This window comes from Pelodiscus sinensis, chromosome 1, assembly GCF_049634645.1.
Source record: "Pelodiscus sinensis isolate JC-2024 chromosome 1, ASM4963464v1, whole genome shotgun sequence".
NCBI classification, from domain to species: domain Eukaryota; kingdom Metazoa; phylum Chordata; order Testudines; family Trionychidae; genus Pelodiscus; species Pelodiscus sinensis.
This window is the reverse complement of record NC_134711.1, coordinates 154,304,225-154,448,403: the sequence shown is the minus strand read 5'-3', so window position 1 is coordinate 154,448,403 and position 144,179 is coordinate 154,304,225. Positions and strand designations below refer to the sequence as shown.

Here is a 144,179-nt window from a genome sequence, read left to right as displayed (position 1 = left end):
GACCATATGCTGGAATACGGGATGCCTAGTAAAATAACTCAGATTCAAGTGAGTTCAACAGCAATCAGTCAGAACTGTGCAGTTCAAGTATTCAAATTAATATCAAGTTGACTGAGCCCCTGTTAAACATCAATACTGCATAGCAGGATTCTTTTTATTTGCCTTCTTATCCTTAAAGCTTTAGGGAGAGAGACACACACACTCCAGTACATTTCATCTCTCCCACAACGGGGTGACTCACAGACCTCCTTGGCTGGCTCTCTCCACCCGCCTTGCCTGACTGGGTCCCAAGGATAGACCCACCTCTCCTGGTACTTTGAGCCGTGTCTTCCCAAGGCAACACATGATGGGCATGCAGGTTCGCTGGGAATGGACGCAGTCTGGGGGAGGGGGAGATATGGAAGAGCAGTGAGGCTGGAGGGGGCCTGAAAGATCATATCAGGGAGAAAGGAAGAAGGGGCGCACATAAAGGACCAATATGTGGGCAGCAGTGGCAACAAATCACTGGCTGCTGTCTGGTACCTGCTCACACTCATCAGCCACTGCTGCTCGCAGCACGCAAGTCAGTGCCAGATGGAAATGGGACAGGAGGTGGGGCCCTGCTGGCAGAGAGCTGGTATGCAATAGGGGCTGCACTGATGGACCAGCTTTGCACATCCAGCACCATTCCCAGCCACTGGGACTCCTACTCACCACTGGTGGGCAGGTGGCTGGCAACCAGGGATTTGGCTAGCAGAAACACCCACCACTATAGATGTGGGGGAGACTGAAAACATTGGACAATTTGCCTGTTTTTAAGAAAAAGTCGGGACACCTGCAGGAGGTCTTAAATATGTATCTGTCCCTTTGAAAACAGGACATCTGTTTGGCCTACTCAGGTGTGAAAATTAGACCTTATAGATTAACAGAGTTGTTGACTCGAGTCCCACAACTTGAACTCGAGTCTGACTTAAGTTGCCTAGGTGACTGGACTTGAGACTCGACTCAGGTTCACTGTGACTCGAGACTTGACTTGAGACTTGCTAACTTTGTTAAATCGACTTGGTGAAAAAATTGTCCGAAAATGCCGATATTGATGGCTTGTACAAAAGTGACTTGACATTTTTTAAATTAAGACTTGAGACTCAACTTGGGTCTTGACTCGAAAGTGACTTTAGGTACTCAAGACTCGACTTGAGACTTGACCTGTAGTGACTTGAGACTCAGTTTGGACTTGACAATGACTACTTGAAGATAACACTGTATATTAAGCTGTAGCCAGATGCTGCTACATTCCTTTGTTTGAAATTTTTGTCAAGCACTTGATTCAATCAGGTTGCGTCTACACAGCACCCTAAACTCGAAATAAGATATGCAATTTGCGCTACGCAAATTGCGTATCTTATTTCAAATCTATTTTGAAATAGCTTATTTTGAATTTGGCGCATCTACATAGCGCCAAATATTGAAATAACATGCTATTTCGAGACATCCCTTATCCCTCATGCAACAAGGTTTACCAGGATGGTGAAATAATGCACCCATTATTTCAAAATAATGGGTGGCTTGTGTAATACCTCCGGTATTCCAAAATAGCCATGCAGTATAGACATACCCTGAGAGAATTATGGCTTGATCCTCTTTATCTAAAGTTCCTCTGGATGAAAACCTCTAGGCTCCAAAAACCTCTAACAAATCCTATGTTACTTCAAGAATGAAGACTCAAAGCTCAAGTATTTAGACATTGAATCAAGTGGTTTAATACTGCAGATTGGAGAACAGGATAAGGATGAAATTCCACATCACTATCTCCTGCAAACAATTTTCCATGGCCTCCCTCAATTTGAACTAATCTCCAGAAAAGTTGCAGGGGTTGAAAATGTACAGGGTTTATATTTTTGGCTTATTCTACTTATATCCTGTATTAAACCACTCAACATAATACATAGTCCTTGAGCTTTGATGAAGTGTATTGGATATATTGCTGGCTTTGATGGTGTGAGGGATATGAGACAACTCTGACTGGGCATTCTCAGAGCTTGTAATGTAATTTTGGTGAGTAAGAGAGGGTACACTGGTAACAGAAAAATTAAAAATTTATATATATATATATATATATATATATATATATATATATATATATATATATTAATATATATATAGTACTTTATATATTGGAAGTGACTATTTTTCTCTCTTTAGCTATAAGAATATAGAATTGTACCATGTTTCATCCCTCTCCCATACCTGCCTGGAAGAGATTAGAAAGTTGTTTGTTTGAGCCATCAACTACTCTTTTTAGTCTCACAGTATAATTTTCATAAATGCAAAATATCCTCTGTAAAGAGCCAGTCAGGTATTCTCTCCCTACTATATAGAAAACCAGGAAGAGATGACTTTATCCCACCACACTATTTTTAGGCAACATTTTCATATAGAACCAAAGAGGTGCCAACATGTTTGTATCCATTCATACTGGACGTGATCCAAAAAAAAGCAGCCAAAGATTCAATTTTAAGCATGACTGGTCTGACAGACATATTTCTTACTACCGTCCGAAGCTTTCCTGGCTGGCAGAGTTCTGTTTGCCAGGCTTCTGATTGAGGAAGCACAACCTGTCACTGGGCTGACTAAAGCTCTCAGGGAAGGAAAGCCAGTGCTCTATTACAAGTGAGAGTTGTTTTCCCTTTTGCTTTTAGTTAGGGTACCACAAACAGGAACGCCTCTGCGAGCACCAGAAGACAGTTGCTACTCAGTTGCAGGTCTGCAGTAAGGAGAGACAACAATAAATGGTCTTGAACTTGATTGGGACTTGGCAGATGCGAATTCAGTTCCCAGCTCTGGCAGTTGTGTCGAAATAGTCGTTAGGGCTTAACGGTTCTCTTTGTTAATGCCACTGTAAAGCCCTTGGATTAACTCTCCAGGGCAGAGTAATCTTGGGTAACTCTCCAGTAAACTCCAATCAGTTTAGGAGCTATCAAATGATTTAATGCTTGCTGGAAGTGATAAAAATACTCACTGGTATTCAGTTATGCCATTAGGCAAATTACTCTCTGCCTCAGTTTCCCATCTATAAAAAAGGAATAATTCTTTCCTTCATTTAGATTTATTTAGATTTTAAACCTCAGGGAAAGGATGGTTTCTTGTTACGTGTTTGTATAGTTACCAGTACACTGAGTCCTTTATGTCAGCTGTGGCTTCTCAGTGCTATACCAATAATACAACCAGTAAAACCAATAACAACAGGAAGTAAGTCCTGAACTGTAGATTTCTCTAGCTTGCAGCATTGGCAACTCTTGTAATTCTCCCTCCCTCCCCACACGTTTTTTGATAGTTGGTATTTTTCTTAAAAACAGCAGACCCTGAAGCTATAATGTTACCTAAGAAACTCAGCTTTCCATTTAAAAAAATGTGAGTTTCTAGCTCTCAGGATTGCAGAGGAAAACTTGTAAATGTGACCTTTGAATGCTCAAAAGCCAGAAGGGGAAAATAATCCAGATTTACTGTATTTTAAATCCTTGTGATTGTTAAGCTAGTGTCATGATTTTAGGGGGCTAGACTCATGATTTTTGGGTATTGGGTTGGCAGCATTACGCCTAGCTGTCACTCTTTTATTGTGCCAAATAGCAAAGCATTCTGGGAAAGTATAAGGATCTGAGGTCCTTAAAATACAAACTCTTCTGCTCAAAGCACCTAAAAGGAAGATAGTACAGAGGAGAAGCAAAATCATTGTTCTCCTATAACTTCTGGAATGAGCAGGGGCAGCGGTGCCGTAAGATGATTCACCTAAATAGATTCAGCTCAGTGCTGCAGATCTTAGTTCTCTTTTTCGGACTACTATTGGCTTCCTAAGCTGAAGGCAAGATAAAAATCATAGCCCTGCTGTTCTCTGCTCTATTGAACTCTCAGCTCTGCCCTTCCAGTCCTGGGTTCAGGTATGGAATGCACCATTGATTTGTGGAGCCCTGAGAGAGATGAGATCACAGCCTTACACTGAGTAATAAAGCTGCTGCTTGGCTCACAGTTCTAGGACACTCTCAAATCTTTCTTACTGAGATGGAAAGCACTTTTTTAAAGAGAAATTTTCAGGTCTCTGAAGCAGACCTGGTTTTTTATGTACATATGTGGAATGAATTTGTTATCTGCACAAACATAGAGGTAATGTGTGACACAACATCTCCATATTGGTGCACATATAATTAATTGTGCACAGGCACAGTCTGTGGCAGGGGTGGGACTGAAGCAGTTGGGGAGGGGACACTGGCTGAGGGTGCAGGCTCTGGGATGGGACTGAAGATGAGGGCTTTTGGGTGCAGAAGGGGGCTCAGGCCTGGGGCAGAGGACTGAGGTGTAGGGGGATAACTCTGGCTGGGAGTGTGACCTTTGGGTTGGGGCTGAGGGCTTTCAAATATAGGGTTGCCAGGTGTCCAGTATTGACCTGGACAGTCCAGTATTTTCGCCTTCTGTCCGGTAACACAATTCAGAAAATACCAAACACCTAAATGTCTGGTATTTTGTGTTTTTTTCCCCTGCCAGGAGGCAAAAATAGTGGACACCTGGCAACCCTATGACACACTCAGCAACTGGGCCCAGCTCCCCCCCGCACTGACTTGGTTCCGCAGGGGAGCTGTCTTGTGGTTGGAACAGAAAAACAAGATGACCACCAGCAAAAAGCCTCTTCTTAGAGGGGCCATTCTGGTTTTTTTTTTTTTTTTTTTTTTTGCTTAACTGCTTTGCTTAATAACTATTTTGGTACCCCTCTTTTTTTTACTCAACAGAATTTTTTTTTTACGGTGTTTTTTTTTTTGGCCGGGGGTGTTCGGTATTTTTGGTTAAACCATCTGGCAACCCTATTCAAATACATGCTCCCCCTGAGCGACAGGGCCCCGCTCCAGTCTCTTACCACAGCAGGCCAAATGAGAGGGTGCCTCTCTGCCAGACATGGTAGCTTGAGTGGGGCTGGGTTAGGCTGGGGGAGGGATGCCTCGCTCTTCACTGCAAAAGAGAGCTGAGGTCAGCTGGGGTGGAAGGTGCCTCTCCCACATCTGCGGCAGCTCTGTGCTGAAGCCAGTGGGCAGAGGCAGCACTCTGTGCAGCAGTGTGAAACTGAGCTTTGAAGGTGTTTTGGAGGGCATTCCATTCTCCATAGCCAAAGAGCAGAGCTCAGATTTCAGAGCTGCATTCCCTTCAGCATCCAGTAGATGGTGACACTGTTTTAGAAATGCTCTTCCTCTGTAGCCAGCCTCAGAAGATAAGCCTTTATCTATTTCACTATCTTATATTTCCCCACATATAGTTAAAAGAAATTTTCAACAATTCTTATTTTGAATCCTTGGCATTTAAAAGGTCTGGCTGATTATGCTCTTTTCAGTGTGGTGAATATTGCTATAAATAGTCTTTCAGATGTGTCATTGATTAATTTTTAATGCGTTATTTCCCTAATCTGAATTACATCTTTATTTCTTCAAGCAGCAAGTCAGACACTAATCAAGTATCATTACGATTCCATATATCTCTGGTTCTTGTGGATAAACAATAAGAAACTAATTAGAGCTGGTCAGAAACAGAATCTAATTTTATGAAAATGTTTCTCCCACCAAAATTTCTGAAATTTTCCGTTCAGCTGGCCAAAAGGTGGAAATGAAACAAAATGCAGAAAAATGGCTTTTTTTGAATTTTTATTGTTTAATGAACTATTGAGGAATGTGGAATTTTATGACCAGCTCTAGAATTAAGCTGGTGGCCCTGACGGTCCGGATCCTGGGGTCACCCCTCCTCCAACCGTGACCATCATCAATCCCGCTCGGGTTCCGCAGGGCCCAGACAGGAGTGCGGGTGCTGTTGCTGCCACAGCCAAAAGCGGCAAGGCTGGGCCCGCGGAAGAGAGGGCGGCGGGGTCAGTGACGGGACTCGGGCAGGACCTGCCTCAGGGGGAGGCATCCCTTTCCCCTGCTGCCCAGCCCTTATCTACCCTTTACCACCTACTAGCGCCCTTGTCCCCTGGCTCTTACTCCAATCAGGCCCAGCCCCCTTCCTCCGAGGGATGGGAGCTTGCAACAGAGAGGCACCGAAAGTGTGCTTGGCATTCCACCCCACCCACTGAGGGGGAGGACAACCTCCCTGCACCTATGGGGATGGACGCTGGAACCGTCCCACCCTCTGAGCCCTCGAACGATTCACAGCACCGTGAAGCGGTTGAGGTGACCGCGGTGGTTGCGGGAGAGGTGAACACCTCCCTCCCGGGGTCCCTGCAAGAGGGGGCATCTGTGGAGGATGCTCCCACTGTTCCCACCTCCGCTGAGGGGGCGGCCGCTGACCTTGCCACCGACAAAGATCACCATCTGGTGGCGGGCAGCGGGCTCGCCTTCCTCTCTCGGGAGGTGGAGGCTTTGGGGCTGACCCTGGCTGCCTCAGAGGGGGATCATCAGGTCCTGGAAGGACAACAACAGACCTCTCCTTCCCCTTCCGACTCACTGCTATCCCTTCTCCCTGCCTCTGAGTTGCCCCAGGGTGTGACCGTCTGCCTGGCCATCGGAAGCGTTTCGGCCATGGCTGCCGAAACCCTTGAGGCTCTCAGCGGAAGCGAGATCCCATTAATATCCGTCACCCCCGGTGCTGAGGCTTTTGGTGCTGCACTCTCTGTGGTACTGGAGCCCAGCAATGGGGAGAGTATTACTACCTCTATTGTTGCCACTGATTCTCTGCCCTGCAAGGAGGCACCGCATCCCGATGCCTCCTCCGCTGAGGCTTTTTGCCCTCCTCCTTCTCCTGCTCCCTGTTCCAACCCCCTCCCAACTGAGCTTCCTGCCCCTCTTCCTCCTTCCCCCCATACTTGTCTTTTCCCCAATCCTTCACCTCTTCCTCCCCCTACTTCCCTTCCTCGTCTCCTTCCTTTTCCTGATCCCCTGCCTGAACTCTTTTCCTCCCCTTACTCTGTTACTGCCGCCCCTGGGGTTGCCACGTTTACTCTAGAAGTTGGCCCCCGGGAGGCGGTTTTCATTTCTCCTGCTCCCAGCACATCTGGGGCCGGTCTCCCTCCGCCACTGTCCTCCCAGCAGGGACCTCAGACACCCCGCAACCCAGTGTCGATGGGTCACAGGACTCAGGGAGGGGTCTGGCCCCAAGGCGTTCGAGGGCCCGAGGCCCCGCTGCCAGATGCGCTGAAGGGCGAGATGCGTGATTTCTTGGAAGACATCCGAGGCTCCAAGAACAAAGTCGCTCTCACCCTTCAGTGCTGGGGAGATTTTCATCTCATCCTACAAATAGTAAGGGCCCTCCTGGGGGAGGGTAAAGGGACCGGGTGGCGGGAGGCCACGGCTTACCAGCGGGTCCGCAGCTTCCGTGACGCCCTGCTCGCTTTTGGGCATGGTCACGGTTTGCTGCGAGGCCCAATGGGGGCCACTGGCACTCCTGCCAATAAGGATCTTCCCCAGCCCTCTCGATGCCGGCGCTCATCGTTGCCACTCTAAACACCCGGGGCTGCAGGTCCAGCCTCCGTAGGTGTCAGGTACTCTCCTTCCTTCGGAAGGGAGGTACTCTGTCGTATTCCTCCAGGAGACCTACACAGCTCTGGCTGCAGAGGCTAGATGGCAGCTGGAGTGGGGGGACAGAGTTTATTTCAGCCACCTGTCGGCCCATCAAGCCGGGGTGGCTACCCTGTTCTCCCCGAACATGCAGCCCGAGGTGCTGGGGACCGCCGAGGTCGTGCAGGGTCGCCTGCTGCATCTCCGGGTTCGGATAGAGGGGCTGATATTAAATCTTGTCAACATCTACGCCCCGTCATCCATCTTGGAGAGGCTCCGCTTCTATCAGCAGGCGTCTGCCTTCCTCGGCTCTTTGGACCCTCGCGAGTGCCTGGTTTTGGGCGGGGACTTCAATTGCACCCTCGAGGACTGGGACCGTACGGGGCTCGAGCAGTGCCCGGCCGCCGCAGACGTCCTCAGGGAGATAATAGACCATCACTCCCTGGTGGACGTCTGGCGTGACCTCCACCTGGGTGAGGAAACGGTATTTACCTACGTCCAGGTGGTGGGTCATCGGTCTTTCCACTCCCAGTTGGATCGCATTTATCTGTCTCGCCATCATCTCTTCCGGGCCCACTCCTCAAGCATTCGGCCGGCCTCCTCCACCATTTAGTGGCCGTGAAGGCCTCTCTTTCTTCGGAGAGGCCGGGGCCGGCCTACTGGCATTTCAATAAGAGCCTGCTGGAGGATGTGGGCTTCGTAGCGTCCTTCCGGGAGTTTTGGCTGGCCTGGCACGGGTGGTGGTGCGCCTTTCCCTCAGCACGGCAGTGGTGGGATGTGGGGAAGGTGCGCACATGGCTCTTCTGCCGGAGCTACACCCGGGGGGGCCAGCCGGCGGAGGAATGCGGCCATAGAGCAGTTGGAACGGGAGGTTTTAGAGCTAGAGAGGCGGTTGGCCACCGGCCCCGAGGATCCGCCCCTCTGCGGAGCATACCGGGAGAAGCGGGAGGAACTCCGGGCCCTCGAGGACCTTCGAGCCCGGGGTGCCTTTGTTTGTTCTTGTATCCATCTCCTTCGGGAGATGGATCGAGGTTCCCGCTTCTTCTATGCTCTGGAGAAAAAGAGGGGGGCTAAAAGACACATCATCTGCCTTCTGGCAGAGAACGGCACCCCCCTCACGGATCCGGTGGAGATCCGCGAAAGGGCTCGTGCCTTCTACGCCTCTCTCTTCTCCCCGGATCTGACCGACGCTGACGCCCACAGGGTTCTCTGGAACGAACTCCCGATGGTCAGTGTGGGCGACCGGGACCAGCTAGAGCTGCCTCTCTCCCTGGCTGAGTTCTTGGAAGCCCTCCATCTCATGCCCACCAATAAATCCCCGGGCATGGACGGGCTGACCGTGGAGTTCTACCGCGTGTTCTGGGACGTCCTCGGTCTGGACCTTGCTAGCGTCTGGGCCGAGTCCTTGGAGAGCTGGGTCCTCCCTTTATCGTGCAGGCGAGCCGTGCTTGCCTTGCTGCCCAAGAAGGGGGACCTCCGCGATCTGAGGAATTGGCGTCCCATCTCGCTCCTCAGCATGGACTATAAAATCATTGCCAAAGCCACCTCCCTAAGGCTGAAGTCTGTGCTGGCGGACGTGATTCATCCAGACCAGACCTACACCGTCCCGGGCTGAACCATCTTCGACAACCTCTTTCTGGTCCGGGATCTCTTAGAGCTAGGCTGTAGGGATGGTCTGTCGTTCGCCCTCCTGTCCTTGGATCAGGAGAAGGCGTTTGACCGGATGGACCACGGGTACCTCCTGGGCACCCTGCGGGCCTTTGGCTTCGGGCCCCATTTTGTGGGGTTTCTCCAGGTGCTGTATGCCTCCACAGAGTGTTTGGTCAAGCTCAACTGGATCCTGACCGCACCGGTCAACTTCGGGCGGGAGTACGTCAAGGTGGCCGCTGTCAGGCCAGCTCTACGCTCTGGCCATGGAGCCCTTCCTCCGTCTCCTTCGCAAGAGGTTGATGGGGTTGGTGCTCTGTGAGCCGGAGATGAGGCTGGTCCTGTCGGCGTATGCCGACGACGTGCTCCTTGTGGTCCAGGACCCGGGAGACCTGGCACGGCTGGAGGCTTGCCAAGCCGTTTACTCGGTGGCCTCCTCCGCCCGGGTCAACTGGGTCAAGAGCTCTGGCCTGGTGGTAGGGGCCGGGTTGCAGGCGGGCTCCCTCCCACCCGCACTTCAAGCCATCAGGTGGAGCGCGGGTCCGCTGCTCTATCTTGGCGTTTTTCTATCTGCCACGCATCCCTCTCCGCTGGAGAACTGGCAAGGTTTAGAGGCCAGGGTGGTTGAGCGGTTGCATAGGTGGACGGGATTGCTCCTGTGCCTCTCCCTGCGTGGGAGGGCACTAGTACTTAACCAATTGGTCCTGTCCATGCTCTGGCACCGTCTCAGCACCCTGGTCCCGCTCCCGGGTTTCCTGGCCCGTATCCAGCAGCTGATGCTGCGGTTCTTCTGGCCAGGACTGCATTGGGTCTCTACTGGGGTTCTCCATCTCCCCCTGGAGGAGGGAGGGCAGGGCCTGACGTGTTTGTGCATGCGGGTTCACGTCCTCCGCCTCCGGGCCCTGCAGAGACTCCTATTTGATGCAGGTAGTCCGGCGTGGAGCATGTTTGCACACACCTTCCTTCGCCGCTTCCGAGGGCTCCGATATGACCGGCAGCTCTTTTATTTGAGAGGTCTTCCGCGAGACCTCTCTGGGCTGTCAGCCTTCTACCAGGACCTCCTCCGCACCTGGAAGCTGCTTGCGGCGACCAGGTCCTTGGGATCCACCTTGGGAACAGACCTCCTCGCAGAGCCCCTGCTACACAACCCCCATCTAGGTGTGCAGGCGCCAGAGGTTGGTCCTGGCAGAAACCACCGGAGTCGGAGACCTCCTGGACTACCACCGGGGAGACTGGGTGGATCCTCGGGTGCTTGCCCAGCGCATGGGGCTCTCCACCCTACGTACTCCCCAGTGCATACTTCAGGAGGTGAAGGACGCTTTGCCGCCCACTGCTCGGGTTTACCTCACAAAGGTCCTGCGAGAGGGTGCACCCCGCCCACCCCTCACCCCCCGCCCTCCTGATCTCTCTATCAGCCCCAAGCCCCATGTACTTTCCTGACTGCCTCCCCCTCGTCATCTTAGCCGGCTGCACGCGATGCAGCCGGTCCCCTTCCGAACCGCGCCAAAGAGCCACCTGTACACGCTCGTGCTTCACACGCTCCACTTCCCCACCCTCATGTCCCACCCAGACACCAAGTGGCGGGATCTCCTACCACCAATGGAGGGTGGGGAGCCCCGGTGGGCCAGCCTCTATTCGACCTTGGTTCCACAGCCCACTGGGGACATCTGCTGGAGAATCCTGCACGGCGCGGTGAGCACTGCCGTGTACTTGGCACGGTTCAACCCCACCCCCGACACGTGCCTCTTCTGTGGCGTGAGGGAGATGCTGGCGCACATCTACATCGAGTGCGCCAGGCTACAACCCCTCTTTCGGCTCCTCCAGAGCCTCCTGTTGCGGTTCTGGGTGCACTTTTCCCCCCACTTGTTAATTTATGCACATCCCATCCGTGGCCCCACAAAGTCGCGGGACCTCCTGGTCAACCTCCTCCTGGCTATGTCCAAATGGGCAATCCACAAAACCAGGGAGAAGAGGTTGGCCGGGGGATGGGCCTGTGACTGTGGGGCCTATTTCCGTTCCTGTATCCGCTCACGTATTCGGGCAGAGTTCCAATGGGCAGTGTCTGCTGGCTCTCTCGAGACCTTCGGGGGGCAGTGGGCACTGTCTGGGGTTCTCTGCTCGGTGTCCCCATCCAGTTCCCTCGTTTTAACCCTTTGACCCTCACACCCGTACCTGTTTTTTCATTATTTGTCCCCAGTAATTAGTTGGTTTTTCCACATTCTGTGGACCCTCCCCTCAGGATGAGGGGAGGTCCTTTAAAAAAAAAAACTCTAGAATTAATGATTATACTAGAATGAGACACGTGCATTATGAACATCAGAAGAGGTACAAAACTTAGTAAGGAAAGCGTAAAGCCTTCACGTATATTGCAATAGCAGGTCAAACTCCCAGCTGTGGATACAGGCCCCACTGTGTTAGGTGCTGTACACACCGACATAACAAAGCTGAAGAACTTACAATCTAAGTCGTTTCTTGAATATGAATCAGAGGAATAAACTATTTCCCACATTAAAGGTACACGTTCAAAAGTTCTATCAGACAGAAAACATTGCCGATACACGTCAGACTGTCACATAACTGCGAGAACAACAGCCATCTTTTGTCCCTTGGGAATTCCAGACCTCTTGCTCTATCATTGTTATCATGTCAGACCCGGTGACTCCACGTAATTTAACATCAGTGCAAGTTTCTACGAGTCACTGTTCAGCAGGTGCTCAGTACCGAAGGACAGACCTTTCAATGGACTCCTAAGATGAGTGGTATAATAATAGTGTCTCCTGTACTGAAAGTTTATGCATACCTAAGATATCCAGTAAACTAATGGAGGTGCCTGAGACTTGGAGAATGTTTTGGGCAGAATTCATATTTGGTATGCCCCTACTGTTTTGCCTGGGAAGGACAAATGTGAGCTGCAAGAGTTTTGTCTACAAGACATAAAAGAGAAAGGTAACTGATGGCTTAGGTCCTATCTACATTCAGGATATTACATAAATATAATTACAGTGGTGAAAATTTAGACAGGGCTTTACAATGGAAAGCAATTGCAGGGAACGGACTCAGGGAAAAGTCTTAAAAATAACAAATAGTCTCGCAGCACCTTTGAGACTAACATAACATGTAGATGGTATCATGAGCTTTCGTGGGCACAACCCACTTTGTCATATGAATGGAGTTAAGGGGTCCAGTTTCCAAATAAATGGCAGAGAAAAAAAGGGGATAGGGGAAAGGAAGGGGGGGAAAAGGAAAAAAAAAAAGAGGGAAAATAGTCAGAGCATCCATGCTAAATGAAGCTGACAGAGTGGGCACTAAGTGCTCTTAAGAACCCTATGCTTGGCTTTTTATGTCATTAAGGTGTAGAATGTAGTGGGTCATCCACACAAGGTCTTTGTTTAGACCTCTGTTGCAGGTATTAAACTTGTAAATTAACTTGAGTTCTGCAGCCTCCCTTTCACGCTAGTTTTTTACATTGGCTTGTAGTAATACTGTAACTTTGAGATCCACTAATGAGTGGCCGGGCAAGTTAAAATGTTCCCCATCAGGTATTTGTGTGTAACCTTTTTTTAGTTAGGATACATTTACACAGTGGGGCTATTTCAGGATACCAGAGCTATCCTAAAATAGCTACCCCACATCTTTGAAACGTGTCAGTTATTTCAAAATATTTTTCGAAATAATGAGCACTCTGTTTTAGCATCCCTGTAACCCTCATTCCGCAAGCATTATGGAATGTCTTGAAATAGCACATTATTTAGAAATTTGGCGCGGTGTAAATGTGCCAAATTTCAAAATATGCTATTTTGAAGTACAATCGAAATGAGATACACAATGTGTGTAGAACAAATTGCACATCTTATTAAGAGTCTAGGGTGCTGTGCACACTCACCTTACAGACTAATATGGCTACCCCTCTGAAACTCAGGGCAAAATGTTGTTCGGTAACCCCCTTGAGGACAAGCTTGAGAGGAGGCCTGCTCTGCACAGAGTCAGCGAGGGTAGTTCTCACCAAGTGTGGATCTCAAAAGACTTGTGTTCTCTGGGGTTGAAACTAGTTTGTTTCATAGGGTTCTTTGGACCCATTCAGCAATAACTCTGCCAACTGCCTAGAAGCCCCATCTCATGGGATTTAGATAGGAAAGAAGCCCTTAGTAATATTTGACCTTCTTTCACATGAAAATCTTATGGTAAGACACAACCCTGCATTTGGTGTAGGGCAGAGTTTCTCAAACTATGGGTCGGGACCCAAATATAGGTCTCCATTACATTTCAAAAGGGTCGCCAAGTGTCTCCCCAGGTGGCTCTGCCCTCCATTTTTTAATTGCCTTAGGTCACCAAGTCTTCCTGAATTGTCAAAATGGGTCCCCATCTGGAAAAGGTTGGGAACCGCTGGTGTAGGGGATAGATTAGAACAGGGGCTCTCAATCTTTCCAGACTAATGTACCCCTTTCAATAGTCTGATTTATCTTGTGTATCCTCAAATTTCATCACCTAAAATCACTTGGTTACAAACTCAGACATAAAAATACAAAAGTGGCACAGCATGCAATTACTGAAAAAAATTGCTTATTTTCTTGTCTGTATTGCATTTTAGTTCATCAGTGCTTTTAATGTAGTCTGTGGTAAAACTAGGCAAATACTTACATGAATTGATATAACTCCAGAAAACCTCTGCTTACCCTCAGGGGTATGCGTACTGAGAACCACTGGATAAGAAGATGGTCTAATAAGTCAGCTCTATTTCTAATTTGGGTGAATATGCAGAGAAAATTCAGTATGTATATTGTACAATGAAAGAAAGATTTGTGTAGTTAAATTCTCATGAGGACAGCACTGCTGTCTCCAGGGAAAGTGACTGAAAATATCAGAATAAATATGTATCTATATAGCGGTGAAAGATAATTCATTATATTAGTGGACACTGAAGCTGCATGGCCCTGTGGATAATAAATTGCTACTGTTCAGACTCATGAGTGTACCAAAGAAGGCACATGCAGAGCACGCTAATGACCATTATAAGTGACTTCAGAGAAAAAGACTTAAAGTACATTTCAAAAAGTACTGTAAATTAGACAAAAGTACAGTTGTGCTTCTACTCTAAGTCAGCCTTAGGCTTTATTCTGACAGACTTGGCTCTCCTTCCCTGTTCTTAGAATTTAGATGTTAGCCATATGGACATAAGGTTTTTAATATTTAAGCGCCCTGTTCAGCAACATTGGGGGAGGGGAAAAGGGAGCCAGAGTTGTGTAGTTTTGGCAGCACACAGCTAGGATATCACACATCTCAGGAAAGCAGGACTACAGTGCAATTCAGAAGCTACCCCACCCCTCTCCAAAGCTCAGAAAGATACCTGTCCCCCAAGGAACTATACTGATTGCTTCCTAACACACCGGCTGTGCACCTAATTGCCAATTATGGAGTCAGGTATCCTACAAACCCCGTGTCTTCATCATGTGGGAATGCCTCTGCTGAGCTCTGGAGGGATCTTAGGATAGACTTACATAGCTGAGAAAAACCCACACCTGGCCCATCACAGCTGACTTGGGCTGCAGGGCTGATTCTTTGCTGTGTAGACTTCCAGACTCAGCTCTAGGATATTGGGGGTTGGCAGTGTCCCAGAACTCAGGCTCCTGCCCGAAGCTGGAAGACTACATAGCAGTGAAACAGTCCCACAGCCTGGGCCTTATGAGCCTGAGTTGGCTGGCACAGGCCAGCCACAGATTGTTTGCTGCTGTATAGACATACTCTTGGAGACCCAATGATAGTATTTCATAGATCATTAATTTTACAGAGAGAAACAGGATTACTGCTTATACGATCTTCACTAAAAGCCTAGGTTCTACTTTGTGCTACTCATCGTAACCCAGATTTGCTGTATGCTCCAACTTCAATTTATATATCACCTAATCTACAGTATCGGCTGTGTGCTAACTTCTTTCTATTTGCTAGAAAATAAGACAGAGCAAGACCATAATCTAATTTGTACACCGGATGGGACATTATCTTCGTGATCTGCTCTTGATCAGTCAATATTAAATGCCTTGAGTTTGCAGCTTCCAACTTGCGATAAGTCGGCAACGCTTGTCTTGTGCTTTCTTGGCTCGAGTCCTCAGTGGCTGACTTTGCCTCCTTATAATTTATTTGCCATGAAGAGGCACTTCTTGTTTACCAAAAATAAAAAGGGAGTTGCCTATTTTTCTAGTACTTGCAGTTTAATGCAGTATGTCCTTATAAACACCATCACACGCATATTCTGCTCAAGTGACTGGAACAAACTACTTGTAGAGAGAAAAGACTGCCAGCAATGTTTGGGCAGCCAACAAATCCTGTGTGAGCATCATACTGACAGTTGGTGGCAGAAGTGTATCACCATCCCCTAGAAGTGCTCAAACCTCAGTTTGTACTGCCTGTGGTTAATAAGAAAAAGAACACGGCTAATGAAGTAGCTGTAGAATAAATAAAACATACTAAATATGTTCTACAGCTTGAGGCGGTGTCCTTGCCAGAGGATGAAATGGTGAATGGGGATGGATGGATAGATAGTTATATAAGAATGGTGTCTCTGACCTTCTTTGATTTCCGTCTAATGGGGAAAGTAGTTATCGCTTATCTCAGTGGGGCTAGTCCTGTAAAAATATGAAAGTAACAATGTCAAATTTTACACCGATTTACATTTGTATACAGCTTACCTGATGAATGTGTCCCTTTTATTTGTGAATAAAACTCCTTGATCTAATTCCCTGTAACCTTTACTCAGGCACTGACACCAAGAGGGACTTTAGCTTGAGTGAGAACTGCATAGTGAGACCCACAATGAATGACAGAATGGCAACTCTGTAGAGAATGGCAACTCTGTAGAAAATAAGGCCGTTGTTCTGATTAGGGGTACCAGTGTCTTGAAAGGCCATCAGGTCAACCCTTGAATTCCAGCTACAGCCTGTGTTAAGGTCATCTCCTAATAGCTTACATGGAAGAATCTAAAGAAGAAAAGCAGAATTGATTAGAAGCTTCCCTTTTAAGATCTTTAATTTACAGTGCTCCTGTTTGATTGTTGAAGAATGGCATGTAAGTCAAAGGCAGCTCATTATCTCCCAAACTATCCTGTTTTTTTCCCCTCTTTCTCTCTCATGCTTGCGTATAATAAGACCATTTATATTTCAGTCCAGGTAATTAATCAAAATTGATTGGCATTTATTACTAGATCACTCTCCTTATTAGTACAGAAGCTGGTACAAAGAATGCCATGAGTTCATTTCACTGCCTTGAGAACTTCTTAGTCACTTAAAATGTATGGGCCCAATTCTTGGATCATTTCTATTAGGCCTACATCCTGAATAATTTCTTTGAAGTTACTGGAATTACTCTGGATATCTGTTGCCAGTGTAAATGAGAGCTGAATCTTACTTCCTATTTGTCAGTAAGTTTTCTATGAACAGTTTCTTTACTTTTTGTATATCGTGTCTGGTCAGCTTAGTTAAAGGCCTTCATGTAGTGGGGAAATTGAAACCAAAAAGTAGTAAGAGGGAGTTACCAAAGTCTAGGGTCACAGGCTAGTTCTTTCTTTGGCTATCTCTGGGGTGAGGCCTCCCTTCCCTAATTAGGGGTCACCAAATGAAGTTAATATGTAGCAGATTTAAAACAAACAAAAGGAAGTTGCACAGCCAACCTGTGGAACTCCTTGCCAGAGGATGTTGTGAAGACCAAGATTTTAACCAGGGTCAAAAAAGAATTAGATAATCATGGAGGTTAGGTCCATCAATGGCTATTAGCCAGGATGGGTAGAAATGGTGTCCCTAGCCTCTGTTTGTCAGAGTTGGGAATGGGTGATGGGGGAGGGATCACTTCATGATTACCTGTTCTGTTCACTGCCTCTGGGGGCATCTGGCACTGGCCACTGTTTGCAGACAGGATACTGGGCTGGATGGACCTTTGGTCTGACCCAGTATGGCTGTTCTTATTTTCTTAGAGCTGTAGGGTACAAATTTGCTCACCACTAGCTCTACCACCCAAATGAACTAATTCCCTTTTATTTCCTCCAGCAGCTAGAACATTTTCTGCACGTGTGGCAAGGCGGGGCTCGCCAAACCTAAAATAATCCTTAACCCCATGTTGTCCAGTATGTGGTATGTACATACTCATTAAAGTGCTAAACAGTAGAGAGGTGGAGGGGGTCAGGAGGATAAGATTACAGTTACACAGCCCTGTGGTTATTAGACATGTAGGGATTCTATGTAGGGATTCATTAAAATGATACCTGCACAGACATATTCAATATGCACATGTGCACATACACAAAGGTAAAGAAATAACTTAACATTTGATTCATGAACAGTAGGCATAAGACTGAAAAAGACTGAAAAAATAAAACATCAATATGCAAGATATAAAAATGAGAGACAATTAAGGACTATGTAGCATATCCTTAAAACTGTCACTACTTACAAGCTGACAGCATTACAAAGGAGATCATTTACCCAGATATGAAATATGTATTCAAACATGTGTATCATTAAACACACACGGATATACTGCCACCTGTTCCAGTCAGGCTTGATAATGAATATTATATAAAGACAATATACCTGTCTGACCTTGTAAATATTCTTTGGGGGAGAGGGGTATCAAAATTGGGCCATGTAAGTCAAATTTAGATGGATATGCGCTACAGTGAATCCAGTGCCACAAATTATTTTGTTGGAAATTCATCAAATAATAAGAAAAAAATAAAATTTAATTGACCATTAAGATTCAAACAATATAATTTGTCTTAAGCAGCATCAATCACAAGCAGATAACAGCAAGTCTTCATGTATGCCAAGGAGATAGCAGAGAATTAGTGATAGTATTCGCTTAGCGTGCACAAGCTTGTAAAGCAAATTAAAGCTAACAGTATCATGACTAAATATGAGAGATACAAGCAATGATTCACTACAGAAAATAATCTGGCATTTTTTGTAATAATAAATAAAGAAATAAAAAATAAAATATCCCTATTTAAGGCCATACTTCAGCTATACACTGAAGCATGTGTTTAAGCATGTGCTTAGTGTAATTCAGTTAAGTATGTGCTAAGCACATTGCGGAATCAGAGCCTGAGTGCAAATGAAGTTTATCCATTGATCAACAACTCTGCTTCCTTGCACTAACTTCAAAAAATCAAAGCGATAAACAAGACTTCATTACTATGTTTACTCAGAGCATGTTTCAGAGTTATGAGGTACCCTAAATCTTCAGCTGCAATTTTCAGCCTATAAGGTTTTCCAGTCTAAATTTTTGGGAAACTCAAACTGTAGGTTTCTCTGCTAGAATTACTGCAGACTGCTGAAAATCAGTAGTTATGTGAGCCCGGTGTCTGCTTCTCACACATCAACTCTTGCCTGTTGTGCTTTTATACAGCACTGATGCTGGAAAGAATCACTGCCAAGTAAGTTAGTTCCAAAGAATGACAGAGAAACCTTTGGACCATTATCCCACCATGATATTTCATTAGCAGCAACATTAAAAAGTGATTGATCATTTCAAGTGCTCTTTGTGTTTCTCAGTTTTCCAGTCTATCAAATATACTTATGGCTCCTATAGTCAGTAACACTGTCAGGGCAAAGAAAAACCTCTTAGAGTTTGACAATAGCACCAGAAGCTTAATGGCTGACCTGTCTCTTATTATTGCTGTTATGCCAAGCAAGTATTTACAGCTGTGCTGCCTTTGAGATTGTTAACCTTTACCATTTCTTCCTAATCAACCTGCAATTACAGTTAGTCTTTGTCCATTGCTATCCAGGCACATGCTATGAGGATGGCTAGAATGCTTTTATCTTCCACATAACTCAGACATATGGGAAAGTGCAAATACAAATGAATCTAAGCCTGGACACAGAACTAGTTTTACAGCTGGCCTATACTTCTCTTGAAAGTTTCCTTCATTTACAATCTGTCACTGAACAGCAAAAAACCAATGAAAACAACAAAAAACCCTTGGAATTTAGAATTGTTGCCATCTGTTTATGCTATACTATTGAGCTGAATAAAAATTGGGCCTGAAATTGAAATCTAAAGCCCAACAATATATGGACCTAGCGTTTTTGATCCAGCACATCTTTGTTCATCAATAAAAGTCAGGGGCGGATATAGGGCAGGGCAAACGGAGCAGCCGCCCCGGGCCCCATGCTTAAAAAAGCCGTGGCAAAGGGGGGGCCCCGCGGAGTTATGCTGCCCGGGGCCCCGCAAAACGGTCATCTGCCCCTGATAAAAGTGTTAACCTTGGTATGGTGGCCAGATTCCATGATAATTCTAATGTGTCCACCTGATTTCCTCTTGTAGTCCACTTGAATATGATATATTTCTTCTCTTCTTTGAATGAAATGGATGGATTTTGTATATTACTGTTGCAACCAACTCCAGAAGTGATTCAGTTTCAGTAGTTTGTAAGGCATTTTGAGATACCTTAAAACATATCTAAATGTAAGTAAAGTAAATTACATGTAAATATTGCTATTGCATAATTAATACATTGAACCAGGACTTCCCTAGAGCTGGCAAGGTATTAAAACCAGGTAAGGATCCCCTTGTGAATAATTCATGAAAAATATGGCACGTTTTCACATATTTCCGAGATCAGTGTTCCCTCTAAACTGTGGAGCAGCACAGCTTCACGGGTGATTAATCAGCCCTACCCAATCAGAGAAGAGGCTCAGGGCTCCCTGCAGGGAGCTGATTGACTGGGTAGGGCTGACTAATCATCTATGAAGCTGTGCTGCCAAGTAGCTTATAGGGAACACTGCCTGAGATTCCTGCTACAAGGCAGTTTTCAATTGGCTATGGCCCTTTCCTCATCCTGGGCCTGACTCTGGGAGGTGCAGAATGCACGCAGTTCCCTGATCTGCCCACCCCACACTCCGCTCCTACACAAACATAGCTCATACATTTAAATTGAAGCAAGGCCTGGAATATGTAGAAAAACAACATTAAGTAGTATATATTTGCTGTTATTGAAAGCTTTCTGGGCCTGATCCTGTTCCCACGAAAGTCAATGCCAAAGCTCTTGGTGAGCGAAGTGGTTCAAAACTGGGCCCTGGATATTACAATGATGCTACCTCTACAAATAGACACAGGCTACGTCTAGACTGGCATGATTTTCCGCAAATGCTTTTAACGGAAAAGTTTTCTGTTAAAAGCATTTGCGGAAAAGAGCGTCTAGATTGGCACAGATGCTTCTCCGCAAAAGCACTTTTTGCAGAAAAGCGTCCGTGCCAATCTGGACACAGTTTTGCACAAGAAACCCCGCAATTGCTATTTTCGCCATCGGGGCTTTTTTGCGCAAAACAATACCGTGTTGTCTACACTGGCCCTCTTGCGCAAAAGCATTTGCGCAAGAGGGCTTTTGCTTGAACAGGAGCAGCATAGTATTTCTGCAAGAACACTGACAATCTTATATGAGATCGTCATTGTTCTTGCGGAAATTCAAGCGGCCAGTGTAGACAGCTGGCAAGTTTTTCTGCAAAAGCAGCTGCTTTTGTGGAAAAACTTGCCCGTCTAGATGCAGCCACAATGTTTATGGCAAGGATAAACTGAATAGTGAAAGCTTTGTGGAGGCAAATATCTATCAGAATTGTTAGTCGCATGATTCATTCTTCCTACAAATTATGATTCACACACAATTCATACTATTTAGGTTCTTGCTAATCTAAATTTAATGTGTAATAATATGCACTCTCATATATACTTACATGCTATATTTATGGGTGTTGGTGCCAGTTCTTTATTGTGAATTGTATATTATGAAATAAAAGTCTTTAAACTAAGCTGGCCTGTTTTTATATCAATAAAATATAGACACAGCTCTTTTGCCACGTGTACTGTAGCTGATACCCCATTGAGAAGAACACACTCTGGTGATAAAAGACATGTGGCAACAAGTGAGAGGGGGCATGCACAGTCACATGCCCTTGCAGATTTCTGCCAGGCTTCACATCAGAATGCGGCCAGCAGCAGCCTTTCTGTACTGTGAGTGGGAGGAAGGGATTGGAGCTATTTCCAGCCATAGGGAAGGAGGGGTGAGAGGAGGATGACTTGGCCTGTGTCTTTGCAGAGTTTTTCTGGCTTGAGCCTTTCATCTCTTCCCCTGCCCCCCTGCTCCCATGTGGCTGGAAGCAGCTTGTCCCTTTCTGTCCACACAGTGTCAAAAGGCAGCTAACAGCTGGCAGAGTGGGTTCTGCAGTGGACTAGGGGAGAGGATGTTCACCTGAGGGGAGGGGAGGGTGGTGGATTCAAGTCCTGCCCACCCTGAGAGCAGGATAGGACACTGACATAATCCAGCCACCTCCTGTCGTCCTGCTACAACGTGGGCAGGAAGAGGTTAAGTCCTAATGATGCACTGTGCACCAAAGCCCAGGGAGCCCCGACGCTGGAGGCTTCAGCAAATCCGGCCAGAGAGGTGGCTCAACAGGAGAGAGTGCCTAGGGGACAGAGTAGCAATGTTCTCTCTGGGGGCAGGACCCAGAGCTGGGGAGATGTGCTTGCAAAAAGGGTGCTAAGCACCAGTCTGTGGAGTTTGCAGGTTTGGGGCATGAACAGGATGAAAATTGCTTCCTCAGCCCCCACCGCACCAGAGCTCGGAGGAGAGGCTTCCCTATGCAGTGTCATGCAAGGCGTTGGCATATTCAGGTTTTGACTTTTCCTGACCAGCAGCCTGGGCCAGAGGGCCTTGGGTACCAGCCCAGCCAGAGGCAGCAAGGAAGGAAGGAGCCTGCCGGCCAGGCTGCTGGTGAGCTGAACACTCCAACCACTAGGTGGGCAGCAGAGGTGACTGCTATCTGGCATCTGCCCACACTCACCAACCACAACAGCACGCAGCCAGTGCCAGCTGGAAATGGGACGGGAGGTGGGTGGGGCCCTACTGGCTGAGATTTACCACAGAGTAGGGGCTGCATGGACGGATCAGCAGGGGAAGTGGCTGACCCAATGTGCTGCATCTGCACCCCACCACCAACTTTGTATACTCACCCCCATCGCTGACCACTAGACCTCCCTGGTGGACAGGAGAGAAGGGATCTGACCAGCAGCTGCACCCGCTAGTACTGATGGGGAGAGACAGGAAATACAGGACAGCTTGCCCATTGTTATGCAAAAATTGGGACACCTGCAGGAGAGCGTAAATACAGAACTTCTTTTAAAAATGGGACATCTGGTCACCTTACATAGTACTCATGGTTATTACCTGTCTAACCTTAATCGCAGGAGTATCCTTCCTTTTCCTGTGGCTCTATGCATAATTCTTCCAGCTTCTGCAGCAAATGTCCTACAGACAACAGCTGTCTTCCCTAGTACACATGACAATTAACAGATTTTTCAGTTTGCTGGCAATTCTGAACAATCATGAAAAATAACCAGCTTGTGTCCAACCAAAAATGAATTCATTCATTTTTTTCAGCAAACTAAAAAGCTAACAAATTATATGGGATTTAAATTAAACATTTTAAAATTCATTTTGGCTTGAATTACACAATTTATTTGAGCTGAAAAAAATGTTTGTTTCATTTTGGGGCATTTTTATGTTTTACAAATTTTTAAAAATAAAATTAAAGGAAACTTTGAAAGATAAAAGCATTTCAAAGTGAGAAATCAAAATATTTAGATTTTTATATGCATTTGTTGGGGGTGGGGAATGTTGACCAAAGCAATTCAGTAAAATCAACCTGAATTTTCAAAATGGTTTAAGTATCACCAAATCTGGTTTCTTTTTTTTTTTTTTTTTTTTTTTTGGTGGGTGGGGGAAAAGACAGCAAAAGTTTTAATTGAAAATCTTTGCCCAGCTCTATTCACTGTACAATGCTGATTAATTCACTTAGCCCTATCCAGGCTGACCATCAAAAAGGTCATGGGAAAAATGACGCAGGAGTCATGGGAAAAGATAGTAAATAATCACATTATAAAAGACTGTGTCATAATACATATAGACAGGAGCGATAAGTTAAAATTGCATAGACAACTTTGAGACATTTTCTAACTGTTGAACTCTTCGCTTAACTACAACGGGAATAACGTTCTTTTAACCTAAATGTTTTGTATGTAATATATTTAGATATTAAGGGTCTAATCCTAGCATTTGAGCAGTTCTTTACTCCTTAAGCATCTTCTTTAAGTAGGGTTGGCGGAAGTTGGCCTTCACTGAGAAACTAAGGGTACGTCTAAACTGCACACTTATTTCGGAATAAACTATTCTGGAAGAAATACTCCAAAATAGCTTATTTTGAAATAACACATCTACTCTACAGGGAAGCCTCAAAATTAGTCCAAGGCAGGCTTCCCTAATATGGATGTGCAACCTCAGTTTAGAGCTCCAGCAGGCACTGGGGAGTAATAACTTTGAATGGCCCTTGGGAGGAGCAATTTCGAAAAGCAGCAGTGGAGCGTCCACACTAGTGCTATTCCAAAATAGATATCTGGAAGTAGGTGTTATTCTTCATGGAATGAGGTTTACAGAAGTCAAAATAAGTTAGCTGGCTGCAAGGAGAGCCAAACAGATTGTCCCTAGAATTAATGACACACATTAAATGACTTGCTAACTGTAATAGTATTTAGCAATAGAAGTCCAAGCATAATGTACCTCTGAATACTGAGAAGCCCTTGATATAAATTATCTGTATTTACACTCAGTAGTCAGAGAATTTTAGGCACTCAGACATTTATGGGACCGAGTTGATATTTCAGATGGACCGAATACAAGAAATGGTTTTGAAGTAAAACCTCAGAAGATCCTCTGAATGAATCTGATCAGCATTTATCACCCTGATTCACCTGCACGAAGTGAAGAATCAACTGAAGTCCATCTATTGAAGAGATGTGCCAATGCAGAAGTGATTAGCTTTGATATCAGAATCCAGCCCACACCTCTAAGTGGCACATCCTCCACTTTTAATGAGCACTGAGAGAAAGCAAGAGTATAAAAGGACCTAGAAACAGATGCTATTTAGGAGCAAAAAGAAGGAAACAAGAGGAGAGGAAGAAAAAAAAAACACTTTACAAAAAGAGAAAAGAACAGACATTGTAGGACAAGAGAAACTCCTAGAATCAAAAGAAATTTTCAGCACCAGAAAAAGTCCCGTAGTCCAAACACTGCAAGAACATGCATCAGAGGCAAGTTTCAGGTGAAGAATAAGGGTATATCATAAGGCTGTAAAAGGTGAGTTCTCAACTTGGGTCAGCTAACCTATATTATATAACTCAAGTTAATATAGCACAGAAGACACAACAACTTGTTGTTTAGCTCAGGTTAGCCCCTTAAGTTCCACTTCAAATTCACCTGTAGACTTTAAATTGAGCTGCTAATCTGAGCTAAAACTGCAACCTTTTTCCCCCCCTCCAGTGTAGAGAAACTCACAGTCTTACACAGCAATGCCACTGGGTCAAACTAGTTTTATTATTGAAGCTGATTTTAACTGGATATTGAAATGAACTATCTATAGTAATTAGACAAGATCCACTTATTAGTTTTGGGAATAATTAACTCCTAATAAGTTCAGCTAATTGAGAGAACACTGTCCCCAAGAGGAAGTAGCTTTTATTCTTCTATAAAGTCTAAACTCTGTTGCAAACTCTATGGGGAGTTTACAACAAAAGAGACTGGAAATAAACAGTTTTATTGACTGCTTTTGTTTCTCATTGTCCTTGTAAAATAAATTATGCATTCATATATCTGATTTCTCTTTCTTTGTCTAAATTGTGGTGTTCCTAACGGAATGTAAGAATCTTAACATAACAAAGAGAGATGCCACATCAACAAACTATTGTGATCAGAATCAATTTATGAATGTCGGCATATGCATTCTTTGTTTTTCTAAGCTATGGTTCTGTTCCTGCGAAGCCATACAAAATGTTCCGTAGGACTAACACCATATGCTTACAGCTAAGCATGTGCATATGTCTTTGCAGGACCAAGGCACATAATTGTAGTAATTTTTGGATAAAATTACAGGGTACTCCAGACTCTAAATCATGCAAAAAAAATACCCTCACATGCCCACATTTTTTAATGTTACAAGTCTAAAATCAAGAAGGTCCCACGAGTCTTTGGATTCCAAGAGACAAGTTTCAGTGCCAGAACATACATCATTCAACACCGTATATGTGACAGAGAACCCTGAAAAAGAAGCACAAAACAAAATGCAGAGGAAGAAGCCAAGACTGAGGATTATTTCCCTAATATAATGGATATAAAGTAACTGCTGTCTCTGAGATTGATGCTCTAAGCTTTTGGAGGACACTAATTTGGAATATTTAAAAGGACATTGTCAACCTGACATCTGATAACATTCAAAAACTGTGTTAAAAGTAGTTTCAGAACCTGTACTATTGCTTCAATCCACCTGCTAAATGCAGTGATTTTTATAATCATATTTTCCATTAAAATATTTTTTCTCTTTCCTCTTGCTATATGAAAGACCCCCATAAACTACAGAAACTAATTAGAGTAAAATTCACCATTGTTCAGAGGGTCTAAGCTTTTCTTCCACCACCCACCATGAAGATTGCTTTGGGGCTCTAAGGATAAAGAAGGTCTTGGCTGTGATTCTCTTTTTATAATGTGCCTCTTTTATGCCACTCCAGGTGTAAATGGCTACACAGAATATCCTTAGGGCTCTCCCTCCCCCCCCCCCCCCCCCCCCGCTTATGTTAGAAACAGTATAACAGCTTTGTGGGCCCCTTGTCAGACTTTTAGTGCAAGGGATCTTCTAGATGTAGATTAGGTGCAGGAGAAGGAGCGGCCACAGTTCACCATGCTCGAGTTATTTTCAGACAGTTAACAGCCCAAAGGTGATTGGTAGAAGCCAGTGTACTTTAGAGACCCCTTGAGCCAGCTTTGCATCCCTTCCTTTTCTGTATCCTACCTTGTGTAACCCCTCCTGTTGGCTAGCCCAGTGTGAGGTTATTCAGCATAGGGGAAGCTTGTGACTTCTTACACCACTGTGGGGGGAGGGCTAGGCCTGAGGCTGCTTGGTGTGCTCTGTGATGTGTATGTGTGAGTGCACCTCAGACCAGACCCACTCCGACAAACCACCAGGAACAGGCTTTATTCTGTAAAAAACATAGAACAGGAAAACAGTTCAGCAGCCCCTACTCTGAGCATGCAGCCTGTGTGCTGCTTCTAGCACAGACCTTGCTGAGACCCTGCTGGGGGCAGAGGGCACATCCTGGCAGGAACCAGGAAGTTCTCCCAACATGCTGCAGTTTGTAGTCCACAACTTGTAGTTCCCAGAGCTGCTGCTGAAACACACTGGACCTTGGGCTACACTTGGAAGAATGAACAGAAAATTTTGCCTGGACCATTTACATAGGGGTGCCGTTCCCCCTACCTATCTGTATAGGGGGAACAGTGAAACTGACTACATGTGAAAATGGGGGAAAATAAACAGGGGGAAATTCCTCCCCCCCCCGATTTAATTTAGTTTCAGCAATCCTGAGTGCCACTTGTGATAAGAGCGGGGGGAGCCACGTTCAGGCAGAAATGTGATATTTATTTAACAGCAAGATAGCAGCAAGCTTGTGGCATAGAGATAATTTAGGATCCAAAAGGGACAGTGAACCATGTCAGGTAGAATGAAGAGGTAGATGACCCTCAGCAAGAAGAGTAGTTCAAAAAGGGAATAATTAATACATATTTTAACTTTTCATGCACCCCTACCTGACCACAGACTCTTCTCTTTGATTTATTGAGAATCTCAGCTGGGAGCCAAGCCAAGATGAAAAAGAAATTGCGGCCTTACTCTCTAGGTAGGCACTCACTTGAAAGCAGCTCTGGTGTTGTCCTGACAGTACTGATCGTTGGAGTTCTCTTTCTTTCACACATCTGCCATAAGTCAACTCTCATCATGTTAATACTGTCATTTCAATAGGTGCCTTGGACACTGAAAAATGGAGGACTGAAATAGAAGATAAAGTTTGTTTTCCCAAACATTTTTCTGTTTATTTCTATTCTAGGTATTTTAGTAATTTGTGTGGCCCCAGTATCTGAGTTTTAACATAGTCCTCCTCTCTATGTTCCCTGTGAGATAGGAAGTTCTGGTAAGAGTAAGAGACTTGCCAAAGGGCCAAGGTGGCTGACAGACTTTGCCAAGTGCTGGGAAAGGTGGCTAGGAGGGCCCCAGGAAGGAGCAGGGCCTCAAGTGGAAGGGGCAGAGGCAGCCTCCTCAGCCAGTCCTTCAGCAATTCCCATGACTCTGGCAGCAATTTAAAGGGCCTTGGACTCTGGCTGCTGCCATTGCTGTTGTAGTGATGGTCAGGAGCCCCAGAGCCTTTTAAATCGCCAGGCTCTGGGGCAGCTGCCCCCCTTCCTATTGGCAGACTACGCATGTTACATAGTAAGACTGCAAGGAAAATAGAGACCCAGGTCTCCTTAGTCCACCCTAATTATTGAACCATCCTTCCTCTCTGACACACTGGGGCACATTCTGAGTATTGATTGTGACCCAGTCTGGTGCAGGCCTCAGCTGAGAATGTCAAATATAGGGCAGATGGGAGAAACAGGGCAGACCCCCAGACATAAAGCTTGTGGTTATTCTAGCATTAGAGTTCACCAAGCCAGTAACAAAACTGACCTCTTGTATCACCACTCTATCTCCTATAATTGGAAACCTTGAAAAGTCATTGAGCCCAGTCCCCTGCCTTCACAGCAGGACCAAGTACCATCCCTGACAGATTTTGCCCCAGATCCCTAAATGGCCTCCTCGAGGATTGAGCTCAAAACCCTGGGTTTAGCAGGCTAATGCTCAAACCACTGAGCTATCCTTACCTCCACCCCAGTAAGCAAGAGACTAAAAACACAGTCACAAGCAGGGTTCGCCGAGCTGCACGAGCCCTGCTTGCCAGCCGTGCTGTCCAGCGTTCTGCGCTATATGATGTAATCTACTCGCCACAGGCAAGCAGTTTACATAGATTGTCGAGCCCTGGTCATAAGGAATATAAGAATGGCCATAGTGGGTCAGATGAAAGGTCCATCTAGCCCAGTATCCTGTCTGCCAACAGTGGCCAATGTCAGGTCCCCCCAAGGGAATGAACAGAACAGGGAATCACCAAGTGATCTATCCCCTGTTGGCCATTCCCAGCTTCAGTCCCCTTAGGGAATTCAGCCCCTACCATTACCCCGACATCTGGTCTTTATGATAAGAGATTACTGAAAATCAGATTAATCATTCATAAGGTTCTTCTAATCCTAAAGAATCAGCCACTCCCCCGGGTCAATATATCTCAGATCTTACCAAATACCATGCTTGTAGCCAATCCTTTAGTAACCTAAAAAAAAAAGAGAAGAGTGTTATTAAATGGTTAAAGGAACAGTATACAGGTCATTTCAGAATCTACAGTTTAAGTTCACAGCAATGATGGAAGTCTGCTGACTTGTAATCATATATATAGTAGCCCAATGTCTGTGACTCTGTAATGCTGAAATGCTGGCTGTTCCCTCTGGGCAGCGCTGTTGCCTCCCTGGCTGACCCTCTGGGTGGTGCTGTTGCCTGAGTCACATCCTTCGCCTCCTGCTGTGGCGCTCGGCTGACTTCTGCGCCGCTCAGCTGGGCCACTGCGGGAGAGCAAGCGGCCGTTTGGGCACCGTGGTCCCCATGCAGCATGAGGGTGATGACATGTGGTGTGACAGTGGCTCTAGGCCTCGCCCCCTGGCCATGAACATCACCTCCCCGCACCCTTCCAGAGGCTCAGGAGAGAAGACAGACGTGGAGGAGAGACCTGAAAATCCCATCTTATGATGGGCTAATTGGCTAGTAAGTTAATAGTTACACTTTGTGGCTATGTCTACACTGCAGGCTTCTTGCGCAAGAACTGTTTTGCGCAGGAGTTCTTGCGCAAAAGGCCTTGTGCAAGAGTGCGTCCATACTGTCATGTGCTTTTGCACAAGAAATGTGCTTTTGTGCAAGAGCGTCCATGGCGGTGTGGATGCCCTCTTGTGCAAGAAAGCTCTGATGGCCATTTTAGCCGTAGAGGTTTCTTGTGCAAGAAAGCCCTGTTGCCCCTCCACACTGCCTTCTTGCGCAAGAGCTCTAGAGCAAGAGGGCTTATTCCTCATGGGGAGAGGAATAACTCTTGCCCAAGAACCCCTCTGTTCTGACGCTTTACTGTAAATGTACTTGTGCAAGAACACTCGTGCAGTGTAGACGCTCTGCAAGTTTTTGCACAAGAACGGCCAGTCTTGCGCGAGAAGCCTGCAATGTAGATGTAGCCTGTAGTGGTTTAACTAATTATATTTCTACTAAATGGTAGTTCTGTCAACCCTGGATTTCTCCAGTTTAGTTATCAGCATGTCATGTGGGACTGTGTCAGAAGCCTTGCTGAAGTTAAGAAAGCGCGCTAGTTTGGCAAGGATTTTTGTTGGTGAATCCATGCTGGCAGCTAGTGATTACCTCCTGGTATTCACAAATGGAATATTTTATACATTGCTCTAGTAACTTCTCAGGAAGTAGTCAGTAGTTCTGGTCAGTAGTTTCCCAGAACTTCCTTATTTCCCCTGTGAAAGATGGGCACTATGTTAGCCCTTGTCTCTCCTGTCAGCCATGAATTTGTAAATCATACTGCTAGGGACTCTGAGATGTCTTCAGCTAATTCCTTCAGTGCCCATGGGGAACAGCATCAGGCCCTGCTGATTTGCATTCATTCAAACTGGTCAGAAGAGCTCTGACTTGTTCTTACTTATCCCAGTCTGCTTCCCTTCTCCTTGATTGTCTATGATAGCTTCACTAATTGCCCAGTCACTTGTTATTTTTTGTGAGACTGAAGAGAAGTAGGCATTGAGCAGCTCTGCCTTCCCATTATCTTCCCGTACCAGCTCAGCTTCTCCCCTGAGCAGGGTGGGGAGAGTGGGCGGGACTCACACTGTCCTCTGTCTTTCTTTGTCTGACAATTGCAGAACCCCTTCCTGTTGTCTCCAACATTCCACACCAGCTGTAACTCATTCTTTGCCGGGGCTTCCCTGATTTTGTCCTTACGTGCTTGTGCTATTCCCATGTATGCTTCCTTCGGGACATGCCCCTCCTTCCATTTCTTGTATGTACTTTTGGTTTTCAGTGCTCAAATTGGCTTCCCCTGGCTCTTCTTATCTTTCCTCTACATTGGAATAGCTTCATGGTGAGTCTCTACAAATTACATTTTTTAAGACCTGCCAGCCCTCTTCAAATCCTTTTCTTCCTAATTGGTCTTTCCATGGGACCTAGCCTACAATTTTTCTGAGTTGATTGAAATCTGCCTTTCCGAAGTCCAGTGAACTTGTGTTGCTACTCACTTGCCCTTCTTTCCATAGGGTCTTGAATTTTATCAGATCATGCCTGGATGTGCATTGAATTTTTGTCATGGTCCCCTTTAGTTTAAAGCTAGTTAAAAGCTCTTTATCAGGCTAGGTCTTGGTTTAGGCAAGGTCTTAAGCATGAACTTAAACCCATTCCTACTTACACCTTACACCTGCTAATGTTCTTTCCCAGAATACATGGGAATTCAACTAAGGTTACCATCTAGTGTTTGACTACAAACCATTTTCTGTCAATGGAAGTGTGTCTGTTTCCACTAATGGGAAATTTGTCCATTGATTCCAGTGGGAGCAAGCTTGGCTTATAGATACAATTTCTGTATATGGTTTAAATGTTCTTGTAACTTCTTAATTCTTAAAACGTTTTGGCTCTGTCTAAGGATTTATACAGAATTCTCCCAAGCTACTATACATCCTGCTAGCATAAGAACTGCATAAGAATGTCAGCAGAGTTCTGATATTAGGGGGGAAATAACTTTCTAAAATCGGTTTGTGATGTTTCCTATGTGTGTCTGATGCTTCTACTCTCAATACTTCCTGACTATACATAGCCCAACAGCACAGGTAGAATAAAAAACCCTTTTGGGAGCATGTAGGAGACAGATTGAAATGTTTTTAAAATGTACCTCTAGTACATATAATATGCAATAAAAATGTTAAACTACAGCACAAAAAGAAAATGATGGTTGCACATGAGAGAACCTGAAGTCATTATCTAACATGATGCTTTCACGTAGCTCTTTGCATGAAGGTGCTGGCACATTAAAGGACTCTACTGGACCACACACAGCTCTTACCATGATGCAAATCTCTAATCACACTGTTGCAGTTAATGGACTTACTCTGGTGTGAGAGAGGGTAGGATCTGGACACAAGATGCTTTTGTGGTTAAGGCTAAGTCAATTGCACTTGACTTTCTTTGAGGGCAATCACTGTATCTCTGTGGGTGACGGCTAGCTTGTTGCTTTTACAGTGCTGGATGTTAAGTCAGTCTTTTGTTAGTATAGAAGCTGTGCTAGATCAGCTGTTAGCTCACTTGCAATGCTGGAGAGTATCATTTCCTTTCAGGTAGCAATATTTCAAGCCAATGAGATTGGAAATAGCACTGGATGACGCTACATTAGAAGAAGGAATAATTGCCATATCTGTGTTGTAAAGGTTAACGGGGTGACTTCAGATTATTTTGGGTTTGGGCTTCTTTCTCAGACTTTGGATACTTCTCTGAGCCTTGGAGGATTCTCACCAGGCCTAATTCATCCTGGGAACTGAGGAGGGGAGAAGTAGGAACAGAAATTATAATAGCGGTGAGGAGTCCTGTGGCACCTTATAGACTAACTGAAGTGTAGGAGCATAAGCTTTCGTGGGCAAAGACCCACTTCGTCAGATGCATGTAGTGGAAATTTCCAGAGGCAGGTATAAATAAGCAGGCCAGGATCAGGCTGGAGATGACGAGGTGGATCCAATCAAGGAGGATGAGGCCCTCTTCTAGCAGCTGATCTGGAGCTGTGAATTCCAAGAGAGGAGAAGCTGCTTTTGTAGTTAGCGAGCCATTCACAGTCTTTGTTTAATCCAGAGTTGATTGTGTCAAACTTAAAGATGAACTGTAGCTCAGCAGTTTCTCTTTGAAGTCTGGTCCTGAAGTTTTTTTGCTGCAGGATGGCTACCTTTAGATCTGCAATTGTGTGTCCAGGGAGTTTGAAGTGTTCCCCTACAGGTTTTTGTATGTTGCCATTCCTAATATCAGATTTGGGTCCATTGATTCTTTTACGTAGGAACTGTCCAGTTTGGTCGATGTATATAGCAGTGGAGCATTGTTGGCACATGATGGCATATATTACGTTGGTAGATGTGCAGGAGAACGTACCAGTGACAGTATGGCTGATCTGGTTAGGTCCTGTGATGGTGTTGCTGGTGTATATATGTGGGCAGAGTTGGCACCGAGGTTTGTTGCAAGGATTGGTTCCTGAGTTTGAGTTATTATGGTGCGGTGTGTAGTTGCTGGTGAGAATATGCTTCAGGTTGGCGGGTTGTCTGTGGGCAAGGACCGGCCTACCTCCCAAGGCCTGTGAAAGCGAGGGATCATTGTCCAGGATGGGTTGTAGATCACTAATGATGCGTTGGAGAGGTTTTAGCTGGGGACTGTAGGTGATGGCCAGTGGTGTTCTGTTGGTTTCTTTCTTGGGCTTGTCCCGTAGCAGGAGGCTTCTGGGTACACATCTGACTCTGTCAATCTGTCTCCTCACTTCCTCGTGTGGGTATCACAGTTTACAGAATGCTTGTTGAAGATCTTGTAGGTGTAGGTCTCCGTCTGAGGGTTTGGAGCATATGCGGTTGTACCTCAGTGCTTGGCTGTAAACAATGGATCGTGTGGTGTGTCCAGGATGGAAGCTGGAGGCATGCAGGTAAGTGTAGCGGTCGGTAGGTTTTCGGTATAGGGTGGTATTGATGTGACTGTCACTTATTTGTACCGTGGTGTCCAGGAAATGGACCTCCCGTGTAGATTGATACATGCTGAGGTTGATGGTGGGGTGGAAGCTGTTGAAATCATGGTGAAATTCTTCCAGAGTCTCCTTCCCATGGGTCCAGATGATGAAGATGTCATCGATGTAGCGTAGGTAGAGAAGGGGTGTAAGTGGACGGGGGCTGAGGAAGCGTTGTTCCAGGTCAGCCATAAAAATGTTGGCGTATTGTGGGGCCATGCGGGTGCCCATAGCAGTGCCACTGGTCTGAAGGTATATGTTGTCACCAAATCTGAAATAGTTGTGTGTGAGGATAAATTCACAGAGTTCAGCCAACAGTTGTGCTGTAGCATCATCAGGGATACTGTTCCTGACAGCTTGTACTCCATAATGGATTTAAGGCAATTAAGGCAGGTAAGAAAAGAAAAAACTGAACAACATACAGAAGCACCTGCCTAACTCTAAGCATGAGTGGACCAGCTGACATCAATGGGACTATTTATGTACTTAAAGTTAGGCATTTGCTTAAATACCTTGTCATATCAGGACCTAAGCCCTTGTGACATCAAGCAAAGCAACAAAGACCTCAGCCAGTTCCAGTAGGTATTTTAATAGGACTGAGGAAATGCTTTGGATAGAAATCTCTGCTCCCCCCAAACTTCCCTTATTTGAAGGGGTCCAGCCAACCCACAACACAAGCCATGAGGGGATGTCCCCATTTAGATGTTTGCATCCTAAGTCTGAAGGAACTGGTAGTTAGTTTCAATCTCCCACTCTCTTTACCTGGGAGTATGTCTACACTACCCCCCTAGTTCGAACTAGGGGGGGTAATGTAGTCATACGGAGTTGTAAATGAAGCCCGGGATTTGAATTTCCCGGGCTTCATTTGCATAAAGCCGGCAGGCGCCATTTTTAAATGTGGGCTAGGTCGGACCCCGTGCCGCGCGGCTACACGCGGCACGGACTAGCTAGTTTGGATTAGGCTTCCTAATCCGAACTAGCTGTACACCTCATTTCATGAAGTTTGGGGGGAGCAGAGATTTCATGGCACGGGGTCCGACCTAGCCGGCATTTAAAAATGGCGCCTGCTGGCTTTATGCAAATGAAGCCCGGGAAATTCAAATCCTGGGCTTCATTTGCAATTCCGTATGACTACATTACCCCCCTAGTTCGAACTAGGGGGATAGTGTAGACATACCCTTGGAGTGAAGCGACCTCTACAGCCATTGAGGAGGCAGAAATACATCCAGAAATCACTCCACTGTCCCTATCAACAACATCAACCTGTCAGCCACAGGCAGGATGACTCCTCCCTATTGGACTTTGCCTGATTCTCACTTGCAGAGCAGTGTGGTGGAGGTTCACAGTGGCCATACTGACAGGAAGCTCTCAGGCCTGTCCCCTAAGCTTGTAACTCACTCAGGGACGGCCCTAGACTAGCTGCCAGCAACTGGCACCCTAGGCGAACCATGCAATCGGCACCGCCACACCCCTCAATGATATCGCGCCACCAATTGGCACCCCATTTAACTTGGCACCCTAGGCGACCGCCTAGTTCGCCTATATGGACAGGACGCCCCTGAGCTCACTCTTCTTGGTCTTCTGTGCTCTTCAGCAGAACATCCATCCTGTGTAGTCTCTTCTAAAAAGGCCCCCTTTTCCCAGTCAACAAGATTTCCTTCCAGCCCCATAACCAGCCAGGGCTCTCAGGCAGACAGTTGGCCTTTTCAGACTGCTGACAGATGGACTGGAGGGTGGGGAGATGGAACAGTGAGGGATAATCAACCACCTTTAAGAAATCTAGGTGCCTTAAACTCTCTTTATCAGATTAAAATTTCAACGGAATATTCATATATTAATTTTCTTTAAAAAATTGAAGCTAGCATCATCCTTGGCATTCTTTAGCCCCCCCACCCCACCCCACCCCAGATCAAGGGAAACATGCTGTTGCAGGCCTTCCAGGCTCCAAATCCTCCCTCTGCTTAACATAGTTTCTTCTGATAAACTGTATTGGATTTGAGACATGATTAGTACTGAGAGGAATGGCCAAAAATCACTGGGGGTGAAGTCTGAACAGGGAATTGAACCACAGAGCTATTTATACTCTCTGGGGGATCAAGGTTGGGCATCAGGTAGTGGAGGAGAAGGGAAAGAAAGGATTGAAGGAGAGAGAAAGATGAGGTGCAAAGAAAAGATATAAAAAAGTTTGAATAAGCTTCAAATAAAGACCTGTATTTTGTGGGGTTCCTCCAAAACTCTGGGCTAGGTATGGATCCAAATCAACCCCTCATTAATTTGACCAAGACAATGTACCAAATTAGAGGAATCTGGATCTGATTTTCAAGGCTTCTATCTGTCTTTAAAATGGAATTAGCAAAAATTCTGGGTCCAAACCTAGGCAAGGCTGAAATCTGGATCCACATTTCTGAAAATCACTCTTCAGTAATGCAGTGGTGTATTCTTGGGGATAAGAGACATTCAGTTCCATTTTCTCTCTCTCCTTTAAGTTCTTAATGTATTTGCAGTCATTTCTCTTTGTGCATAACTGGTATTTTCCACTAGATGTCACTATTAGACATGCTATTGTATGGTCATGTCAGGAGCACAATTTACATAATTTCTCTGCAAACTGAAAGCGACATATTAAAGGGAAGAAGATGTCAGTCTGAAATTAAATCACTGAGCTTTTACCTGGCATCTCTGTAGTGATAAGAAAACACCAAATGCAGGTCTTTTTAGTTGGGCATGAAAATGCAGCTCTTTAATTATACTTTATCATGTTAATTTTTTGTGTGGCATCTTTTCCCCTATTTTTATTCATAAATCTTTAACTCAGAATCTTTTATTCATTTCATATTTGCCATAGGTGAAAAAAGAACACTGACTTACAAAGTTCTGGAAGTGTATAGACAATGCCCACAAACAAGTAGGATTTCTGACTTCCACTCTCCCCTAGCAAATGAGGACTGAACTATTTAAATTGTTATCTGCAAAATGAAAAAAAAAAAAGATACTCTTGGGTTTGAGATGGGACTTTACAAGGTCATCTTGGAGTAGGTACATCCTGGAATGAGGTGTCAGATTATCAGTGTTATCCAAATGGAAGTTTGATGTCCCAAGTTGCCTGGGCCTGAGTCTATGTAGCAGCCCTGCAGCTCATGGCAGAATGGTCCAATGGCCAGAATCAGCAGGGATATCCGTCTGCAGTAAAATTCACCCTCTGTGTGGTGGCTGCCCTTGACAGAGGGCAGCAAGGGCAGAGGGACCTGGAGCCACTCCTCTTCACTGGATCCTGATCCAGGGCCCTCAAGATCTGGTACTTGTATAATCAGTCTCAGTGACCCATGGCTATGGTCCCCTTCCCTGGGTCACTTCCTACCCTTGCTTCCAATGCTGGTAGTCAAGGCCTCCATTGTCTCTCCTCCACTGGCATCAGTGATGGGAAGGAGTCTGTTAGAGTATCACCCAGTCTGGTTTCTATAGCCTGGAGTGCCAGTAGCTTTCTAGCAGGAGCCTGCAACACACATCTGCTCTTCTTGGTGGCCAGCCCAGACTGAGCTGAGCTACTCCCTTTTATACTCTGGTTCCAGTTGGAGCATGCCCAGTATGGGTGAAGGGGCATGGTTTCCTTAGCCCACGCTGTGTGGTTAACCCCTGCCAAACTGGTGCAGGATAAGTAAACCCTGTCACAGAGGCCAGGAAAATTTACAGCGGAGGATTATACCTTCATCATCTATGCACTACAGGACTCTCTCATCCTCTCTGTGTGACAAGGTATTAGAGAGTTAACCCATAATAAGAATTTGATGCTTATATTGAGATTTGCTGCTGGCACCTACATTTAAAAAAAATAGTTTGCTATATAAATGTCCTTTTTCTTTATTGGTTGTGGGTTGGTAAGATATTACCACTGATATGTGTAAATACATCATTATAATGTGAAAATAAATAATCTACTATAATAATACTGATTTTACACTTATGTCAATTTATATCATTTTTAGTCATATGGGAAAATACATCACAAAAAATGTACTATACAAATATTATTTACAATGGGCTAGTTTGCAACTTTAAGCCTCAGTCTTGCAGAGTCTCATTCACGTGCACAACGTAGTGCAATTTTTATAGTTTGAATGTAGTCAATGGGACTATTTGCCCTGTATGATATTAGGTCTGTGCACAAGTCTGCAAAACTAGAGCCACAATACAGAAAAGGGTGGTAATATAACAATGTTACCCCAAGAACAGATCAAGTAACAAATAGTGACTTTGAGCCAAAATTGGTTTTCTGGTTCCCACCCTCTAGTGTCAGGAAATTCATAACTTGCTACTAAAACAGATTACTTCCCTGTCCAGACGGAGACAGCTCTGTACATGGGGGTGCAATTGAGACTGTTCATTCTGTCATACCTACAAGCCCATCTCTACCTAACTGCAAGTTGAAGGGAATTGCAGCCCACTGTGCCTGTTGCCTTTTCCCCACTGGGATTGGGGTAACTGTTACAGGCTGGGGACCGAGTGTCTAAGTAGAAGTTAAGCAGAAAAGGACCCAGGGATTACAGCGGATGCGAAGCTGGGTGTGAGTCAACAGTGTGCCCGAGTAGCCAAGAAAGATAAAGGCATATTATGGAGCAGTCGGAGGAGCATTACCAGCAAACCTAGGGAAGTGATTATTCTCCTTTATTTGGCACTGGTGAGGCCACATCTGGAGTACTGTGTCCAATTCTGGGCCCCCTATTACAGAAAGGATGTGGACATGTTGGAGAAGGTTCAGTGGAGGGCACCAAAGATACTTAGGGGGCTGGAGCACATGACTTATGAGAAGAGGCTGAGGGATTTGGGCTTGTTTAGTCTGCAGAAGAGAAGAGTGATAGCAGCCTTCAACTTCCTGAAGGGAGGTTCCAAAGAGGATGGAGAGAGGCTGTTCTCAGTAGTGACAGAATGGGGAGTAATGGTCACAAGTTGCAGTGGGGGAGGTCTAGGTTGGTGGTGAAGCACTGGAATGGGTTACCTAGGGAGATGGTGGAATCTCCATCACTACAGGTTTTTAAGTCCTCGCTTGACAAAGCCCTGTCTGGGATGATTTAATTAGGGTTGATCCTGCTTTGGGGGGTGGATTCTGTAACCTCCTGAAGTCTCTTCCTACCCTACGACTCTATGATTATGTGATTGGCCATTGTGTTCGGCAAGTAACTTCTTGACCTAGAAGAGTGTAGCACGTAGGCACAAAGAGATGAGATTGTAGCTATTTACTAATATAAAGTAATACTAAAGGAACTATTGCTAATATTCCCAAAATAAATGCTTTGAAGTACAAATAGCATGCATATTTTAAACATTACAATCTTGATTTATTTTTTTCAAATGGCAAAATCAGTCAGCCCCCTTTTAATGGACCTGTCTACTGTGCTTTTTAATTACACCCACTAGGGCCTTCGTGTACTAGGCACAAAAAGTTCTGTGATTTGTGAAAGCTTTTCCTTTTAGTCCCGTGGCAGGGCTGTCACTTTTCTTAAACAGGAGGGGTTTTCCTTTAAAGATGCCTGCTGCTGAGCTGATTAGGTTTGAGCAGAAGAAATCAACTTTTACAGAAGAATAGAAACAGCGGGACTCAGCAAAGGACACTCTATCCTGTGCCCAGCATTAGGGGAGGAATGACAGAGACGGGAAAGAACGGTCAAAGAATAAAGGAATGGTCACTAGAGGGGCCAAAGGGCAACCTAACAGGTCTGAGGCATTTTCTTTCTTGCAGATGCCCTCTGTTCCTCACCTTGATGCAGATGATCTCTGAAGATATTCACTGACCCAGGCCATTTTTTGGGGGAGGGTGTCAATATTTTGGGAGTTTATTTGTCTCCCTGACAAATGTGCTTCAGCAGCTCCATTATTAGAAAAGGGGGAAAAAAGCAGTGTATTATAGTTGCCTTGCACCTGTGTTATGTATAATTCTCTTATTACTGCCTGCCCTGGAAATATCTCAGCCTGACAAGATCAGAGCTGGTGTCATCCTTTTTTATTTAAATTTAATTTACACAAAATAATGTTCTTCTTGCTCCATTTCTTCCAATTCTCTTTTTCCTCCTCCCCTGTTCATTTTTCTTTATCATTTCAGCGTTAGTCCCTTCACCAATGTCACCCCCTTCCACCAGAGCACACATCAACCTTTACAACTGTCAGAGAAACATTCATTTCTCCTGCATAGCTCCTTATGTAGGGCTATTTATTTTAATTGAAAAATTAAACTCTCAAAACAGTAACACGGCTATTTAGTAGATATATTTAAAGCTTTCATTTGGACAGGCAAATTTTGTTTCTTTTCTATTTTCTTTTATTTATTTCCACTTATCTTCTCCAAATAAATGGTTTAATCGTCTAGCTAGTATTTGAAAATGTCATATAGTTGCAGTGTAGGGCCCTGATTAAGCCAGGTACTTAATAAAATGAGTAATCCAATCACTACCAAGGGGACTGCTTATATGCTTACAGTTAGCCACATGCTTATGTACCTGGTTTAAATGGGGTCTAGATGAGTGAATATTAATACAAGAATATCAACCCTTTCATTTCCTAATTTCTGAGCTTTAATATATAGTTTCAGAGCATTATTAATAGGTATAGGCAGCAGCTACAGAATCAAAGCGTATTTAAGACAATCTCCCCAGGATGGAGCTATACCTATTTACATAAGGAAGGATCTGGCTCATTTGGGTTTTAATTATTTCATAATGATGATATCATTTTCCTTATTTCATATTTTGCTTTGCTGCAACTTTAACTTGTTATCCTTCCTTTCCACTCACTCCCCCACAGCTGCTCACTGCTGATGTATCACGGTCTAAAAAGGACTCTTCTGTTCAGCAGAGTTTGACGTTTGAGATTTGGGGTTCATGTGAACTTCAAATGTGGACCCTTATTCAGCATAGCACTTATGCCTGCGTACTTAAAAATCAAAATGAAAATTTGCTGGATGACCACAAAGTCCAAAATATACAAAACATGTCTGGTTTTCACTTTTATTACAAAATCACCCCAGCTCACAGATATTCCCTGACCTTCTTGAACCTTCTAAGTCAGCCTGGCGAGTTTATGAGTTTCACTGAAATCTAGACAGCATTTTAAATTAAGCTTGTGCTAAAAAAATTAATTAAATGTTAAAATTAAGTGTGTGCATTATGTGCTATGATGAATCAGGCCTGAGTTTGGATTTCACATGGATCACAGGTCTCAAAAGTCAATCTGAGCTAAAAGAGAGATCACATCAATAGCATTTGACACAGTTTCAGTGAAACCCATAATCAAGCCCTGACTGACTTAGAAGATTCGGGAAAGTTAATGAGTATCTATGATCCTGATGATAGTTTGCAATAAAACTAAAACCAGGAATGTTTTGTATATTTTGGGTTTCGTGGTGATTCAGCACTTAGATTCTTCAGTGATGGCTGAGGTATTCTGTTACCAACTCAGAGACAAGATGATGCTTGACAGAGATCTGCTTTACATGCCATAAATCACTTAAAGGAGCAGTTCGCCCGCAATGGCTGCTTTGGAAACACCAGTTATGAAGACAAGATTGATATTAGGCCAAAGGGAAAAAAGAGGCACTGGTCTGACAGCTTTCTATACTTCCATCTGCTACATTCTCAGCCAGTATAAATCAGTGCAGCTGTACTGACTTCAGTGATGCTACAAAGATGTACACCAGATGAAGAGCTGTGTATTAGAAACTGCTTGGAATTGCTTGCTCTTTACTGATTGTCTTTGCACAAGCAAGTGGGCCTGATTATGCAAGGGATGGAGGGAGGTTGTGAGAGAGCAGGGCTGAGCCGGTGGCTGGGCTGCTAAACAAGATGTTATGTTAATACAGCAATGCAGCCACACTGAATAAGCTGAGGGAAGCAGGAATGGAGACATCAGGAGACGACAGTGCTCAGCATGACATGTTTGGATGTAAGAGGGATTAAATTAATGAATATTGGTATATCATCAACAGATTTCACCAACCCCTAGAATAGAATGAAGAGAAAGTTATGCAGGCTACAGGTACAGTTGTGTTTCACATATTCAGATACACAGATTACAGTTCTGTTAAACTAAAGTGCCATTACATCTTCTAAGAATGCCAAGGCAAATGTAAAGAAATATTTTTACTAATACTATAAATAACCTAAAACCTATCTTTTCAGAGCAAGAACGGTAGTTTTTGATAGTGTTTAACTGCAACATAGTTCACTCTATTTGCTTCAGTTAAGGAAAATGCCTTGGCTTTAAATAGTCTTTTAAAAAGCAAAATCCAATTTCCAGTATCTCCCAATGGGAAAAAATGGGCAGATGACATTTATTTGTACATGAATCCTCTTTCTCTCTCATTTGTCTTATCCTTACTGAGGGGTTGGGTTTTTTTAAAATCTCTAGTAGACAGCACAGCATTGGCCTCAAAGAGGAATCAAAGCTATTGACTTGCCATGTACAAGTCAAAGTGAAGATCATAGTCAAATAGTAATTATGCTGTTGAGTGTTCAAGAAATCCCTGGGCACCGCATACGTGTAAAAGAGCTGCTGAAACAACTCACAACCACCGGCTGGAATTAGAGGATACCAGACTGAACAGGCCTGAAGTGTTGTTACTTGAATTTTGCATCATCTTCTTTACTAACATAAGCCTCTGTACTGTTGCCACAATTATTAAGTTAATTGCTCCTGTGACCCCTCCTGGTCTCTTTGTGTGCACTGTACTCTCAAGTCCCAGGCCTCGAGCTGCCACCTGCCTCTGCATGAAATCATTGTGCTTCTCCCACCTGCAGTCTGCTGGTACAAGCCGTGATTAGCTCAGATTTAGGCTCAAACCTTACAGTTCTCTTCCTTCTGGAAGAATGACAGTGGAAATGTCATTAAGGAAATGCTCCTTAAAGCAAAGTAACACTGAGTTGGAACACAACATTTCAGAGAAAACATATATTAAACCCATTAAATGGACCATATGTCTGTCTAGATTGCCACATACCCAATCATCTTTCACATGGGAAACCTGGTCATTCTGTCTCTGAAATGTAGACATGCCCAATCGACCCTCTGGAGGTTGATTTTCTAGCATTTGATTTAGTAGGTCTAATGTAGACTCCTAAATAGAATGCTGAAGGCATCGGTATTCCTCATTCTGCGAGGAGTAAGGGAAGCCAGCAGGAGTGTGTGCTCCTGTTGGCCTCCCGCAGTGTGGACACCATGGCGGCTTGGCTTAAGGAAGCTGACTCCAGCTATGCATTTTGCGTAGCTGGATGGCATACCTTCAGCTGACCTGCCTGGTCTAATATAGACGAGGCCTCTGAGCTTCCTATACACTCCCTGAAAACCCTAAAGTCTGGTTGGGTAGTCTGTTCCCTTAACTCACAAACTATATCTCATCTCTTTGTCAAGGAGAGGCTCCTTTAAAAGATGTTCAGGCCTTTTGATCTCCAAGTTTCCAGCCTGCCAAAACAAACTTGCCCCTTCCTTGGAGAGGATCCTTGCAGCTAACAACTTGCTAGATTGTCTTTCAAGTACGTGTGGGAGGCTAGTTATCAAGATGTGCTGTATTTCTTTCCTGTTTGCTACATAACAATAGCTCAGGATGTTTTGAACTTCTCTCATCTCAGATTTTGACTAGCCCAGAGGGAGGGAAGTGTGAGGGGGTGGGGGGCGCTCTGTGTTAATCTGGTATTCCTGTGAGTATATATATTGTAACAAAGTCAGACTTTACAGTTCTGGAAGGGTGGCTGAATAGCAGTCTTAAAATGGTTAGATCCCTTTTTGCTGTGGAGTAAAAGAGGTTCTCTCTGGTTATTATGGACTCTTGAGTCTAATTAAGGGCAGGCTGTGCACTTTAAGGAAAACAATTTTCACAAGACTCATGACAAAATCATGAGGGCTGGCAACACTGTAAGGGGAAATCTTGTGTTTATTTCTATTTGGGGAGGATTTTTTGTTTTGCTTTGTTGAAAGAAGCTCTTGGGCCAAGTAAAGGTTTACCCTGTAAAATATGGTAAATAAACCTACATGAAGCATTAAAGCTCTGGAATGGGACTGATTTTCCCCAGACCCCCAATGCCAGAGGAGAAAAGAGATAAGTTGTCACATTGTGCTAAAATGCAAGAAACCCCAGTCAGTAAAGCATGTGGAGATATGGCTAAATATAAAATGATTCGCTGGACAGAAAAGCCATTTTATTATCCATTTGCTAAAACTGAGATGGGGATGAGGGAAAGCAGAGGCTGCCTTCTCATCTTAAATCTTGTAAACATTCAGCAGTTCACACAAAGTCATGGCAAGGAATAGAACCAAGGTGTTATGGCTCCTAATCCTCTGCTCGAATTCCCAGATCACTCTGTCAACTTTGGATAGAACAAGACATGTTTGCTGCTATCAAGGGCATCCTTAGCTGGGGCTTAGCTGCAGCACACAGGAGTGCAGTAGAAATGTCCAGAAAGAGAAACAAATAGTGTCTTCCGTGTTAGTATACAAGTAAGCAGGGAAAATACACAACACAATGTTGCCTTGATTGGTTTTGTAAAAGCAAAAAGTCCTGCACACCACACAATACGTGACTAGTCCTCAGTTCCTAACACAGACTGCAGACTGAAAGTATCATGTTGGGGCTAATTTTCCAAAAGTAGTATCTCGGTTTTGGCATGCCTGAGAGAGGATATTGACAGATGAGCTTCCATACTTCCACAGCAATGTAAAAAATTCTCACTGAATGACACCTCCAGTTGAGTTTTTTAAAGATGTTCTTAGTTTTAAACATTCTGTGCAGCTTCTGAACTTCTGTAGGAGTCTGATCTTGCCAAACGCTGCACATATTGAGGACCTGACAAGGAAATAACATTTTGAAACAAAAGTTCCTTGGGCATCTACATACATATTCACATAGGACCTGCTAGACAACGTGTGAGGGCAATGTGAGAATTAGCATGGTAATTTAATGCATCTAGCTTCCAGTTAGATGTTTGGTTATATATCACAAATGTTATGGAAATAGTGTGTACAATTTAGGGGCTCATTTGTGTAAGGTACTGAGCACTTTGGCTCAGATGCCACAAAACGTGTGCTAAACTTTAAGCATGTTAGTAGTCCCATGAAATTTTGTATTTGCTATTTGATTTTTATCCTACACATCATCTACATGAAGTCCCGTAAAACTCGTGCTGGTGTCTATAGAAAGTAGAAGCATCAAGAGGAATTCTGTTGAGGTGGTTGATGTTAGTCCCCATGAATGTTTGGGCTTGATTTATTTTCTACCTACTCCTCATTTGCACCAGTGGAAGTGACTTATAAGACTAGCAGATCAACTGGAGACTGTCATGTGAAATGGGAAGAACCTGTCTGTCAATTAAAAGAAATTGCAGATGGGCAAAAGAAAGACACAGGCATTTGCTGAGGAAATTCCTGGTCCTGCTAAAGTTAGTGTCAAAACCCACACTGATTGCTGTAGGTCTTGAGCCATTGTGTTGGGAATGAGGAGGAGGAGGAGGAGGAGACTGAGGGAAATGATGTACCAGCTTTGGAGTTGGACAGTGTTTAGATCTAATCCCGCAAACCACTCCATAAGGGGAGACCTCTGTGCTCACACAGAACCTCAGAACACTCAGAGGAACTCCATACAACCTGCCAGCATGCAAGGACTTGCAGATTCAGGGCCCTAGATCATGTTACTGGGCCACAGTTTCTTATGTAGAGATACAAACTATAAAGACTTTTTATTTAAAAAAAGCCCATGGTAGTTTTGTAAGAATCGTGAAATAATTCTTGTTTCACTAGTTAAAATATACTATGCCTTCACTTTTGTGTCATGACTGCTATGCACCACCTAAGTCCTGACAGCAGCATACAGATTGGACCTCAACTCTGGCACTCTCAGGACCTGACTAGTCCCCAGCAAAAGAGTTTGCTGGACCAGGGGAGATCAATTCCCATTCCCCCGGCTGGCTCCTCTCCCAGCCCCGCTGCTGGCTTCTCCCTTGCCAACGACCCCCTGGATTAGCCACTGCCACTCGCCCCACTCGGGTTGTGGGCCTCACTGCTACCAGTCCTGCTGCTACTGGGCCCGACTGGGCTCCCAGCCTTGTTGTCACCAGCCCCGTTGCCGCCAGCCCGTGCTGGACTCCCAACCCTGGTGCTATCATTCCCAGCAGGGTTGCCGGCTGTGGTCAGACTCCTGGCCCCAGCAGGACTCCTGACTGCAGTCCCTCCTGCTGCCTGACTCCTGGCTGTCAGGGCTCTCTGGCCCTGGAACATCCATGGTTCTGCCCGCTTATGGATGTTGCTGGACCAGAGAGTCTTGGTTTTTAGACTCAGAAGGGTAGCTGTGTTAGCATAAACAACAAGAAGTCCTGTGGCACCTTATAGATTAAGTGTATGTCTACACTAGCTCCCTAGTTCGAACTAGGGAGGCTAATGTAGGCATTCAAAATTGCAAATGAAGCCCGGGATTTAAATATCCCAGGCTTTATTTGCATGTTCCCGTCCGGTTGCCATTTTGAAATTCCACTAGCCCGAAGTAACTGCCCGCGGCTACACGCGGCAATGAAACGGTAATTCGAACTAAGTCCTTAGTTTGAATTAACTGATACATCTCATTTCAGGGGGAGTAACAGTTAATTCGAACTAAGGACTTAGTTCGAATTACCGTTTCATTGCCACGTGTAGCCGCGGGCAGTTACTTCGGGCTAGTGGAATTTCAAAATGGTGACCGGATGGGAACATGCAAATAAAGCCCGGGATATTTAAATCCCGGGCTTCATTTGCAATTTTGAATGCCTACATTAGCCTCCCTAGTTCGAACTAGGGAGCTAATGTAGACATACCTTAACAAATTTATTGGAGCATAAGCTTTCGTGGGCAAAGACCCACTTCGTCAGATGTTTTTAGAGGTTCAGCCCATAGTAGCACTGAGGGCGAATGGCAGAACATACACATCTTATTATTATGTAGGTGTTTTTAAAAGTTTGTGGTTAACATTCCAGTAAAAGGCTCCCCTGGTCCCACCCTTTCTGTCTGAGGTCCCATCCCTTCAGTGTGGAGCTCCCTACACCTCCACCTTGCACAGGGGCCCACAGAGTCAAATGGAGTCTTTCCATCAGTTTCAGTTGGCTCAGGTCAAGCCTTTTCAGACTAGCATGTCTGAGGCTGAAAAGTACAGAGCCGTAAGGCCACTGTAAGGGGAAGGCTCTAATAGCCACAAAGGAAGACTAATAATGCTAGAGACACCATTGGAAAGGCTGGCATCTAATTCATAATATTATACATAAATAATTTCAAAGATTCAAAAACTGGCTAAGTGAACCCATTTGTAAGGCTCCAAACACAGGACAGATAGCAAATAGAATTAGACTTTTTTTTGGATGAAGTATTAAATGGCCGGGGGAGGGGAGAGGAAGAGGTTCTGATAATGAAGCACCTGCCACAGATTAAATATAAGGATTGGTTTTCAGGAGTTTTTTTTATGGAAATTTACATTTAAAATGAACCAGTTCAACGAAATGCCAGTGAAGCCCCAATTGCAATTATGACTCATTAAGAATGCAGTGCCAATGAAAGCTACATGAAGGGAATGGAATCTGATCTGGTGGCCCCTATCACAACTTCAGAGCATTTTAATGTTTAATGAGAATGTCTTTGGAGTAATACACAAAACCATTCATCCCTGATGCTTTTTACTCATCAGCTACTAAAGCCAAATCTTCAAGCCTCTTGTCTTTTTTTGTGTGTCAGATCTGAAGTCCACTGAACAGACCTACTGAACAGACCTACTGAACAGACCTACTGAACAGAGGTGGGCAAAGGGGGCTACTGCCCCAGGGCTGGGTGATTCAAAGGGGACCGAGGCTCCCGGCCACTGCTGCTGCTATGGCGGCAGCTGGGCCCTGGGCCCTTTACATCGCTGCTGGAGCCTCACGATGCATGCTGTATACAGCTCTGCAGTCTGGGAGAGGAGGGCATGCCATGATCTGGGTGGCATGGTGGGCTGGCTGCCCCCTGGCTCCATCTGAGGAGCCACCATCTGTCTTGTCCAAGAGCCCATGGAGGCTGTTAGCTCCCTTGCCACTGAAGTCAATTGGAGTCTTTCCATCAATTTCAATTGGCTTTAGATCAAGCCATTTAAGACTAGCATGTTTCAAAACCAAACAGAAAAAAGAAAGTCTTATTGCTGGACATAAATACTGCAGCAGCAGCCCTGCATTCAGAAACAGGAAGTGTCATCTCACCAGTATGTCTATATCGAGCACCAAATTGTTCACTCGGATTGCCCCGCTTATTTTGATAAAGTGTCTTTTTGCAAAATGTCCAAGCAAATTTTCAGCACCTTTGGGATTGTTAAGAAGAAGAAAAAATATGCAGACATCCGGCAAGGAAGGTTAAAGCACCAATCAGAAGAGGCAAGAAGGACATCTGAGAAATACCTTAGCTTTCTCTTTCCTGAGAGAGTTGTTTACAATCAGAGAACTCACAGCATATTTCTGTGAAGTGCAAGTGACATCTAGTGGCTTGTAGAGTTAGGTCAAAACACAGCAGGGCATCATTCTGGAGGGTATCCTTTCTTCTTAGGATGTTAAACACCCATTGACACCAACAAGAGCAGTTCTGAAAATCAGTGCAAGAAAATTATCTTTGTCAGATATGAGCTGAATAGAGACTTAACACCGGATTACGATAATGCATTCTTATTAGTTGTGGACTCTTCCACTCACAAATGTCTATTTTTGTAAGTTAACTTGACTATGACTCAAAGATGAAACCCTGAATTTTGGTGTACGAGATGAAATGATCATTCAAATGCTTCAAAATGGCCAAGTTATTTAGGTTTAGAAATTATATGTAGGATATTTTCTTTTCCAATACACATTTCAGAAAGATCTTTACACCTGAAATTTTAGGGAAACATTGCCTTGGTGGTGTGCAGTGAGATATGAATGCAACTCAGCTGTTATGCAGGTTTACTAGAGGCTTGATCAATGATGTGTAAATGAAGGATTTAAATGTCTAAAAGTCTTAAGAAGTGCCCTCTATGGACTACTGCATAATTGACATGCAATTTCAAAATTGTATCTATAGCAAAATGTGTTTGAAAACCCAGCCTTCTGAGACTATGATACATACACCAAAAATACACATTATGTAGGAACACATATTATACACATGTGGAGAGAAAAAGTCTCAATTAAAAATATATATTTCAATGTAAAAGTGTGGGACACTTTGCTAGTGTGGGGCTACAACATGAAAAGGGTTAATACTAAATTGCTGTAAATGAGAAAAGAAATTAACCTACCATTATGGGTACAAAGTCTTCTTTAAGAGAAATCTGAAAAGAAAGGTGTATAAAAACTGATAAAGGCTACGTATTATGACCAATAATAGCTAGTACTAATGTTAATGTATTTATACAAGCTAAGTTAAAACAGGTAATGAAATCTTGTGTTTCAGGGGGATAAAGCTCAGGGCTGGGTAAAATTTCCCTCATGTTCAGCATTCCACCGTGGGTCAGGCTTTTTTACTTTCCTGTAAAACATCAGCAGTCAGCCACTGCTGGAGGCAGGCTACTGGTGGACCAATGATCTGAGGTCCAATCATTCCCTTGTGTGGCAAAACACACATAGTGGGAATGTTTTCACTAGATTATTCTCCAGGGAAGGAGTTTCTACCAAGAATGAAAGGAAGGTTCAGCCCCCCCCCCCAGAGGCTGATATGGGCCAGAACTGATGTTGAGCTGCTTATAGTCTTTGTGGGCCACATGTGCCTTGTGTTTCTTTCCTACTCTTTTCTCAGCATGTCTCTCATGCAGCTTTACCTCATAGCAGCTGCCCCTGGTATTCCTTCTGCTGTCAAGTGAGATTCCACTGCAGGGAGGAGCTCAGGGATAATAGAAGTATAACTTGAGACTATTAATTTTGGAGAGGATTCTCCACTGTCTTCTAGTGAAATGGGTCTCAACCAGGCCCATATGTACTCTTGAGGGTACACAGATCTTCAGGGGGAACATCAGCTCTTTTAGATAGTGTACACAGTTAGACATGACCCCCCTCCTCTTCACGGGTGTCTAGCTGATCAGATATATTCCTCTGCTTCTCCCTCTTTTCTGATCTTGGCTTTCTTAGTTATAATTTGTTAAGATTTTTATCATGCCTTTTTGTATGTTATCTGTAGTACAATGCAGTTTCTTGTACTCAAGCCCATTAGGCCCCATTTTACTTAGAAACCATATTGCTTACAAAGATTTGTGTGATCTGTGGAACGTGTGTGAGGTGTGAATGAGAAATACCTAACCAAAAAGGCAGTTTAGGATCCATGACTTTTTAAAGCAGACTAAGACCCCTGCAAGCAGATAAATTAACTGAGAAGCGGCCAGAAAAGCTCTCTCCCGAACAAGATGCAAAATCACAGCAGAAACCTGGGACCGGCCCAGAGGAAGTAAAGCCTCCTGCAGACCCAAAAGGATCTCCCATAGAACATCATGGTCGAGTCTCTGGGAAGTTGATGCCTGGCCAGCACTCCAGCCACCAGTGAAATCAAAAGTGATCTACACCACACTTGTAGCCTGCCTTCAAACAGCCAGCATGAATGTGATGTATGTGTGTGAGTACCACTTTACTCTTAAGAATCTGTACTAATAAACAACCCCAAAAGCAATACTGCTCCGGCCCACTCTTTGTCTGCATTTGTCCCTCAGAAGGTCTGAGGAAGTGCAACAGAAAGTTGGCTAGTTTTACAACAGGCTACATAAAAAGCCTTAGCAAAAGTCAGTAGAAACAAAAATTTCATATAGACAGTGACTTTTGTTTATACTGCTCCATAATACTATACATTTAAATGCAGGTACAAATATCTATTCCAATTGATTTATTTTATAATTATATGGTAAAAAATAAGAAAGGAAGCCATTCCTCAGTAACAGTATGTTGGGACACTTTTCTATTTTTATGTCTGATTCTGTAAGCAAGTAGTTTTTAAGAGAGGTGAATCTTGGCACAAGACAAATGCAACTCCTGAAAAGGGTACAGTGGTCTGGAGAGGGTGACAGCCATTCTTCTAAAGGTGAGTAGAGGGGAAAAGGCTCAGTGAACTTGACTATAAATCTGATGGAGCTGGGGAAAAGAAATGAATCACAAATTATTTATTTGTAGATTGATGGGAAACATTTGTGGAATAACTTGGGAATGTTATCTGAAAAGCTTTGCTCTGTAGAGACTCTATATGAACTATGTGAAACTTGCCTGGAAATCAACTTAATAGTTGGTCTGATCGGAAGGGCATGGATAAAATGAGCAGCTGTTCCTGGTGGATTTTATTTGTAATTTCATGGATAGTGCATTAGCCAGCAAATGTCAGAGGAAGATGCATATTATTTCATCTGTGTATTTTGCCTTAAGGCCCCATCTACTCCAGTGATCACTAATGAATATGCAATACATTTTTTAAGGTTCAACAGTTTTCAATAGCAACAGGAAAAAAAACCACAGCTAAATCTAAGGCTGAGCCACCAGTCTGACAGCAAGAATGACTGACGTGAAACCAGAGTGAAAAAAAAAATGGTTCTCTGCTGTATTGTTGATCGCTGACTGCTTCAAAAGAGATATAAGGACAGTTTTTTCCACAACATAGTACTGAGGGTTTATCTTCTGAGGTCAATATTGCAGTCCTTATGCACACAGTGCTCCCACTGACCTTGATATGAGTGCGCGGACCATAGGATTAGGGTCTCTGCTAGTGTGCCCTATTTGGAATAAAATTCCAGTCTGGAATAGAACCATCCAGTCATATATGTTATCACTGATAGTAAGATGTGGTCTTTTTAATATATTTCTGAAACTTTATTAAGGGAAGAATATGTAAAACCAAGTGATGTGCATGTGTGTGAGAAAATGTTCATTCTGTGTCCATGAGCCAAAAATACACAAGTGTTGTGTTCATTATAGATATTGGCTAACATTTGCAAAAGCACCTTGAGTGACTTAGTATAAGTCCCATTTTCAGAAGTAATTTAGATGCTTAAGGTCCTAAACCCTACAGAGTTTCCATAGAGACTTAGACACTTGTGTACTCAAGCCACTTTTGAAAAAAAATCTACTAGACCTAAAGCTACTTTTGAAAAATCGACTAGACCTAAAGGCTTTAGAAAGCAAAAGCTTCACAATATTTGTCATAAATGCAAAGAAATCTCTGCTGTAAAAAAAAAATCACAGGCTGTAACATGCTGGGTACAAGTAGGTTCTTTGGAACAAAGCCCCCGAGTCAATACTATACAATTTGTTTCTGAGTGTTTCACTTCTGGTCTTCAGTGTTCTGTATTCCCTAAAATGATGTACAGTATTTATTTTATTTACCTAAGCACCGCTCCAGAGCTCTGCCATGCACTTAACAGAGAAATTTTTTAAAAAGTTTCTGCCACAAAAAATTCATCATCTAAATAGGATTGTGAGCCTGTTTTCTTGACCTTTTCTCCCATGTTTAGCAGAAGAAAATGAATGTATTTCACTTGCAATGGAAAAATCTGCTAATTTCCTACCATTAATAGATGGGAAAGACAAATAGTGTCTTTGAGTGAATATAGACATAGCAATACCATAGAGGAAGATGGTTCAATGGTTAGGGCAGTAGCTTGGAATTCAGAAGATTGAGGATCAGTTAGCTACTCCACCACAGATGTCTATGATGACTCTGGGTATGTCATGTAGCCCATCTGTATAATGGGATAGAACTATCTCCTGATATCAGGATAAATAGATTGATGATTCTGAGGTACTCATATATGACAGTAATGGGGGATATCTAAGCACCTAAGACAGATATATAAAAATTAGGGATTTCCTTCTCAACTCTCTGGCATAGCAGAAATCTGGATCTGCTTTGACAAATATTTTGAAATTTGTTGATACAAACTATGGCCCTAAAATTGCAATACTCAGTTATGCGTTTAACTATAATTATGTGAGTCGTTCCATTGAAATAAACTGGACTGTTTATTTGAATAAATATAAACACATGAACGAGTATTTTCAGGATCAGACCCTATATGTCCCCAGTGGTAAAACTCCTAGGTGCAGGAGCAGGTCACATTTGCATTTTTATATGCATAGTGAAATCTATTCACAATTATTGCCACGTTTTTACAGTATGGATAGTAATGTCATGGTGACAAGAGATGGGTGAGCTATGTCAAACAGAAAAAAGTGAGTTTGGGGATTTGATGAATATGGACCTGCTCTGCAGTAATTTATGAATACTATTTGTTGGCGTGATTTTTTGGGATGGTGTTTGCTGTTGGAATATATTGGTGTAACTCAGTAGAGGTCTGTCTAGAATACAAACAGGAAGGAGAAGTAGGACTCAAGTTAGACACTAACAGGCTAATACTTAAGAGTTGGTAAGGGACAGTGCTAGAACTATTGGCTTTGATTACTCTGTTTTCAATCTCCAGCTAGGCCACAGTCTGGAAAATGTTGTTTTTAATAATGGCCAAAATTCACAGAAGAAAATCACAGAAGAACAAACAACTCCTATAGGGTTTTAAAAGAACCCTGTTTCAAGAAAAGAGACATCAAAAGACAGAAACAGATTGAAACTCATGCAGAAGAACTGCTGGTGGTATCTGGAGAAGCTAGACCAACATGGAATGGTAGGGCTTTAGTAGGATAACAGTCACTATTTCTGTCTAACTTTGCTAACATCATTTCTCTAATGCTGATTCCTACTGCTAAATAAACGTAAGAGGGCTGGTTAGTCACCATAACTGGCCACAGTCTTTTCCCAAAGAGAAAAGCTAGAACAAATGGTTGGCATAGATGGGAATGTAATAGCCAATGACCAGTCTAAAAGTGGGAGAATATTGGATTTCCACCCTCGCTGAATGAGGGCATGAAGCCTGAATCCGAGGAAGCAAAACAACGGCCTTTTCTTGTATTTCTTCAATTTGCTTATAACCCACATCAGTAGTTCCATCTTTTCTATTGCATCATACATAAGCTTCTTGTCTTCACTTTTAAGGCCTCTCTAGACCAATCCCAACTTTACCTGTCACGTCTCATTTACTATCAAAAAGTGGACTCTTGCATCCAGTTGGCCCATGACATCAGTATCTATCAACCATGTATTAGAATTTCAAACAGGAACACCATTGTGCTTTACTCCATGTTGCCCCCTTTGCATGGGACTTTTCTTCCTATAAACATCAGCAAAACAAACTCATTGGTCTTTAAACCTCTCCTTTGCTGCAAGACCTATGAAAATCCTTGACAATGGTTAGGCTGCTAAGACCGCAGCCCATCATGATAACCATTTTATCTCATTTCCCTGTACAGGTTGAACCTGGACCACAGATGTTGCTGGATCTGAAAATTCCTGGATCGGAGAGTCCCAGCAGCTATGAGCAGAGACTGTCTGGGAGTCCAGTGGTGGAGGGGATGATGTCTGGGAGCCCTACTGGGGTGGTGATGAGAATGGAGCCAGTTCCACAGCTGAGGAGGGTGGGGGTTGGTGATGAGGAGCAGCCTGGATGGGGGCCAGAAGTGGAGTTGGAGCCTGGCCAGATGGCTGGAAGTAGAGCTGGTGCCATGGCCCACAGTCAGAGACCAGCCATGGCTGGGGGACCAATGGCCCTGAGTTGGAGCCTGGCTAGGGGAGGGGGAAGACAGTTCAGGGGGCTATAAGTGGAGCTGGTCCTATGATTGGGGGCTGGCAGCCCAGAGTTGCATCCCAGCTGGAGGGCTGAGAGCAGACCTTCACACTAGTTCATGAGTGGGGCTCCTAGGTGTTACAATAATACAAATAATAGTAACAATTATAAGGGGTCTGTTACTCTTGTGTCTGAACTTTATAAGCAACCAGAGACTTTTCTTCCGGAGCTTCACAGAATTAACTTCAATCTTCCCTTAGCTTTTGCATTGATGCATAAAACGCTGCTTCTGCCATAAAATCATGGACAGTGGAGCCCACTCCTCTCACAGAGGCCTAATGAAGTCAGTGAGGTATTTTGTGGGTGCAGAGTTCTGTCTATGTGCAACTCATTACAGGATCCCAGGAATTATTTTTTTCTCTTGATAAAGGAACCAGACTTGTAGATTTAGACACATTCTGAATTTCTCATGTTCCCTTGAAGGAGTTTGATGCACCCTTCTCTGGCTATCTATACTGGATTATTTGAATGCTTTATCCTGGAACTTGTCATGAACTACAAGGTATGTTATAATTGGTTATGCATGCCTGGTATCAATGCTGAAGAAAGGATGGGTGTCAATGGGCTTGAAGGGTCAGCTGGACTTGGAGGTCCTGCTGATCTGTTGGCTAACTGGGAAACTCCTCCACCTCCAAAGAGAAATATCTAGAAGGCTGGAGATCAAAGGCATCTGACTGATAACCAGAGTTCGAGGGTTAGGTTCTGAGCTGGTGTAAACAGCTACACTAGCTAAGGACCCGGCCCAGAGTAGTGGAGAAACACAAAGTTTCTAATTATTTTGTTGTTTCCTTTTCTTTGCCCCAGAATTAAAGACTAGAGCTGTGGTAAATAGTTTGAATGAGAGAGGGTTATGCTCATTATAATTTGTCTCTTTTGTTATGGACTTTATACCAACAAGATGCTTTCAAAGTCATTTTAAAGCTATTATATTATCCACATCAATATGAGCTACTGTCACAACAGGACTAACTATATTCTTCAAACAAGTTTATCTATTGAAGAATGTTTTCTTCTGTGTCCTGTGCGCTGTAGCATTGCTAGCATTGTTATAAGACAGGAGTCTTTTCCACTGGCTTCAGTGGGCTCTTAGTTAGAGGCCTACGAGGGCACTGCATTCCACCTCAGAAATGACTGCTTTCTGAGGGGTTGGAGAAATGATCCCTACATATGTAGAACTGGTCACTCTACAAAGCACTTGGAGGCTTGTGAAAAGATCCACACAATCCCAGAAGGGAAAGTAGGAGATCTTGACACATCCTAATTCAGTCTACCTCAGATGGATTAGCTAGACCATCTAGACCAGCTATTAGCTAGACCATCCCTAATGGGTATTTGTCTAACCTGCTCTGAAAAGCCTCCAGTGATGGAGATTTCAGTCTCCCCTGGTAATTTGTTCCAGTGCTTAACTGCTCTTGACAGTTAGGAAGTCTTTCCTAATGAATAATGTATAATAAATAATACAAATTCAAAAGCTTGGGCTGAAAATTGTAAAAAGCTGGGGATGGAAACAGAAAAGAGAGCCAGTGGGATTGGATTTGGAAACCTCAAATTCAGAGATTTCAGGTCACTCTGGAATCCAGAAGGTGAAAAGAAAGCAGGAAGTTGGGTATTTTCACCTTGGATTATGTGGGCAATGGGTATAATAATTACTTCATCATTGAAACATAATCACCTCTGCAGTGGCATTTAACAACACACGGCAACACCCTACAGAAATTTGGACGAGATTTAGTATGCTGTTTTAATTTGAAACTCCAGAGGGAATTTAGATAGGTAGAATGTAATTATTGGAACTGGCATTCAGTCAGGATATTGGGGTAATTAACTACCGGTGCAAAAATGTGCTATTTTTTTTAAGTGACTATGAATGGTCAGGATCTTGGTCTTTCATCTGCAAGTTGGTTTTCCTTTCTACACTGTGCTGTATCCATTTGGCAAGGGCAATTTTTGGAATGAAGATTGAAATGTCAGAGACTGAACTTGTTCTCGAGTACAGAAGCCAATTTTAAATTGTGCAGTGAATCATCCTTTAACAGTTCAAAACTGGAGTCCTTAAACTTAGTGCCTAAGGCTAGTGGTTCAGCTGGTTTAGAAGGAATCTGTAACTGGTTATCTTATCACTTCTCCCTGCATTGGTATAAAGGCAGATTGCATTGTACCTAAATAATCCCTAGTTTTTTGTGGCACATGGGGGTCCATTCTAGTTTTCATGGTTGAGATATGTTATTTGATCTGATTTATTATCAGCACAGGGCTTCTTCTGCACTAGAAGGTATGATGAAAGCAATATGGGCAGAAAATTGCATATACCAGTTTATTCTATCATAGTAATGGTTTGTTCTGAAGGTCAGACATGCCTTCCTTTGCCCCATAGACACAAAGCTGATTCCTCAAGCTTGATGAAAAGGAAATGAAAAGGCAGTGTGCAAAATGTCCAGTTTGCCATGACACAATCAGTTCAGGCAAAAACTGGATATATGAAAAAACTCTGGGCAAACCTCACACAAGCAACATTTGCTTTCATTTAATGACTTGTTGTTCTGCTACGTGGGCCATTCCCAGTAACAACATTGTAGAAATAGCAACAAGATAAAACCATGTATATCAGGCCCAATTATGAAAGATGAATACATATTTCTGTAACTATAAACTCACAGAACAGATTTCTGAGAAGTAAAAGCTGAAATCTGATGTATGTGGGACAGGCAGGAAAGGATTAGTGTTGAAATGTCTGCAGCGCTATGAAGCAGCACACTTCCACATTTTGATTAGCCAGTGGGCTTACGCCTCTGATTCTCACTTAGTCTGTATACCCAAGATGACGAGATGAGAATCAAAGAAATCTACTAGTGATTTCTCTATTATCAGTCTGACATTAAAGATGTTTGGATACTGAGGTGTTACGAGCAAAGGCGCACTAGTAAACTAAATTTAATGGGCCTGATCTTAAACAATGTTAAATGCCTTTGTCCCAGGAGATGGTCTGACCTGGAAACCACCGTATCTGTCACCGGCGGATTTCTAGGCTCGAGTACCAATAAACACAGACACATATTGTGTTCAAATTTAAGAGTATATTGTAAAGTACAACAGATAAGTTAAACAATGGATTACAAACACTGAACAGATAAAACAACCCCTCACCCACTGATATAATAGAAGACAGGATAGATATAACAAATAGCAGAACTTAATATTCAGTCTGAGGCAGCTTGAAGCGCAGGACCTTCAACCCTTTGGCTGTTGATAGCTTTCAGGGGAGGAACACTGAGGCATCCTGATGCTCCGGTGTTAGCGATGGTATGGCAAACAGTTCAGTTCTCCGCTTAGTCCTTGCCTTCGCAGCAGACCAGCATATAGTTTATGGATTGCAGGCAGAGCAGTTCTGGGTGCCTTGAAGGGCCTTCGCCACAGCAGATACAGTACGATGGAAAATGCTCTGTGGTCACACTCCCAATGGTGTGGAGAGAAGCAGGTAGCTGAGGCTCACTGAGCTGAGCTGTTGCTACAGCTGTAGGCCAAAGCACCCTGTGGGTGGCAGTGGAGTTGGGTTGAGGTTGGTCTGGACTGGGCCTTCACCACGGTCTTCAATGACGAAACGACTCTCCTCCAGGATGGTAGGGAAAACTGCTGACCCGATCTCCTCAGGAATCCCGCTTATAAAGAGCTAAAGGCGGGAAACTTAGCTGGAGTGCTGGGTGCATCATGTAGAGTGACGTGTGCAACTGATCTGTGTCCAGTGCAGATTTTCGTGCCGTGTGCATTGCCATGGTGCTGTGTGCACAGCCATGTGCTGTGTGCAAATGATGGATTTTGGTGGCAAAAGTCTCAAGTCAGTCACGGACTCTATTTTAAAAATCCCATCTTGTACCACAACTCCATTTTGAATTCTCTCTCAGTCCACAGACTCCATTTTGATTTTAATACTGTCCATAGCTAACAGAGGGAAATCGGAAATACCTAAGGGCTGTGTCTACACTGGGCCACTTATTCCGGAAAAGCAGTGACGATTTACTGTAAGAAATCAGCTGCTTTTCCGGAAAAACTATGCTGCTCCCGCTCAGGCAAAAGTCCTTTTTCCGGAAAACTGTTCCCGAAAAGGGCCAGTGTAGACAGCACAGTAGTCTTTTCCGCAAAAAAGCCCCGATCGCGAAAATGACGATCGGGGCTTTTTTCCGGAAAAGCGCGTCTACATTGGCCACGGACGCTTTTCTGGAAAAAGGGCTTTTCCGGAAAAGCATCCTGCCAATGTAGACGCTCTTTTTCCGGAAATACTTAAAAGGGAAAACTGTTCTGTTTTAAGCATTTCTGGAAAAAGGTGCCAGTGTAGACACAGACAAGATGTTTATGATAGAATATATTGGAAATAGGCTTTAGATTTTTATTATCGCGCATTCATAGGGAAACTCTGCACCAACACATTGTATGAGGACCACCAAAATGGGTCTCCACTTTTGCGGACATAAGTGAGTCCACTGTAGGTATGTTTGGACATGTGTTAGGGCTGGCTGTGATAGGAGGACATCAGAAGATGGAGCAGGAAGAACAGAGGCTAAATTTGTAGACAACAGTCTTTTAAGAACTTAACAGTTTATATCTAGAAGATTGTACATATCTATGTTTCAAACATGAATAACATTTCTGGCATCTGAGTGATCAATCCAGTGTAGCATCTAAGCACATACTTCACTATTATTTAGCTGGATAAGGACTAGAACCTGTTACAGGAAGGCAGTGTGTGTGTGAGAGTGTGTGTGTGAGAGAGAAAACTCACCTTGGTGTTGTGGCACTACACAAGGCTCAAACTGCAGTTGACTTTGGCACATTAGACACATGGCTATATCCCTTTTATCTCACCCATTCCCCTCTCTGCCTGATACAGTTTAACAGGAAGGGGCATATGGGCTTCTTATAACCAGATTACCCTGCCATTGTGAGGACTCACCCAGAGGCATAGTGAGGGAGTTATGCGCCCGGGGGCAAAGGCAAAATTTACACTCCCCAATCATTTGTTACTATGTATCTGTTATTTATTTCTAAGTCAGCAAACAATAAGAATGTAAATTTAAAAAATGAATACTACTAATATTCACTGTTACCGGGATAAATTAGTAGATTAGTTAGTAGATCATAAGTACAGACAAATATAAATTATAGTTTTTGTGGTTTACATTCTGTTCAATAATTTTTTCTCTTTAATTTGTTTGTATCATGTTCTCATTGTATCATGTTCTCTTTTACATAAAAATGTCAAATGCTTAAAATATATAAGTTTTCTAAAACATGAGAAATAAATGTTATACAACCTAAATATGAATTTCATCACTATATTTCAATCATGCATTTAAAACCATTGTAATAACAGATGAGTAACTCAATGTTTAGTGAATAAAAGTTAAAAAGGTTTTGAGCGCATCAAATTTATTGTAAGCAATCTGTAATGCTTCCTAACTGCCTACTTACCTAGTTAACGTAGCTGTTTTTCATACTATCGCACAGTGATAAACTACATCATAGTTATGAACGTAAGAGATTAATTTTTTTTAAATAAAACTAATATACAACACGAGAATCACCCTAACTTTCTTGAAGGCACTTGAAGCAATAGGTAGCCTAAGGCTGAGGTTACACTGCAAGTGTGGCTTTCTGTCTGCCATGAGGACTTTTTCCCTTCAGGCTGCTGTGAGATTCTATCCTTAAGTAAAGGAGCGAGGTCTCTCTGAACTGCTCCTCCAAATTTCACACAAGCTATTCAACTGCTTCTATAGATGTCAAGATTCAAGGGCAGCCTTGCCTTTGGCAGACTACCTTGCCAGGTGTTCACAAGCACAACATCAGAACACGCATAAGACTTTCAGTTGAGAAAGCCATGTTAATCCCAAGTCTCTGCTATGAGTGGGAGATGTGGGTGATCTATAGAAAACACCAGCATTTTCTTTGAAAAATCTGCAACAAAACTTGGGGGGGGGGGGGGGGGGGGGAGGGGCGGAGAGGGGAGGAAATCAATCACCTCAGTAATACCAACTCCTTTAGAACTGAGGCCCTGATTATCCAGCACCAGCTGAAGCAGAGCGGGCACTGTGTGCACATGTCTGATATATTTTTATCAAAACTGCTGCCTGCCCAACTAGCCAAAGGAGAAAGGAAACAGGGAAGCCAAAAGGAATGGTTTAGAGCAGTGTTTAACCTTTTTTTATAAAGTATCCCTTTTCAAAAACAAAATTATAAGTACCCTCAATGCACTTACCCCTCTCCCAGAGCCAGGAACCCCAGTACCTCCTCTAACCCAATGCACTCACCCCTCCCCCAGAGCCAGGCACTCCCAGCCTGCCCCCTGCTCTAACCCAATGCCCCGCCCCCTCTCCCAGAGCCAGGCACTGGACGTCCATTACCCTACCTTTAAAGTGCCTGCTCCTGCCGCTCCGGTTCTGCCTCCGCGTCTTGACTGCAGGGAGCACATGGCTTGCTGTGCTCGCCGCAACATGTGGGGCTGTGCGCTCCCACCACAGCCCGGCACCCATCTAGCATGGTGCCTGGGGGCAACGGCCCCTCTCCCCACCATGCCTCTGGACTCTCCCATGGGGTTAGGATGTCAGATCCTACTGACAGTGTGATACAAACAGCTCCATTGAGCCACCTAATCTTGTTTCAAACAAAAAACAGCTGGTCTGGAACATATTGTAACTTTGGAAGTATCACACTCGATGTGTGAGTCTACTCTGTATGATTCATTTCCCAAGTCAGATGAGGTACAATCCTTCCAGGTGGGATTTAGTATGGATTTCAGAGGTGAATGTATGTACATATTTTCATATATTCGGTTGATATACATCTCTGCTATTTCTCCTTTTGGTTTATTGTGAATCCCTATTCTTTTATGTCTGGCAGAATTTCCATAAGAACCAAGTGTTTGGTTTTGTCCAGTTATCTTTTAACAATAAATAATGCATGATGGGCTCTGAGTACTAAACACATGACAAGGGAAATCTGCTCTGCTAGTATTATGGGCTTGTTGTTGTTTATTACAGCAAAAAAAACACAAGAAATTCTTCTAAAAAACTCCATAACTATTCTCCATAAGTACTCTTATCTGTAAGGGCTCCCTTCCTTCTACAGTTAGATTAATCTTTAGTTTATGAAGGAGATGCTTAGCCTGTACGATGTTATGGTACTAGAATTAATGAAAATCTTTGGAATAGTTATTTCTCTCTTTCCCCATCCCCATGTGGAGTTTGGGCACAAAATATTTTTGTCTCTTTGCTCATTAGTGATGCTAGTTTATATTTAATCTGTGGGATAAAATGCTGATCCCGTATTAAGTTTGCTGTTGCATGGATTTAAAGACATAGAAGTAGATTAGGGTTCCCTGTGGCTTGGATGACAGCTTTGCAGTCTGCCCATCATAAGGGGTGGCACGTTGCATCACTATCCCAGAAGCAAGACAGATAATTAATTGTATATCAATGTGATGAGATGCAGGGAACCTATGTAGTATGGAATGGATGCATTGCGTCCTCTTGGCATCCAAGAGAGTGTTCTCGGGCTATGACCAGGTTCACTGTTGTAGGTTGCAGAGTTACAAAGCTTAGTGACCAGAGTCAATAGGGCTGTTCTCATCCACAGGGCAGTAAGATCTAGACGTCAGAGTAAGGACAACAGACCATCATCTAGGGTTGGGAGAGGTGTCTAGGGTAGGGGAGCCTGGACTCTCCCCGCTTTACTGGGTTCCATCCCAATGATAAGGGTCTCGGCCACTGAGTCAGTGGAGAGTGTAACTGGGACAACACTGACAAGGTGGTGTAGTGAGGGAGGGGCAGTGCTAGGCAGTTGCCCCTGGGTACCATGCTAGGAGGGTTCCAATTTAGCTGCCAAAAGTTGTGTCGTTGTTAACTTTTTAATGATTATTTCCTATTTTGTATATATTCCAACAGTCAACTGAAAAGGTTTTAGCGAAACCTTCAAAAAGTAAACAGGACGATAGTTATGTTATATTGCAAGAGTTGAGGTTATACTGCAAGGCTATGTCTACACTTGCGTCTTCTTGCGCGAGTAATATGCAAATGAGGCTAAGCATTGAATATCGCCGAGCCTCGTTTGCATAACTAATGAGCCGCCATTTTTTTCAGAAGAGGCTCTTGTGCAAGAAGGAGCGTCTACACTGCCCCTTCTTGCGCAAGAAAAACCCTCTTGCGCAATGCCGTTCTTCCTCTCAAGTAATAGGTGTAACGGCATTGCGCAAGAGAGTTTTTCTTGCGCAAGAAGGGGCAGTGTAGACAGCTCCGTCTTGCGCAAGAGCCTCTTCTGAAAAAAATGGCGGCTCAGTTATGCAAATGAGGCTCGGCAATATTCAATGCTTAGCCTCATTTGCATATTACTCGCGCAAGAAGATGCTAGTGTAGACATAGCCCAAGTGTTTTAACATGAATGGTGGCAGGAATACGCTCTACCCAGTCACCTCAGTTTGCACGCATTCGGACGTAGCTAGGCGGGAACAAATTATTTGGAGTGTGTGCGCAAATTTTGCGTTTGCTCCCTGGCACATAACACCCTTGCTATTCCACTACACTGACAATGACTGGGACAATATATCCTGTCCCATACCTCTGGCTACTTCCTCCCATACCCCTTGCAGTTGTGATCCAGGTGTCTCTGAGGTCATTGGTGAGGGTAGCTCCCAGTGATGGTGGGCTTTTCCAGATGTCTAAGGGTGTTTGGGTCTCCACCTGGGTCTTGGCATTCCTGGCTCCCATTACTGGAGCCTGCAGCGAGCATCCTTCTTGGAGTGTTTCCAGTATGGATTCTGGGGTGTGACTTCTTCATCTTACAAAATGGTGTTAACCCCTCCCAGTCTAGTGGGGGTGGGTACACACTGTAACAATCAGTCACAATTCTTCCCTTGCTAGACTTTGCTTTGGGATGGGGAGAGGCAGTGTATAAGTTACTTTGTCTCTTTTCACAAAACAGCTCATTCCCTTTTCATCCATTCAGCTCCTCTGGCCAGTGAAAAGGGGTAGATTCTCACTCCCTGCCCACTTCAAGAGGAATGTCAAATAAGTAGTTGCCTCTCTCACATTCCATGGCTAGATGCACAATCCCAACAGGGCTGAGAAAAGTCAAGTATTTTATTCTATATGATCCTAGCCTTCATCCCAAAGCTTCAGTCAATCTTTTAGATAGGCTGGGTTCAGGCCATGGAGTGTCTTGAAGAAAAGGACTGAGCTCTTGAACTTGAAACTCTATGGGAGGCCAATGTAGAGAGCAGAATCACCACACTGTAAGTGACCAATGTATAAAACAAACAAGTGGGTAGGAGGAAGATGAGATGAGGAAACTAGCAGTATGTTTCAGAACAAATTCTCCCTATCTACAACTTGTAGTCAGCCATGCATCTGACGAAGTGGGTCTTTGCCCACAAAAGCTTATGCTCCTACACTTCAGTTAGTCTATAAGGTGCCACAGGACTCCTCGCCGCTTTTGTAGTCAGCCAGTAGCCATAATCAGAAGTCAGCACAAGTCTTGTGGTTATGCAGTGGCAGTTTTCTGGATGGATTATGGCACAGGTAAGTTTTTAGGTGGGACTGAAGCAGGCTAAGGAGGTGATTTATGGATTTTGGCTACAAGTTTTTCCTATCCATAAGGAAGGACATGAGAAAAAGGTGAGGGTATTCATGACAAGAGGATGCAAGCAAAAGTCCAAGGGTAGTGGACCATTGGTGATGGAAGGAGTCAATAAGGGGATGGATAAGCTTGCAGAGGGCTTTGCAGGTTTGGATAAGACAACTGGTGTCTGATGCCATGGAAAACCAAGAGACAACAGAGTGACTCAAAGAGCAGAGAGGATCATGTAAACAGTGCAACAAGTCAGGAAGTTGTCCTTTGCAACAGAGCATGGATTAGGGCTTTGGCAGGTTGGGAAGAGAGAACAGATCAGATCTTGAAGATGTACTGGAAGAACTAGCAGGATTTAACCATGGACCAGATGTATGGGTCAAATCAGAGAGTATAGACTTAAAAGATTGGTTTGTGTGATTTCCTTAACATCTAGTTTGTAAAACCCAGCATTGCAACAGGAAAGACTTAAAAATGAGAGAGAGGAGAGGAAAAAAATGTCGTAAAGAAGCAATGTCAATATTACAGATAAAGCTAAGCTTCACCAGCTGGTTCGGGATGGTGCATTGTGTTCCAGAGCTTTGGTTCAGCTTGTTATAAGCTAGAGCATTACACTCACTATGATGTTAGCCTTCCAACCCAGGCTCCCCAAAATTCAAAACTCTGTATATTGGAGATGAATGTGAAGTGCACCTGCAAATCTTTAAATCCATTTTATTTGCTTTACACTCATCTCTAATACATACAGAATAATGGCCAGGGGTTGATCCAATTGACATGTATGGGATAATTCCCTCTAAGCTCAGTAGAAAGCGCTTGGAGCATTATGTTATGAAGGAAAACAATGTGTACTACATAGGGAGTCTGATTGTGTTACCCTGCCCTGCATTTAGGTATAAAATGCTGATATTCAGATCCAATAGCATTCCCCAGCCACTTGGCCCAGGTATAGATGATTACCCAGGATGTAGAACAATAGAACACAGTTCCAGAGAGTTTAGTCTTTTTGTTTCCAGTAAGTTAAAATATACAGTGTCTTATTATGACAGGCTCAACACAATCTCAAGGCAAAACAAGAGAAAGACTAATATACACAAAATATAAAGGCTAGACATCTGAACACATTCTTCTTAGGACTAGCCTGGCTTTCCCCATTCATGAAATTCTATGTTTTGCTCTCCTTACTTTGATCACTACAGTACCTTGGATTCAACCATGTAAAACAATACAAACATTAGCTCACATTCAAAATCACCCTCCTGTTAGGGATAACAATGCTGCAATATCAAGATCAAACTTTTCTCTCTAAAAAAATACCCCGTGGTCTGAATTTAGCCTGGAAGGGTGCAAGGAAAAGTGAGTTAGATATATAGCATGTGCAATTTGCTGGTTCAATTACTGATGGTTAAAATAGTGATAGAAATGTAGCCATGTTATTCTGGGGTAGCTGAAGCAAAATGCAGGACAATGTAGCACTTTAAAGACTAACAAGATGGTTTATTAGATGATGAGCTTTCGTGGGCCAGACCCACTTCCTCAGATCAAATAGTGACTATTTTCTTCCACTATTTGATCTGAGGAAGTGGGTCTGGCCCACGAAAGCTCATCATCTAATAAACCATCTTGTTAGTCTTTAAAGTGCTACATTGTCCTGCATTTTGCTGATGGTTAAAAGTGAGTGTAATGCTCTATGCCTGATATTGCTGAATTCTCCCAGGGAACTTTAACCTTGTTTCAAACCACAATGACTGCCCCAGCTGATATCAAAATACACCATTTGTCCTAAATGCCTCATCTTTGGTTTGATCAATTCTTTCATTTAATACAGCAGATTTCCTGTTCTAGCAGAATTTCAACAAGCTTTTATAAAATGTCAGATGTCAGTGTCAACATGTTCTCCATTGTTTCTCATCCTCACACTATAAGACATGAATCACCTATGTCCATTTTGCACAGATGATAATTGTAACCCTGTAGAAAGCTTCTCCTGCAGTTCTGGGGTATGCTTCCTACTTTAGGGTGTGGAGATTAGGCAAAAGCTTAAAATCACCGAGATGGTGAGAATGAGATACTATGTTGAGGGAGAGAGAGAACTGTCCCAACACCGCAGATGATGATAAATTCCTGGCCTATGGGACATGCTTACATGCATGTGGACTTTTCAGGTGGCAAATCTTGCCTCATACTCCATGGCTTATAGAAACCGCCCAGTGGAATGGCCATGTTGTTGGGAAAAGGGGAGGGGCAGCATGTGGAGAGCCATGTGTCACACATCTATGCTTTATGGCAGGGATGGGAAACCTTTTGTGGGTTAGGGGTCAGTGACCCACAGAAAAAAAAAAAACCAGTCAGGGGCCACACACAAGTCAGAAGCAAAACCAAAAAAAAACACCAAACACACGAAGTTTGAGGCAACCTTCACTGACATGGCCCCTGACCGAAAAGGAGAAAGACACTCCTCATTCCCCTTGCACACCAGACTACTAGATTTTCTGTGCTCCAGACCCATGGGGAGATGGTGGGGGGGCTGGAGTGCTAGCGCAGGCTCCCCACTGCTGGGGTGGGGTGGGGGGAGCTCTGAGCTTCGGGGGGGGGGGGGGGCGGATCCAGGCAAGCCAGGGGTTGCATGTGGCCCCTGGGCCTTAGGTTCCCCACTCTTGCTTTATGGGAGCTAGTGGCCAATAAAAGCTTTGGGGGTGGTGTCAGGCAGGGAAGAAACGTGGGTAGATTTGTATAATTGTGGATCTTCTGGCAAAAAGCCTACATGAAGAAAAGGGTGGTCAGGGCTGGCAAGGAAAGTTCAACAGCTGTAGGAGTTGCTGCAGCAGCTCTCTCAAGAGTGGCTCTGCTATTAATTGTACAGGTCAGGAAGGAAGGGGGCGAGTACCCGTAGTCATCCTATTTACTGGAGTACAGGCAGCATCCAGGATTTGATCCTGCGTATGTTCCTATGGAGAGCAAGAATAAGGGTGATATGCTAATAATACATTGTGAAAGTGGAAGAACAAGAGATATTTCACAGTTAGGTCTCCAGGCAGGGGCAATGGTTAATTCTGATGAGTCGTGAGAACCTTACTGAAAAACTTAGATGTGATTTGTATTTTGATGGTATAGCAAAATAGCTTGCTTACAAAAGAAAGCAGATATAGGAAATCAATCATTCGGCAAACAAAGGCCAGGATAAAAAGGGATCAGGACTTTTGGCTGATGCACAGAGATTTAAGAGAGAGAAATAAGAATCCTTGACTCACTCTATTTCATTAAATGCAGATTCATGTATTACCTGTCTGAAACAATAGTGATGACTGAGAAAGATCATGGGTCCAAGGCACACAAAATGTCAGCAACTGCTGCTGTTTCCAGGAGCTTAACAAGATTTATGGCCTGGTTATGATTAACTAGCCATCAATAAATGATAAGTACTTCAGAAGATCAACATGAGGAAGAAGTTGTTCAAAGGAGAAAGCAACTCATTAGATGAAGCAAACAAACTGACACGCTTATAGGAAACACATACAATGCCAGAAAAAGACAGAGGGGGATGAAATTGGAAAATATGTCTGAACAAGGGACACCAAAAGGTGTGGTCACACAGGTGTAACTGGGAGCAGAATTTGGTCCTGTATGTTTGGGTGACATCAAGAAATTAAAAAACAACAACATCTGACGAGAAAAATAAATCAGTTTCCCAGCTTAGGCTAGTCAGGTCACCTAGTGTGAGCTCCTGTTTTTGTGCAGAGCTCAAGACTCTCTACAGAAAGGAATAGGTCTGCGTTCACAAATCTGATTGCCGGGTCAGGGCATTGTGATAATTTCAGTGTGTTAGAGAAAAAAATTAAAAACCCTGTAAAACCTACAGATGAGCAAGGCAGTTAAAACAGGAATTTCCCACACACCTCAACCATCCAGCCGCAGAAGCCACTGAGAGATTTGAAAATCTTATATTCATTTTTTGTTTCCCTTGCCCCTTCATTTTCAGCCCTGTCCCCCCTCCCCCTCCCCGGGCATCTTGGGTGTAGCAATGACCAGAAGTCCCGACTGATCACACAGGAGAGGACATTTGTATCCAAAAGCAGGATATAGCAGAATCTTTTATAATTCTGATCTGTCCCAGTTTTGATCTTTAATTATCATAATCATTGTGGCAAATCCCAAAGGGATGTAATGTAGCCTTCTTGCAGATTGAGTGCCACCCAGAATGAATTCTAGCCAAGTCCTGGAGGTGGTTTGGCTGGATAATCAGTTTACGTCTGTCTACGGGAGGTCTTATTGCATCACCAAATCTTTTGGCCACCATGATAGGATCACTGGCTATGAAGCAGCAACCACTGGTAAACATGCCTCATCATTTGTTGTTCTTGCATTCTAACAACGAGTTCATACCAAGAAAGCCACCAATATCAAACCAGTGAAGAGGGACATGGTTCCCTTCTGTTATAAGCAACAGCTTATTTAGATCTTATGGCAAGAGTTTTGTCCCTCCCTGTGATTCCAGAATAGCTCGTAGTACCCTTTACCCTTTGCATCGCCTTTAAACATGCCCTTGCTTCATTTTTCATGTAAAAAGTTTACATGCAGCTTGCAGGCATTTAATTTTTGACACTGTACATTATAATTTCTGTTTAACCTCAATTTTGGGGAGCTCCCCTTTCTAAAATTGAATGCTACCATATTGAGCTGCTGTGGCATTTTCCCCACCACAGGGATGTTAATTTTAATTATTATAGTCTCTATTTCTAAGCGGTCCAGCTACGTTTCCCAACCTGTGCTCCACTTAGGACTAAATCAATAATAGTCTCTTATGTGAGCTCCAGTACTAGATGCTCCAAGAAGCAGCCATTTAAGGTGGTAAGAAACTTGAATTCTGCATCCCATCCTGAGGTGACATGTACTTAGTCAAGGTGAGGATAACTGAAATCTCCCATTATTACTGAGGTTTTTTTAAAATAGCCTTTCTAAGTCCACTGACCATTTCGCAGTCACTATCAACTACAGGCAGTCCCCAGGTTACGTACAAGATAGGGACTGTAGGTTTGTTCTTAAGTTGAATCTGTATGTAAGTCGGAACTGGCGTCCAGATTCAGCCGCTGCTGAAACTGACCGCTAGTTCTGACTTACATACAGAATCAACTTAAGAACCCCAAGTGTCCCCAAGTCAGCTGCTGCTGAAACTGATCAGCAGCTGATTCCAGGAAGCCCGAGGCAGAGCAACTCTGCCTTGGGCTTCCTGTAGTCAGCGCTGGTCAGTTTCAGCAGCGGCTAAATCAGGACGCCTGGGGCAGAGCAGCTGGAGTGCTGCTGGGTTGCTCCAGTAGCGCCGCTCCTCGGCGCTACTGGACCAACCCAGCAGCACCCCAGCTGCTCTGCCCCAGGCATCCTGATTCAGCCGCTGCTGAAACTGACCAGCAGCGGCTGAATCAGGACCAGAGCAGCTGGGGTGCTGCTGGGTTGGTCCAGTAGTGCCCAGAGCGGCGCTGCGGGACCAACCAGCAGCGCCCCAGCTGCTCTGCCACAGGCGTCCAGAGAAAAGCCTAGTCTGCTGGGGAGGGCGGAGGGGCGTACTAGCTGCGCCCCCCCCACCCCAGCAGACCAGGAAGACGCGGGCAGCGGACCAAGACGCACCGCGGTCCCGCCGCCTGGGTCCTCCGCGGCTTTGCTCCCCGTCTCCCTGGTCTGCTGGAGACCAGCAGACCAGGGAGATGGGGAGCAAAGCCTCTGAGGACGCCGGCAGCGGGACAGCCGCGGGGCGTCTGGGCTGTCCCGCTGCCGGCCTTCCCCTCGGCTTTGCGCCTGGGTTGCCCCGCTGCCCGAGCCCCCCCCGTGGCTTTGCAAAGTCTGGGGAAGCCGGCAGCAGAGCAGCCCAGGCGCGCCTGGGTTGCCCCGCTGCCCGAGCCCCCCCGCGGCTTTGCAAAGCCTCAGGGAAGCCGGCAGCAGAGCAGCCCAGGTGCGCCTGGGCTGCCTCGCTGCCCGAGCCCCCCCGCGGCTTTGCAAAGCCTCGGGGGGGCTCGGGCAGCGAGGCAGCCCAGGCACGCCTGGGCTGCATCGCTGCCGGCTTCCCCGAGGCTTTGCAAAGCCGCGGGGGGTGGGGAGGGCCTTGGGCAGCGGCTTTGCTCTGCGTCTTCCTGGTCTGCAGACCAGGGAGACGCGGAGCAGCTTTTCTCGCCCGGAGTACACGGGCGGCGGGACCACGAGGTCCCGCAGTCCGTGTACTCCGGGGCAGCCCCGTTCGTAACTGCGGATCCGACATAAGTCGGATCCGCGTAAGTCGGGGACTGCCTGTATAATGCATTTGATGGACTCTCATCATCTGCCATCAGCAGATAATGTTTCAACAGCTTCCCTCTTTCCCCCCGCAGTGTTATAATTATTTATTTGTAATTTATACATTTGTGATTTTTTGAAACCCCATGCACAGAACCACAAGGACTAATAATGACTGTTAATGGTGGCATTCTCTATGTTATTCCTAGCAACACAGTGTGCATGAGATGGTATTGTTCCCCCCCTACCGCCTTCACTCCTGCTTTCAAAGATTTACCTTAATTCTTAACTGAAGTGAGAAACGTCAACAGGACAATGCTTAAAAACGTTAAAGCACCCCACCCCCAACAAACCTACCACACCTTAGTCCAAGCTCATTCCTGAGCCATCTTGTTTCCACAGCTTTCCTCAGCCAGACACTGGTAAATCAGTCTAATTTGCCATTCCTCAGAAATTCATACAGACTTTTATTATCCCTGAAAAACAGCTAAAATACCTTCCCTTGACTGATTCCCTGGGTGAGCCCGCAGTATAGCTCTATACCTCTCCTCAGAGACCCCCAACTTCCATTCACAGTGACCCAAAAATAGAGCTTTACTCCTCATGCCCTTTGTTTCCAGTGGTTGCTATTTTAATGCTAGTATTAGCACCATCACAACAAGCCCACACCGGCCTTTCATCCTCTTCTGCTTGGAACAGCATGCCATTGTGCCTCATGAAATCCAAACCAGCCACATTAATTGGTGCGGAAGGTGACTACCTCTGGGAGGAAACATCAAATAAGTTGTTGGCCTTTGCTATGTTCTTTAACAGTCTGAAAAGGAAAAGACCTACTACAGGCTAAGTGCACACTGAAACTTGTAGGACTAGTTGTGCTCAAAGACAATTAATGAAATCTGTTGTTCACAGTGGGCAAATACAAGATTCTTGGGAAGTTAATAGCTTTTAATAATTCTGCTAGTATGTCTTTTTTTGGGGGGGAGGGGCAGTTCTGTGCAGGTAATTCTCAATTAATGTATTTACATGCCCTCTACATCGGGGACCTGAGATTATCAAGTTTATTTGGGCCGTTAAATCATATTTTTCAATTGTTAAATTGCTTAGGCAGAATTTGCACTGTAACATTTTAGCTTTTCATAGCTGTCAAGAAGGAATACAAATAATTACTGTGTTCCCTGGTGATTTTTGTCTGATTAAAGTGACATGTCTGCTTATGCAAGATATTTGAATGGAGACATTCAATAAAGTCAGTAACACTTGATTTCCCTTTCCCAACCTCCTTATTTCCATGTTTCATATTTATGTAAGTGTATGTGCCTGTGCTAGAGAGAAGGGAGGTTCTTCAAAGATTGAATAAAATAAAATATTTTTTCATACTATTTACATATATTAACGTAAACATCCCACTGTCATGTTTACCGACCAAGCATCTCTTTGACTGGATTCTAAAATCCTTAATGCCTTACTACTCAAGTATCACCACCTCGTGCAGTGAGAGCCTCTGGGAAGTAAGGAATTACTTGGTGTGAGTAATGGGGACATAGTCTCTTCTGAGTGCTAGGAACTACAAAAGGAGTAGGAAAGAAATGTTGTGGCTGTGAATTCTGTTAGGAACTGAATAGCTACACAAAGGAAGAAACCATTTGCAATGTACTACAAGGCATTTTTTTGGTCCAACCTCAGGATTATGCTAAATATTCTTGAGTGCCATTTACTGGCATGTTAGCTATTTACATATACCACACCTCTCTTGGAACAGGTTTGATTCCAGTGCCTGCTTTTTGCATTAGGCATTGATTGTGCAAACAAGATGCTTTAGTTCCATCCTTGGTTTTAACACTTCATTAACTATGCACTGGGCTCCATAGTTCTGGGGTCAGTGCTGTGATCTTGTAAGCCGGGGCCAATTTCTTATCAATTTCTGCACGATATTCTATTATGGCAGCCAAAGACTGGACATGTTGCAGAATATTTCTGGCCCCAGCCCCAACCCATAGGAAGGGACCCCAGGGCTAGAGCAGCAGCATTCTCTTTCGCCTCCCCCTTTCACAAGTAGAGGGCATGAGCAGCTTGCAGAGAGGCTATTTAGGGCCCGCTTGATTTAATGGGACATATCCCTTTAAGCAGATATAAAATACTGTCTTGTTTTCATCTTTTCTGTCCAGCTATTAAAATAACCTGGCTCCTTTTGTGTTTTATTTCCTCTTTTTTATGGTTCCATTTGGGATGTGGCATTTTGTGAGTGTCCTAAAGATATTTTGTTTCACATTAAAGCTCCCTGTGGTCTGCATTTAGGTTTCAGTTTAGACTATGTGAATCAAATTTTGTTTAGATGGTTTACTATTGAATTTCTTTCCTCTCGACCACTGCCCTGAGAATCCAATAGGCATAGAGGTTGATGCTATGTTCATAAAAGCACACTTCCTTATGCTATTTTATTGTCACTACTATTCCCTGATTTACATAGCAAACCTCCACATATACTAAAACACTGTATAGCAAGCTGTGTACTGCAATAAAACACATACAGTAAATCTGAAAACTGAAATTTCTTTTCCTAAATTCAATAGGCTTTTTCTTCAGGTCTGATTCTCAATTATACTAAGGCTGCCTTATATTGCTTTAGCAGTAAAAAGGGGCTTTTCCATGAGTTTCAGTATAATTCACTCCTACCCTTTACAGTGTCAGCCTGGTATAAAGTGGCATCATTGTAAATAAGACTCATGCTCTTTGCTTACAAAGACTGGGGATGGGTAGATAACAGTTTGCTGAAGATTTTCTCTTTTGTACACTGTTATACAAACATCCCTCATAGGCCTAAGTAAGTGGCTCTAATGAAACATGAGAAAAGCCTGATCCCAAACCAGGGAGAACAATGGTTTCAATATTGCCCCATAACAATCACAGTAGTATATCTCCATTTACTACAAATAAGCAACTACAGGAGCTTAACAATTTCTTCTCTCTCTTTTTAACAGTCATTTCCCTTTTTAAATACAAAAACCATCACAGTCCAGAGTTATTAGAATTTTATCACACAGCCAGAATTCGTTGGAGCCAAGCTACTCATAACAAGTGACAAAAGTGATAAATGCAATGCTTCCCTTAAATTTTGAGATGTGCTGTGAGTAGAAGGCAACTGAGAAAGCAAACAATTCAGTTGCAAGCTCTTGGTTTTCAGGCACAAAGGAAGAACTAAAGGAGCCAATGGCTTATTAGGGCCCTAAAAGCCTTATAAATGATATCTGGTAAGATTTTTTTCTCATGCGTATAGGAATGTTTACTGCATTTTTAAAAGTTCTCTCTGTACTCCTTTTATCTTAGGAATAAAGATTCTTGCTTAGAAAGAACTGTGTGGTAACTTGCAACTGCTGACAATACATAGTTCATAGCCCTGGCAGAGAAAGCAGTGCATACTTTTGGGCATACTGGCTTTCTGGGGATATCACAGTGCTTACACCGTGTAGAGAGCTGTTCCGCATTGAAATCCCCTGTGAAGAAGGAGAGAGACACAACTTTTTGCTCCAAAGAAGTGATGAATGGGTGCTGCAAACATTAAGTGGGTGCCCTCAAGGGACCACAGAGGAGGAATACAGGTGCAGTTACACTGAAACCATCTCTGACAGCCATGATTTAAAGATATCCACAAGTCCTTTAAACCAAAAAAGGGCAGCATTCCATATGTCAGCAAAATGCTACAGTACTGGTACAGAACTGCATAACATAGGGACAAGCTTCTTAAAGTTTGCTAAACAACAAGCTGTTCTGATCATGATCTTGGGTCATGAGGCTATGATACAGATCTCCTCTTGTGTAGAAGGCACCACAGAGTCTTAGACAATGTCTGCACTGTAGCTGTAATTTTGAGCTCAAGGAGACAACTGCACCAGCTTTGATCAAGCTAGCAAGCTAAAAATAGCAGAGTCACCATGGTTGGAGAAGCTAGCTGCCTGATTATGTACCTACAGTCACAGATGAAATTGTACTCATGGTGGCTAGGCTCTTCTGCAGCTTGCAACAATGTGACTAGGCTCTCTTTTTAGTGCACTAGCTTGATCAGAGCTAGCATGGATATATTTATTGGAGCTGGAAATTATGTTTTCCAGCTATAGTGCAGCTATGCCATAAGCACTATTTTAAAAGAAATTTGGATGCAACAGAATAAGTTAGGAAACAAAGAACATGAACCAAAATTTGGGGTCTCAAGTCAGTTACCCAAATCCAGATGTAGAGTATCTGAGACAGTTGGTGAAAAGAGAGGGCATGAGGAGAGATCCAACTTTCAGAGAAGTGGAGGGAGGATTGTGAGTGATGAAAGCCAAGAATGATTGGCTGGCAATTGCTATAAATTCAGAAAGAATACTAATTTGGAAGACTGTGTTTTAAAGTTGAAGCTAATTGAAAAGTCTTCTCTATAAGGATAATAGGAAGGTGCAGTGTGCAGATTCAGAACAGACTCAGCAGCCTGGTCTCAAATTACATTTTATGGTCTGAAGGGGTGACATACGGAGGCAATGATGGGTGATGGGGAATATGTAGGCTGGGAAAAAAACAGGAAGAAGATGGAGTGACTCTAAAAAGAAGGAGGGCCCTCCAGCCACAATGATTTGAAAAAACAATCCACAAGCTGTCAGACATTCTCCTGGTAATACATTTTCCCAGAAACTCCTCCCTTTCCTGCTGCCAAACCATCCCACTCAAAACAAATAACCGATTTCCTTCTTGGAAACAAATCTTCCCTCTCCTTGACAAGCTCCCCTAAACCAACTGCCCTCCATGCCAAAACCCGCCTGCATCCTTCAATGAAAACAACCCTCCATTTTTTTTTGGTTTGGAATAGTAATATTGAAAATATTTGGCCCCTCTGCAGCTCAAGCTTGGTCTTTTCTGCTCTCCCTGCAAACAGGGTGACAAACATTTATCCATCTACTTAACAAGCTAAAGAGAAGTCTCCCACTGTGCAAGAAGGGAGTTCCTGAATCATCCTGTTACTGCAGGAAGCCATGCTTCTATAATCAGGTTCTGCCATCCCAAAGTCTCCAAGATGTTTCCTTCCTTTTAGCGGAGTAGGAATTAAATTCACCTTGCTTTGGAAAATTCTCTTTCCAATAATCTGATATGCAGCTGCCCAAAAATGTGATTTAAAATGCGCATTAGAAATTTTATGCTTCGGACCGCTTATTGTGGTTATGGCAAAAATGAAATTACAGGGCACAAGGGCAATGTAAAAAAGTGGTTAGAAATGTGCTTATACCATAGGGCTGGATGTTATTAGCCTTATAATTGAAAGCTATTTCCACCCAGCTGTTCTGATCCAAGAAGAGTACTTTAACTACTATTAAAAGTTATTAGTTATATGCAACATGTGCTCTGAGTAGATAGAAGCGGAGGTAGGAAGAGCACACCATAATTCTGTATACATTTTAAGTTAAAAGACAAATGCACACCAGCATTAGCTTTCACTCATTTCTTCTTCCTTGGCAAGAAACAGAACTCCCAAGGTAGAATTTAAGCAACAGCTAAAATCTACTCTTAATCAGCTTGACAGAGGCAAATGTAGATCAAATATGGGCCAGACTTTAGAATTCCAACATCCAGATTCTTTGCCCCATTACAACCCTCTTGCATCACTCCATTGGTGCAAAGAGGCTGTAATAGTGCTTGGAGAATCCCCAGATGGGGTACAGTTGACCATATCAGCCAGTGGCACTGCCACCTAGCCAGTCTGGCTTTAGGCTAGTCGCTACCTTCATTTCCCCTATTCAGGGTGGAGTTCCTTATCTTCCTAGGCACAAATCTGTTCGCAGGCATAAAACTTAGGCAAAATATCAAAGAAAAGCAGTTTCTCTATTACTGCTGGGCTACAGGTGCTACAGGGTTTCCCTCTTGCCTTTCTGAAGGAAGGCAAACTCTTCCCTCCAATCCCTCATGCTTCAATTTCTACTGTAGGAGTCCATATCTCTCCTGTAGCTCCTCTCATCAGTCCTTTATAAGGACCACCGACCTAATCTAGTCTCAGCTAGTTGTGCTAAGTGAACAGCGCTGGGTGTCCCTAGGCCTTCTGTCTCTTGTAAGGACAGGCCACTTTGGTACACAACGCCACACCCTGGTCTTCCTGTGACCCGTAGCATAGGGGGACATGTCCCAGGCTGACCAGCATGCTGTGGCAATTCCATTTGACTCCTGGCCAGCTCAGTGATTCCTCTGGAGGCCACTCACAGCTGGCACAAGCTAACACAGCCCCTCTGCGGGCTTTCATTTGAACCAAGGCACAAAACACGCGAGGAAATGCAAAGGTTATGTAAAGCTACCTTCTCCCCCTCCCTTTACATTCTGAGCCTAGATTAGTCCAGAGTAGGGATCTCACAATGTTCCTCCGAGTTCTCTTTGGGTATTCCTGCTGTAGTAGGTACAATCAATTTCCTCCTAGGTTATTTTGTGCAGTTAGCAAAAACACAATAGTTAAAGTGTATTGCTGTTAAATAAGGCAAAAAAGTGACTTTAGTAATACTCAGTGAGAAATGACAGGCTGTATTTAAATTCTGCCTAGCGCTTGGATTAAGTTCATGCACGTTTAACAAGACGACAGATGTATGCTGCTTTTCCTGTAGCCGCAGTTTTCTAGCACATTACTTTGCCCTTTTCTTGTTCTTTCAATGTTATTTACTTAAAGCAGCATCCATGTTCATTTCCAACTAACCATTTGTTTATTCTTCAGAGGATATAGATTTATTTTTTGCCTTACTTAGCAAAATCATTTTGGCTCTGCACTGGTAGAAAATAGTTAATGTGATTTATGCAATATTTCATACACAAGTTAGGCGGATTATACTGGGCACTACAACTCACTGTCTAAGAAGTGTTGCTATGTTCTCTCTGGAGTCTTTGGGCCTGATTCTGACCTCAGGCCAAAGCACAGGTATTTATTGTGGTGGAGTTTCTCCTGATTTACACTGGATATGTCAGAGCAGAATCCAACCCAATTTGTAGAACAACAAATTGTCATTTCTGTCTCTCTCCAAACACCCACGCAGACAGATTTTGAATGTATTTAGACACAGGTGGGTGGCCAATTGGATTTCAAAAGCACTATAGATTTCAAAGAGAGTTAGCTGCCTACCTATGTGCTTTGGAAAATTCCACCAGGCTCCTAGCTGAATCTTAAAGTTCCTAAATGCCTCTCAGAATCTGGATTTACAGAACCTAATTTGTTAGGGCAAAAGGAAAAGTACAAAAGGAAGGATGGTTTGGAAGCCGATGCCAGTGATGTTGATTATGGGCCTAGCTAGTCTGACCCCACTTTATCTGCAGCCAGTGCCAGGCCTGGAGGGAGGAGATAAGGAAGGAGCTTGGCTCAGTTTGGGGCTGACTAGAAAGGAGGCAGGAGCCTGTTCAGCAGTCTAAGGGCACAAACTAGAGTCTGTCCGCTCAGCAACCAGGGAACAAATAAGTCTCAACCTACCCTTCTGGGAAAAGGGGGAACCTAACAAGATGCCCCAACTAAGGGGAATTGGAACTATTGGAGCCACATCCAAAACTTAAGGACTTGGATATAGCAAGTGGTTAAGAGTTCCTAGGCCAGGAATACAGGGGGACAGCACCCCCCTTTTCACTTGCTTACTCAGCCACCAGGAACCCACCCACATGTCAATAAAACTGTCTGAACTGCTGAGAAACATCATGCTGGAGAATACTCAAACTGCTTGGGCTATGATGCTAGGGATATGGTCTCCTATGACCAGATCTCCCATATTCCTCGGGATGAAATCTTGTCCCCACTGAAGTCATAGGAAGCTTTGGCATTGACTTCAGTAGAGCCAGGAATTCACCCTAGGTGGGCAAGCTGCCCTTCGCATAATATGAAAAAACCTCAGTTTATTTAATATTACTATTAGTCACCATGGCTCCCCTCCACAGCTTCCAAACATGTCGTTTGGAACATATGCTTATTATACCTGATATTTAGATTAGGCCTAGCTATTGTTCTTGCCTCCCACAGCTCCCTATTCTAAACATAGTCTTCTGCCTGACCCTACTCTTTGGCTAAGACTACACTGCAGAGCTATTTCAAGATACTGGAAGTATCCTGAAATAGCTATTCTGCGTCTTTTGAGCAAGCCCATTATTTCAAAATATAATGGGTTCGCTATTGCAACATCCCTGTAAACCTCATTCCACGAGGGTTAAAGGATATTTCAGAATAGTGCTCTATTTCAAAATAAGAGCTGTGTAGGCAGTACCAAATTTCAAAATAAGCTATTTTGAAATTACCTCAAAATAAGCTATGCAATTTGTGTAGCACAAATTGCGTAGCTTATTTCGAGGTAAGGGTGCAGTGTATCCCGAAAAAACTCTGCTGTGTCCGGGGAACATGTTTGCTCTTCTGCTTTTTTTTTGTGGAAGAGCAAATGCGCTCCTTTGGAAGCCGTTTCACGAGGAAGAAAAGGGGGGCTTTTGAAAGAAGGTTTTTTTCTCCAAAATTTTGCCCAGTCTAGATGGGCCAAATTTCAGAAAAGCCTCTTCTGACAAAAGTATCGGAAAAAGATACCTCAAAATGCAGAGCTATCAGAAAGTACATGACGTGATATTTAGTATCCTACTTGGAAACTTTAGGTCAAGCTGTGCATCTATCCAGAAAAAAAACTGAGCTCTTAGGTTAATCTTGGAAGGTACAGGGAATGAAATCTTATTTCTGCTGCTTGTAAAAAGATTTCATGAAAAGAAAAGTAAGAAAGTCACCAAAATGAATTTGAAATGAGTAGTGGAATCCCACTGCTCATTTTCTTTCCTTTGTTGTTGGAGCAGCTGTTGGATTTCTGTAACCAGGCTGCATAAGAAAAGGCTGCAGATATCACTCTTCTCAAATTTCTGACAAAGTATCATAAAGGTGGGTTAGCTTCCACTGTTAGGTTATTAGATGCTGGTTGATTTTGGAGTTGTTTAACCTGACAAGCTTATAGTATTAAAAAAAAATGAGCACTGTCAGTAAGCCTTTTCTGCTCACAATTATGCACTATTCTCAGATAATTATTATTGTCTGTTGAATTTCATGTGGTCAAACTTTTCTAAATTTTCAATTATTAAACAATAAGCCCGGGATGAAAATTCATTCACCCTGGTTTGTGACCAGCTGTAAAACTGGATCAAAGTTTGAGCAGAAGCTTGTATATAAACTCTCTCTGCCACACACACAATTTTGAAATGGAATTTCCCTCCATTTTTCAATTACTTCATTTTTTTATGGTGGTTGCTTGTAGAGCCCCCAAGTGAGATTCATGACCTGCTGTGCCCAGGTACTATACAAAACAAATAGAAAGAAAGGGTTCCTGATCGGAAAAAAACTTATAGACTAAACAGACAATACACACATAAGGTCTAAGAAATGAAATATGTTAGCCCGATTTTGAAGATGAGTTACTTTGGCACAGAGAGATTGAGAATGTCTCTCTCTATACTGTGTTTTAAAACCTGCTACCACAAATATAATGGTGCTAAAATCAGCAGTGTAAACCTTGCTTTGCTGTTTGGGCTGGAACTTGGGCTCTGAACCTTCCCCCGACCCCCATTCCACAGGTTTCAATATTGGAGCTTGGCCAAGTTTTACAATGCAGCATAGACATATAGTTTATGGTCTGCCCATTGTTATGCAGGCAGTCTTTGTCAGAGCCGGGAATGGAACCTAGGTCACCCAGAACCAAGTCCACTAACTGATCAACAAATTCAGTCTTCCTTTCAAAGGGCAAGCTACTGGAACAGGAAAGATTCTGCTTGTTAACTGTTGTAATTTGACATAAATAAGCAAGTGATTTCAAGGAGGAAAGGATAGCTCGTGGAAAACAGCACCTTCTTAATGAACAGATCTGTTCCCCTCAGTGGGTATTCAGAGTCAGATCTCCTCATGTCACTGACACAAATAAGTTTTTATTGTCTGTTGTCATGTTACAAGAGAGTCAGCTGGAGTTTTTGTTCATCAGAATTGCTTATTAAGTTTGAAACCATTCCACTCAGGCAAACCCACTGAGGGCTAATTGTGCAGAGGTCACCAAGAGCCTCATTACACCTACACAGACTTTTGTTTTGGTTATGATGTACAAGGAGGAATGATGCCTTCCCCTTTCTTGCACCTTGATCTTCAGTCCCTGAGTTGATATTTCAGTGCTGGGAGTTAGAAAAAGTCATCTTTTTTATTTATAAAAGGTAAATAATGTATTGTAAAGCCCTAAGGATGAATGCTGGCTAAGGCTATGTCTAGACTGCAGAGTTTTTCCCGGAAACACTCTGCCACATCCAAGGAACACATCCTCTTTTTTGGAACAATTTCTGAAAAAGCGGACTCGTTCTTTCGGCATTCCCTGTATTCCTCTGGGTGAGAGGAGTAAGGAATGTTCTGAAAGAGGAGGGTTTTTCAAAATTTGGCACCGTATAGACGGGCCAAATTTCAGAAAAGCCTCTTGCGAAAAAAAAAACAGAAAAATGTACGCAAATTGCAAATCACAATTTATGTATCTTTTCCCAAAAATACTCTGCAGTCTAGATATAGCTCCCTCTTTTGTGATTGTGACTGGGGAATGAAATTTTACAGCTTGAGTAAAAGGGCTAATCTAGCCACCTCTTGAAAAATACTTAGAAACACAGATAGATGCTCACTGGGATTTTCAAAAGCACCAAAATGCCTTTCTCTTACTGATTTCAATGGGATGTAGGAACCTACTCTTGAAAAATCTCACTACATGCCTATCCATTTTGTTAGTCATCTAAACACCCTTTAAAAATCTGGCCCTATATTCTGGAGGAGGAGGCTGTAATGCTCCTACACTCTGAACTGGGTACAGAATTGTATGACACATTTAACTCTGATAATGGCTGGCCAAAGTCAAACCAAGACCTTTGGATATGGGCACCATGACTACCCCTATTTCAGAAAATGCCTGACTTCCTAAATGGATGGAAGTATGAATCTAGTGTCTAAATTATGCCACCTCACACCTCTGAGCCCCTCATATCTCCTGTAAGAGGTAGAGGGGAGAAACAGAAGTTTACTACATGTGAAGAGCCCTCTTTCTGATAAGAGCAGCAAATGAGTGTAGCTCTTTAACAATATTAGCTTTCCCCAAAGAACTAAATCACAAGACTTTAAAACTGAGGTATTGACGTATGTATTATAGGAGAACAAAGAGGAGACCCTACAGCTTGTTCTCAAGTTTTATAGCGTCAATAGTTATTGCTCCTTGGCAGCAAGGGACACTACTTTGAATCACCGTTAATAGATAAGATTAGCAACAAGATTTTCTTCTCCATTTGTTAATCCATGCAAGCAAAGCAGATGTAGGGTCAAAAGATTCTAAGCCATCCTGGTATGGAACATTGCAGATGATAGAACACAGAGTGAGGGAAGCTACAGAAATAGTCACTCCAAATATACAGTATGTATGAAATTGTTCAAATCGGGAATCATTTTGATGCAATGGGCCTCTCTTTATACACCACATCATGGACCCCTTAACTTTTTCCTCACCTCTGCTTTGGAGCCTGTGCCTCTGGTTGGTGTTACCCCTGCAACATACTTTCTCTCATTCTGCAAAACCCTTCTTCAAGTAACCTTCATGGATTTGAGAGGGAACCAGCCAGTTTCTAATGGGGTCTGTCCTTCTCTTCCTCCCAGACACATGTAAAAAAAATGGAGAGGTAAAGCATTAAAGTTACTGAAGATAAAGCCTACAGTGATTATGAGCCTTGTTCTGTGTGGTTTGAATCACCACCCTTGAGGAGAGATTCCTGAGGCAGGCAGGATGGATGTTGTTCAGGAGCTACAGCTTCCTTATCTTGCTGAACAGCAATACTAAGACAAGCAATTTCCACTGCAGGGGCCTAAAATAAGGGAGAGCAAGAGGAGTTTAGCTACCCCAATCTCAGCTGACTACAGACGGAATACCGGCTGGCTTAGGAGAGAAATGTTCTCTTACAGCTCTTGCCTCCGTGTCCTGGCTAGTGTAGTGAGAGTTCCCATCTTCTTCAGTGTAATATAAGCACTGTCCACATATGTCTTCCCTTCTTCCATGGCAACTTGGGGGAAACTGTCTTAAGGCTGGAACTATGGCTTCCAACCCTAAACCCTAAGACAAGAGAGCCAAATTGGCCTTCTTATGCCAGGGGCCCCTTTGGCCCTCTCATGTTCGTCGCCTCTTCCCCCCCCACTATGACCACTTTCCCCACTCTTGGGCTACTAGACAAATCCGCTCTAAATGAGGTCTTCATTAAATTAGTGCCAACCAGGAACCTCTGAAATCGTGACACAGCAAGGGTGAATGATTTATTATAAACGATTAGATACTAGCATTGTTATTGATGCTAATTGACAAAACCCAACACACTTCCAAGACATCATTGGAGTGCCATAGTTGAGGAAGCTTTTGTGAAGCTCTAGCCAACTACCTGGTGTCTCTGTAATAGTTTATCATCTGCACTGAAACTCAGGGATGAACTAAGTGGTACTGAGGACCCATAATTTCCATTCAGCTCCAGTGCTCTACCATGTATTGCATTTATTAATTTCTAAGGCTATGGTTTAGTCATGGGTATTTTTAGTAGATGTCATGGATCGGTCATGGGCATTAAAAAATTCATGGCCCATGACATGCCCATGGCCTTTTCTATAAATACCTGTGACTAAATCTTAGTTGGGGGGCCTGAGGTTACTGCTGCCCCAATGACCACTGCTAAGGCTGTCTGCGGGTCCTGCTGCAGCAGCTGCTTCTCTGGCCACCTCTGGTGCCACCCACCTGTCACTGGCTCTGGATGCCCCCAGGGCTATTGCTCAGGTAGTCACTAGGGCCAGTTGTACTGACCACAGTTCGGGAGATCCCTGAAGCCAGCTACCAACTTTGCCTGAGCAGAGGTTGGTGCAGTTGGTCCAAGACATTTCATATTTCTTGCATGGACCACTTCAATCCCCATGTTAATGGTAGCAATTGCTTACATGAAAGAGTGATGTTGAGATGGTACCTAATGAATATTTACCTCCTTTTAGGACACTCTAGTAGTTAGAAATAAGAAAAAGTGGTTAACATACGAGACTATTCAGCTCTCCATAGAACACCAACAATGTTCCATGGCTGATAGATGAAGATCAAAAATTAGCGGTACAGATATATCCACAGGTGCTACACTTTGTCCAGAGGTCAAGACGATATATCCTGGGATTATGAGGGGCCTTGTAGGGGAAGGGAGATTGCACTGAATTTAGAGTTAATAGCAAAATATGTGGAGGCATAATGGTATTGAAGCTTGAGGATTTTAACCAAAAATATTTTAACCTTAAAGATTCTGGTTTCAGCTAAAATAGTAGATTGTTTCTTGCAAACCAATGGCATCACAGCATATAACTGGGTTTAGATGCCTCTCTATAGCTTTTCAGGCCCTTATTCACAGAGTTGGACTAGTCAATACATTTGGATTCGGGAAGGAATATTAACATATTGGTTGCCCTTTGGCTTCTTCTTTAGCATGGAATATAGACCAATCGTTAAGATAATGTGGAAATGGCTTTTTGATTGATTTCCTGTGACTATAGAGGGACAGAGGCATTTATGGATCTCTGTTCTTTCAGCCTTTTAGTTCTCCTTTTCAGGGGGTAAAGAAAACTTCATGTTGGTTCTTTCTTTATCCTGGGCCTAATTATTTCTCTAACTGGAACTTCCTTTAGCCTAATAGATGAATAATCAGTGGTGAATCAAAGCAGAACTCTTACTGATCATCGCAATCCTTGTGCGCCTTACCATTTGTAAGCTTAATGAAGAATAATGTACAGTTGGTATATAGCCATGTTTTTAAACACTTCTATGGAGATTTAAAGATTTTCCCTCTGTTGCTAAAGACATAAAGACTCATCATGGCTCTTCAGCTTTAATAGAATATATACCATCTTAAAATCAGATTAAAACACACACCAGATTGAATGTTTTACTGATTTAAACCCAACCCCAAGAGTCCCCCAATTCATCGTCTTAAGCCATTACACTCCTTACCCATCAATTGGAAAAAAAAAGCAAGAAACTAATCAATTTCACAATCTTATAGATGAACAGAAACCATTCTCTCTAGGGCAACTTTTGCATTTATATTTAAATTCATTGCCTGTGGCCAGGAAGTTCTGCCTCATTTAGAGACGGGAGTAATAAAGATGTACTGAGAGATGTAGAGTAATATAGAATTAAAAGATCTGACTACATTTCAAATGTGCCAGACTAAGCAAAAACATACCACTTATACAAATATACCAAGATAGAAAGACTGTTACAGATAGAGAAAGGCATGATTGCTCTAAAACTGGCCGTGGTGGTATAACATTGTCTTTTGTCTATTCCATAATTGCTTAATGTAGCTCAGGCATTGTGGGCATGCTGGGACAGATCCTCCTCTAGAATAACCTGGCTTAGTTCCATTAACTGAGCTACACCAATTCTCATCACTTCAGGTTCTGTTTCACCATAGATACAACATAGCAGTGTGGCAGTTTGGAGAATTATACAAAATAATTGGGTTCTCACCCATAAGTGAATAATAAATGGATCCACAGCAAGCACCTCTATATCATGTTTCCCCTATATCATTATTAGCACAGCTAGAAAGCGGCTAGTTGCTTAAAAGCCAAGTTAACAGAACTTTTGTTCTTCACAATGCTTAAAAAAACTGGAGCTAATTAATCCTAAACACACAGTTATTAGGGAGGAGAATAAAAATAATCAGCCCCATTTTATAGATGGGAAAACTCAGGTAGATAGTAATTTGCACAATGCCAGACAGGAAACCCTCGATGCCAGAATATGATCCAAAGGCAGACCTCTGTGCTTTTAATGGAATAGTGATAATCACCTCAGGTGACATATGTGACAATATTTTCTTTCCCTCTAATCCCCTTTCCATGCCAGGAGAATACTGCTGTCAAGCCTCATTACTTCTCCTTTTCTCTAAAGATCCTGATACTCTTATGTTTAGGCATGACAGAATGTATTGTTTTCTTAAATAATTTCCTCAGATAATATCAACATTTCTTTTAAGCATTTTTTTTTGTTTTTTATCAATTTAAATTTTAGAGTTACAGGGAATTATGGGTGGTCACACAATGAAGGGGTCAGACAATAATAATTCAATAATGGTATGCATTTCTAAAAGTTATAGCTTCAGAACCATTCAAAACACAAATTGTCAACTTCACATGACAAAAATATGCCAAGTAAATAACCTTAAACCAAACTGCAATATGTTTTCAGGCAGCATTTTTCTTACCTTGCCTGTCAATTTTGATTAGTATTGATGGCCATATTTTTTGTCACTTTCTGTGTGTACAATGAAAATCAATGCTTACTGATAAAAACCTAATATTTCAAAGCCTACTCATAATTGAATTCAATGCAGTGGACTGAGAATAGTGATTATCTGTTTATCTTTATAATAGTATATCCCATTATCCCTGCTCTAGTGTGAACTGAGCAAAAGTAGATGTGGAGCGCCCAGAACCTGGACCCTTTCTATGACAACGATTTATTCTTTTATTTTTTTAAGTCTTCTCAGTCCTTAGTCACTCTTCATGTGCTAAATTATTATAAACAATAGGTCACAACTCATGAATTCTATGCGATACCCGTTCTTAACACTGGTCTCCTTTACTCCACTCAATTTTCCTACTGAAGCATTAAACGAAAAAGTGCCAAGTATGGAGAGCCCCTGCTGCAGAATGAGTGTAGTTATTCCGCTCCTATAAGCTGTTGCTCATGCTGGGCTCTGCAGGGGAATGAGGTCATATGGGCACTGAAAGAAACTGCAGAAGAAAATGCCAAGCAAAATTTACTTGAGCAAGTGAGAATTGCCTCACTGACTGCTTCTCAGTGTTCCTCTGCTTTGTTATAGCACCAAATACAGGAAATTAACTGAGAGCGCCTGGCTGTTTTCTTTTCAGACAGAAAATGAATAGAGTGGAGGTTGGGGTTCATAGGAGGGAAAATAGATAGAGAAATGACAACAGTCATCTAAGTTTCTCCTGTAAAAGGAAATAAAAAAGGAATGGATGGCAGGGACAGATTTGACAACAGATCCCTTTGAAGGTGCATCTCTTTTGATGTAATGTAGCATGTCAGAAGGGAGGAAAAAAAGTACTGTGCAGTACAATTGCCTTAAGACAGCAAAGATGCTGCATCTGGGAGTTTAATAAAACACTAATGGCATTAGCAGGGAAGAGCAGAAAATAGTATTGAAGATGATCCTGTTAGTGTCTGGCCAAAATTGTCAGGATGGTGGATATATGGTTCACTGGGAAGGAAGAAACTCTAGCTGCTCACTGCAAGCGAGGACTCCATAGGCTGTGTCTGGACTGGCAAGTTTTTCTGCAAAAGCAACTGCTTTTGCGGAAAAACTTGCCAGCTGTCTACACTGGCCACTTGAATTTCTGCAAGAACACTGACTTTCTACTGTCTGAAATCAGTGCTTCTTGTAGAAATACTATGCTGTTTCCGTTCAGGCAAAAGTCCTTTTGCGCAAAAGGCCCGGTGTAGACAGCTCAGATTCGTTTTGCGCAAAAAAGCCCCGATCGCGAAAATGGCGATCGGGGCATTTTTGCTCAAAAGCGCGTCTAGATGTGGAAAAGCGTCCGTGCCAATCTAGACGCTCTTTTCCACAAATGCTTTTAACGGAAAACTTTTCCATTAAAAGCATTTGTGGAAAATCATGCCAGTCTAGACGTGGAAAAGCGTCCGTGCCAATCTAGACGCTCTTTTCCACAAATGCTTTTAACGGAAAACTTTTCCATTAAAAGCATTTGTGGAAAATCATGCCAGTCTAGACGTAGCCGGGCTGAATTCATAGACCCTTGGGGACAACTTGGTCTTTGGGGTAAATCAAAGCAGGCTCAGCACTCCTTTAGTTTATGTTCAGCCCCTTAGAGGTTGTTTCACAGCTCAGAATAACCAGAGCACAATGCTCTCTGGCCAGCCCCTCTATGCCAGAGACAGCCTGGGGGCATCACAAAATTGTATTGCTGTTTCTCTGCCGCTCCATTACACCAGAATATCCTTTCTTTTCCACAAGAAGTGCTTTTGCGGAAAAGCGTCCGTGCCAATCTAGACGCTCTTTTTCGCAAATGCTTTTAACGGAAAACTTTTCCGTTAAAAGCATTTGCGGAAAATCATGCCAGTCTAGATGTAGCATAATTGTATAAGTGCTTTGCCACACTCCAAGATAGATTCTAGCGCAGGAAGTTCCAGAGATACATATACAGGCCAATCTTCCACCCACACTGGAGCGTCCAAACTATCAAGCCTGTTATTTCAAAATGATGGGCCACTTAATTCAAATTCTGTATTCATCAAGACTAACGTTAATTCCAAAATTGTTATTTCAAAATAGTGGTAGTGTGGATGCACCAGTGCTGCTATTTCAAAATAACTACTCCCCAGAGTAATTCAAACTAATTACTCTCTAGTGCTTCCAAGGGCTCTAAATCTGAGGTAGCGCACCCATATTAACGGATCCTGCCTTGGACTAATTGAGGCTTCCCTGCAGTGCAGATATGCTTGTTTTAGTTTGTTAAATTGGGAATTACATTGAATTTAGTAATTTTGAAATAATTTCCTAGCATAGACATGGCCTCAGGGAACTACACAAATGATGTAGGTTAGAGACTCCTACTGGAATGTCTACTCCTCCTGAAGAGGAACAGCTAAGAATAGCATATTCTGCCTCCCAAATTCAAACCCCCAATTTAAGCAATTCTGCCCAGCCCTTATATGGTTACAAAGATAATAAAGTTCATTTTCTTCCTTCTAGCTTCTCCCCAACTTCATGGCTGCTTAAGAGTTGGCCACTGTCTTCGCTCTGTGAGCTTAACTCACTTTGGCAAAGAGTGTTGCATAAGCAAATGGAACTATGAGGCCTAGGTTTCTAGTCTCATACTCTAATACCAACTAAGACCAGAAAGCCTCCTTTGTCTGAACACTGTTGATGACATGTAGAGACCTGAATAGGCAAAAGTTATCTATTTATCTATCATCTCATAACAAATAATTTGCTTGTTTAAATGGAGACTGGCCCAAAACAAAGTAGTGGATACAAACACTGCACTGACTTTGGCAAACCTTGGACTCAAATTCAATCTCTAATTCACTGAACTCACACTCTGCTCTAGTCAGCTTCAAAATTTGGAAGAGCTAAAGTCTAAAGCTCAATCTTTGCTCTTCACTCAGCAGATGACTTACCATTTATCAGCTACGTCATTCAAAGTGAATTTTGCTCACAGGTCCAGAACGTGTTTCTGCACGTATATATTTAACAAAAGGAGAACACAATAGGGTGCCAACATGGCAAGGTCAAAATGCTGCAGCTGACTGAAAAATTAACAAATCCCTATATAGAACAGAATTAAAAACTAGGATCTATTACTCAAAGAATAACGTGAAATTTTTAGTGTTTTATCACTTTCACAACAAAAAACAACAAACAAACCCCAACTCCATAACATTTTGAAGAAATAAATGAAGATTCACAGAAAGTCTTCATTTCTGAAAAAAACTGGTCTTATTTTTTCAAAAAATTACAATTCTGTGTAAATCTTTATATTTTCCACGCTACATTTTCTGATCTCTCTCTCACACACCCACACCCACACCCACACCCACAGAGCTTTCTATTCTATTCAGGTTCTTGTTTCCCTTCTATTCTTTTTCTTGCTCCTCCTCCCCCAGTTTCAGTGGCAAGATGACAAAAGAAAATAAACTGGTGTGGAGGGGGAGGGAAGAAGGAAGATAGAAGGTTAATTTATTTCTTTTCAAAACAAAACATATTTACCATTTTAAACAAGCTTTACAAAAAGCATTCAGAATTCTCAAAAACCTTAATGGATTTTCCTGCACTATTCAGCCACTTTTATCTCTGAAACTTTGAGGTTTGCCCATCACCAGTGATTGCTGTTGGAACAGCAGATACCCTGCTTTAATTAGAAACCTGCAAATACTCTGCAGCTGTTTCAGGTCATCTTGATTTACAAAGCATAATTTAAGAGAAGTGTACATTTGTTGCTATCACTTGAGCAGTGAAGTGATAGAGATAATATTCATTTGCAGTTAAAGCTTGTCATTTTCTATATGATGTCACTGTAAACAACATCCTGGCAATCAGGCTAGATTTTGAAGGAAAATGTAAGAGTAAGTCAATTGCTTTTTCCCCTTAGCCAGTGGAAATACATTTTGGAGGGAGCATTTTTATTTTAATACTTGAAGAGCTTAGTCTGGTGGAAGTGCATATCAATAGCAACTGATATCATACAAGCTGAGGAAAAGCAAGGCTCTGGCTCCTTATAGGGTTTTTCAAAGTTCACACAAAATTGTTACTCAAGGTATTTGATTTGTAGACAATTCCTCTCTTGTTCTTCCTAGTCCAGCTCTTCTCTTAACAACAGATTGCCAGTCTTTGTGAATGACTGAGAGCCAGCCAGCCTGCCCTCAGTCTCCTCCTACACTTAAATCAAAACACAAAACCGCACAAAATTGTCCTTTTGTTTAGAGATGACACGTTTGACAAATTGGAAGACCTGTGGACACAGTCACACTAATTTCATTTCTGGCTGTGTTTTATTTAGCGCTCTTCTCACTGAAGGATCACGTACACCATCATCCCTAATCTTCTCTAGAGTGATTTGACTTAGAGCAGGTGAATTTTGCCTGACAGTAATTCACATATAGCGAAAGGCGAATGAGATGAAGGAGAAATGGCTCCATTTGAAATGTTGCTAATTTTAGAATCCAGTGACACCTCCAGCAGAACAGAGTTAAAAAATGCTTATGGGGATGATCGCTGAATAAGGTACAAAGGAAAACAGAGGATATTTTCAGGGGAAATCTGTGAGTGTCTCTAACATTATTCTGCTTTCACCAATACCTCCATAAAACAGACATACTGTGTAGAATAAATACTAATTCCCCCACAAAAAATAAGAAGGCAGACAGAATTAAGAGAGAGGAGCAGCAGGTAAAAAATGAAAAAGGAGGAATAATATCAAAAACCTCTCTCCTAGCTCACAGTAGAGAAAGAAGGGATCGAGATTATGATGGGTCTTTACACTGTGGTGATGATATCGTTAGGGGCTGACATGCTTCTGGTGGCTGTGTGAGAGATAGGAGCTTGTGCATGTATGATGCCTGTATTCAGCAGTGGAAAGCACTTTACTTAAATTTTAGGACTGTGACAATGTCTATTGGGGGTTACCTATTTTTAATAGTGGAGATGCATCCTTTTTTAAAACTTGGAATCAGTGGCGTGTGGGCACAGTCATTAAAATTTGAAATGTGAAAGAGATGACATTTTGTAAGATGGTGTCTGATGACAATGATTTGTCATGTTTTTTGCTATATAAATTGCTCACGAATTATTGTTAGCCAGGTGCATTAATTACCCCAGGGTCACCTTGATGCCCATGTTTCTAGACAAACAGAAAATACTTGCAAGTCATAGATTAAGAATAAGCCATGCTTTAGAGTTTTGAAATACTTGCAGAAACATCTAGGGATAGAAACAACCTTTTTACCTGCCGCACACCCTCAATTTAGTATTCCTTTTTCATTTGAAGGAATCACTGAGTGATGAAAGCATCATTCCTGTGACTAAAGTAGACTTACTTCAGGAATGGAGTTGGCCCATGGTGTCCCCTGTGGTTCCCATTGAAGAATTTTTAAATGCCAGTGCTATTTTTAGACTTTAGTAAAGCGTTTGATATGGTCTCACATGATCTTCTTATCAATAAAATAGGCAAATACTTAGGTGGGGTACAATAAGGTGGGTGCATAACTGGCTGGATAACCATTCTCAGAGAGTAGTTATTAATAGTTGACAATCCTGCTGGAAGGGTATAACAAGTGGAGTTCTTCAGGGGTCTGTTTTGGGACCAGTTCTGTTCAATATCTTCATCAACAATTTAGATATTGGCATAGAGAGTGCGCTTACTAAGTTTACAGATGATACAAAGCTGGGAGGGGTTAAAACTGCTGTGAAGGACAGGGTCATAATTCAGAATGATCTGGACAAACCGGAGAAATGATTTGAGGTAAATAGGGTGAAGTTTAATAAGGACAAATACAAAATACTTCACTTAGCAAGGAACAATCAGTTTCACACATACAGAATGGGAAGTGACAGTCTGGGAAGGAGTACGGCAGAAAGTGATATAGGGGTCAAAGTGGACCACATGCTAAATATGACTCAACAGTGACGCTGTTGCAAAAAAAGCAAACATGATTCTGGGATGCATTAACAAGAGTATTGTGAGCAAGACACAGGAAATCATTCTTCCACTCTATTCTGAGATGATTAGGCCTCAGTTAGAGTATTATGTCCAGTTCTGGGGTCCCCATTTCAAGAAAGATGTGGAGAAGTTGGAGACAGTCCAGAGAAGAACAACAAAAATGATGAAAGGTCTAGAGAACATGACCTATGAAGGAAGACTGAAAGAACTGGGCTTGTTTAGTTTGGAAAGGAGAGGTCTGAGAGGGGACATAATAGAGGTTTTCAAGTATCTAAAAAAGTGTCATAAGGAGGAGGGGGTATACTCCTGGGGCATTCTACCCGTAGTTAGGTACTTCTATTATATGCAACATTTTTCAAGAGGACTATGCTATATCCCTACTCATCTCTGCTTTCTAGGTACTCTCTCTACCTTCCAAGTCTTCGGAAAAAAAAAAAAACCTATGTAATAGAGTCTTTCACCACCTCTCTATAGCAAATAAATCTGAATGCACAGATCAGTTCCTATACAGAACCTATTGTGCCCCTTTATCTACCAAGCTTTGAGGGGTAGCCGAGTTAGTCTGTAACAGAAAAAAACAGCAAGCAAATGGTCTGGTAGCACTTTATAGACTAACAAAACATGTAGATGGTATCATGAGCTTTTGTGGGCACAGCCCACTTCAAATGACCGGAGTTATGACTAGGGGATAAGAAAACTCGAAATAAATAAATAGGAGAAGGGAAGGAAGGGGGAGGGGAAAGAAAGATGCTCTGTCACCCACCCCCCTACCTCTATACATAAAATACTCAGGTTTAGCACCCGTTCTCCTGATACTTTATGTACATTTTACACTAGGGCTACGTCTACACTGGCATGATTTTCCGAAAATGCTTTTAACAGAAAAGTTTTCCGTTAAAAGCATTTTTGGAAAAGCACGTCTAGATTGGCAGGGTGCTTTTCCGCAAAAGCACTTTTTGTGGAAAAGCGTCCGTGGCCAATCTAGACGTGGTTTTCCGCAAAAAAGCCCCAATCGCCATTTTCGTGATCGGGGCTTTTTTGTGGAAAACAGTACTGTGCTGTTTACACTGCTCCTCTTGCACAAATGATTTGCTCAAGAGGGCTTTTACCTGAAGGGGAGCAGCACAGTATTTCCGCAAGAACATTGACAATCTTACATGAGATCGTCAGCGTTCTTGCGGAAATTCAAATGGCCAGTGTAGACAGCTGGCGAGTTTTTCCGCAAAAGCAGATGATTTTGCCAGTCTAGACACAGCCTACGAATAAAACCTCTGGAATCTGTGCATGTTGCTTGTTTAGAGACACCAGGTGTTTTTTTTCTTCATTTGCTTCTAAAAAAAATAAGAGGATGGGTTCATACTGCCTCGTGCATACTTGCCATGAATACAGTCCATAGAGCAACATTAAATCACACAAGCAGAGTAGATGCTTCCTCCTCCCCCCCATTACTAGATCGTAATCGAGTTACATCAGCAGTGAGTCTGACTCTCAGGCCATGTCTGCACTACATAGAAGTTTGATGCTGCCATGGACGATCTTCTGGGGTTTGATTTAGTGGGTCTAGTGAAGACCCGCTAATTCAAACTGAGAGGGCTCCCCTGTCAGCACCGGTACTCCTGCACCTCATGCGGGATAAGGAAAGCTGATGGGAGCATTTGTTCCCTTTGACCTCCTGCTGTGTGGACAGTGATTTAAGATCCACAACTCCAGCTACATTAATTACGTAGCTGGAGTGGATGTATCTTAAGTTGACCTTCCTGTTTGGTATAGAACAGGCCTTAGTCTCCTGTATTATCCAATTTCACCCTGTGCGAGAACGTGAATAAAATCATGAGTCCATCAAAATCAATTGGACTTTTGCCATTGACTACAATTAGATGAAGATTTCACACACTGTGTAATTCCAGGGATCACTATACTGCAGTGGTTCTCAACCAGGGTCACATATTCTCTTGGGGATATGCAAAGGTCTTCCAAGGGGTACATCAATTCATTTAGAGATTTGCCTAGTTTTACAACAGGCAACATAAAAAGCACTAGCAAAGTCAGTACAAACTAATATTTCATTCGAAGACTTGTTTATGCCCCTCTATATAATACACACTGAAATGTAAGTACAGTATTTATACTCCAATTGATTTATTTTATAATTATATGGTAAAAATGAGAAAGTCAGCGATTTGTCATTAGTAATGTGCTGTGACACTTTTATATTTTTATGTCTGAGTTTTAGAGGTGAAAGTTGGGGTATACAAGACAAATCAGCCTCCTGAAAGGGGTGCAATCATCTGGAAAGGTTGAGAGGCACTGCTATACCAGATATTAGGGAGTCTGCCTATGCACATGTTTGTTGGGCATATAACACTAGGTCTTAGTAAGTGTAGGCAAAATGGCTCCGTTTAAGAAATTGAGCATGGCTAAGCTTAGCAATGGAAATTCCAAAATGCCAAGAGAGAAAACAGTGTTCTCATAGTATCTCTGACTCAGTAAACACCAAGTAGTACTTGAATGAGAAGCTTTGGGGGGGGGGAGCAATCCTGACTCTGGGTGACAAGCCCGCCAATGTGGGATGGGGAGCAAAGGAGGCCCTTGCACAGGGGCTCAGCATTTCATAGGGGTCAGGAGTTTCCAGCTGCTGCCGCAGTAACAGCAGCAGCAGCAGCAGCAGCGTCTGATAGTCCCGGGCTTCTTTGAAACACCCAAGGATTGCTGCTCCGTGCAGCTTTGACGGCCACGCTCTGGGCGGCATTAAAAACTGACTGCCCTTGACCATGCCCCTTGCACTTGAGGCTCTGCCCCCTCTACATGTGGGGGAGGGGGAAGGAGGACATGGAGCTGAGCTCCCTCACACCTTGCCCTCAAGCCTGCGGTGGCTATCAGCCCCGCTGCTAGTCAATTGCTAACAGATTTCAGAACAAGCAGCCAAGAAATTGAAAAAGTCATTTGCTAATACTTTCACAAACAGACCAGAGCCTCAAGTGGTGTAAATCATTGACGACCATGAAACCACAACCATTTACACCAGCAAGCATCTGGCCTTATATGTTAATTCAATCAAATCCAATTAAACAATGCATTTTCCATTAACAAAGCTGCTGTTAATACTGTGCATTACTGAAGCTGCTGCTAATACTGTTCATTAATGAAGCTCCCATTCCCTAATGTGCTCTAATCAGAGCAGTGCACTTTCAGAATGACATGTTCAGATTTTATTGCAAGTCCATAGCTTTGATCAAGTCCAGTGAAAGGCTTCCTGACATCCGCAGACCTTTGGGCAAAACTAGGTTGTGCTTTAGGGATTTGGGGCCTGGAAATTTCAGGATCTAGCCTGAAATTTGTGGGTTTGAGTGCAATCAGTGCAAATCTCCACATTTTTGTTTTCAAACCAGGAGAGAAATTCTGTCATTTCAGCTGAGTTTGGCTATTCCACATTGAGTTAATTCCAGCCTGGGTCAGAGGCGGAAACTCACAGGAACTAAAGCAGGAGAAGCAATAAAAAACATGTATTGCTCAATTGCACATGACCCCTATGTATGGTAATGCCCTATTTCTAACGTGTGAGAGTTCTGGAGTGTATGGTACAGTCATATGATTTACACTTGCCTTACATACATGTGACTCATGGGAGCCACATAATTTACATCTGCCTTGAGGCTCATTTAGCCCTTACATTAATCACATGCTTTGAACCCATTCTAGACTCTGTCTGATCCATATCACAGTCTCTTTGACTTATTCCTTCCTGGGGACTCACCCAGCCTGAACACCTCGTCTCGAAATTCTTAAATTGTGTTTTCATTAACAGATGCTCCTAGCTCTTTCATTTTAATTCACCCTCTTTCATCCATTCTAGACTATTGTCAGCTTATTAGCAATGAGTAAAGAATACACAGGTTCAGATACATGCAGGCCCTGGCTGATGAAAGACAGACTTTAAAAAATATATATATGAAAATTAATGGAAATAATGTTACACTTTAGGGGCTCGTCTACACTGGCCCCTTTTCCGAAAGGGGCATGCTAATTTCACAGGTCGTAATAGGGAAATCCGCGGGGGATTTAAATATCCCCTGCGGCATTTAAATAAAAATGTCCGCCACTTTTTTCCGGCTTTTAGAAAAGCCGGAAAAGAACGTCTACACTGGCCCCGATCCTCCGGAAAAAAGCCCTTTTCCGGAGGATCTCTTATTCCTACTTTGAAGGCCAGTGTAGACGTTCTTTTCCGGCTTTTCTAAAAGCCGGAAAAAAGTGGTGGACATTTTTATTTAAATGCCGCGGGGGATATTTAAATCCCCCGCGGATTTCCCTATTACGACCTGTGAAATTAGCATGCCCCTTTCGGAAAAGAGGCCAGTGTAGACGTAGCCTAGATGACTTATCTTAAAAAACCCATAGAAATGTAATATACTGGGAGTAGGAAGTAGAGTCTTTAAAAATGTGACTGAAGATTGCTCTGTAAAAACAGTCCTAGAGAAAAGTTGGCAACATGGGAATTAAAAAGTGAGGTCCTGCCAGAATTATGACAGCTTCTTTAGTGATGCACTACCATGCTATACCTAAGTGGAAAAGGAAAATAAGGCACAAAAGAAGCATAAAGGGGAGAAGCCTGAATGAAATACACAGGAGGTGGGTACAAACATAAGGGAGAGGATAAGATACATAGGAGGCAGCAAGAAAAAGGTGGTAGGGGGGAGAGAACAGACATAGAATTGTGAACACAGAGGAACAGACATAAACATAGAAGTGGACAACCTGCAGAGAAATTGTTTTTATCGTTTTTAGGTTCTCTTTCTATAATGTCTGATTAGCTGAGAGCGCTCTAGTAGCCCTGACTGTAGTCTTGGTCTGTTAGGCTTAGGAATACTGTTCTTCAAATGGCTTAGGAATACTGTTCTTCAAAAATTAATGCACCGTAGTTGTCCTATTGATAGTTGACCTTTTTGATGGACAACTAGCATGGTACTCTAATCACACCAGTCAGACTAGTAATGTGAATAAGTGCTCCTCTAATATCTGGTTGGGCTGAGGAAATGAAATAACTGCATGTCTTGTTAAAGAGGCCCTTTGCTTGAGTCCATCTCTTTCCTTCTTGTATTCTGTTTCTCCCTCTCTTCCTTGCAATCACATTTTTTCACATTTTGAGTTTGGTGATGCTCAAATTCAAAACTCTCTACCTACCCTTCTACTTCTTTCTCTGCCTTCACCCTAGCAGGTATCAAAACAAAAACAAAACAAAACAAAACAAAAATCACCAAATCCAAGATTTCTGAGTGTGTTCAGCCTACAAACTCCTCTTTCTCCTCTCCATACAGATCCTCCCTTCTCCTGATATTTGGGACATTAGGAGCTGTGATTTCCCTGCTTGTGTACGCTACCTCACACCAGCTCTCACTGCGTATAAATGGCAGTGTCGCTGTAAGAGCACTGCTGGTGGCAGATAAGCTGTACTGAGTGCCAGCTCACCTGAAACTGATGCTTCTGTGCCTCTGCTGTACGTGCTTCTGTGCCTCTGCTGCTGCTATATGTTCAACTGTGGCTGCATTGCTATATTGAGCTAGTGTGAGGATTTGTACACAAACAGGAGAATCACACCCCGAGAATCAAAGTAGAGACGCAGCCTTGGATACGGATTCTTACATGCCTCTTCTGTCCTTTAGCCTAATTTTAAAGCACCAAAAGTGCTACTTTGCTGCTTTTTTCAATATCCTCTTCCCCTTCAGTCGGACACAAATATTTCCAGATCCAATTATCAATAGGACAAAATTGGGGGGAGGGATAGCTCAGTGGTTTGAGCATTAGCCTACTAAACCCAGAGTTGTGGAGGCCATTTAGGGATTTGGGGCAAAAATTTGTCAGGGGTGGTACTTAGGTCCTGCTGTGACAGCAGAGGACTGGACTCAATGACTTTTCAAGGTCCCTTCCAGAGCTAGGCAATCTCCAATAATTTATTTATTAAAATCATGGTGCATTAATTTTGGTCCAGGAATGGTTTAGGCCCCATCGCAGCAAATGATCAGGAAGAATATAGCTACGACACTGGTGGGAATGGTACTCAGAGCCAAATTTTGATACTTTTGCTCATACTGAGTAGTGACTGACTAAGCATACAGTCCAATTGATGTTAGTATTGACTCATGAAGTCCAGTGGTGAGTAACAGAATCTGGCTGTCAGTGAACAGTCTAGAAAAAAAACTCAGACAAGAAGGGAGAGACTCCAAATTGAGAACATAATTTGTGGTGGGGTTTTTGTTGTCGGTTTTTTTTTTTGTTTACAACATATGAAACACTCAGCCTTCCCTTGGACCTCCAAATGAAAAACCTCTCTTGTGCTTTAAAGTGCTAAAACTTTTCTTAATCACTTCAGTCCACAGCTCCATAATATGATTAATAAATTAATCAACTAGACACATCCTGTTTACTGCTCATGGTGATTTAAAAAAATTAAATCAGAAAGGAAACAAATTAATGGCCGTTAGGTAAGCTTTTCAACTGTTAACACAACAGTTCTCTTGGAAGTTAGTAATCACAATTATGCAAATCTTAATTAAGTTAATTATTGCTCAGTTTCTATAGGCTTGGGGAAACAGAGCCCATTGACAATTGCATCATGCTGTGTCAGAAATTTTAAACTATTACACTGATCTCAACATGCTATCAAGTGCTTCATGGTCCTTTAGAGCCATTACACAGAAAGGAAGGACCACATGCTGGAGAATTAAAGGAGGAAGACTAGGGTGCCTCTCTCCCCCCAGAACCTTCCCCAGCTTCTCCATTTCCCACCTAGTTCATAGTGGCATCAGAAACCCTGATTCTTCATTCAACCCAGTTAGTCAATGCGAGGATAAGGGGAAAGGCTAAACAGGAGGGCTGTGTCTAGACTGGCAAGTTTTTCCGCAAAAGCATTTGCTTTTGCGGAAAAACTTGCCAGCTGTCTACACTGGCCGCTTGAATTTCCACAAGAACACTGACGATCTCATGTAAGAAATCAGTGTTTCTTGCAGAAATACTATGCTGCTCCCGTTCGGGCAAAAGTCCTTTTGCGCAAAAGGCCCAGTGTAGACAGCTCAGATTTGTTTTGCGCAAAAAAGCCCTGATCGTGAAAATGGCGATCGGGGCTTTTGTGCCAATCTAGATGAGCTTTTGAGCAAAGATGCTTTTCCGCAAAAAGTGCTTTTTGCGGAAAAGCGTCCATGCCAATCTAGACGCTCTTTTTCGCAAATGCTTTTAACGGAAAACTTTTTCATTAAAAGCATTTGCAGAAAATCATGCCAGTCTAGACATAGCCGGGCTGAATTCATAGACCTTTGGGGACAACTTGGTCTTTGGGGTAAGTCAAAGCAGACTCAGCACTCCTTTAATTTATGTTCAGCCCCTTAGAGGTTGTTTCACAGCTCAGAATAACCAGAGCAAATGCTCTCTGGCCAGCCCCTTTATGCCAGAGACTGCCTGTGGGCATCACAAAATTGTATTGCTGTTTCTCTGCTGCTCCATTACACCAGAATATCCCTTCTGGGAAATTTCTGATGGGTTTAGGGACCTTTTATGCTTCCAGAGCAGTGTAAGAGGATGGGACCTAACAGAGTATTAGGCCCAACGGCAGGGTTGGAAGAAAGGAAAGAGAAGAATCTCACATGAGCAGCCGGTCATGTACTCAGCACTGAGTGACAGGGAAGCAAGAGGAACCCAGGAAGGCTAATGCTTTACTAATCTGGCATTGAAATATCTATAAATACAGTGAAGAAAGAAACTTAACTGTTAGAAGGAGAGGAAGAGCTGCTATTAAGTTACCTCACTGCTTGGCTGCAGGCTCAGTGAAGCCTATTGCCAGCTCATGTGAGACATTGATTGATCAGGCTGCAAGGCATAGCAAATAAAAGCCATCCAGCTACTGTGAAGATTGCATCTTGAATGTGGTAGGATCAGCAAGTAAAGCTGATGTATGCATCTACGGGGACAGATAGGAAGGCCCAAAGAAGATGCAGGACAACAATAATGGATGCTAAGCAGAAGCACCAACCAAAATGTAGAAACGGGAGCAGCAGCAAGAGCTCTTTTAAAAATATCCTCTTTTCAGAGCCAGTGGCTGCTAGCGCGTGCATTGCTAGCCCATAGAGGCTTGCGTCAGCAATGATCCACATCATCTCACCACAGGCCTTTTATCCAGATTTCATACTATAGACATCAGTCTAGAGGCAACTCTGTCACCCGTTGTGTGCAGACTGTGTGTGATACACAGTAGCATGTATCCTGAGGGACTGAACTTAGAATTTTTAACTCCAGGTTTCGCATCAGCCCTTTTGATGATGGCCCTATCAACTGACTAAATGTCTGCAATCGTGCTCCTCAGAAGAAATTCAGCACAAATGAAATCTCTCCTTTGATCAGTCCTTGTGGACACGATTAAAAGTCTGGCTGAGCTGATGTGCCAGATTTGCGTCCATAAACAATTAAAAAAAACTCTCAAGTTATTCCAGAATCTGCCCAGTGTTGTCAAAAAAGGCACTGGTCACGATATTCCAAGATGACAACTAGCTGATAGGATTACTGCTGGGGTTTTAAAAATTTACATTTAACAATTAAATGACATCAGTCTTTGCACTTGATGGTGCTTTTTCATCCACGACTCCCAAACATTTAATAAGTAGATTTCGCAATACCCAGGGAGGTAAGCATTGTGGTGGTTGTACCTTTGTGACAGATGGCATAACTGAGGAAAAGCAAGACTTAGTAACCTGCCAACATTCACTCAGGGTATGTCTACACTACAGCGCTAATTCGAACTAACTTAGTTCGAATTAGTTAATTCAAACTAAGTTAATTCGAACTAATGCGTCTAGAACTAAAAGCTCCTCCAGGGCCTCCAAACTCCTCTGGCGCAGCCTCAGGTCCTCCTGGACCCAGTGGTCCTGGAGACGGAGCTGTTGCTCCAGGAACTGGAAGTGCCGCCTCTGGTAGTCCTCCTGGTTCCTGGCTCTCCTGCTGGCCCGGGCACGGGCAGCTGCTGCAGGCGGGGTGGTGCGCCCTGCAGGCCCAGGTGCTGCGGCTGTGGTGCAACAAGACCAGCGGTCAATTACCCCAGGGGCCCAGGTGTGTGAAACCCAGCTCCCCTCTGCAAGGCCAGGGCCCCTGCAGGATCCCCAGCTGCTGCTCCATGGTGGGCAAGGCCCAGGCGCACGGTCCCGGGGCTCCCTCTCGTCCCAGTCCCCCGTACACATAAGGGGAGCATGATGGTACTCTCCGGCGGACGCCTCCCCGGCCTCAGACGACACAGGCGAGCGGCTCTGTGGGGTGCCTTGGGGGTCCCAGGTCCTGGGCAGGCTGCCGGCAGGCTCCTGGCTCTCGGAACCCTCCTCCTCCTCCGTCTCCTGGAGCGGTCCCTCTGCCCCGGGGTCTATCACGTCCCGGGGGGCAGGGATGGCATGAGCCCCCAGGAGGTGGTTCAGGGTGTGAAAGTGGGGGCAGGCCTCCGGGTCGGCCCCTGGCAGGCAGGCCCGGGAGTAGGACTGCCGCAGGTCTTTGATCTTGCGGCGCACCTGCTCCCAGCTGCGCTGGTGGCCCCTGGCGGCTAAGCTGGCAGCCATGCGGCCGTAGACTTCCGCGTTCCTGTGGCTAGTGCGGAGATCGTGGACATTGGAGGCTTCCCCCCAAACCTCAATGAGGTCCACGATCTCCGCACTTGACCAAGCGGGTGCCCGCCTCTTGCGTCCCCGGGCAGGCTCCTGGGAGCCGCCAGGCTGGTCCTGGGGAGCAGTGGAGGGCTGGGTGTCCTCGGGTGGCTGGTTCATGTTGTGGCAGGTGCAGGGTCTGCTGGCTGGGTGCTGGCAGCCTTGCAACTGGCACAAACTGTGTAGCCAGCCCATGGCCCTTTAAGGGCTCCGGGGCCGGGAGGGGGGCAATAGAGTTTGCCTGGTGTTGGCCAGAGTGGCCACCAGGGCAAGCTGGGAAGGGCTAGCCTCCCACTAGTTCGAATTAAGGGTCTACCCAGCCCTTAATTCGAACTAGCTAGTTCGAACTAGGCTTAATCCTCGTAAAATGAGGTTTACCTAGTTCGAACTAAGTGCTCCGTTAGTTCAAACTAACGGAGCGCTAGTGTAGCGCCTATGAAAGTTAGTTCAAACTAACATCCGTTAGTTCGAACTAACTTTGTAGTGTAGACATACCCTCAGTGAGTTGTAGAAAAATTAGAAAAATGACATCTAACTTTCCAGACAAGAAGGTTGGACATGTAAAGCCTCTATGCTGGCATTCAGAAATCTATGTTCAATTCCCACCTCTATCAGACTTCATGTGTGACACTGGGTAAATTACTTAATCCCTCTCTACCTCAGTTTCCTAGCTGTAAACTTGAATTAATGATATCTCTTTACTCCCACCTTTTGTCTATTTCACCTGTTTCAATTACAATGCAGTGACTATCTCTTACTATGTTTATCTATACAGCACCTGGCAGAATGGGACTTGCTGTGATTGGGGCGTTTAAGGGTGTGTACACACAAGTCAGTGGGAGTGAACCTACCAGCCCAGGGTGACAGCTTTGGGTTAGCAGGGCTCACTCTAGTACTCTAAAAAGAACTCTGTGGACTGCACTTTGTAGTCCATCTCAGGGTCTGAAGTCCATTCCCATCCCTAGGCATGAACACTCTCCTGGATGCAAACAGAACCACTTATTGCCACTAGAGTATGGTGCCTCGAAAGAGTTCAGACAGATTCCACTCATGCTGAATCCATCACAGGGCACTAGACAGCATTCCCTCTGTGTCATTTCAACCTGCTATTGACCTGGTTTCACAATTTACTAGAGGCAATCTCAACTCATCCAGATCATCCATCTTGTGAAAGTCTTACACCCATCTCTGTTAATACTGAATTTATTGAAAATTGGCACATATGTACAGTAGATAATCACCCAATGCATTTATCCCCTAGGCAGTTCAGCATGCCTTGTTTGTACAGGCTAAAATCCAAGTATTAGCATGCTCCTAGAGCTACAGAATACCCAAAAGGAGATTTTTGTAACTAGCCGAGTTCTAGTCTCTTTTGAGTAAATACTGCAATTTCTTTTAAAGAGGCAATTGATGCGAAATAATGAACCACTAAGCTTTTGGCTGAATTGACTGTCTATTTTTGTCCCTCTGGCTAATGTTGCCTTGTGTGATTATCTAGAAAGTCCAATTTCGGCATAGGCAGAATATTTTAGCACAAAGAGTGGCATTTGCTCCCTTCATCAAAGGTGAGAGTTAACTTTTGGCAGGGTAATGGTGAGCAGTTCCTTTTAACAAAGGAATACCTCTGATTCCACATGTGCTGTATCTATGTTCAGCTTTAAAAAATTACTCAGAATTTATCCATTTATGGAGAAACACAATTCGGAATACTCTCTGTTCTTTGGTTCTCTTTGTCACCCTGTTTGGTCGAGTTCTTTACTTGAAAATAATAGCCATTTTAGTGAACTGAAAAATTGGTGAGTATAAGTCATAGAATCATAGAGCTGGAAGAGCCCTCACGAGGTCATCAAGTCCAGCCCCCTGCCCAAGGCAGGACTAATCCCAACTAAATCAACCCAGCAAGGGATTTGTCAAGCCAAGACTTAAAAGTCTCTAGGGAGGGAGATTCCATCACCTCCCTAGGTAACCCATTCCAATATTCCACCACCCTCCTAGTGAAATAGTTTTTCCTAATATCCAACCTAGACCTCCCCCACTGTAACTTGAGACCATTGCTCCTTGTTCTGTTATCCGACACAACTGTGAACAGCCTCTCTCCATCCTCTTTGGAACCTCCCTTCAGGAAATTGAAGTCTGCTATCAAATCCCCCCTTATTTTTCTCTTCTACACACTAAACAAACCCAGATCCTTCAGTCTCTCCTCATGGGTCACGTGCTCTTTCCCCCTAATCATTTTGGTTGCCCTCCACTGGACCCTCTCCAATGTGTCCACATCTTTTCTATAGTGGGGGGCCCAGAACTGGACACAATACTCCAGATGTGGCCTCACCAGAGCTGAATAAAGGGGTATAATCATTTCTCTAGATCTGCTGGCAGTGCTCCTCCTAATGCAACCTAATATGCCATTAGCCTTCTTGGCTACAAAGGCCCACTGTTGACTTATATCCAGCTTCTCATTCACTGTAATCCCCAGGTTCTTTTCTGCAGAACTGCTACTTAGCCAGTAACAATGCTTGGATTCTTCTGTCCCAAGATCAGGACTCTGCACCTGTTCTTGTTGAACCTCATCAGATTTCTTTTGGCCCAGTCCTCTAATCTGTCTAGGTCACTAAGGACCCTATCCCTGTCCTCTAGTGTATCTACTTCTCCCCCTAGCTTACTGTCATCTGCAAACTTGCTGACGGTGCAATCAATACCTTCATCCAGGTCATTAATAAAGATGAACAAAACCAGTCCTAGAACTGATCCACTAGAAACCGACAGCCAACCTGACATCAAGCCATTGATCACAACCCATTGGGTCCGACATTCTAGCCAGCTTTCTATCCAACTTAGTCTATTTATCCAGTCCATACTCCCTTAACTCTCTGGAATCAAGTGTCTATTTTTGTCCCTCTGGCTAATGTTGCCTTGTGTGATTATCTAGAAAGTCCTCCAATTTCAGCATAGGCAGCCACTAGGTCTGGGAATAAGCAATGTGAACAAAGCGTTGTCTTTAATATTCCTAAGGTGAATTTACTTTGCGTGACAGATGCTAGATTGACAGCTCTGGAGATGAGAATCTATTTTTTCCATATACCCCATCTACGGCACGGGTAAATGGCAGTATAAGATTCCACCTCATTACCCCACTAATGTAACTTCCATCTGAGCTATAAGCAGCACCCACAGAGATGAAAGGGTAGTTTATTCTATCTTTGGCCTCTCTACTGAAGCCATTTCTCTTAGTAGTTATTTTAGTTTAGAGTGAAAGAAAAGAGGTGTCAGGAGAGAAGAGCTTTCCCCCATTCTGTAATGATTGTTACTTGGTGTGTAATATTTTTTTCCTAGTATGAATAAGAGATCTGAAGTCTTCTGTAAAGTATTACTGGAACATGTGTTAACTAACATCCAACAGTCTAATGTAAACAAGGCAGTGTGCCTTTAACACATGGTAAGCTTGAGTAATCACATGTTAGTTAGTAACTTCTAATTCCTTCTCTGGACAAAGAACTGTGTGTTAATTTTATAGAACAGTTTTACTCTGGCAATGAAGGATTTATGTTTTCTTGGCTTATATTTTGGGGACTATATTGGAGATATCAGTTATTACTAATGAATTATTATACATTTATATTCTGGTAGCATCTAAGCAACCACATCCCATTTGAGTCCTAGGCTATGTCTACACTGGTGGCTCCTAGTGCAAAAACTTCTTGTGCAAGGGTTCTTGTGCAAGGAGTCCTGCGCAAGAACACATCCACACTGCCATGTGTGAGATGTGCTTTTGTGCAAGAGCACCCACGGCAGTGTGGATGCACAGCAGGGGTTCTTGCACAATAAAATTCTAAAACTAAAATAGGTTTCTTGCACAAGAGAGCATCCACACTTGTGCTTCTTGCGCAAGTGCTACGCTCTTTTCTTACAAGTGGAAGAGCTCTTGCACAAGAGAGCTTACACTTGTAAGAAAAGGGTGTGGCTCTTGCGCAAGAAGCCATCTCTTACCACGCCGTACTGTACACCTTCTTGCACAGGAGTGGGTGGGCAGTGTGGATGCACTGCAGATTATTGCACAAGAACAGGTGTTGTTGCGCAAGAAAACACAAATGTAGACATAGCCCTAGTGTGCTAGCTTTGGACAATACTTTACAAAACAAATTTCTGCCTCAGTTAGCTTGCAGTCTAAAACACAAGACAATAGGTGGATGAAACCAAGAGGAGAGCCATGGTGGGCATAGGAGAGAGAGGGTAACAAATATAATAGGAGATTCAAATTCTTAGTCAATCAACAGGAGTGGCCACAGCTTTTCACCTGACTAGCTATTATCAGTTGAAATTGCCAACAAAATATACAACTGCAAATGGACTAGGCAGACTTGTTTAAAGTCATGTGCTAAACAGCACTGAAAGTGTGGAGCTTTATAAGAAAGTCAGATTTTCACACACTGCCTAATGATAATTATAAAATCCTAGGGGAATTCTGCAATTTTGCATTTGGTACCATAGTAAAATTGCAAAAATTCCCTCATTAATAAATCCATAGACTTGATAGTTGGCACCTTGTTGCACTCTGTGGCCACTTACATCTTCATGGCAAGAGCATGGACAGAACTCTGTTATTCCTAATCCAAAAGTCTTAGGCCCCCACCACTTGCATGCCTCTGGAATTTAGGGGTATAGCATCCATTATATAAATTGAGTGAGTTTTCACAACTGGTGAGTTGAAAAAACCCAACCCCCACACCCTATGATCTGTGAAGTGAGCAAATTTAACAAGATGAGGGGAGAGGGGAAACGCCACAACAAGTCTGCTCCTGCTCATATTACAGGCAATGAAAAAGCTCTTACTCATTTCAGAGAGAGAATATGCAAACCCAGTGCAATTTTCAGTCATTTTTTTTCCTGAGTAGAATGGCAGCCCCCAGGGTCTTTTGCCTTTGGCAATGGCACTGTTAGTCCCTTTCTGCAAAACATGAAAATCATCCTTCCCATTAGAAATCAAGCACTGTTGGTAGTCTGAATTTGAGGGCCTAATCCTATGCCAATTAAGAAAAAGTTAATGACTTTAATAAGTGCTGGACATGAACACTAGTGAATTGGTCATAGGCCTCTTGTGCAGGTGGGTGCATCTCTGCTGCTTCTACTATGTTGCTTCTACCTCTCTGGGAGAGACAATATATGTTTCTATCTACACACCCCAACCCCACCCCACCTGAAAGGTTCTCTGTTGCATGGATCATTTTTTCCCTATTGGACCTCTTGCAGCATCAGGAGTAGCACATTCTCATACCTAAAATGACAAAGGTCTAGGATGCCCCATTAAGACAACACAGAAGTTCTTCACCCTCCAGTGAGGAACAGCAAAAGACAAAATAAACCCCATACTGCTTTGTGAAAATTGAATACTGACAAAGATGCAGTTAAAGGGCACAAAATGAGCAGCCTCCCCTCCAGGTGCCCCCTCATGACCTCAGGGCAGCCATGCAAGTTGCTGCTCACCATAGTTTCCCTCCTGAGTCCACAGTCAGTCCCATACAAGCATCTCAAATCCATCAGTTTAAGCAGCAAAATACAGTGCAAGAGTCCCAATCCAGAAGTCCAACATCATAGTGCATATCAAAACCTTGCACATTATCTTTAAAACCTCTTACCATCTCAGTGTTTATTATAAGACAGAGATTCTACCAGTGATCTTCTGCCTCTCAACTGGGATAGCCACTCCAGCCTTTCTTTCTAGGACATAGTTTGCACTGGGAAGAGATAGGCTCTCACAGCCTTTCCCCTTACACTGGAACCAGGACAGGTTGTATCCCAACTTTCCAGCAAGGATACCAATAGACAAGCTGTTTCCCTCCCACAGCCTTCTGGTGCTAGGTTCTTGCTCTGTGGCTTAAAGCCAGCAGGCATCTTCCTCTGAACTCTTCCTGCCTTCATCTCTCTCTTACCCTCCAGCCTTGGCTCTTTGACATGGGGACACCAACATGAAAACCCTTTTCGGGTCTCCTGCTTTCAGCTTTCTCCTAGGAACTGTTCTTCCTGACTTACCCATTTTCTGAATCTATTTTCTGGCCTCTTATAGCTTCCCAGATGCTGCCTTGCCCTCTTAATTGGCCCAAATAAAGTGCACCTGGACTGGAATAGGAGTGATGAGTCCAATTTCCTTTAGTGGGTCACCTACCCTATTACAGAGGGCTAATACTAATAAGATCTGCATCAGCTTTACAACAGTTCACATAGTAAAACAATAAGGAGGTTTTAAAGCAGCATTTCTTAAAGTGTGTTCCGCAGCACATCGGTGTGCCACAACGCAGTCAGAGGTGTGCCTCAGAGAGAACAGAATTCAAATTGGCCACCCTTAAAGGGGCAAGCCTCTTTTTTTTTTTGCTGAACAACTTTTCCCTGGAGCAGTGTTTCCCAAATGGTGCTCCATGGAACCCTGGGGTTCCGAGAAGTGGAACTCAGGATTCCCTGAAAAAATTCTGTTCCCCCGCCCCCTGCAGAGCCCGTAGGCAGCTCCCGCTGCGGCTGCCCCTTCCCCAGCCCACAGGACGGCCCCTGTCCCATGGGACCTCCAGTGCTGCGCAGCCTACTCCTCCTCCACGTGTGCAGATGGTCGCTTTTACAGCGGCCGCTGCTGCTGGGAGAGGAGGGGTGGCCAGAGCTGAGGAGCCACTCCTGGACCTTGGCATTTAAAAATCTCTCCCTACGGGGAACCTGGCTCAGGTTCTGCCACCACCCCCACCTGGGGCACATTTGGTCTCTGCTGTCCCCCCCTCAGGGTGCGCTTGGACTCTGATGACCCCCCGGGCTCTGCTGCCCCCCATGTGCTGCTCTCTGTCCCCTGCATCCCTCTCCAGCCTGCTGGGGAAGTGGCAGAGTTTAATCTGGGGGGGACAGTTTGAGTTTCTACTCCCCCATCTCTGCCCTGCCAGCGGGAAGCCTGGCCTGGTGCTGCAGCTGTGCTGGGTTCCCCACTTCATGGGTGGGTGGGTGGTGGGGGGGGGGGAACTGAGCTCTCCACCATCCCGTCCCCCCAGGAACAAGAGCATGCTCCCTGGATGCTTTCCGTTCTGCAGCAGGGTGCCAAGCCAGGTAAGCATCCCGCCTCATGCCCAGACCCTGCACTCAAATCCCCCTCACTCCTGCCCCAATACCCTCTCCTGGCCAGACACCCTGCCACAAGACCGCTCCTCTATCCTCCCTCCTGGCCGGACACATGACCTTATTTAGCATTTGTTTATTATTATCCTTACTTTTTTGTGGTCTATATTTTCAGCTCCATGTACCAGAGTGTTATTAGGGCAGTCTTCCTGGGGGGCGAATCATGACGCATTTCGACCCCGAGGTCTCCCAGGCCCAGTGGTTGGTTTTTTAAAAATCCTTGGTGTTCCCCATAAAAAAATTATTGTATGGTGTTCCTCGGTCTTGAAAAGTTTAAGAAACACTGTTTTAAAGGGATACACAACCAGAATGATAAATCTAAAATACAAATAAATGTGTTTGTTTTGTTCTAGGCCTGGGGCTGCGCATAACTATATAACAAAAAAGCCAATAATTGCCCTCAGTGCTAAACAACTGCTTATTCTATTAACTCATCTCTTTTTGAAAAACAAAAAGGGAAATATTAAATCTACTAAGTGAAGTGGAAAATTGGCTGGAATGCTTCTGAAACTAGTGGCAGAAAACCAGCAAGAATCAGTGGAGCAGAGGTATTTGTAAGACAGTCACTTGAGTTGGGCACAGCTGAAGACAGGGGCAATGAGTGGTGGAATTGGTAGCACGTAGGACACTGGCAGTGCTAGCCAGGTTTATAAATCCTTTCTGGACTGGACAGTCTTACCACGTCTGTATCAATATTTTATTCCCTTCCTCCCATACTGGCTGCTGTCTGATTTGCCCAACATATTGTCTGATAGACTATACTGTTGCTCCGCTAAGTTGCAGCAGGTCAGCACTGAGCAATGGCAAGCATTGCCTTTGTTATTCTTTATTGCAGAAGGAGAAGTGACACCAACTGTTACATGTTGTTACAAAGCACCCAACTCAGTCCCTTTGAAAACATTTGTTTTTCAACCCAGTGATGGCAGCAGGTATTTCTTTCTTCTGTTATTGTCCGACTTCTTTTTTATTAAGACCAAATCATAGTGTATGTCATCGATTGACACAACTTTCCTTTCTCTTTTGATATAGCCTATTGGCAACTACTTGCTGGAAGCAGTTCCCTGAGTTTTTCTATTTCACACTCTTTTGCCTCTTGCTCAGAGTTCACACAACTGTCCTTTAAGTCCCTTTTTTTTTTTGTTAAGGAAGTGCAGACACCTCACCCCAGGCTAGTTAGGTATGCCTACTCTCTTTACAATCAGATACACTAGGATTTGTACCCACTGCTGTAAACTGGCTCTGAGTGTACCTTTTCACCTCAGTTTGTTGAAATTTCCCCAAGTTCCCACATACTAGTTTAATTAGCTTTTGTCTTAAACTTCTGGCAGCAGCAATACTGCACTCAGGTTTCAAAGGAGCCAAAGGAACACTAGGAGGGCCATTAACCTATTCAGGGACTGAGACCTTTTCTTAGTGTGATATTGCCAAGGGTCATTTTGGGTTTGAAGTCTGAGAATCACAGATACCGTGCCAAGAGACAGGAAAGGAGTGGTAATGCTATAGCGAGTTAATGTATTAGGCTTTCATCTCTGGGCACCTGGTAGACACCTGGCCAAGGTCACAAGTGAAATAAATTTGGTGAGATAAACCTAGTCACCACTGGATGATAGAGACATCACGCAATTATAATAAAATACAATATATGAGTGATGGTTTCTGCTTAGGAAAGGCCCAGGACTGGAAGAGCCAGGCTATTTCCAGTGATAAGATCAGTTAGCAAAACCTTATTTATTCTACACTCATCAGCATGTCTGTAGAAACACATATAGCATCTACTCTGAGCTTGGACTCCTTTTTTGCTGGGTAGTGCTGGGCTTTTACTGACAGTATAATTGTACTGATAAAACAGGATATTAATATAGCAGAAGGGAAAAAAACAAAAAATGTCAAAATCCCCAGATAATGGTCACTAAGTGAAATGCTGGGTAAATCGTTGTCAAAACACAAAGGTTACATTATTCTGGTTTATAAACTAATGTATTTATTTTTTGTAAATCAGAGCTGTAAATAAAGGAATAGATGCATCCCACTTGCACTGAGGTTATAGGCAAGGCAGGGTATTTTTTCCATTTGCTCACTGTGCCTTATGGGTATAATACCAGTGTTCATTTTGTGAAGGGAGAGGGGAAAAGAATTGATTTCTGACTCATTACACGAGTCTTTGGCGTACTGAGCGTAAAAGAAACATCTGCTTTCAACTGAAGGAGGCCTGGATAAATAGATATGGAGCTACATTAAGCTCTCAATTTACAAAGCCTGGCTTTTAGGTAGAGAAGTCTAACTTGTAAGGTTACTTTCCTGTCAGCCAGTCTGATTTCTTGCTTGGTTCTCATAGGGACTGGATACAGGCAGCTCATCCTTGTATTTATTACAACATGGAGAGGAGTCCTCAGAGGCCAGCTATCTGGGTACACTGCGTGATTAAGCTCACTGGGAGTCCTATATCATGGGGAGAAAATTTAACAGCATTTATTTCATACCACTCAGTGCTAGGGTACAGTGCTGGTGGCTTCAATGTATTAAAAATTCATATTGTTCCCTGCTGCAAACTCTGATTAGATTCTCATGTACAGAACCTAGCTACAGAGCATGAGCCCTTTCAGGGTGCTTGCTCTCTTACGCACCAATTGTCTGATAAGAATCCTCCTGGCAATGAAAGAGTGGCATTCATTCCATAGGCCTCGCTTCCTTAAGCACTTAAAGGAGCTGCAAGCTACTATACTGCTGAATCCATAAGTTGTCCCAATCTAGTTTAGGCAAGCTACAGCTGTACAAACTGCACCAATTCTGTTGAAGAGCAGTCACCTCTTGTAGACGCTCCTGGCTGGCACTTCTGGTTGCCAAGGTGAGTAGGTTGTCGGGCCCTAGATTTAAACAAGGGGCAGGTCTTTGTTTTCCGAGACTACAGAATTGTGGACCTCTGGTAGGCCAACTGCTGTGCTTTAATTTTGTGTCGTGGGATGTTGAGTGTATTTTTTAATGCCCCAAATTCTAGAGGCACAAGATTATATGATAAATCTCAGCTCTCTCTTACTAAGAAGAAAGAAGAAGAAGAAAAGTAAAGACAGATTCTAGCTCTCATGGTAACAGAGGAAACTGGAAAGTGTGATTCCAAAAAGCCCTGGCAAAAAAAGAGAACCCATTGTGACATTACACTCCATATTTTTATGGAAACATGTTTATGATATGAACATGGCACAGCTAAGATAAGTTTTATGTAAGATAACTCATGTCAGGTATCATTGGAAAGGTTATAGTTTATTGAATATAAACATTCTATTTGTATGCATGTATCACTTTTGTATCTGAAGTTAGGAATATTAACTCTGTATATGTCTTTCACATTTGCTACTTTGGGTGATGCTGACTGCTAACACTTCCAGGAGGACAATGGACTGTGAAGAGGCTTGGCCTTCCTTCAGATGTTCCACCCTGCCATTCATTGATGGATGTCGTGATAATACAGAGCCAGGTGACCTAGTCACCTGATACTAAACTCCTAGTCACCTGATACTAGGTTCCACTGGGAGGTGGGGGGAGGAGGGGAATCAAACAAAGGATTTCCACCTTACAGGATTCCTGTAAGGTGAGAGAGCAAAACAAGCTCTTCAGTTTTGCTTCTCTTCTGCTTGGGCACTGAAACAAATACTTGAAAATGTCTGGAAACAAAAGGCCTACGTCTACACTGCAGAATTCTTGTGCAAAAGTTCTTGTGCAAGTGCGCATCCACACTGCCATGTGCTTTTGTGCAAGAGATGTGCTTTTGCACAAAAGCGTCCATGGGAGTGTGGATGCTCTCTTGTGCAAGAAAGCTCTGATGGCCATTTCTTGCGCAAGAAACCCCTGTTCCTGTACACACTGCCTTCTTGCACAAGAGCTCTTGCGCAAGAGGGCTTATTCCCCATAGGGAGAAGAATAACTCTTGCTCAAGAAGCCCTCTCTTCTGATGCTTTACTGTAAATTTATTTGCTCAAGAACACATGTGCAGTATAGATGCTCCGCAAGTTTTTGCACAAGAACAGTCATTCTTGTGCAAAAAGCCTGCAGTGTAGACGTAGCCAGAGCCGGCCCAAGCTATGGGCTGACCGGGCTACCGCCCGGGACATCCCATTGTAGGGAGCACCGCATGGGGCTGCCGGGCCAGGCGGGGGGCAGTACCGCGCATGCGCCGCGCGCCCAGGTGCGGGGGCACACATGCGCCATGTGCCCGGGGCAGGGCTGCGCATGCGCTGGGTGCCCGGGGGTGGGGAGCGCCGCATGCGTCGCACTCCTGGGGGCGGCGCCATGCTCCCGGAGCCCGGGGCACCTGAATGGCTCGGGCCGGCCCTGGACGTGGCCCTAAGACTGGAACAGAGGGAGAGGAAGTAGTGTTTGCCCCAGGCTGGCCTGTGAAGGAATCTATCTAAGACAATATCTAGGTGAGGAACTATTATTTGTAACCATTTTCTGTAGTGAATCAAGCTTAGTTTGCATGCTTTGTTTTATTTGATTAGTAATCTGCTTTGTACTCTCTGCTACCTTTTTAACAAATTAAAATCCACCTTTTGTAGTTAATACACTTATTTCTTGTTTATATATAACCTGGTTTATGTGGGGGGGGGGGGGGGAGAATTTGTGTATATCTTTGTGTATATCCATATTGAGGGAGAGAGCGAATTTCATAAAACCTTTGGGTTTGTACCTTGGATCCTATCATGCTGGGGCCAACCCCTAAGGCTAATCTTTCCAGAGTGGATCTCTGTCTCTCTGTGCAGCCGGGCATAGTCCTGCCCTGCTCTGCCTGTGTGTTTGGCTTGTAGAGGCTTGTGAGCCTAGCTCAGAGAAGATCCAAGTAGAGGGGACCCAGGTTGGTAGAACAGGCTGACTCTGGGATCCCAGCACACCAGGTGGCACCCCAAAGGCCAAAAGCCATCCCACCCATCATTTATTATTTTCTTCAATCTCATGACTTTTTCTGACCTGACTCATGATTTTGAAATGGCTGGGGTTGGCAATATTGTGGAAGTATTTCCCCACAAGCACCCCTTTAGGTCTAACAGTAAGATACTTTTTATTTCATCTGGACTATGTGTGACTATTTTTGTCTCCTCCCACAGTTTTTACAAAACTACCCTTTTGTTTTCCCCATTCCTGTAACTAGATCTAAATTGAATTGTTCCCCCTGGGGTAGTTTAGAGGTTTTCATCCTATCTAGCTGTGCATTGCATTTGGTTGGTTGGTTTTCCTTTACATTTTAAAGAGCTTTTGTTTTGATCTCACAGCATTTTGATGTCCCATGATATTCATCCTCCAACTAACTATATAAAAAAACCAAATATTCTACTCCTGCAGCTGAAACAAATGTATGTTTGCCTTTTAGCTTAGCCATTTTGTTCTAAAATCTGGAGTGTTTGCACATACAAAGGTATATAACAGAGATGCTGTTTCTGTAGCTTTGTAACTGCATTGAGTTGATCACTATTCAGTTTCTTCTATAACTGGTCAAAATTCTGAAAAATGAGGAAGAACGGCTCTTGTGCAAAAGGGGGGTTTGCACAAAACGGCACCATTTACACAGCGCTTTTTTGCACAAAAACCTCTTGTGCAAAAGGGAAAGGAAGAGGACATGCAAATGAGAGGACTGCATATGCAAATGAGCTTCCATTTGCATTTGCTCTTCCGCAAAAGGCTTGCAATATAGATGTAGTCTGGGACATGAGCTCATGGGACTAATGCAAACCAGTAGCAACCTCAGTCTCCCCAACCACAAGGGATTACAAATCATGAGTTAGAGACTAAAATATCATGAGATTGGCCTACAAATCATGAGAGCTAGACATATAATCAGACTATACTTTTAAAAGGCTATGTCTACACTATAGCCTCTTGTGCAAAAACATATGCAAATGAGGTGAAGCGTGGAATATCACCGTGCATCATTTGCATAATTAATGAGGCTCCATTTTTGCGCAAGAGACTTTTGTGCAAGAGCCATTCTTCCGCATTTTTGTCAGGAAGAACAGCTCTTGTGTAAGAGGGGTTTTTTTCTGCAAAAAGGAACCATCTACACAGCTCCTTTTTGCACAAAAGCCTCTTGCGCAAAAATGGCTGCTAATTAATTATGCAAATGAAGTGCAGTGATATTCCACGCCACCCTTCATTTGCATAAGCTTTTCCAGAAGAAGGCTACAGTTTCGCGTAGCCTGAGTGTGATAATTTCAGGTTGAAAAGTCCACCATTAATGGAGATGCTTCTCCCTGACTGCTTAAATGGAGGCTTAATGTACACTGGAATTACACAAACAAATTTAGGGAGACTTGGAATAAAAAGGATGCAAAATGTTGAAGTCTTGTTTTATTTGGAGTAGTCCTAAATAGCAAGACACCACTTTTGCTATAATTAGAGTGCAGCTGTTAATATTATTTCAATATTGGACTGTCCCCTCAAAAGTCCCCCCCGTCAAAAATGAAGTAATGTGCTAGAAGGAAGGCACCCCATGCTGTTACGAAAAAGGGGAAGTACTTGTGTTCATCTATATAATATCAGTATTCAGTGGAGAGCTCTACGGTGTGATAAAGTTAAAATATGATAGAAAAACCTAATTCATACACATTTAGAACTATGTTGTAAAATATCATGGAGCTGGAAAATGAGCAATGAACAGCCAAGAAATACTGTGCATCACTCTACATAGCAAGTTTTCCAATATTTTTTCAATACAGATTTATGTGACCGGCAAAGGTTTTTATATGCAAGAATATCTTTATAATATCAATTACCTTTCAAGCTTTCCACAGTTGAGTGCAATAATAATATGTATAGTCCTTAAATATTATTTTTTAAATAATTCAGTCAAAGTATTTCAAAAATAAATGTGTATCACTCTTTTTCTTGGTATAATTTTGGTAGCTACATATATACTTTATCCAGAAATTAAAATCAAATATTTAAGTATTTTTTAAATATAAGCAGTTGTACAAATAGCTAAAATTAATAATGTTATATAAATTATTCTTTCTTTCTGCTTCCCCCAGGGCTTCTTCTGTCCCCCAAACTTCCTCCATCAGTGCAGCCCCCAGCCTTACCTTAGCTCCTCCTAGGGATTCTTCACTCCCCTTTCCCATGCCTGGTGGGGAGGAAGCTATAATGGGCTCTCCTTTACTCTAGCCCAAGCTGGGAAGCAACTCCAGGGACTCTTCCTCTCCTGTCCCTTCCCAGGCTGGATGCAAGAGATGGAGAATGGGGAGGAGCAGAGACAGGGCCCAGTCCATATTTCTCACAGGAAGGGAGGGGAGAGGAGGTAAAGGAGCTGTGCTAAGGTGATGGGTTTCTTCCTCCCCGCTTTCCCTCCTATGAGAGCAGTGAGCAGAAGGGAGAGACTGTGCTGGCTTTGAGGGCTGATCTACATGAGGATACTGAGGCTTCTAGCATCATCACAAGACAGGCTCTAAAATCATCCAGAATCCCATTACTCACAATCAAATTACTGTAACCTTGTCATACAGGCTCCCTGCAATTCAGCAACTGTCCTCTCCCCAACTTACTTTGGCTTCTTACATGGCTTTGGCCCCATCTTTTGAGGCTTGCAATAATCCCTATCTCCCTGTGCTACAATATAAGTCCTACAGCAAGTGTGCATGTAGCCTGTTTTCCTGTGAAATGCTGCATGCTGGGACAGAGAACAGCAAAAAGCCCAGGACATGGCACTTATAGGCTGCAGCTAGCAAACAGCAGGAAGCTTTGTTACTTATATGAATTTGTTTATTTATATGAATACAAAAATTCTAGATTCCTTTCTTAACGGAAGCTTTATATTTAAGTTGGTCTTGCTGCTGATGATGAAAAGGAAAATATTGGAACAAATCAATGAAGAGCACCTGGAAAGGACCAAAAGTGGAAAGTGAGAGCTAGAGAACTTTCACTGTGACTACAAAGAAGTTGTGAGCGGGTGGGGAATGTATCTGAAGTTTAGAGGCACTACATCAGAGTTGATATGCTCAGCCTGGGAAGACATGATTACTTGTTTATAAGGGACTGCACTACCAATTTCCCAGAAGTAATCGCATTTGAAGACACCACAGCTCTAAACAGTTGTTAAGCACATTAAATTTGTATTTGCATATCATAGAAGTCCAAGAACAGCAGTAACTGACAACGGACCTTTTATGAGACATCTAATCTCACATAGTCTCAAGCCAATGAGCTAGCTGAACATGGACACTATATAGTTTATGAACTTGCTTAAAAAAAGAAAGACAAGAAAAGCAATAAATGCAAGACAAGGTCCTTATTTAGAACTACTCAGTTATAGAACTACACCACTGCAGTGTGACAGCCTTCCTCTGACCTCTACAACCAACATAGGCCAGATATGGGACAAAAATAAAGCATAACTAAAGAGTCTGTGGCTATGTCTACACTGCGCTGGTTCTGTACAAGAAATATGCAAATGAGGCTAAGCATGGAATATCGCTGCGCCTCATTTGCATAATTAATGAGCAGCCACTTTTTGCACAAGAGCCTCTTGCGCAAAAAGCGGATGCTCATTAATTATGCAAATGAGGCTTAGCGATATTCTACGCTTAGCCTCATTTGCATATTTATTGAACAAAACCAGCACAGTGTAGACATAGCCTGAGACTGTGACAAAAAGACTGGGAAAAGTGGACAAACTATTACAACAAACAAAATAAAGACTAACAAACTTGACAAGATGGGCACTAGAAAATCTAGAGTGACCAGAGACAAATCATCCCACTCATACTTGATGATCACAGATGAAGGCAAAATTTTACAAACTCATAAGCATCTGCTCAAGATCTCTGAGAACTTGGCAGAGACAAAGATGACAGGGATAACAGATGCACAAGTAAAAAATAAATCATAAACTAATCCTGTTATTGACTATGGCTATGTCTAGACCACAGTTCTTTTCTGGGATACTGCAGGTACCCTGGAAAAGCAATGCTGCATCCAAGGAATGAATCCATTTTTCCGAATTTTTTTTTGAAAAGGGGACCCATTCTTCCGCCATCGTTGTAAACTTCGTTGTACGAGGAAGAAGGGATGGCTCAAAAGAGCAGGTTTTCCTGAAATTTGGCACCATGTAGACTCACCAAATTTTGGAAAAGCCTTTCGAAAGAAAAGAGGAAAAAGATATGCAAATTGCAATTCACAATTTGCGTATCTTTTGCCAACTTTTCTTTCTAGTTTAGACGTAGCCTACGAGACTGATCAATCTGTTATGTGAATAGCTTGTACAAGGAGGGTTTGCAAAACAGTAGGTTGGAAAGTTGGGATAAATGCTCTAAGAGATGGATTCAGACATGTTACGATTGTATTAAAGCAAACGGAACAATCTTGAAATAGCCTATTATATTTATTACAGTTTGTTTTAGTTTAGTGGGAAATATAGAAAGCGGTTCTAAAAAAAGAAAGGTGTGTTATACAGTAAATCCTCCAGGAATCATCGAGATGCCATACTTCCTGTACAGTATGCACCTGACTGCTTTCCTGTGAGGTATTTCATGCTGGGCATAGAGAGAACTCAGGACACAGCAGTAACAGGCTATATGTAGAGAACAGCAAAAAGTTTTGTTCTCTTTTATTTGGACATAATTTCTGTTCCTAATAAAGTGTTTATGTTAAAGCTGATGTCTCTTCTCAGTAAAATACTACACTCTCCACATCTGTATCCACTATCCCTGGGTAGTCCTATCCTAGTCTCAGTTTGACCCCATTCACTATTACCCAAAATATTAGTTACCCAAATGGAAGTGTATGGCCATATGCAAACAATATGCAAACACATGAAAATTATCTAGTGTTATCATTTGCCTAAAAGGTCTCACATGGAACTACATGAAGCTGGAAGCTAGCACGTTGGGCGAGAGCAATGTGCATCTTCTCCATGGGCAGTACAGAACATGCACTTCTCAAGGTGGCCCAGTAAAAATCATCCGTCTCCTGGGATATGTCTAGACTGCACCCCTCTGTCAGCAGAGGGATGCAGATTAGGCTGGGCAAAATTGCTAATGAAGTGGGGATTTAAATATCCCGCACTTCATTAGCATAAAAATAGCCACCACTTTTTTCCGGCATTGAGCTTTGTCGGAGAAAAGCGTCAGTCTAGACACTGATCTATTGCTACAGAAAGCCTTTTCCGATAGATCGTGTATACCTCATTTTATGAGGCATAAGGGATCTATTGGAAAAGGCTTTCTTTAGTGATAGATCAGCCTCTAGACTGCCGCTTCTCCGACAAAGCTCCATGCCGGAAAAAAGCGGTGGCCATTTTTATGCTAATGAAGCGTGGGATATTTCAATCCCCGCTTCATTAGCAATTTCGCCCAGCTTAATCTGCATCCCTCTGCTGACAGAGGGGTGCAGTCTTGACATACCCCTGGTGTGCTCTGCACTGCCCCTACACAAGGCTGAAAGTAAATAAAATCTTACAGCAGGTGTGTCTCTGTGCTATGAAGAAGACATCATTCAAAAAAAGTCAGATATTCCTGTAAGAATTGTTCAGGGATGGTGACAACCATGTGCTATTGTATTAGTACATTTTAATTAGACTCTTTCAGTAGCAAATATCACCCTTCCAGGGCCATAAGTTTCAAAGTATCAGCATCAAAGCAAAAGAAGAAAATAAAGTTGCTTTATCAGGATGACAAGTAAATATCATTGAAGCATCCTCTAACACTAATGGAAGGGTTGATAGCTGGGAAGGACTGAGCCAAATTCACTTAGCTCCGAAGGCCTCAAGAAATTGGTCTAATTTCTTAGCTCAGAGCTACATGCGTGGAAAACTAAACACACTGCTCAGTAGCAAAAGCCCCTATGCCACAAAAAAAATTGAAATTGAAAAAGGAATTGCTGAAGTCAAGAGATATAAGTAAAGATTGGAGCTTTGGCTATATTAAAGTGTATAGTCTGAAAGGAAATAAGAATGTAGGAAATGTCTTGATATACCAAGTTTCTATTGAATTCTATAAGAAATGGAAGTTGGCACAGTCCATTATCTAGAAATAAAACACATTTTTTTGTTCAACTGCAGCCATTTTTCACAAGGTCAGAAAGACAAGTCTGAAAAGAGAGAAATATGCACAAAATGGGCTAGCTAAAATTACATTTTAGATTTATTCATCAGTCAGATAATCACATTTGGCACATGGTTTGGCAGAGATCTGATTATCTGATAAATGGCTGATTACTGTTGTAGCCAGTGGAAGATATACCACATAAAAAGAGGGCACTATTTCAGTTTTATTACTGCAGGCTGAGTGATCATCAGAACTCACAAGTTGACTAGAGCAGGACTAGTGTTGGGATGAGATGCTTCCCAGGAAAACTCTGGGTGCAATAGACAGTGGTATGACGGAGCCGGTAAGCACCCCGTTTCCCTGTGCTTGAACATCAAATCAATACTTCAATATACTTTTAATAGACACTGTGCTGATGGAGATGATGCAATTCAGATGTGATCTGAACCTGAGATACAGATTACAGCTGACTCTTAAACGTCCCATATATTCTCTCTCTCTCTCTTTTTTTTTTAAAGGAATAGGGTCTTAGCAAAAATTCCAGCAGGAATACATTCTGCCTACCTACAGTAAATTTCCACAAAGAGTTTCACTGGATTTGCTGTTTTTCTTCACACCGTGTCCCAATGTGTTGCATACGCCAGTTGTACCCTGCAAAACATATAGATAAGGCTTCTGTTTTTCAAGGTTTAATCATTTAATTTGGGGGAGGGGGTTGTTTTTAGCAATTTTTTATTTGTTTGTAGATGTCCAAAAACCCGAGTTTTTCAGGACTTTCTCTTTGTATCTACTGTAATTAGTAACGCATATTACATACATTACTCACTACGATAGTGTATGCTGTAGAGAGCAATGTATCTCTTTAAAACAGCACTAAGGGACCTTCAGCATGCAGTAGTAAGATTTATGTGAACTAATTAAGGTGCAACACTTTAGAAATCACACCCCTACAGTCTTGCATTACCACTTCCTGTAAAAAAGCACGTAGAGACAAGTAACCATTTCCAGGGTCTATTTTATAAATGTTGATTTATTTTTATTTTTTGTATTGGAGTATTCCATTGGTGTTATTCAATTATAACCCCAAATCAGAAGCCCTAAATATTTCTATATACAAAGCTTCCGCAACAACGCACAGACTGACATTATTCGCAAACGACAACAAGCGACACACAATCTTAGCTGCGCTGAACACCATGCCATCCAGAGTCTCAAAAACAACCTGGACATTATAATCAAACCAGCTGACAAAGGGGGTGGTGTGGTCATCATGAATAAGGCCGACTATAACCAGGAGGCAACCAGACAACTCTCAAATACCACATTTTACAAACCTCTCCCCTCTGATCCCACCTTGGAATACCAAAAGAAACTACACTGTATCCTTAAAAACCTCCCCACAGCTACTCAGGAACAAATCCACACAGAAACACCTTCTGACCCCCGACCAGGATTGTTCTATCTGCTTCCCAAGATCCATAAACCTGGGCACCCCGGACGTCCCATCATCTCTGGTATTGGCACGCTCACTACTGGTCTATCCAGCTATGTAGACTCTCTTCTCAAACCCTTCGCAACCAACACCCCCAGCTATCTCCGAGACACTACTGACTTCCTAAGGAAACTACAAAACATCGATAACCTCCCCAATAACACCATCCTTGCCACCATGGATGTAGAAGCTCTATATACCAACATCCCACATGAAGACGGATTACAAGCAATTAGAAACACTATCCCAGAGGACACTACTGCCAACCTGATAGCAGACCTATGTAACTTTGTTCTCACCCACAATCATTTCCAGTTTGAGAACAACTTATACCTCCAGATCAGCGGCACAGCCATGGGTACACGCATGGCTCCACAGTATGCTAACATCTTTATGGCTGACCTAGAACAACGTTTCCTCAACTCCCGTCCCCTTTCATCCTTTCTCTACCTACGGTACATCGATGACATCTTTATGATCTGGACGCATGGCCAAGAAACACTGGAGATATTCCACAGAGATTTCAACAACCTACACCCCACCATCAACCTCAGCCTGGACCATTCTACACGAGAGATCCACTTCCTGGACACCACAGTACAAATCAACAATGGAAAATTAGACACCACTCTCTACAGAAAACCCACCGACTCATACAGTTACCTACATGCTTCCAGCTCCCATCCAGAACACACCACACGATCCATCGTCTATAGCCAAGCCCTTCGATACAACCGCATCTGCTCTAATCCCACTGACAGAGACCAGAAGCTTCAGGATCTCTACCAAGCATTTATAAATCTCAACTACCCACCCGGAGAAATATAAAAGCAAATTGAAAGAGCCAGACGAATACCTAGAAACCATCTACTTCAAGACAGACCCAAGAAAACCAACAATAGAACACCACTTGTCATCACCTACAACCCCCAACTTAAACCTGTCCAACACATTATCAATAAACTACAGCATATACTGGAACAGGATACCATACTCCAAGAGGCTCTGGGAGACAGACCCATAGTCTCCTATAGACAACCACCTAACCTCAAGATGATTCTTACCAACAACCACAGGACATACCACACTAATACCAACCCTGGTACCTTCCCTTGCAACAAACCCTGTTGCCAGCTTTGTCCACATATTCATTCTGCTGATACCATTATTGGACCTAACCAAGTTAGTTATAAGATCAAGAACACATATTCCTGCGCATCCAGAAATATAATTTATGCTATCATGTGCCGAAAGTGTCCGTCTGCTATGTACATTGGACAAACATCTCAGACACTTCGCCAAAGGATTAATGCCCACAAAACAGATATCAGACAAGATCACAAAGAAAAAACAGTTTCTTGCCATTTTAACCAGAAAGGACACTCTCTCAATGACTTAACCACCTGCATTCTGCTACAGAGACCTTTTACATCTGCACTTGAAAGGGAATCCTCTGAACTGTCATTCATGTTAAAATTCGACACTCTCCGAGAAGGAATGAACAAACACTCGAACTATCTTACCCATTGCCAAGATAGCTTTCCCAATTATCACCTCTAATACCATTAGCTCACAAACATCCCACTCTCCCCACCTCTAATATCATCAATTCACAGACACTTACCTTCCTTCCTCCCCCCCCCCCCCGCATCCCCCTCCTGTTCTGAAATGTGATTTGTCCTTTTCATATGTGTTCATTTTTTTTAATTGTGTCCTTTGGTATATATGGTTGTGACTATTTTCTTCCACTATTTGATCTGAGGAAGTGGGTCTGGCCCACGAAAACTCATCACCTAATAAACCATCTTGTTAGTCTTTAAAGTGCTACATTGTCCTGCATTTTGCTTCAGCTACCCCAGACTAACACGGCTACATTTCTATCACTATTCTAAATATAAACCACATTCCACCCCAGAAGTGGCAGATTGACGAGTGGCTCCTGTGTATGGATGTCAAGTTTATAAGTACAGCCCTGCTTATCCATCCTATCTGCCTTTGCCACCATGCAGAGGGGCAGCGCCAGGACAGGCCTCTGCACTGCCAGAAAGATAAGGACACAAGAAGCTATATCTTAAATCTCCATGCAGGAGGGGCTGAGTGCCGGCCTTACCCAGCCCCCTTTCCCTCCCACCTGGTGAGCACTGACCTGTGGAATCTCAGCCCTGAGTCCCTTACCCTCAGTCCTTGTTTTTCTGCTGCCTGCCTCTTCCCTGCATGACCCTGCCCTGTCCTTGCTCATCTGTGCTCCCTCCCTCCTCCCCTCCGGATCGTGGCTTGCCAATCGGATGATGAGTTGAGCCTGGCAGATGTGGATAGGATGTGGTGCCACATATTTGTGGCTCTATTTATAATGCTGTGAGCTCTTTTAGGATGAAGGACACTGTATATCTTTATTGGTACAGAAGCAAAAGCTAATAGAAGAATTTAATCCAAACACTGAAATACAAATGCCCATTCACTCTAACATTCCATCTCTGTTGCCTCTTTGCCAGTTAGTCTATGTGATTGTTTCTTGGCTCCCTACAATCAGGGGAGAAGGAAAAATAAACGGTGAAAACCAAACCAATAAATTGAAATGCTCACCTGGATTAAAGTTATTTGTTTAAAAAGCAGGACTAAAGCGAGGGAGAAAGTTTGGAGTTGGCTGTTTTTAACCCAGCTTTTGATACTCAGAAATCAAAACCAGGTCAAATTCATCCTTGGTGTAATTCTTTTATACTCAAGGGTTGTATAGACACCGGGATGAATTTGTTTTTGCATATTTAAGTGCTTTTTCCATCTGTTCACTGTAATTTCTTAGTTGTAAATGCTCCCCCTCCCTCAACTTGCCTTTTTTAATAGCTAGACTAAATTATTTTCATTATAGATGACTAACTACTGTATGTTCTGAATCATGTGCACATAGAGTTACAAATGAAAAAGCAGCAGTGATTGGGGATAAACAAAACTATTAAGTTTAGGCATAAAATCTTTACATAGTACTTCCCAGAATTATAAACCAGGGTGACATGTCAGCTTCCTGAACCTTCTTGCTGGGAAAGTAGTTTTACATTATGCTGCAGCCTGTAACGCTGTGAGTGAAATAGGACATATTATTTCATGATTGCATCTCCAGTCCAAAAATGTTTTTTTAAAAGCCTGTGTGCTAGATGAGATAGCTTTCAAATGTTCAAGGCCCTCCTGCTCTCAGTCTCCTGCAATTTAGCCTGCTCAAGTAAAGATGTTCTCTGCTCTGTTCAAAGATATTACAAGCTGGAGAGAGCCAAAGTTTCTGACACTGTCCAGATCATTTCCCTGACCCTGTGCCATCAGCTATGCTGTGAGCGGGACAGAAAAAGGCAATTCTGGTTTCATACCCCTTTTCTCACAAACACTGTTGGAATTCAGTTATGACTAGACTCTCATAACTTGCTAAGGTTGCATAGCAGCTAGAGACCATGGCCCTTTAGCTAGAAGCTTAAAACTAAGAGTGCTACTACCATAAAAATAATAGTCTATGGCCATTATATGAGAGCCTTCAGGGGTGAGACTCTAAAGTGGAGGAAAGTAGTTGATGGATTTGTTAGAGCTGTAATGGGAGTAAAAAGTATTCTCCTCTCCAGAAGACAAAGAAAAACTCTAGTTACAGGTTGCTGGTACAAGCTGTCACACAATCCCAGAACACAACTGAGAAAGTAAATAGACAGTAACCTTCCTGTTGTGGGGTCCTGTGCTGTTAGTCTTTGCTACAGCAAATTGGAAGATTACTGTTTTCTGGGAAATTCTGATATTTCAATTTTGTTGTTGAAAGTTAAACATTTTGAAATTTACCCTAGAATGAAAATGTTAAAAAATTTCAATTTGTGTTTGTTAAAATGTTTTGTTTCAAAACCGTTGTGTCTTTTGGATAAGGTCAAAAAAATATATTAAATATATACATCGCTGTAATATTAATATTTTAACAGCAAGTTAAACACAAAATGCTTTTACCTTATTGAAACAAAATATTTTAGTATTCACTAGCAAAAAATTCAACAGAATTGACACATTCATGTGAAACATTTTGATTTTGTTGAAACCACATTTTTCCGACGGAAAACTGTGTCCATTCAGACTAGGCACAACGATGACATCCAAAATTTTGTTAGGTTCTTTTAAGCAAAATTTGAAATCTACAAAACTTGATTTTTCTCCTTGTGTTGTGATTGTGTGTTAGCAATTTATATATGGGCACAAAAAGAAACTCAATGAATAATTGCTGTCAACTAAGACTATTTAAAAAAAAATTAAAAACAGAGATACTGTTCTGATTTTGAGGAAAATCTCTATATTTATGTCTGTTGGCTCAACCGTATATTTAGAGGCTAGCTATGTGGAAAAGATAGTAAGGAAGCTTTCTGGAGTATCCCCAGGAAGCATTGTGACTGAACGTACATTTACATTGCAAAAAAAGACCCATGGCAGCAAATCTAGGATCTCTGTGTTATATGGCTAAAATAGCAGTGTAGACATTTGGGCAGGGTTGTAGCCTGGGCTTTGAAACCTGATAAAGAGGAGGATCTCAGAGTTTGGACTCCAGCCTGAGTCAGAATGTCTACTCTGCTAATTTTAGCTCCATAGAGCGAATCTCACAAGCCGAAGTCAGTTGCCTTGATCTCTGAGATTCACTGCCACAGGTATTTCTTTGAAGCGTACATGTATCTTTAGAAGCTACCCCCTGAAACACAATTCCATCTCTGCTTTCCTGGGGAGGGGGAGGAAGTGAGAGAGAGAAGCCATTAGTTGCAGTCTACTCTCTCGGCCAATGACAACACAGCCTTCTGTGGCTTTCCTGTGCTTGTTGGTGTGTTTAGTAGAGGAGTCAAGGCGCTGCCAATTCTCTGACCCTTACTACCCATCTATCCTTGTGGGAAGTAAGTACGCTTAAAGAGCCAATCCATATGGAAGGGGGCTCTTATTGCCATTATTCTCCTATGCATACACATAGCCTTAATCACAATCTGGTCCTATGTTTTACAGTAATGGTATTATTTTATGGTATGTCCATTCAGACAAGGTGCTGTATTACTGCTCCCAAAATGATAATAAATCTTAATAATTGAGATATCAATGCACTGTATAAAAACCAGACAACAACATTAAAAGCATCTAAGAAATATTTTTTGCTTTAAAGGAAAAACATTAGTAAGTCAAATATCACTATTGATTGAATAAGTTCTACCATCTGGAATATACAGAGTAGCATCCAGTTTAGCAAAGGTTTTAAGAAATATATGTTGAAACGATAACAAGAAAACTGGAACACCAGTTCTAAAGAAACATTTTATCCGGGGGATCTTTCCAAGAGATATGCTCCAGCTCAACCAGAAGTTATTGGCTTGAGGTAGGAATCACTAAGTGAAACTTATGACTTGCATTGTTCTACAGGTCAGACTAGACCATCAGAACAGTCCCTTGTGCCCTTCAAATAAATGAATCATGTCATTATATTGATTGTATAATACCATTATGGAGTCAGTTAAAATCAAGGACTTGTCAGCACATTTGATTATAACCGTTGCTATAGTCTATTTTACCAATAATCTGTGGATTAGACTTGCTGACTATTCTGCCTGGTACTTTCTTTTTTTAAAAAAATCAATGAATTACGTATCTCACTCTTACTGAAATCCCTAGCCATACTTATTTGGTTTTATTAAGCAAAACAAGAGGCAGCTAGTTTGACAATGCAATCATCAACATATAATCATGTATCACAAATAAACCAATCAATTCCTCTAATTTACCTAGGCATTTTCTCCCAAATCCCCTAGCAAAAGCTTCTGTTCTTCAGTAACATTCTTCAAAAACTGCCCTGTGCAATATGCATTGACTTGGTATGCTAGATACCAACAGAATTTATCACTGCAATGGTTCATAGATTAAATCTTCCCTTAATACACAATGGTACAATATTATGTTAATGATCCATGAATTATATTTGACTGAAATCAGAGTAGATACATTTTTAATGGAAGAAGTGTGTCAATTCTACTGATGATAGCAGTTGTGAGTATGCAATCAGTCCCTGCACAAATATTTAATAAATAAGGAAATTCCCTCAGTACTTACATGAATAAACACATTTTCTGCGAATTCAGCCTGTACATAAATACCTATAAGACCTCAATTTTCCTTGGAGTCATAAATGTACTATATGTTCCCAGACTGTCATTTTATATAAAGGACACATGCAAGAATTTCATGACAGCCATCCAAGCACAATTTTTGCCTGAATAATGGGAACCAAAGTTCTGCTCTGTATTTCAAGTGACATGCACAATAATTCTCTAATAGCCTTAAAATAAAAAAATAAAATAAAATAAAAAGTTTTATGTGAGCCATCAATCTTTTATATTTTCTCATAACAGGAAGTTCACAGACTTATTATTGTAGCTTGGATTGAACAATGAATGCGCCACACATTTTTCTACCCTTTATGAAGGTTTCTTTTATTTCTCCTTCCTTGTATTCTATGATGTGTTGTTGTCTTCTTTTCCTACTGTTCTCTTCCATATTCCCAGATATTTCTCCCTTCATTTTCCAATTTGAATATAATTTACACTTATAGGCTCAGTTCATCCGGAAGGGTTCAAAAGCCCTTTGGAAGCTTAAATAACAAAGTACACACAGGCATAAATTCTATTTCCCACCAAAATTGTACTGCATTTGGGTTAAAATACGATTGCCTAACACCACCAGTAGTGAAGGGCCTGTTTTACTGTTGAAGTCAATAGCTTCAGTGCTGGATCAAGCCTGAAGACAAAAAGTGTAGATTGATGTACCTAAGAACATAAAAACATAAAGCCATAAAGAAAACAGGCAAAGGTAAAGGTTAAACAACAACAAAAAAGAGTAGAACATAAGAACAGCCATTCTGGGTCAGACCAAAGGTCCATTTAGTCCAGTATCCTATTTTTCATAGTAACCAAAGCCAGATGCCCAGAGGGAGTGAGCAGAACAGGCAATCATCAAGTGATCCTTCTCTTGTCATCCATTTCCAGCCTCTGACAAACATAGTGATACCATTCCTACCCATCCTGGCTAATAGCCATTGATGGACCTAACCTCAGTGAATTTATCTAGTTCTTTTTTGAACCCTGTTAAAGTCTTGGTCTTCACAACATCAGCTGGCAAGAAGTTCCACAGGCCGACTTTTCTTTGTTATAAACCTGCTATCCATTAATTTCATTTGGTGACCCCTAGTTCTTATGTTATGAGAACAAGTAAATAATTTTTCCTTATTCACTTTATCCATTCCCCCTTAGTCTCCTCCTCTCTAAGCTGAGAAGTCCCAATCTTTTTAATCTCTCTTCATATGGCATCCACTCCAAACCCCTAATCATTTTTGTCACCCTTTTCTGGATCTTTTTCAATGTCAATATATCTTTTTTAGAGATGAGGTGACCACATCGCCAGCCGCATGTTTCTGCGCTCTGACCATGCGCAGATCATTCTGCGCATGAGCAGATCACTCCGCACCGGCTCTTCCGGGGTGTAATCTACTTGCCACGGGCGAGTAGATTACACTATTTGTCGAGCCCTGGATACGAGCATACCATGGATTTAAGTAGAGGCAATAAGATATTCTCTGTCTTATTTTCTATCCTTTTTGTAAATGATTCCTAACATTCTGTTTGCTTTTTGACTGCTGCCGCACATTGAGTGGATGTTTTCAGAGAATTATCCACAAGAGCTCCAAGATCTTTCTCTTCAGTAGTCGTAGCTAAATTAGTCTCAATCATTTTGTATGAATAGTTAGGATTATTTTTTTCCAATGTGCATTACTTTGCTTTTATCAACATTAAATTTCATTTGCCATTTTGTTGCCCAATCATTTAGTTTTTTGAGATCTTTTTGAAGATCTTCACATCCTGCTCTCGACTTAACTATCTTGAGGAGTTTAGTATCATCTGCAAATTTTGCCAACTCCCTGTTTATCCCTTTCTCCAGATCATTTATAAATAAGTTGTATAGGATTGGTCCCAGTACAGAACTTGGGGGGATAATGCTAGTTACTGGTCTCCATTCTGAAAACTGACCATTTATTCCTACCTTTTGTTTCCTGTCCTTTAACCAGATATCAATCCACGAAAGGACCTTCCCTCTTATCCCATGACAACTTACTTTACTGAAGAGTCTTTGGTGAGGGACCTTGTCAAAGGCTTCCTGGAAATTCAAGTACTGTACACTAGATCCAGTGGATCCACCTTGTCCACATATTTGTTTGCCCCCTCAAAAAATTCAAGCAAATTAGTAAGGCATGATTTCCCTCTATAGAAACCCTGTTGACTTTCCCTCAACAAATTATATTCATTCATGTGTCTGACAATTTTATTCTTTACTATAGTTTCAACTAGTTTGACCAGTACTGCCATTAAACTTACCGGTCTGTAATTGCCAAGATCACCTCTAGAGCTCTTTTTAAATATTGATGTCACATTAGCTATTTTCCAATCATTAGGTAAAGAAGCCAATTTAAAGGATAGATTACAAACTAGTTAATAGTTCCGCAATTTCACATTTGGGTTCTTTCAGAATTCCTGGGTGAATGCCATCTGGTCCTGGTGACGTTACTGTTAAGTTTATCAATTTGTTCCTCTAATGACAACTCAACCTGGGACAATTCCTCAGATCTGTCACCTAAAAAGAATGGTTCAGGTTTGGGAATCTCCCTGATTCCCTTAGCGAACAGGAACAGCTAACAGGGAGTTTCGTGGAGGAATTTAGAGGGGGAGTTGGAAGGGGCTAGATACACTTGGCATTCTTTAAAACTTTTAAACTAAATTAAAATCTAAACTACATGATTGAAATAAAAACCCTACCAAGAATCTAATTATCTGCAGGAGAGAATGCAGGCAGAAGCCCAGAAGCAGAGTGGGGACTATCCTGTTCATTGCGCCCAATGTAGCATGTATGGATAGGTGGAATATGTGTACATTCAATGAAAGGAGCTCCTGGCCCTCAGAGACTGTGTACAGGTTTTGGAGGCTAGGGTGGCTGAATTGGAGGAGTTAAGGGAGGCAGAGAGGTGCGTAGATGAGGCTTTCCGGGATACTGTAGAACTGTCTCACCTCCAGTCAGACAGCTCCTATGTTATTGAGGAGGGTGAAAGACTCAGGGAAGCAGAACAGTCATCTGGAGCAGAGGGATACCATCCCATGGTTGGAGCCCTCCTTCCAAATGATGTTGTGGAATACGCTCACACTGAGGATGCCTCTCCTGGCGAGGGAACTCTAGTCATTAGGAAAAGGCAGGTGTTAGTAATGGGGGATTCGATCATTAGAAATATAGGCAGCTGGATTTGTGAAGATTGGAAGAACCGTATGGTGACTTGCCTGCCTGGTGCGAAGGTTGCAGATCTTCAGCAGTCTAACCAGCCTGCCTGCCTGCAGAACTAAATGCTTGCAGAGCTTAAAATGTCTCTCAGCCCGCCTGTCTTCCTGCCCCATGCATGCATAGCCATGTGCTTGTCTAAACAACTGAGCTGGAGGGGAAGGGGGTGTGGTGCTTTATGAGCTGCCTGTTATTCAAACAGGAAGATCCCATTTGCCGTTTTCTGCCAAGAAGCCGGCCTATGGGATTGTGCTGGGGGAGGAGGCGTTATGCCTGAAGCCTTCCCCTTCTCCCCTCTGGGCTCACAGTTTTGAAAGAGAAATAGCCTCACAGCTGCTTTTCTGAGCAGTGTGCGGGGAAACAGGAGAGCATGCCTCAGGCTCCCCGCTGCGTCCGTGGGCTGGATCTGGTGGCTTGGTGGGTCAGATCCAGCCCACAGGCTGTATTTTGCCCAGGCCTGCTATACAGGAAGGACGGGCTCACCTAAACCAAAATGGAACCAGACTGCTGGCACTTAACATTAAAAAGGTTATAAAGCAGTTTTTAAAATAAGGGCTGGGGAAAGCCGACAGGTACAGAGGAGTACATGGATCGGAAAGAGACATCTCTTAGGGGAGAGTCTATTAATAGAAATTCTCTATGTAGCAGTGAGGAGAAGAGGATGGAAGATGATAAAATATGGGTTAGATCAGATGAAAAACAATCAAATGAAAAAGAGTCTAACACATCAGGAAATGGCAGACAACTAAATAGTGACACACTTTTAAAGTGTTTATACGCAAATGCTAGGGCTGTGTCTAGACTGGCCACTTTTTCCGGAAAAGCAGCTGCTTTTCCGGATAAACTTGCCAGCTGTCTACACTGGCTGCTTGAATTTCCGCAAAAGCACAGACGAGCTCATGTAAGATTGTCAGTGTTTTTGTGGAAATACTATGCTGCTCCCGTTTAGGCAAAAGTCTTTTTCCGAAAAACTTTTGTGCAAAAGGGCCAGTGTAGAGAGCAGAGATTTGTTTTCCACAAAAAAGCCCCAATTGCGAAAATGGCAATCGGGGCTTTTTTGCGCAAAAGCACATCTAGATTGGCCATGAACGCTTTTCCGCAAAAAGTGCTTTTGCGGAAAAGTGTCCTGCCAATCTAGACGCGCTTTTCCGAAAATGCTTTTAACGGAAAAGTTTTCCGTTAAAAGCATTTCCGGAAAATCATGCCAGTCTAGACGTAGCCTAGAAGTCTTAAAAATAAGATGGGTGAAGTAGAGGGACCTCATATTTAAGGAGGATATTGATATAATAGGTATCACAGAAACTTGGTGGAATGAGGACAATCAATGGAACACAGTCATACCAGGGTACAAACTACATTGGAAGGACAGAACAGGTAATGCTGGTGGGGAAGTAAAAATCTTAAATGAACCAAAATGTTCCATAGAATCTCTATGGATAGTAATTCCATACTCGGATAATAAGAGTAGACTGTAGGGATATATTATTGACCACCTGACCAGGATAGTGATAGTGACTATGAAATGCTAAGGGAGATTAGAGAGACTATCAAAATAAAAAAACTCAGTAATAGTGGGGGATTTCAACTATCCCCAGATTGACTGGGTACACATCACCTTAGGATGGGATGCAGAGATAAAATTTCTTGATACTTTAAATGACTGCTTCTTGGAGCAGCTTGTTCCTGAATCCAAAAGGGAGCAAGCTCCATGGAAGCTTTTCAAAGACACCATAAGGGAGGCCCAACTTAAATGTATACCCCAAATTAAAAAACGCAAGTAAAGAAACAGTGAAGGCATAGATTAATAAGTAGACGTTAAATCCTAGTAAGGAATATAGAAAGGAGCATAAACTCTGTCAAATTAAGTGCAAAAATACAGTAAGAAAAGCCAAAAGAGTTTGAAGAACAGCTAGCCAAAAACTCAGACAGTAATAGCAAAAAGTTTTAAAATATGTCAGAAGCAAGAAGCCCGCTAAACAACTAGTGGGGTCACTGGACAATCGAGATGCTAAAGGAGCACTCAAAGACGATAAGGTAATTGCGGATAAACTAAATGAATTCTTTGTTTTGAAGCTTACGTGGGAAATTTTCAGTAATGCAAATGTAATTATCAACACTCACACACATGAAATGCACCAGAAAGTCATCTGAAGATGGTAGACACAGATCAGAAGAAAGGAAGTGCAATTCAACAGAGAATTTTCTGACATAGAACAGGGCCTAGGACATTTGTGATATTTATGGTTTGGAGCTGATGAGAGTTCATAGGAAAATCTCAGCTACCGTGAAGCTTTTCTTGTTGCATGGATTTCCATGTACAAAAGGAAACTGGCCTAACTCCTCACTTGTTTCTAATAAAATGTTTTCCTTAAGCCAAAACTATTTCTCACTTCCCCAGAAGAAAAACCATTCACACCACTAGCAAAATTTTAGTCTTTTCCATTATTTTTCCTATAAACAGTATTTTATTTCTTCTCTGCTGTGTTGTTGCAGTGGTATTGGTCTCAGAGAGATAAGATGTGTGAGGTAATATTTTTTATTGGACCAACTTCTACTGGGGAGAGAGACAAGCCTTCAAGCTTACACAGAGCTTTTCTTCAGTTCTGGAAAATGTACTCAAACTGTCATGCAATGTAAAACCAATTGTTTAGCATAAATAACTGAAACATATTTCAAGGAACCATTCAAGGCGATGTGGCCTTCTAGCACCTCACCTGTCATGAGGGCAAAGAAGGGAAGAGAGAGATGGTTAGTGGTTTATAGATTGTTATAATAAGCCATCAATCCAGTAACTCCATTCAATGCATTATTTTTATTATCTAGGAAAGTTAAGAATGTCAGATCTCTGGCTCATTTCTGAAGGTATTGTGCAAATTTCCTTTAACAATGAGGACTGAGAGGTCAGAAAGTGAGTTATTTATATGGGTGTTCATCCACATGTGATTTGAGGGTTTTGTCTGTTATTTTCTTGTGTATGTTCTTTTGAGAGGTTAATGTTTGTCTCAGTTCACCCACATAGTTGTTTTGTGGACATCTAGGTACACTAGAAAAGATACAACACCTAGGGTACGTCTAAACTACATGCCTCCGTCGACGGAGGCATGTAGATTAGCCAGATCGGCAGAGGGAAATGAAGCTGCGATTAAAATAATCGCGGCTTCATTTAAATTTAAATGGCTGCCCTGCTCTGCTGATCAGCTGTTTGTCGGCAGATCGGGGCAGTCTGGACGCGACGCGCCGACAAAGAAGCCTTTCTTGATCAGCACAGGTAAACCTGGTTTCATGAGGCATACCTGTGCTGATCAAGAAAGGCTTCTTTGTCGGCGCGTCGCGTCCAGACTGCCCCGATCTGCCGACAAACAGCTGATCGGCAGAGCGGGGCAGCCATTTAAATTTAAATGAAGCCGCGATTATTTTAATCGCGGCTTCATTTCCCTCTGCCGATCTGGCTAATCTACATGCCTCCGTCGACGGAGGCATGTAGTCTAGACACACCCCTACTGTGATAGGGATATGTAGGACCCATGGATGTTGCAAGGGGAAAAGATTTGACATTTTTCCTGTACTCCTTTTCCTGTACGTCCTTCAAACAACTGCCCGGTCTCTCCAAACGCATCATTTTAGAAGCCAGCTCCTCACAGACCTAGAAACACAAACTCCCAGTGGCACCAGACCTTGCCAGAATAAGAGATACAAAATGTGCAGGCCTATTTCCTATGGTACAATGATCAACACCTCTCAGCACATGCCTTTTCAAGATTTATGGGTTTAACACATGCCTATCAAAATTTGTGGTATACTTCATCTAATGGACTAAATCTGTATTCCACATCCCAGGTGTCTTTCCTCTCTGTGTCTGGAGGGCTGTGTCTAGACTGGCAAGTTTTTCCGCAAAATCAATTGCTTTTGTGGAAAAACTTGCCAGCTGTCTACACTGGCCGCTTGAATTTCTGCAAGAACACTGACTTCCTACTGTCTGAAATTAGTGCTTCTTGCGGAAATTCTATGCTGCTCCCATTCAGGCAACAATCCTTTTGCGCAAAGCTTTTGCGCAAAAGGGCCAGTGTAGACAGGTCAGATTTGTTTTGCGCAAAAAAGCCCCGATTGCGAAAATGGCGATGGGGGCTTTTTTTGTGGAAAAGCGCGTCTAGATTGGCACGGACGCTTTTCTGGAAAAAATCTAGACGCACTTTTCCACAAAAAAGCCCCCATCGCCATTTTAGCGATCGGGGGTTTTTGCGCAAAACAAATCTGAGCTGTCTACGCTGGCCCTTTTGCGCAAAAGGATCATTGCCTGAATGGGAGCAGCATAGAATTTCCGCAAGAAGCACTGATTTCAGACAGTAGGAAGTCAGTGTTCTTGCAGAAATTCAAGCAGCCAGTATAGACAGCTGGCAAATTTTTCTGCAAAAGCAGCTACTTTTGCCAGTCTAGACACAGCCCATCTGGGAAGGGTGGGGCTTAGGGAACAATAACGGACAGCCCTCTCCCTCCATTGGGACTCCTGGGCCAGATTGCACAATCGCTCCAGCCTGCGGGTCAGGAGTTTGAGACCCCTGCCTTAACTGATCTCTTGGCATTTGTGTTAATTATTTATGCTAAACAATCTGTATCACCTTGTATTTATCTATAACACTTGGAAAACATTTGTCAGACCTGAAGAAGAGTTCTATGTAAATTTGACAGCTTGTCAAATCTCTCATCAACAAAAGTTGGTCCACTGAAAGATATTACTTTGCTCACCTTGTCGGTTTCTCCTTCTGACTTTTTTTTCGCTTTGATTAATTTTATTATTCTTTCCATAGCTGGCAGAGATTTTTTTTCTTTTTCTTTTCTTCTAAGAGCTCTGGCAATGAATCAAGCATCTTTGGCCTTATTCCCAAAGCTTTCCTCCAATCATTTTTCTAAACGACATTATGCAACAAATCTTATAAAAACTAAAACATGATGGCAGCTTTATATCAGAAGATGGAGTTCCCATTCTATTTGAATGACAGATACTCACACTGGGTCATAGCCTCAAGTGGTGCAAATTGTTATATCTTTGTTTATAATTTACTAGTGGGTTGCGCCTTGTGTTCGCTACGCTCACCAACCTCCGCTCTCTCTGGCCGCTTTCACAGCTAGAGAGCTTGAGAGCATGATGATGTCATTCTGTTGCCTGGAAAAAAAAACCCTTATCATTTACAGAGAGAGATACCATTTTATGATCCCCCTGCATTTCTTGCAAACTTACTCATTTACTAATAGTTGTATTTATTAATAACTAAAAAAAAAAGTGTCAGCCTAAATTTTCTTCACAACTTCTTTTCCTAGAGTTTCTCGATCAAGGAACTCTACATCATATTCTAAATCATTCTGGTTAAAGAATCTTTCCCACTCTTATGGCTTAGTTAATTATCTGGAATTGCTACTTTTGCCACAATATGTCTGTCCATCGGTAGTTCTCTGTTGGGTCCAACATATGTAGATGGTACAAGCCAATAAAAAAGCGCAGCCATCTAGTTTGATTAGATTAAAATGTCAAATTAGATTAAAATGTCAAATTCTAATAAAAATGGCAGAAATTTATGGATGAAAAAGGCATAATTTCTTTCCTTTTTTCCTCATCGGTAGTAGAGCTGGTTAACAATTTTTGACATTTTCATAGCGTAATGAGAAACAGGAGAAACATTTCAATAAAGTGTTGGCAAATCCTCCTTGATTTTTTCCCTAACCAGCTCTACTATGTACAATACACACTACTCAGTACCGATCATTTGCAATGCAGCTGTCTCCCAGAAGAAGGCCATTATCAGATAGCATTGTGAATCTCTCCACAATCCACATTACTGAAGTGGAAGGAGCGATAACATAGCTATCTGCAGTTAATACGAGGTGTGAACAAATATCTTTCTTGGGTTTCTCTACAGACTGAATGAATCTGGGGATTCAAATCTGAACCCTCTTCCTCACTGAAAGTTTCATTGATTCTGTTTTGAATGTCTGGTCTTCGCCCACGTTTAATCTCAAAAAGAGTTGTGTGGGTGTGTACTAAGGATCTAGAGTCTTTCAGTTGTCACAATACCTGGAAGTTATATAGCACTGTTCATCTGTACATTTCTGAAAATTTCTTAAAGTTGGATAAGTAACAGTATTCAGTTCAAGAATGGGGTAGAACAATTACTTGTGGAAAATCTTCTTTCATCCAGGGAAAGAAAAGAAAAGATGACAGATGGGTTTTCTAGGATTCTTGCCTAGGATTCCTACTCATCACAATGATGAATGTCTTGAGAGATATCTAACCTCTCACAGAGCAACCAATGTTGCTTCCCTAGTACAGTATCTTCTAGACCAGTGGTTCTCAACCACTCATCTGTAGACCGGTGCCAGGCCATGAACTACACTGGCTGTTAGCCCACGGCACACTGCCAGGCCACACCCCATGGCTTAATGATTGTCTCGGTGGGGTCCCCTGTAAGCTGCACAGCAGTGTGGCCTCACAGCTGCTAATAGAGCTGGTGTGCTGTGGGTGGAGTCAGGACAGTCTCACCAGGGCCTCGGTTCCTGCTCTGGTGGCCGATATGTGGCCCCACTGGTGGGGCCACATGGAGGGTGGTTGCTCTGGCAGCCAGGGCCGGAACCACATGGCAGGCGGCTGTTCCAACAGCTAGGGCCAGTGCCATGTAGAGGGCAGCTGCAGCTAGAAGAGAAGCTCCCGGGTGCCCTCAGGCCAGTCTCTTGCCCAACTTGTCATGCGGGAGGAAAGACTGAGGAACCAGCTGGGCCATGAGCCCATTCTCCTCCGACCTTCACTGGCACAGCCGGGTGACTCTCCCCTCCCTCCCTGCTTGGCAGAAGCCTTCCCCTAGCCTCCAGCTGCTCCCTGTCCAGCAAGCATGCACACACTGGTACCTGCCGCTGCCTGGCCACATTGAACCCTGGGGGCTGGCTTGGGGACCCTCTTGTGGTGCGACCAGGGCTGAGCAGGGTCTACCACTATCCAGGTGGCTGGGGTGGGGTGAGGGGACAAGGCAGGAGCAGCCTTCCGAGCTGGAGTCAGCGCTGTGCCGCTTTCAGCCCTGCCTCTCCCAGGGCTTGGTCCCCTCTTTTGCTGAAGCTCCTCAGCCCCCTCTTCCTTTTCCCTTTCCTTTTTCTCTGTCTCCCCCCCCCCCCGATCCCTTATTGTGTGTATACAGATGCAATGTGAAATAACACATTACCACTTCACATTAATTACCATAACAAATATGCCAATCTAGTACCATAAAAAATACGCAAATGATTCTATACCCATCCGCCAAAAGTTTTTGAATGAGTTTGCTAGTCCACAGTATAAAAAAGGTTGGGAACCACTGTTCTAGACAGACAATTTTTATTAGCATTTTATGGGTCTTGCCATAGCTAGTGACATGAAAACAATGGGGTGCTTATTGCTCTTGTTTCCTGAAAAGGCTGAGAGAGCTAATGACTATTCAAATTCGGATAGATGGATTGGTCTGAATTTTCTTAAAGAGGCACACTGAAGCTTATTTTCTTCCTTATGCTTGGTTAACTTACGTCAGTTATTAGTGAACTGTTATTTCCACTTTATTGTCTGCTATAAACTTGTCTAATGAGATCTCCAATGGCACCTTAATTCACCTCTTTGTCTGTTAAGTATCTTTCTCTGGCCTCAACCAAAAAAAGATATTAAACAGACATCTTCATTAAAACCAACTTTCTTTACAGTTCTAAAGAATTCTCATTATAGGACATCAAACAAACTGCACCATTAATTATTATATTGCTTCTAGGTAGATAATGATTATAACCGAAAATTTGTGCATCCTCCCTCCCCCATCTAAGAAGAAAATGATTACTTGGTAGTAAGTACTGGTGAAGACTTGTTTCAATATTTTAAATTATTTCTTCACTTTACAGCAACCATTTACAGGGGTGGGAAGCGGAACCCTAGATTATTGTTTAGGCTAGTGGCAAATTGTGAGCTCAGTACTTCCAATTTTATTAAAAACTTTCTGGGGCAATATGTATGGCAACTGCAGGGTACCAAAGAGACCCAATAAACAGGAGCCCAGTACAAAGCAAAAGGAATTTGATCCACCTCTCATTTTATTAATGCCCAGTCATTAATAACCTTTTCATTTAGTCATACACCCTTGAATTAGTTTAATGTTCTCCCAACATGACAACATTAGGTAATAATATCTAATCTTTTACTTATTTTTAAAAACAAAATCTAACTTCCTTCAATCTGGATAAAATCGGAAAAATAAATAAATACTAAATAATATTACTTGGTTATCAAGAGCTAAGGTACACTTATTAAAGAGCAACTTGGAGACTTTTTTAAAGAGTCCTGTTCTTTCATATGTTTCACTCAAGATGATATCTAGCTTGTTCAGCCACTTCACTGCTGCATCATTAACAGTAATAAGCTGTTGCAATGCACCCACCAATCATCTAACTGGTGACTCCATCATTTTTGACTATCTGCATTGCTGCTTTACAGTCGCATTATGAAGACTGGGCTATACCAAATGTCTGCATTGTGGTAGTAACTCATTTCAGTCGACAGTCTGGTCCATTCCTGGGGCAGCTTGTGTTGGCTGTCTAGTTACTCCCAGGACTTGAACCCACCATGCTGTGCTCTCAAGATGAACATACTATCCCCTAGGCCACTCCAGAGCTGAGCCCATGCTACCTCCCTGTCTTTGGTGGGTTCTGTATCCTGTGTTGGCTGTCTGGTTGCTCCCAGGGTGGGTGGGGCTCGGGTGTTCCAGGTTGCAGACAGGGAAGTATTAAGTCAGGACCGCTGAAATTCATTAGCATGCTTGTCTTTCTATCCCACAGGTACTTCTGTTCTGTGATGATAGTTGGGCACACCATTGTTCATCTGAGATTAGGGAGTAATTCTTGTGATCTTCCAGCTGTTTCCCTGTTTTTGGCATGCCTGGCAATCACCTTCCCTTCCATGAGCATCACAAAAAAAATTACACTTGAACTTCCATGCTCCGGGTGTCCCTAATCCATGAATACCCCTGATACAGAGGAGAAAGCGTCTTTGTGTGCTGCTGTCCTCCCTTGCCCCCATCTGGGGGAATGGCAGCGCATACAGCTGTTTCCCCTGAGGCTTTTCCTTGCTGCTCCCATAGCAGCAGGGACAGTGCCCGGGAAAGGCAGGGAGCACAGATCCATATGTGCCCCTGGGTATAGGGTGGCAGGGGAGCACCTCACCTCCACCACCTCTGCAGAGCCCTCCCTGGCCTTTTCTCCGTCTCCTTCATGATCAGTGAAGGGGCCAGAGCATCATAAAGGAGTGCTACGAGCCCCCTATTCCAGATGGAGGGCAACTTCTCCTCTGCAGGAACTATGCAAGACAAATGCTGTCCAAGGATGCTGTCACAAGCTTTTGTGTAGGGAGCAAATCGGGGTGTAGGAGAGGAGTGGTGGGACAGGACAGGGACAGAGTTATAGCCTGCAGAGATTTTGAGCAGTGCATTTGGGGCAGTGGGAAGAGGAGGAATGCTGTAATTTAGGCCGGCTTCCAAATCTGTCTAAGTTACACTGGAATTACTTCAGCCTCTGGGTACAAATGATGGCATAAAGTGCTCTCAGTCCTCAGGCTTCTTGGTCTGCAAATTCTGTGCTGCTCCTCTTAGGCTATGTCTAGACTGCAGGCTTCTTTCGAAAGAGGCTCTTTCGAAAGCATCTTTCGAAAGAGCCTCTTTCGAAAGAGAGCGTCTAGACTGCACGGAGAAATTTCGAAAAAGCGGCTTGCTTTTTCGAAAGAAAGCATCCAGTGAGTCTGGATGCTCTCTTTTGAAGAAGCCCTATTTACATTGAAGAACGCCTTCTTTCGAAAGAGGAACTTTCGAAAGAAGGCGTTCTTCCTCGTGAAATGAGGTTTACCGCCATCGAAAGAAAAGCCGCGTTCTTTCGAATTAATTTCGAAAGAACGCAGCTTGAGTCTGGACGCAGGGGACGTTTTTTCAAAAAAAAACCTGAGTCTGGACACAGCCTTAGAGGCTCAGTGCAGAATCTCACCCCTGAGCTTCAAGAGTTCCTCTTAGCCTGTTGTATTGTCTAGGTGGGTGGAATGCTGCACTGTTGATGGCTCTGCCGTCCTCTGTCTGGATGACATGGACAAGTCACTTCAGCTTTCTGCACCTCAGGTTTCCTTATCCACAAAATGGTGATAAAGTTTATCAGCCTGCACAGTGCTCAAGGTGCTTTATGAATGAAAAAGCCCTCTATAAGCGCTAAGTATTATTGTTTTGGTGTTAATAAATACTGCAAATCCTATGGGCCTTCTGTAACAAATATCTTTTCATTTTTGTGCAGTCATTTAGGGTCTGATTTGCATTTACTCAATAGCTTAAAATTTAATGAACAGACACAAAAACAACTTGCACACATTTATTTTAATAGGCTTCATTAGACAGAATTTCAGCCTTGATGATTGCTGAAAACAGGTTTATCAATCTCTAATTGCAAACATAGCCTGTTCTGGCATTAGTCACAAGGATAGCCTTTAAAATAAGGACCCGCTTTGGGTCTAATATAATTAAATCTTGTTGTATCATCATGTACTCTAATATATGTGCCATTCATTATAATTGTATTACTTTATTATTTTAGTGTTAATGATCATTTGTACTTCAGCAGCCCCAACCAAACTCAGGGTTCCATTGGCACTTGGACATACAGCCAATAAAAGACAGATGCTCTGAAGAGTTTACAATTTAAATAGGCAAAGAAAAGGTGAAAGGTTACAACATACAAGCAAAAGTTTGGGAAACAAGGCATGATCAGACTGAACGATCCCTGGAGTCCTCCCACCCAGAGCTCAGGTTGAGTACAGGTTGAACCTCACTAGTCTGGCGCCCTCAGGACCTGACCGGTGCCAAACCTGAGAATTTCCTGGATCACGGGAGGTCAATATTGTCTAGCACCATTATCAACACTTCCACTACTTGCTGGGCTCTTAGAAGACATTTAGAGGTAAATTAGAGCTAGATAACAGCACAGAACACTGAGAGCCAGGACTGGGACCTGTAAATAAAATTTATGGGATTGCAGGAAACTTGGCCGCACCCATAGAAAAGTGGACATCTGGCTAACCAAAATCATGTCATATCACAGATATTGCTGGACTAGAGAGGTTCAACCTATAATAGGTCAAACTTATACCAGTTACAAGGATTATCTGGCATGTCAAATATTTTGATAATTTTTGGTTACTGACAATCGTATAAGCTTATTGATTAGGTGATACTCAAGAAATTAGTGCTGACCCAGAAATAGAAATCAGCTCACCTTACGACCCGTATGGTATCTTAATAAAAAGATCCTTCTTTCCCTGATTCAGCTAAAATTGCTATGCTTGTTTGTAACAATACCTTCCTTGCATAATAATTTAGAGCCTGATCCAATTGTTATCAAAGTCAATGGAAAGATTCCCCCCTCCCCCCCCCCCCCCGACATCCCTCCCAATCTAGATGAGGCCCTAAAGAGCACTCTAGGGAACAAAAAACATGCTGGGAAACCTATTTTTTGTGTGTCACACATCATCATAAATTACCATTTCAATGGGTGAGTTTATTCTGTCAAACCAATGTATTGGAAGGCTCACTCTATAATTAGAGTTTTTATGTTAAGAAAGTTGGTAAACCAATAGAACACTGTAATATTAGAACCAGTAGGGCCAAATTCTGTAATTGGAGTACCATTGGTCTCAGTAGTTTTGTTAGACTGATAGTTCCAGACTATGTCATCTTCATTACAGATTTACTTTGGACCTCTTTGTATCTCCATACATAAAGAACACAAGTGATCCTGCTGGGTTTTGGTGCCCTGATGATGGTCTTGTGAAAGACCTGGAAGCTAACCCTCTCTGATTCTTTTGAGCATGTCCATTTCTGTTTGTAACTGGGATGCTGTGCCACACGCAAAAAAATTAAAAAGGAAAAAAAAAGACTTAGCTGAACATTTCAGAACCATCACAAATTTGTGCTTGGCTTCTGTTCCAGCTGTGCAAAGCACATTTTATATTTAATATAATGCATCATCTACCACGTTGGGGAAAAGGGGCTTTCAAGACTGCAGTTACCAGACAGTCCCTATTCAAATGATTGGAAAGATGTATGACAAAAGTTGGGCAATATTTTTAAAGCAATTTTTTGGTTCATCTAAACTTTGACTCCTGCAATGGCTCTGTGAGAGTTTGCACTCTTTTCCCTCACATTTCCTTGTATTTTCCAAAACATGCATGTTTTTTTAAGTTTCATTCTATTGGTTTTATTTTTACTGTTACTCTATGCTTTTCCTTATTTATGCAGAAAATAAACCACTGAACTGGAAAAAGAATTTTTTAAAAGTACCCATCTAGATGACTCATGATAAAATCAGACATGAAAATATTAATATTTTGATAATAGAAAGAGAAGGCAGGATAAGATAAGACTTCTGGAAAAAAAGCCCTAACAAGAGAAGTTATCTAATTGGTTATTTTACCTAGAGGTAGAACAATCTATTTCTATCTATCACATAGTAATGAGAACTCATTATCTTGAACTCTTCTTTAATTAACATCAATCCTGATTAGTCAGAATAAATTAGACTCTTTGTCTGTTACCATAGTAGTAGATCCTCTAGTAAAGGAGGCATTCAATCAGACATTATCATTTGCACAGCACTTACATGTAATTATTATTTTACTGTGTTTCATGAATTTTTTTGATATTTGAATTATGAAGTATATTGTTCCACCTCTTATCCCCAGGGCAGCTGCTGGCATACTAGGCTTTTGCATATTGTAAAGAAGTGTGTATAATGAGGTAGAAAATGTTAATGAATTTGAATGGAATTGAATGCCAAAGTACAATACACAGAATTTCAGGGGTCATCTAAGAATAGAAAATCTTAAAGTGCAGAATAACTTGTTTATTATGATTTCAAATTGCACAAAAACTACATCAAGAGAAAGCTGCTCAACAACAAAGGAAGGAGTAGGGAGGCTGGAGTGGATGGCTCAGGGGGTTGGTAAGAAGTTAAAGTGGCTTTCACGTTAAAGACACTGGCTTGAATCTGCTTGAGTTTACAGGAAGTATGACTTAACATTCTTAGAGTACAATGTGCTGATTATTTGGTAGCCCAAGAGAAATGAACAATTTCCCTCAATCCAACTGTGAAATAAAGAATGTGCTTGGGAATACATTATCATTTCACCCTGGAGATGGGACCTCCAATCAGCGGGAAGCTGACGGATATCTACACTGCTAAACATGCACTTTCCTCTAGATAGCATTCTCTATATTCCAATGTTATTTACTTGGCACCTTTTATAAACACTAAAGGATTGGATTTTTAAAAGCATTCAACTTTGACTTAATTCTGTTACTGATTAAGCCAATGATAATACTCTCACCAACTTCAGTGAGAACAGAGATAGTGTTTTTGAAAATCCTGCTCTAAATCCTTCCTGGAGGGAAATTAATTGTTTTAAGCATAAATTCTTGGACAATGCACAAACTTTTTAAGAGGAGGAGAGAACCAGCTGGATTATCAAGTCTTAATCAGTTTGCTTCCCTATTCTGTGTTTGCAGATTTACCCCATATTCTTTTTTTGTTTGTTGATGTGCTTCACTTTGTCTTTATGGAAAAGCCCTATAGAATTTGATAGCAACATTTCTTTAACTGTTTTTGAATCTTCTAGAATTTAAAGAGAGTCGTCATCATCTAGGTGTAGGATTCAACAGGATAGTTCAAGGAACCTATATAATGGATCTTATTCTCTATACACTTCTGTAGGTTTTCAGAGTAATTTCCAGTGAGCTCTATTACATTTCTATACCATACTGTCGGTTTCATCCTGCCTGAACAAAAACTAAACATGCTTATTGTCATGCTAGCTCACACATCAAAAGAGAATTGCTTTTGGAGCACTGCATCTGGGCATGGCTGTAGCTAAAACAATTGTCCAGCAATTCTGAATCTCAGAGAGCTTGGAGGCTGCCTTTTGATGTGTCAATCCAAAGCCTATGAGCCTGCCAACCTGGATTACAAATGTCATGAGACTTCTGTTCCTTCCCATTGGGTTGGAAATATCAGCACAAGACTTTCCTGTGACGTTTTGGCACTTCTTGTCCTAGATATAACCAAGCAGTGTGGTTTCCCAATCTGGCCAAGCTACATCCAGTATAGGGCCTGAGGGGACGAGTGGCAAAGATAACCTGTGACGATATACGACCGTTGCACCCCTATGATCCTGAGGAATGCTGAGGATTAGACTGGCCCAAGTGTAAGCAGAGAAGTGTCAGGATCTGCCTGGCAATAGTCCACCAAAGTAGGGTATGCAGCATTCTAGCTGTGACTCCTCTCACAAGGCATCCCCCACAGATACCGGTTATGTCAGGGGATCTCATAGAAGGCAGGTGACTAGACCATACTTGTGCCACCAAGGATTCCTCTGTGAGGGTATGTCTACACTACAAAGTTAGTTCGAACTAACGTCCGTTAGTTCGAACTAACTTTCATAGGCGCTACACTAGCGCTCCGTTAGTTCGAATTTAATTCAAACTAATGGAGCGCTTAGTTCGAACTAGGTAAACCTCATTCCACGAGGATTACGCCTAGTTCGAACTTACTAGTTCAAATTAAGGGCTGTGTAAACCCTTAATTCGAACTAGTGGGAGGCTAGCCCTCCCCAGGTTTCCCTGGTGGCCACTATGGCCAACACCAGGGAAACTCTACTGCCCCCCTCCCGG

General features: G+C 43.0%; 1 long non-coding RNA gene across 3 annotated transcripts; it reads right to left on the bottom strand.

The window, feature by feature from the left end:
- Positions 1–42,048: 42,048 nt before the first annotated feature.
- Positions 42,049–121,687, bottom strand: LOC142819649 (uncharacterized). 3 transcript variants are annotated; one of them, XR_012897509.1, is made up of 4 exons: positions 119,151–121,687; positions 48,208–48,240; positions 47,339–47,519; positions 42,049–43,746 (listed from the first exon to the last, which is right to left on the bottom strand). It is a non-coding gene; the product is annotated as an uncharacterized LOC142819649 (long non-coding RNA). The 3 variants fall into 3 exon arrangements; XR_012897513.1 differs by having other exon boundaries at positions 47,387–47,519; XR_012897510.1 differs by lacking the exons at positions 48,208–48,240; positions 119,151–121,687 and adding an exon at positions 106,350–106,738.
- Between the last annotated feature and the right edge of the window lie 22,492 nt (positions 121,688–144,179).